This window comes from Corylus avellana, chromosome 9 (assembly GCF_965113065.1).
Source record: "Corylus avellana chromosome 9, dhCorAvel1.hap1.2, whole genome shotgun sequence".
In the NCBI taxonomy this organism is placed as follows: domain Eukaryota; kingdom Viridiplantae; phylum Streptophyta; class Magnoliopsida; order Fagales; family Betulaceae; genus Corylus; species Corylus avellana.
Window position 1 is genome coordinate 21,067,244 of NC_142498.1, and position 138,346 is coordinate 21,205,589.

Below are 138,346 nucleotides of genomic sequence, written 5' to 3' on the forward strand. Positions count from 1 at the left end.
TTATAACTTTGCAGACTTTAGAAGAAAGATTGCTTCAGTCCAACATGATCGCCATTGTTAGGACTTCTATAACTTTGACAATGATAGAAAACCTGAGCATTTCAAGCTAGGTCAAATATGGGCAGCTCAATATAGAGCAAATTTAAGTAGCTTTCAGTATGCTCGAGTTGATCGCAATTCTGCAGAAGCAGTTCTCTTTACATGGTTAAAGCCAAACCCTGTCAGTATTGGCGAGAAAAGATGGTGTGATACAGGCTTACCTGTTGCTTGTGGGTCATTTGATTTGGATCCTAAGTTGAATAGTGAGGAGAGTTGGCCAATGGTTCCATCCTACAAATGTTCTTGGGATCATAGTGGGACAGATGAAGAATTTGAAATTTACCCAAGAGAATGTGAGATTTTGGCACTATATAAGGATTGGAACCTTGATGAGTGGGTCTATAATCCTGATTTTGTGAAAGCATGCAAATTTCAGTTGGTTCAAATCATACATTTTTCAAAATATTTAGGTTCATATGGTGCATGTTTGGTAAAGGTAGACGGTTTTAGAAACATTTTTGAGAGACAAACAATTGGAGGGAGTTCTGTCACTCTCCGCATCCCTCCAGCAAATCCATACATATTCTCTCATAATGTCCTAGCATATAGGTTTAAGGGTGGAGAAATTGATAAAGTTGTTGAAGGGATGCTTGAGTTGGACCAGTTGGCTTTACCTAAAATTATGATTCAGGAGCATGACTCCCCAAAAGCACCAAAGAATTGGAATGCTGGTAGTTTTTTTAGCCATAATCCATTGTGAGGGCATCTTTCCTTATGTCATATCTAGAGGAGCAACTCCTGAAGCCTAGTTGGTCTTCAAATGATTTTGCCATTGGTCAGGTATGGGCTTTGTACAATGGAAAAGATTTTTTGCCTAGGCAATACACCATAATAGATAATTTGATTTCTGAGAGCCAAGTATGTGTGACTTTCTTAGAAGCTCTACCTACTTTTGACAATAGGATTGCTTGGAAGAAAGAAAAGCTACCAATTGTATCCAGCATGTCTGAGGTCAGTGGAACTAGTGTCAACCTTGAAATGTCACAGTTCTCATGTTTAGTCAACAGCCAAAAAAGCAATGGTCTGCCACTCTACAAAATTTACCCGCAAAAAGGTGAGATTTGGGCTTTATACAAGAACTGGAATAGCAAATGGAAGCGCTCTGATTATGAAAATTACCAATGCCAGGTTGTCCAAATTCTGTCAGACTTGTGTGAGGGGATGTGATAACAGTAGCTAGGCTGACAGAGGTGAAGGGTTGGCTGACTTTCTTTCATAGGCAACAAGTTGATGGGTTTGATTTGATTCATGTAGTTTCCACCAAAGAGATGTTTAGTTTCTCTCATCAAATCCCTGCTTTCCGTGTGCCTGGAATTGGGAGATATCGCATTCCTGAAAGCTCTTGGCATTTGGAACCAAATGCTCTACCTCCCAAGCGCAAGAACTGAACAATGTTCCAAAATTCAGGGGGAAAAAAAGTTGTAAAAAAATCTCAATACATGTCAAGGCTTTAAATACAGTTGCAAGAATTCCTCAAATGTGAATCTAGTATAACCAGACTGGACGATAATTCATCGCCATAGCCTACTTATGAAGCCCTTCTTGTCTTTCTTCATCCTATTCTCAAGAGATGGGAAATCGATATAATTGAAGGCAAGGTCAAGAACAATCGGATTGCGAGGGATTGCTTGGAAGGCAGGAGGGAAGACTTCAATGTGTGAAACAACTTTGACATTTGAATCACCAACTGCTGGCTCATAACTGTTCAATTTCTCAAGAAGGTATTTCTCCAACTGAAACAAATTGAAATCAGAATGTCACACTTATGGTAGACTATACAGGCCTACGCATAGTAGCATGTTTTTTGATAAATAAGTAGCATGCTTTCTTATACAAGCATTTCAAATATACTGAAGTATGTCCTGTTTGTTACACAAACACACAAAGAATATAAATAATACATCTATTGCAAACTATTCTAAATAATGCATTCCTACTGTCCTTTGGGTATCATTTGTGTAGGAAAACAATAATAGCATCAAAACAATCTTTCAATGCTAAAAGAAATTCGTCAGCGCCTCCATTTGCTATTCCAGTTCTTGTACAAAGCCCAAACCTCATTTTTTAGCGGGTAAATTTTGTAGAATGGCTGACCATTGCTTTTTTGGTTGTTGACTAAACAGGAGAACTATGACATTTCAAGGTTGACACTAGTTCCACTGATCTCAAACATCCTGGATACAACGGGTAACTTTTCATTCTTCCAAGCAATCTCATGGTCAAAAGTAGGTAGAGCTTCTAAGAAAGTCACACATACCTGGCTCTCAGAAATTAAATTATCTATTCTAGTGTATTGCCTAGGCAAAAAAATCTTTTTCACTGACCAGGACCCATATCTTTTTCACTGTATAGGACCCATATCTGACCAAGTGGGCTTTGGGAGTTGCTCCTCTGGATATGACTTCAAGGAAGGATGCCCTCCCAATAGATTATGGCTAAAAAAACTGTCAGCATTCTAATTCTTTGGTGCTTTTGGGGAGTCAATCTCCTGAATCATAATTTCAGGTAAAGCCAACTAGTCCAGCTCAAACATCCCTTTAACAACTTTAATAATTTCTCCACCCTTAAACTTATATGCTGGGACATTATGAGGGAATATGTACAGATTTGCTAGAGGGATGCAGAGAGTGAGAGGACTCCCTCCAATTGTTTCTCTCTAAAATGTTTCTAAAACCGTCTTCCTTTACCAAACATGCACCATATGAACCTAAATATTTTGAAAAATGTATGATTTCAACCAATTGAAATTTGCATCCTTTCACAGAATCAGGATTATAGACCCACTCATCAAGGTTCCAATCCTTATACAGTGCCCAAATCTCACATTCTCTTGGGTAAATTTTAAATTCATCATCTGTCCTACCATGATCCCAAGAACATTTGTAGGATGGAATCATTGGCCAGCTCTCCTCACTATTCAACTCTGGATTCAAATCAAATGACCCACAAGCAACAGGTAAGCCTGCATCACACCATCTTTTCTCGCCAATACTAATAGGGTTTGGCTTTAATCATGTAAAGAGAATTGCGATCGACTTGATCATACCAAAAGTTACTTAAATTTGCTCTATATTGAGTTGCCCATATCTGACTTGGCTTGAAATGCTCAGATTTTTTATCATTGTTAAAGTTCTTGACAATGGCGATCATGTTGGACTGAAGCAATCTTTCTTCTAAAGTCTAGAAAGTTATAAAAATATTTTCGAAAATTAACATCACACTCAATATGAATACTGAATTGATACAAAAAATACGCAAAGAAGTATGCAAACAAAGATCTAAAAGAAGTCAAGATCAACTATAAGATTAAGAATTCCAGGGAAAACAACGACCAAGAAGTGTCTAGTGAAGAATGCGGGAACAATAATTGAAATTAAGTTCAGGAATTCTACTCAATAACAACTGTGTTTCACCAATACTTCATTTTGAGTTACAAAGTAAATACATAAGATTACCTCCAAAGACATGGTCCTTAAATAGAGAAGGTCTAGAACCAGCAAACAAACACAAGAATGAAGTCAATGCCTGACTTCTAATTGTTGCTCTAAGCTATGGGGCTAAGATCGTTTTCCTTGTAATCTAAACCTAATACATGCAATTTGTAGTCCGAATGAAAACTGCTGATTATAGAAAAATTTGAAGATTCTAGAATCCTCTAGCACTAAAATTACAGTTGGGAATCCTGATACATATTTCAGTTGCTTACAATAATTTTGATAAGTGAACAAAGCTTTTCAATATTTTTGCTTACAATATTAAATGGGAATGTTAAAGAATATTTGCTAAATGTTTGTGAAGTTTGAATGGTCCAATACCCTATAAAGTAGGCTAGGTACGCATACATTACACTCAAAATCAATATAATGCTCATACTACAAAGATGACAGAACTGCTGATTATATAAGACAACATTCACACATCCAAGTAGTAAAAATAGAAGAATGGGGCACTTAGTCTCTGACAGCATGAAAACTCAAACACCATTAATAGTGGCTTGCCGGCTAAACTTATACTCAAACGAATGTCCATAACACCAAATGAAAACTGTCCAATATACAATAGAAACACACTTTTGCCTATGTGGATGGAAGAGTATAAAAAGTTTTCCTCTTTGTGTAAAAATGGAAACAGCACAACAAGCACACGGAATCGAGGATAGTTCTGTATACCAAGTGTAAAAATGGAAACAACAGAGCAAGCACACATAATCGAGAGGCTGGAAACAGGGTAACTACACTACAAAGAACAAAACTCAAATTATATCTAAACAAATTAACTAGACTCAACAACAAGAAACTAAGCAAAGGACAACCCAACAACAAATTAGATTGACGTTCAGGATATAGCCATTGCTTCAGTCTTTTTCCATTCATCTCAAATGATTTGGATAAAAAAAAAAAAAAACCCAAATCTTTTAACATTCTTCAAAGTACCTCAATGGTGTTCATAAATTAAAATAGAAATATATATATATAAAGCAAAAACAACGAAATACCCAAATTCTTCTGGAAAACCCTAGATTTTGCTGGTGTATTTATATTGTTCTCCAAAACGTAAAAACAAACTGTTGGAGGAGAGAGAGGTACTACTTACCGCCGGTGGAGGAAAGAGAGAACCTTCTTCAACGCCAGTGGCCGGTGGATGAGAGAGACTACCTGCTGGTGGAGCAAAACTCATTCTTAGGGAAGGAGGTAGGTCGCCAGTGGCTGGAACCCTTGTGCCGGTGTGCGAGAGAGGGTAAACGACCTCCGTTGCCGGTGGCCGAAGTGAGAGAGGGTGAGCTTGTGAGGGAGAGCGGGATGAGAGAGCGGGATTTTGTGGTTTCGTAATGTAATGTACACATACATTACATCTCAAATGATTCCAAAATTTTCACAGAAACACCAGGATTTCAATTTTTTTTTTTTTTTTTTTAATTTAAAAATGCATCACGCAGGAGAGAAGTTGGGTCTTTGTTGGGACTCTATCATTTTCTAGAAAAGAAAATGCTTCACGAAAAGCTTGTGCAATTGGATTCCCTACACTTGAATGTTTAAAATGTTAATTCAATTGTGGAATATGTACTTCAAAAAAAAAAAATTGTGGAATATGTATTCCTATTTTAGGAAATCTGCCCTACAATTTCTAGCCAAGTGATTATAGTAAGGCTATAAAATGCATCATTATCTCCTTTTTGTTTTATTCAACTAAAAAAAAAAAAAAAAAAAAAGCTACAAACTCTCACTTTCTTACACTCAGGACTTTTAAAATTACCATCTATCCCAAATTTAATGGTGGTTTAAAAACCATATATGGGTATAAAAAAGTAAGTATAAGAAAATGAAAGTATGTATAGCATTACTCTTTTTAAAATAGAAAACCCAATGACTAAATTCACATAAGGTGAAAACCAAAGGGCTAAATATATTTTTTCCCAAAATTTAATTGGCCAAACAATGTTAATAGCTCCCTTCCCTCTTCCTCATCTCTCCCCTGATTTCCTTCTTTTTGCGGTGCTTTTTTATTGTCATTTTGAAAAACTTGGATCAATATAGTAAAGATGCAAGAAGGATTTGGCTAAATTTCTCCACATTTTCTTCTTTTGGCATTTAAGGGGGGCTCTCTTTATATACATTATGTGTACTATGGTTGCGCCCTTTTACCCATAAATTATTCATACCAAAAAAAAAAAAAAAAAAAAAAGATTCACCACATCTCAGGCTTGCAAAAATTTCAGGTAAATCACGGGATGAGGATAATTCCTTTGTAAAATGATAGACAATATTTCAGAACTTGACTTAAATCCGCACAGTGCAGGATCAGATAGATAAAAAAGTAGAACTTTATTAAGAGGGGCAAACTAATTTCTAATACTATATCCTAACACCACAGCATGGCAACTCCCTAATGCATAAAAACAATCACACTCGCCAACAAGAATCTGCAGTAAGAAACACTTCTCGCTCAAAAGAAACAAACAAGATAACCACCCAGTAGAATGTGCACGTTTAGTCAGCTCTTGACTGGCCAGCTCGTGAAGAGAGGATGATGCCAACAATGAGGCCATAGAGGGCCAGTGCTTCAGCGAAAATTAGAATAAGAATCATCCCAACAAAAAGCTTCGGCTGTTGTGCATTTGCTCTGCAAAAAATACAGTAAAACATTAGGAGAAAACGGCCTAACAGAAGGCATTTTGATCAAACAGAACACACATAAACTACCAGTATATTCAATGACACCTTAACACCATCAATACTAGTTGCCGATTACTTCCCAGCCAAATAAAATCAAAAGGTTGTTCAAAAAAAGTGACATCCAAACACAAAACACTCCAATCCAAAAAGACAAGTAATACCCTATTCCTGCAACGCTAACCATTTACTCTTAAACAGCATAGCTCAGTAAACCCAAGAAGAACAAATGTTTTAGGTTTTCAACTTTTGCCTGAAAATTCTACTTATAAAAAAAAAACAAATGTTTTAGGAGGCCAGCTACAACACTTTTTGCCATTCAGCTATGTGTTATACCTTAAAACTAGAAAGATCTCACCACTAACCATATCCACATTTTTGCACAAATAAAAAATCAGAATTACAAGAAATCACAAAAATGCAAGCGTTGAAACATGTTCACAAAATGACAGGTTTTCATTCTATACACTAATTCATATGGTGAAGCAAACAAAAGAATATACGTAAGTCTTATAAAGGAGGAAAACTTTTTGGCAGTAGAATAGACGGCAAGGGTGACAACAAGTTCTGACACTGATAGCTACAAGCAAGAGTTAACACATAACAGATTTCTTAGTTCTACACTTCTATAGTACGTATACAAGAGATTTTTAAGCTGAAAGACAGTTTTACATAAGCATCACAACTAAAAAGGAAAAATTACTTTTCACTTTTTCATTAAGATAACTCACTAGCTCCAACATGGGTTTGACATAAAAACATCTCTATCGAGAAAACATTCTAGAATAAGAAGCATATTCTAAGATGTCTACAACCCAACAATCTTGAATGACGATATGTAGAAGCACAAAAATGTACAGTCTAAAGTCCTAACAACATCAAAACTTAATATCTTGTACCAAAAAAGTAGCTATGGAACAAAAATGAAATTTCCAAAACTTCATTTATCAACATATTACATATAGTACATGTAAAGGCCCAGAGAAAATCATAATGAAAACCTCAGGGTACATATTGTTAACACTAAAATATCCCAAAGAAAAACTAGTAACTTGAACACGAAAAGCTCGTATTAAAATTTCCTATGAAATCCTCAACAAATTTACGTTACCAACCCTAACCAATCATTAAATCAATCGAGGAGCAAGTACCTCATAATCCTAACCATTATATTTAATTAAACATTTCATATTTTGCCATCTTCACATTCACTGCCTTTAAGGGTTCTTAATTTTTTCTAAATTCATAGAATCTGAGCTGGCAAAATCTGAACTATGAAGTTCCTTAGATTGATCCTTCAAGCAAGGCCACAGATAACATATTGATATACAAAAACTTATATGTTGAGAGGGGGAGATAGACATACCTGACACCAGCGTCACCGACGATGCCAATGGCCATACCGGCCGAGAGGCCAGCAAGGCCACAAGCGAGACCAGAGGAGAGGTGGGCGTAGCCATCGAAGAGGTAATAGGACTTGGCCTTAGGGTTGATCCCGGTGCTGATGATCACGGCGATGATGAGACCATATATACCCAACACTCCCGCCATGACCACCGGCACGATCGACTTCATCACCAGCTCCGGCCTCATCACGCCCATCGACGCCACTCCCACCCCGCTCTTCGCTGTCCCATACGCAGCCCCCATACCTGAACCCAAAAAAAAGAAAAAAAACACAACCCGAGATCAAAACCCCTAGATCCACACCAACCGAACCCTAGATCCATTACCGAAACTCAATTATATATTCATATATGTAAGAATTTGATTACAGGAGAAGACGAGGGCGGCAGCAGCGCCGAGGAAGCCGAAGAAAGGGGCTGTTTCATCGCCGCTGAACACCGAAGACATCTTTTCTTCGCGAAATTGACGATCTGAGAAGATAATTTCCTTTATTCTTTAAGCGGAGGGTTTGCTCGCTGATGCTTCTGGATCTCGCACCTTCCTCAGCGGGCCAATGTCTTTTGATCTTCAGATTGTCTCAACCTTACGACGAAATAGTGGCTCGTAATTACAGAAACACCCTCGTCTGTACGTGACCGATGGGAATGAAAATCTTTCGGCTTTTATACATGATATTGGCCCATCTGACGAGGACTGGACGAAAAAAAAAAAAAACTCTTTTGGGCTTTTGCAATTTTTTTCCCGCTTTACAATGTAATAGAAGCCCAAGAAAAGATGGGCAACATATGAACTTGAGGAGAAATGCTAGGGATCCCGATAGTTTTCCCAAAATTTCCTTCCCGACGTCTTTGTAAGAGCATTTTCAGTAGTTTTTTCGTCATTTTTCTTACATTTAAGGATACAAACTACTTTTTGTTTTCCTCTGTCAAAATACACCCAATAGCTTCCCTTAATCATTCTCTATATCATTAAAATATTTATTTTTTTAATTATATTATATATATGAGAGGAGAGAGAATCGTAAGAGGAGAGAGGAGAGTGTAGAGAAGAGAGAAACGTTTCTTTTTTTTTTTAATTTTTTTTTTTTTTTTTTTTTTAATGATCATAAGGATTGCAATAGTAGAATCTTATACTTTGAGTTCTACTGTAGCGATCATCATGGTTGAAGCTCATTTAGGGAGTTTGCCGGATGACGTTTTTTACAATTTTTTAGACATATTCTTTACCCAAGGAACAAACTCCATTATAAAAAGTCTGCTGAGAATGCTTAAACATTTAAGCCTTTTGGGGTTTGGCCAACAAAAGAGAGAAATTCATAAACAATGAAAAAAAATTAAATCTCTCTCTCTGCTGCCCAGTGCCTCTCTCTTTCACTCTCTCTCACACACACTATGAAAAAAATTTCTCAGGCCAACCGCTGGGTTCTGGCCATTAAACAGGCTGAGGTTACTATGGCTGTTATTAAAATACCCAACTTTTCTTGTCGTCCCGTCTCTGGTTGGTTACTGGCTTTCTGTTTGGTTCTCGGGAAAGAATGAGAGAGGAGTTGAGAGGAAATGAGAGGAAATGCTTCCAAATGCTTAATGCCACTGTTTACGTTTATCCTTGTCTCTTTACGTTTTGCTGCTCTTTCTTCACTCCTGAAAGAAAAAGGAGAGGATACAGTAGGAGATCGTGCTTTGATTCCACTTATAGTTGAGGATTTTGAGAAGCTGCCACACAAACATTTTATGAGAATAATCTACAAGTTTCCTTAATGAAAACGTTACAAAATACCTGTCTATCCTGGTAACTATCCATTTTAGCTAGTTCCAATTTAGAAAATGAAATCGAGAAAAGGAGTTTCCCTCTGCAAATCAATTACTATATTTATCAAGTATAAGCATGACCCAGGTGGATCTGGCCAGACCCAGCCGTGGGTCACGGCGGTCCTCGGAATACGCCCATCAACCCAGCGCCGAACGCCATCCCGGGAATACGCACATAGCCACTGCACAAAGCCACCATCTTTCGGATCACGATGATTTTCCAGTTTGGGTTAGTTTGTTTTGTTCCTTCAAACATGGTAAGATTTCTTCAAGCTGGGTCCGGCCAGAACCCAGCGGCTGGCCTGAGAAAAAATTTTCAGTGCGTGTGAGAGAGAGTGAGAGAGAGAGAGGCATTGGGGCCAGCACTAGCAGATAACTTTTTTTCTCTGCTGCCAGTGTTGCTTGTGACTCAGAGAGAGAGATTTAATTTAATTTAATTTTTTTTCATTTTCTCTCTTTTGCCGGCCAAACCCAAAAAGGCTTAAATTTTTTGCTTTCTCGTGCAATGTGGCTGATTCCACGTAAATCGGGAGACTTCATTTGGGAAAAGTCGCCGGACGCGTAGCAGCTCTCGAACTTAATTGAGACAACATTCCTCACTATTTCAAAATAATATCTATTTTATGAACATAATTTAAAGTTTTGTATATTTAATAATGTACATAATTTTATATTATTTAAAACTTTTTTGAAATGTGTTAGTATTAACTTGATATACACTCTTAAATGCATCAACTTTTAATTTTGACCATAAAATGAATAATATCAATTTCATTTAAAATGAAATGAATATTATTCATGTGCTAGTCCTCCTATAAAAATAAAATAAAAATTGAAGTCTCAACAATGTGATCACCATTGATGTGCATCGTTACATGCTATAAAATCTAATATGAACCATGAAGTAATCCCTCTCTATTTCAAGTGAAATGAAGATAATCTTATTCCCATAAAAGAGCTCAAACATAATTGAACCATTTGTGTCCTAATAATTTGTGTTGAAAAATGCATGAAATACTACAGCTCATTTACAAATTCTGAAGACAATTTATGTGATATTGTCACGTCAATCACAATCAAATTTGATTATTTAGTGATTGAGATCAGGATCCCCTCCATTTGAGTGAGAAAATGAGAAACTCATTTTCTCTAATCTCAGCCCTTAGATGAATCTATGGGTTCAAAATATTCCAATCTCAAAACTCAAACACAAACACAACTACACATAATTTTATACCAAATTTAAATTAAAAAATTAATTAATTAATTAATTATTTTAAAAAAACAAGGGGTGGCTGCGAGGCTACCCCTTGGCCAAGGGGGTGGCCACGCGCCACCCCCAGATCTTCTGGGGGTGGCCGCATGGCCACCTCATGGGCTTCTGGGGTGGCGCGAGGCCACCCCTTGGCCATGGGGCGGCCGCACGGCCACCCCATGGCCTTCTGGTGGTGGCGCGAGGCCACCCTTTGGCCTTGGGGTGGCCGTACAGCCACCCCCATGGCCTAGGAGTGGCCTCGCGCCACCCCCAGCCACCCATGGGATGGCCACCGGCGAGCCGCCCCATGAGGTGGCTTCTCCTCCAACTATCATTTTTTAAAAATAAATAAATGTTTTTATTATTTATAACCAGGTGAATTGGGTTTATTTTTGTGTTCCTAGATGACTTTAGACCCTCGGATGTTTTGAATGGCTAAGATCTCAAAAAATGAGATTCTCCAATTGTAAGCAATTGGAGGGGATTCTCATCCTAGTGATTGACATAGTAGTAGACTTACAAACTCATGTAGCAGTCCATGTCAACAATAACCAAATTTAATTATTTAGTAAGTGATATACTAAGTGCCATGTGGACAATTATGTCAATCAGTAAGAAACTTGTAGTAAAAATTATAGTACGCATAGCAACATTAGTTTGTTTTGCTTGTCCATCATTTAAGTTGGTGTACACTACTCCGCTGGTGTAAGAATGTAAATTGGTTAGGAAGAGACCATAAGGGTAACTTGTGGGAGTGCAAAGATTGCACATGTCATGATCATCACCCAGGTTCACTAATATATTTCATGCAGACAGACTGCTGTTTGTAAATAAATAAACCAGCGCATGTGCATGATCAGCCATCCCTAGCAATGCCATCAGCTGGTGGGAATGGGAATGGTATGTATTAATCCATTTTGTTTTCCATTTGTGAGATTAGAGTGGAAAAAGTATTAAGGACATAAAGGCAAAGAATATGATCACCCACTAAAAGCACTACTAGTACTGATAGCAACAAGGCAAACAGGGTGGTAATGATGATGGTATGGAGGACCCCATTCTGTCCACAATACATGTGATGAGAAAGATGACATTCTTGGTATCATACAAAATTCACTGCATTGAATAGAATGATAAGAGTTTCAAATGCCAAGAAAAATGCACAGGAATTCATGCAACACACTATAAAGAACCAGATGATATGATCGATTTCACGAGGAGATCTGCCATCAATTTATGATACATTGATGATACGAGAATAAAACTTCCCTGAAAAGTTGGATATTATGTTTATCCTCGCTTATCAGAAGTTAAAATACAAGAAAAAGTACATCAAATTGCCTGCAAAAAGATGTTGAATTGCACCTGGAAGAACCAAAGAGCTGCACTTAACCCATAACCATTTTTGTAATCCTTCCTAGAGAAAATTTATATACACTTTGATGTAGATTGATAAGAACATCCAATACATAATTACCATTTAATCTTGACTATGATAACAATAATAAAGGAATGCCAACAATAAAATGTACAAATGAACCTCAAATGCCAAGGGTCCAACTATAATTAATTAGGTTGGGGAGCAGCAGCCCAAGTATTTGTCAGTGAAGATAGGAATTGCATCAAGAACTAAAACTTACAGGTGCAAACAAGTAATAAGGCAACACAAGGGCATACCTCTCCTGCATAAGACAGCCACAATATTTTTCCCAACCTAGCAACAAGCAAACAAATTAGTAAGCGGTAAGGTAAAACAGGACAATGGCTGAAAGAGAAGGGGTTAGGAAAGGGACATTCAAGTGACCTAATTTCGATACGTACATACGATTTGATGAAACTCGGCGTAAATAGTGCAATGGCAAAAAGTAACTGAAAGCCGATATTGAAGACATTATCTGATATACATTGTCAAATTACTTTAAATGATCATATAAGAAATAGGCACCTCACCTTATTTATGTAGATTCAAACGTCACACATCAAGTTATAGATGTCTTTAATTATTCATAAAGGTTGTTAGTAATATTTGGTACCCGACACACATCCATGCTCCCTCACATGTGCACACAAAATAAAAAACCAAAATCCAAGTAAGAGGAAGTCAAGGCCCTAGTAGAGGTCCATTGAATGCAAAATGCAATTCCTTTGCTCAAATTTTCGAGAAAAAAAGAGATGTTAGTAACTGATGTTCAACTTTAAAAATCAGAACAATATTGAAGTACTTCTGAAGGAATGGTAGAAAAAGGATCTGTATGCTAGTCAACACTAAAATATCCTAATCTGTACATATTGAAAAAAGAGAGGTCAAGAAAAATTGTCTAATCTAGGGGGATCCCAAACAAAAAAACAGGGTTTAACTTTTCACCCTAGGAAGTACAACCTTGACAGATGATGAACCAATTGCTGAAAGTAATCTGATCTAATCATCCTGTCCTGATGCCTGCAATCCAGATGATCCAAGCAATGATACTTGCGCCCATTTTGAATGCAAGTAGTGACACCAAGCCCAAATTGGCCTGATTATAATGTACTTCATCACCAACTCTTATCACATTGCATGAAGGCATGGGATCATGATCATGAGCAGTTTGCATTTAGGGCAATGCCAATTATGACCAAACAGGCCACCAAGAACCATCCCATTTCTTCCAAGGACCATCTGGATCATTAACAGCATAATAACATTTTGAATGAAGCACCAATAGAAGAACTTCCTATGCCCCACCACCACCATCATACGCTGCGAACTCCAGCAGAAACAAGGAACCAGACTTCTCCAAATCTTGTACATAAATGCACTAAAGAATAGGTGAATAATCCTTGGATCATCATGATTTCACATCTGACTTCACTGCCATGTGCCTCTCAATCAGTTTGTCCACAAAGGAACGGATCTGCAAGTTTAAACATCAGAGGACAGCTCAGAAGAAAAGAAGTACCAAAACATTACAAGATACCACTAAGTCTTCATTTATCTCAAAGATATAGCTCTATGGCAAGGTGATAGCAACAAGGTTACTAAGCAGCAATAAATGAAAACTATTGCAGAAACTTACTTCCATTCAAGCTAGAAAGAAAAAACTATAACCAGGTATGTTGTCAAATAAAAAGCGTCCAGTAGTTATCCAAAATTTGAATGGGAAGTTCAGTGTCCAAGCCAACCCCAATGAAAGTGCTCTCAGGCAGCAATGATGCAATTAATGGGAACCAGTGTAGATAGCGTGAATTTTGTCTATTTAAAAGAAGTAGAGGAAGAAAGTTCCCGTGGTAAATGGAACTAATGTTTAATAAAATACAAATGGAATGCACACCTTGTTCCTGCGCTTGAAATCTAGAAACTCTGAAACAGCCATGGCTTTCTCTGCATCAGTGGCCTGCTCCATGACCTGAAAATTGAACTAAGAAAGGTAAGATGGGGGGAAAAAAAGGCAGTTGCAACCTGTTTAACCATGTCTCATTATAATAAGTCAGCATTAGATTTTCAACATGATATAAAGTGAAAGAAAAAGGTAAGATGAAACATTGATAACCTTCGTTGCAGTTTTTTTCATAATTGACTTATATCCTTCCTTATCAATTTTCCTTGCTTTATAAAGGGGCATGAGCAATGATGCAACATAATCCACAACAGCCTGCTTAATGCGGTCTGCCCCTCGAGGATGATTTTTTACAGACTCCTTGTTTACTGTAACTTGTGAAACAGAACTCTCGTTTGCCAGTCTATCATGATTCCAGGTCGGAAGTCTCCAACTTGTGTTTGAATCCTCCTCGTCCTTTAGTTGCACAGTAGAACGAAAGAAATCAGAATCAGCTGCAGCTGCTTGAGATTGCCATCTGTCAATTGCATGATAGTCCTTTATCCCCACACTACCAGCTGCATCAACCCATGCTTTAGTATAAATACTGCTGTCCACAGCCACACTTTCTCCAGAGTGCTCTCTGAAGTTCAAATGGCTGGCATTTGAGTGGCTCCGCTGTGAGAGGTTATCCACTGAAACTTTTGAACTATCAAGGTTAACACAAGTAGCCGAGAAATCAACAGACCAGTTCCTGACTTTGCAGTTCCTAGAGTCTATTTCTGATATACAATCTTGTCTTCCCAAAACACCACCAGACCACTTCCTTCTAGTATCATACTCATCCACTTGAGCATATTGATCCCGTCTAGCAAATTTGTGAAATGACGGTATTTTAGGAAGCTGCAGCAACGTGCTACACTTGGCTTCTGATGATGCATATGCCTGCAACATAAACCAACACTAAATTCCTCCAGAAACATAGTGAACAAAACAGAGAAAATAGAAAAAGATTCATGAAGGGAAAGAAAAAATAAAAACAGCTTATGACAGACCATGCGGCTGCAGAAATGTAGTGCTATGGCACTTATGTCATCCATTCCATGTAAATACAAACATAATCGCATGCTATCCTAACCCACAATATACTTGGTTCATAATATCAACATAAGAAAAGGAAGGGCAGCATCCCACTGCATTCTTTTATGTAAGTAAAAGAAATAATGGCATCAACAGTCCAGACTAAATGAAATGGCTGTGTAGTTAAAGTCTTACTGCTAATCAAGGGTCAACCTTTATATTCAGATTTTCCAGCAATTTACACAAACTTGATACCAAAAGTAACTCTCAAAACCTCAACATAATACTGGAAAGTCATACTTAATGTGCAAAACGAAATAATGGGACACAGTTCATACCATGAACATCACATTTTCTGGGCACACTAATAAACATTAGAAAGAACGTAAAGGTGAGAACACAAAATAGGTGTTCAAAGGCACTGTAGCAAATCAAAAGAAACAAACCTCAGCAGCTGCAATTGCTGCAGCACGGGCTTCTTCTGCAGCAGCAAAGGCAGCCCGTTCTTCTTCAGACATAGCAGTGTTGTTGTCCTCCAGCTCAGTATCCCGTGCACCTATTGAACCTTGGGACCTTGATGTCAACTCCAATTTTGAGTCATTTGCAGTTTCACTTTTGACTGCTTTGCCATTCACTCTCCTCACATTTGCATTGGAAGGCAAATGACTTCCAGCAGATGCAGGAACCTGCAAGCTTCCTTTATTCTCCAACGCACCATGATGTGAGTGCAGAGGCGGCTTTCCCAATACTGGATCTTTAAGAGATTTTCGCTTCGCTGAATCTACAACAATTCCTTGCCTTGATAACTTTAATCCACCATTAGAAGCTTTTTCCTTGCGGAAGACTTCAAGCCACACGTTAACCAGCTGACTTGCTATTGCGCGTATATCACGGCTAGTATGCACACAAACTTTTTCTTTCACAGTTCTCCCTATGCCTACATCAACATTATCAACAATTAAATAATAATGCAATAACATGAATTAAATACTTCTAGAATATGAGTTCATATCAACACAAATCCATACAAACACAATCATATGGGTGCTTTTACACAATATTTTAAGAAAGAATGGCTTACAATGAATCCTAATTAAAGTTTCATAACAAAAAATTTCATGCCAAAATTATATTCCAATTACTTCAGCATGCCCCAGTTTAACACTTCAAGTAGAGCTTGAATATTCAGAGAGCTAATTTTAATGAAACTACATAATTGTTCTTCTGTACTTTGTTGTTTTTTTCAGTTGAACATGTGAATGATTGTCTCAGAGAACTTTATCACCCTTCCAGGAACTTTCTTCCAGAAAAAGCCTAAGATGACAGAACTTATAATTTTAAATCAGCATAAAACTAAATCAGCCTTTTCTTTTATTATTTTTCACCAGACACAACTCAATAAAGGTATGCATATGTGAATGCTGCAAACAAAACCAGAATGATCCATGATCAATCCATACCTGATGAGCGCACAGCCAGTAAATCAGTTGAAACAAGCACAAGTAGACGAACACAGTGCCGCAACAGTTGGGTACCGTCCTTCCCCATTGAGTCCTATCAAAAGTCCAATAGTATAGCATCAGAAATTTTGTTTAAGTATAATTAGCATTTGATGCTGTCAAAGTGTCAACAGCCAAAGAAATATATATGCGAATGAAAATTCCACATTGCCATTCATCAAAAAACAAAAGAATAATACACTAGGGAAGCCAAATAATACCAGTATCCATGAGTTGAGTGTAGTAAGCCCTCCTTTGGTCCCAGCAAAGGATTTCAAGGTTTCAACAGGAAGATCCAACAACTCTTTGGCCACATGCAATCGTCCTGCAGTGGTTTTTGCATTAAAGAACATCTCCTGTAGTAAAGCTTCCCTTGTCAAAATCCGAGCTCCATCCAAAGAGTTCTTGTAGAGGACATTAGAAAGCTCAACTGCATCAAGTCTCTTTGTTATGTCTCTGACTTCATCCCTCTCAAAGTCACTATGTCTATGTGCAGCCTCCATTGCCTCTACTTCTGCAGTGTAATCATTTCCAGTGCTCAATATGTCAATTATGCGCACTGCTTCCCGTAGCCCACTCATCATAGCACCACCAACTGTGTCAGGATGCTCCTTGCAGGTGGCTTCACCAGCAAAAAACAAACAGTTCTCTACAGGCCTGCCCAATAAATCATAATCTTCCCCAGATGCTCCAATAGCAACATAGGAGTAAGCACCATAGCTATAAGGATCCCTGCCCCAGTCTGTCACTACTGATGCAACCGGATTGGGGACTGAAGCCTCCCCAAAAAGTTTACGGAGAACCATTAATGCATGGTTTACATGATCAGATGAGCTCATATTTTGGCCATCTATAGCTGCCTTACCAACCACCAAAGCTATAAGAACAGGAGCCCCAACTGTTTTTCTGACATTCCAGAACATAAAGCATTGGCCTCTCTGATTTGTTACCTCCGCCGTTGCTCCAAAGTAATCCACAGAATCATTCCAAAACACTTCTGGAAACTCCAAAACTACTTTATTAAGAACTCCAAAACCAAGCCGTTGGATAGAAGAATGTTTCCATTGGGGTAAAGGTGGGGAAAACTTTATGCTTTCTGTTTTCAAGCACCCAAGTGGCACTGTAATCAGGACAGCATCTCCCAAAAATTCACTGCCATTGGAAGTAGATACTTTGACTCTATAACTCTGACTACCATTACTTCCAGGGTCCTTGGTGCCATATGAAACATCTGTAACCACATGGTTCAAGTGAATGGGAAGTCCTTCTCCAAGAGACTCAACAACAGTGCTGTAACCACCTTTAATCATACAATGAGCTCCCCCAAATCCTCCATAAACATCATCTTGGTTCCAGTAGGGAAGAGATACTTGCTTAAGTGGAGCAGCACACCCATATTCTAAATTAGCAAGATGCCAATCCATAACCCTCCGCTCCAGAGGACTCAAAATCTCCTCTTTAGAACAATTTATATCTGGAAAACTGCTGTCAACGGCAACTTTTTTGGAATCAAAGAAAGCATCTACAGAACTGTGCAGTTCAGTTTCTTCACTATTTGTTCCTGATCGTGCCGAACGACGACTCTTAAGGGCATATTCTAAGCCATCCTCAAGAGACATTCTCATCGCAAGTTCCCCCTTTTGGGCAACGAGCAATACCATATCATCAAGAAGACTGTTGTATTCTGCTTCCAAGGCTTCATCCAGATTTGCAGGAACTTTTTGACCTGTAACGATATCATAAAGAGGGCAATCACTGTTTAATATAGTCAACTCAAGGCCCAACTGTGCACAAACCAATGAGGAAGGATCCGGTCTTCTTTCAGTGTCCACATCAGCCTCAACACCAGTAATAATGCTAGCACCAAGATCCACCGGAACAGAGAGAGATGAGCGATCTGTAAAGACACGACCGCCTATCCTACTCCTAGCTTCAAGAAGAGTTACAGAAAAGCCCTGCCGTTGCAAGTGGCGTGCAGCAGTTAAACCAGCAGGACCAGCTCCTACAACAATGATTTTCTTTCTGACCTCTGAATCCCATTGCGGAGAGCCATTCACCACAACATGATCATCTGAGGAAGATTGAATGGTATTTGAGTCATTCATTAACTCAGGAATGATGACAGGGAATGTTCCACCATCCAGTGTTTCACACAATGGACCTGTACTTAGAACAGGCATATTGAACAATCTGCCAGGTAGTTTTGTGTTAATGCTACCATTTTCTGGGTAATCATCAGCTAGGCATTCTTCACGTTCTGTTGCATCAGATAATTCAAGTGCAGCAGGAGTACCAAGGCCCCTACCTTTAGTAGCTTCAAGCATCTGATTTTCATTTTCAGGGATAACGTCACTCTTTGCCTCCATTGAAGTTTCAGAACTCTTCGCCTGACCAACAATAAAAGAAACTCCATCCTCCAAATCCGCAACTGAAGCCCCAGATTTTTCCTCAATATTTTTTCCTTTTAGAAGCTGATAATTATGCTTAGCACTAATTTCTCCTTTCTCCTTCTCAGTAGCAATTCCAACATTTATATAACCCTGTCAAAATTTTCTAAGCATTAATTATGAACATGAAACAAGCCATATACAAAGAATAATTTAATCCCTCATAATATATATAACACAAATTGCTGAAAAGATAATAAGCAAAAGAAGAAATGACAAAAAGACATCAATTTTGACACAAAACATAAGGGAAAAATATTAAAAAAAAACCCTCAAGTTAACAATCGTTTGCGATAGAGCCCCACAATGTTCAAAAGGTACTAAAGTAGCACATCAAACTACCAAAATGTATAAAAAATGCCACTTATTTTTTTATATTCCTATAATACCCCTATTCTTTTAAATAATTAAATAATTACAAAAAAAAACAATATTTTTAAAAGAAAAAAAAAAAACCAATGGGCAAATAAATACAAAAAAAAAAAAGTTTTTTGGAATAAATAAATAATTAGTCACTGTAGTTGGCACAAATTACAACATATGAAAGTAAAATCAAAGGTTCCTAAGATATTCCAAAAAAACTATTTAGTCTCTAGAGTCAAATTATGTTTAATTAATATGACGAATTCTGTTAAATGTGACGTCAACGCCAATAAAATTGGCGACATGTGTCATTCTTATATATATATAACTTTTTTTAAAAAAAAGGAAAGCCGCCCCTTTCCTTTTTTTCTTTTTCTTTTTTAAAAAAATAATTTTTTTAGTTTTTTATTTTATAAATTTTTTATTTTAGTTTTTAAAAGAATAAGGGTATTATTGGAATATAAAAAAATATGTGGCCTTTTTGATACACTTTGGTAGTTTGATTGGCTACTTTAGCACATTTTAAACATCGTGAGACTCATTTAAAACGGCTGTTAGTTTGTAAGGCTTTTTTATATTTTTCCCAAAACATAAATAACAGTTGATAAACTTTAGAAACAAACTTACACTCTGATCAAGAAACGCATAGATCTCCCTAATAAGTGTAGCACGTGGTGGCTCGTCCTCAAAACGAGTATCAGATACCCCACAGTCAGAAAGTGGTAAAATACGGCTAACATCTTTACTCCAAAGACCTAATATCTGATTCCTGCATTACACCAGGGGATTTCAAATAAAAATTAAAATATAAATAATCTAAAAATAAACTTGGATATCTTTTTGTACGGGACCTATTTATGCTCATCCTCTTGCCGCAGCATCGAGCCACTAAACATGATCCCTTAAATAAACAGGCTAGCAACGCCAGAATATAATAAAAGAGTGTCATCAGAAAGACTCTGGTTTCCAGCTACAAGTGTCCACAGTCTCTTTACAAGTTTCATTCCTCAATGCTATAATAAAAATCTAGGAAAGTAAATCCAGTTGAAACTTCATTACATCAACAAAGGTTCAACTTCTAAACCAGTTTTCAACCAAAAAATGGGAGCAGCGTTACCTCCACAGATTGATATCAGCATATTTCCAAGTTAGGTGGTTGGGAAACAATAGAGCAAAATTTACTTTCTTTTTCTTTCCTTTTTCAGTGGTTGGTTACCTGAATAATATAAAATGAGTCTTATGGAATTCAAAATTAAGGGAATCTCCACTTAATCCTATGGCACCCAAAAAAAATGACTTTTGGCCATGGTTATAGTATACTCATACAAAAATAACAAGGGTTCACAATAACATCTACCCACGGTGCCTTCGTGTGAAAGATGGTGCCTTTGTATCTATTGTGGTGTATATGGAGGGAAACAAATGACAGAATTTTTGCAAACCGCAAGAGGACTTTGGAAGAGATTGAAGCTTTATTTTTCTTTACTTTGTTGTGGTGATTAGTTACCATGATTCTCTTGTTCTTTTTTCTTCTTCTGCCTAGGTGTTTTCTTATGTACACTTCCTGTGTATTTGGGGGAGCCTATCACTTTTAATAATATCTAGATTACTTATAAAAAAAAATCTACCCATACCATATCAACCACATACAAGGTAATGCATATATAACAGAAAATAAAAAGGTGTTTCTTCCTCTTTTTCTGTTAAGTTACTACAGATTAGTCATTAAGAATTTTAAGCAAAAACTTTAGGAATTAAATTGGATAATATAAATAAACAAATGTATTTTATTGAAAATAATTACCAATAATAATGATGAGATACTCTTCCAAATTGCAGAAAAAAAGCAATTTCTACAAGACAACATCCAAAAGCAACTCTGCACTCAGTGTAAAGCCAGGTTTCAGAAATAATAATTTACCTGCACTCCAAAAATTCCTGAAGCCCACCTTTGCGCTTCAAGACCTCCTTGAATTTAATCTTCTCAACTGGACCAGCTGCATGAGCTTTCAGTCCAGCTGATACTGCTGCTGCACCACCGTTTTCAGCCTCTGCACCAATATTTGAAGAGGTATCGCACTTCGCTCTTGTTCTAAAAGAAAGGTCACTATCTACAACACCTTGACTTTCAAGAAAACCTTGCTCATGTAACAAAATATCCCAATCGGCATCCCCCTCATAAGCCATGTCTCCATGCCTATGCTTCTTAGGCTTGCGCACAACACGCTGGACAGCTGATAGCTTTTTATCTTTGTTTTCACAATCAGGCACAGATATTGCATCTTCTGGGTTATCTTCATTTTCATCCCCGTAAGCCTCCTCATTGACTGAAAGATAATCATGGCCAAGAGCACAAATCCCTTTCGACACATCATCAGAAGGTTGATTTTGATGTAAAGTGGAGCTGCACTTTTGCATGGAGGGAAAGGACTTATTCGGATCAAGACAAGTATCTGAAATTTTTTCCTGGTGATTCAACTGAACAGCAAGCCCTGATTTGTGGGCTCCAGTAGAAGTGATAGTCCTGGGAGATAACCGAACATCAGATACCATAACATGTTCCTTTTGCAGGAAATCTGAAGCAAGATCTGGCTCCTCAGTGCAAGTATTAAGACCATCACCACCACTGCAAGTTTCTCCCATCTTCAGGCGGGGAGAGGAGTTATGAGAGACACATTTGGATGATACCTCCAAAACTGTCTCAGAAACTGAATTAAAAATTTCATTGGGAGTGAATTTACATGATTTGTTCAACAATGCATCATCATAGTTAGTCACCAAAATTCCTGTTCCAACCAAAGAAGAGGAAATTTCAAGGTCTGCATTTGATACGTGCATTGTTGGAACACCCACTGAGTGTTGCATCAATGATTCTCTAAACCCCCTGTTGGGCTCACCCTTGCCAAACTCATACATTTCTTCCATCTTTTCTGGGCCAGAGATAGAATTTGGCATTTTTTCAACATCATGCACCAGAGTGCTTGTGTCAACTGTCGAACAATGCTTTAATCTATTCTTAAATGTCCGAGTTCCCATCACAGCCTTTTGGCTAGGAGCAGAGATACTTTCCTTGATTTGAACACAAGTAAAATCTCCATCACAAACTTGATCCGAGCTATCATTATCCACTTTAGATCCCTCTTGAGCATTTAAACCACAGGGTTCCTCTGTAGCCTCATCTTGAATTCCTTTAGAAGTAGATCTTGAAGATGGTGAAACTGGAGATGGATCCTCTAAAATAAATTTGGAAGATCTATCATGTCTGCTTTCACGGGGTCTAATAATCTCTTCTTTATTAGAGGAATCAGAAGTAAGCCTCCTAGTTGAATCATCATTCTCTTCTATGCAGTCAGAAACCTCACAAAAGCTGCCATCTGGTTTTTTATTTTTAGATTTCAAACTATTGCAGTCCAGTTTTGAGGCGGAACCAGATCTAAGTCTCCTTAAGGTCACAGGCTTAGAAGTCCCTGAAACACTTTCAGAGCATGGACTGAATCCATCATCCTCCAAAGTCTGAGCATCTCTTTTCTGCTTTAAACTTGAAGATGCCAAAGATTTCCTAATCAAACCAGATTGTGCCTTGCGAACAAATGCAGATAATGAGTCTTCCAAATGTTCATCCACAGACCGATCAGGACCTTCCACAGACCACATACCAGACTCCTGCTCCCTCAAAGAATTACACCCAGAGCCCAGAGACTCTAAATCATTATCAGAAGTGACATGACCATCTATTGTTCTTGCTGTCAAATTTATCTTGCGACTCTTCACTTTCCCTTTACACTTGTATTCTACCCCTACATCCATAGTCATATCAGAACCATCATCACCCGTTACGCGAACTTTCTCCACAACCTTTGATATTGATTTTTCATCGCATTCCCTATCCTCCACAGGCCCACTCAACGATCTATCCGAAGAATCCGCCACATTCAAAGAAGAACTGCTTCCCCTAATAATTCCATACCCACTATCTTTCTTTGGACCCTTCAACTTCTTCTTGAAACTCGCCAAGGTATCATCCATTCCCCCCAAATCCTCGCTCTCAACCTCCAATCTCTCTTCTCTAACCTCAACCTTCTTGCCCCCTTCACCACCACTCTCTGACCCCGACTTTACCTTCTTAGGATTTCGAGGTCTCTTCAACCTGAGCAAAGACCCAATTGGCTCATCGTCATCCGACTCAACCGGCTTCGATCTTTTCTTAGACCCAGATTTCTTCTCTTCCCCATCCATTTTCTTAGCCCTAAAATCCAACAAATCCTCTATTAAGCCCTTTATTAACCCTTAGCCCACCTTCAGTGCCCAAATCAACACGCAATGATCTGGAATGTGAAACATCTTCCACATAAAAAATTCAAAGCTCATGTTTCGTATAAAACTCGTCCTTCAACTACTTAAAGCAATCTAATCAGGCAAATTGATGCCAACCCAAATTCCCCAACACCATCACAGCCCAAAGACTCACCAACACATGGAATAACAACAATTCCTTTATCAACCCTCTGTCAAGAAATGAGTTCGCAGCAAGTATTGTCAATAGCTTTTCTCTACTTCAATCAATCAATTCAATGGAAACGAAAAAAAGAAAGCCCTAGGGTTATTCAACAGAACGACAAAACCCTAAAAGAATAAGTTATAAACACAGAGAGAGAGAGAGAGAGAGACAGAGAGAGAGAGACAGATTGGGATTTCAGACCTGAGCGCTTTGAAGCTCTAGCTATGATGGCATTAATGGATTCGTCAAAGGAAGTGAGGTGCGCACGTTAGCGTTGCGTTTGAGGAGTTGTGAAGGTCGCCTCTATAAGCTGCACCGCACCGATGAGTGGAAAAAAAATCAAAATTAATGAAATTGGAAAATTATAAATAGAAAATAACGACCGTATTGACGAGGGCTTTTTGGCCCGACACGATTCGCGTGATGGGAGACACAGAGAGAGAGAGAGAGGGAGAGAGACGAAACGTTTCGTCTTATGACACAGACTACAAGTACAAAGGCTCCAATTTGGCTCTGTTTGGAATCTAATCCCAGGCCTTTATTGATGGCCAGTGGTGCCACCTTCACTATCAAATCCCTAAAAGGCTGAACCAATTAGGGGAGATTTCTGTAGTCTAAAACCAAGCAAGCATAATCCCTAAAACCAAGTGAGTTTATTATTATTAATATTATTATAAAGTGTTACACAATTGACTTTTGTATATATTTATCTGAATGATGAAAAATGTTGTCATTACATTACTATGCCTTTTCATAAGCTGCATTATTACATGTGGATCAGGTGCATGCAATACTAGCAGTTCATATTTACGCCATATTCGGAGCGGATAAATTATTATGCTCTATCTATGTAAGCAATATTTTAAACTATATTTTTAATATACTTCAACCAATAAAAGAATGATAAATATACTGTTTCTTTTTAATAATCGTTGAATTACTACATTGAATCAGGAGTTAAATATTAAAATTACTAAAAGCCATGAAATATAAAAATATCCAACAATAATAAACAATCAAAACATTATACCATGTTGTTGGGAAAGAGGGCATACAAACACCTTCACAATGTACTAACTTTGGTGCATACTATTTAATTAGATGACCCGTTTTCATATTGTGTTAAAAAACATTCATATTTTTTCTTATTTTATATTTTCTATCAGAATTAGGAATGGCAGAGACCCTTTTTATAATGCTCATTCATCGTTGATGTACTTGAATAGGAAAAATAAAAAGAAAAAACTAATTTTTGTATACAAATGCACATCAAACTTTGTATTTATTCATCCCGATTTGTTTACTCTTTTTTTAAAAACAAAAACAAAAACAAAAAATTCCCAAAAAAAAAAAGAGTTACAATGTTATATGAGTAATGTTATATTATCTCAAAATTTGTCTCTAATTAGTAATTTCCGTATAAATTAATCATAAGTTTACAAGTACATTTCCAGGCGAACGCCAAAAACGACACCGTCTCTTTCGCTTCTTTCTCTTCTTCCTCTTGAACGCTAAACTCACTCCGCCCGGGCTTCTCAATAAAGCATTAAATTTCAGTGACTCAGAGGATCTCAGAGCTCGAAAAGCGAAAATGAGCAAGAGGCCACCGCCTGATCCCGTGGCGGTGCTCAGAGGCCATCGCGCTTCTGTCATGGACGCTTCTTTTCATCCTTCTAAACCTTTACTCTTCACCGGGTATGATCTTTATACATACATATCTATATATGTGCACGTTTGGTTCCTTCAAATTGAAGTTCGTGTTTTTTTTGGGGGGAAATTTTGTATCTGGTGGCAGTTCTGCGGATGGTGAGTTGCGAATATGGGACACGGTCCAGCATCGGACGATATCATCTGCATGGTAGTCATATATTACTTCTGTATTTATGTTTTCAATTGCGTTTTTTGTTAATGTTATTGACTTGTTGAGATGTGTGTTTTGTGTGTATGTGTGGAATGAATGGTTGCAGGGTGCACAGTGCGGCGCACGGGATTATTTGTGTTGCTAGTAGTCCTTTGATAGGAAGCAACAGAGTTATAAGGTGCTTTGTTTCGTATTTGCTTGTTTTGTGTTAATATTTGCTATTTATATTTGTAATTATTGTGATCTTAAGTGGGTTTTTGTGAAGCAATGGTTGTGTTATGTGTGTTCTGATTCGTGTAGCCAGGGTAGGGATGGAACTGTGAAGTGTTGGGATATTGAAGATGGAGGACTGTCCCGGTACGCAATGGATTTAATGCTTTCTCATTGAAATGTGGTGAATTGTTGCAAAATATCTTATTCTGATCATGAGTTGTGCACATGCTTTGTTGAGTGAATGTTGTACATAAATTAAGCCTAAAGTGGCGCAATATGTTTAGATGTTAGGTTGTGCACCACAATCAAGCATCAAAGGGATGTTATTTGAGAAGATTCTAGGGAGTCTCATTTGAGAAACATCAGGAATCTATTCTTCCCAATCAAGAGAGAGAAGAAACCTATCAATTATGAACCAAGATGGAAAATTATGATTATTGGACCACATGAAGTTCCCGCCTACAATAGGGAATGCCCATAAGACCCTGATCAAAGATGAATTCTGAAAATTGCAGCATAATTGGGGATTGTTAGGCATCGCCTGATCTCTCACTCGGATATCGAATAACATTAAAAGTACCCCCAATACACCATGGCAACTCCCACCATGTTTTATTGATAGATGCAGCTGTACGAAATTTTATGGGCATGTCTTATCAATCTTCCTCTAGCTATTATTCATCTTCCCTCATTAGGATTAGTTCTAAGTATTAGGCGTAAAAAAAAAATTCTGCATTTTTTTTTCTTTTCTTCTTTTAATGAGTATTAGCAATGAGTTCTTCAGCATAATATTATCCTGAGGCTGTTAAACTCCTGCTTCAATTCTTGACAGAAATCCTTCACTTACAATCAAGACAAACACTTATCACTTTTGCAAGCTTTCCGTGGTGAAGATGCCTTCTGCTTGTGCACCACAAGCTGAAGGTCCTAATTATCATCATGAGATGGAGGTTAGGGAAACTGTTGACTCAGAAAGTATGGATGATAGCAGGGAAAAGGCTCAAGGAAGTCTAACAGAGTGTTCCAATGCTGTTAGAGGTTTGTTCAAATTGACAAATTTGTTCATCTACTTTATACTTCTTTTTTCCCAGGTGTCAAGACTTATCAAGACTATCACTAATAATTCTGGAATTTTAGTTTTGGTTCAAGATATTTATATTCAAAGTTGTAATATTACTTTAGGTTGGAATGTAAATCTGATATGATTGGATATTAATTAACGAGATGTAGTAAGTTCCTGTTTGCTACATATATTATCTTTTATGCAGCATTCTGCACTGCTTGTTAATTTTATGTATATGAGTTCAGTTAATTATCTAGTCGTACAAAAGAGAAAAAAAAATTGCTGCTAGAACTCACTCTGCATTACTTGGAGGTGTAGCATTATAGGCTCCTCCTTCATTTCCTACACAATTGGTGGGAAGCAGAATCTGCAAACAGAAAACTCCCAATCCTTCTATAAATCCTAGAAAACTCTTTAAGAGTTATTGAAAAAATCTCCCTAAAGTATTTTTACTGATAAAATTGATAATTAGAGACAATTGGTAGGCTAGACTGACCTTATGGTGCTTAAATAGAAGTTAGGGACACAGCCCTAAAAGAAAAATTACAAAGCTAGCCTTAGTTAAAATAATTGAGAACTCTCTCGAACGAACGTTTCACTCTGACTGCCTAGTTTGGTTTTATGATTATCAATTTGCTAGATTGTGGGAAGCCACATGTAATCTGGACTGCATCAGCCAGCCTCATTTGTTACTGGTTTCTTGGTGGTTCTATACTTGTTTTGGTGTTTGTTGCTCCAGGATACCATTCGTAGATTATCAATTAATAAAATTCTTTTAATCAGAAGTTACCCATGCTGAAGGACCAAAGTATGTGGCTATAGCAGGAGAGCAATCACATGAGGTCGATATGCAACTTTTGATTATTTGCTTGTTTATCTATCTCATATATATATAATTTTTGGGTGCCTATTCCTTATTAATTTTGTGTGGATGGTATCCAAAGGTTGAAATTTGGGATCTGAATACTGCGGAAAGGTTTGCACGGCTACCTCAAAAGTCAGTTGGTGGCTCCCCAAATGTTTCAACTAGTGAGAGAGGTCTGTATCTGACCTGATGGTATATGTCTTTTGACTTATGGTATTGGTATTCTTAATAGTGGTTTGGGTACCTCAAATTTATATTTTAACTATGCTGAACAGTGCTATCATATATGTACTTACCAAAAAAAAAAGAAAAAAAGTGTTATCATATATGTTCCCTCATCAATTTGATTTTTTTAAAAAAATAAAAAGATTGGACAAGTATTTCAGAATTTGTTGACTTGAATATGACAAATTGTTGGGAATGTTCACATGCATGTGGAGCACGTGCAGATGAATATATGTATGTGTGTGTGTGTGTGTTGGGAATAATTTTCTTTAAAAGCTCTTCTTTCCCAGGTTTTCTTGAAGCTATTCATCTTGTCAATGTTTGGGCCTCTGTGAGGCTAGAAAGTGATGATATTCCTTTACTAAGGGCCTTCTATAGGATTTTGTTCGCTGAAGAAGCCTGGATGCAGAGTTGGGTATAGTGCTGTCCTTCCCAAATCGCAAGTCCCCCTGTGGAAATAACGAAAGGAATTAACCTGCACACCAACAGAAGTAGTAACTTAGTTGGAAAAAAAATTTACATCTTTTTTGTTTTTTAAGAAGAAAAGAACGAAATGCAAAGTGAAACAGTTTAGATGGTTGTTAGATCTCTAGATGAACAAAATACTTTGACTATGATTGGTATCACCTGAGATGTTTGTCAGTTTTTTAGCAACACGTGTCATTGGACAACTGTTTATTTTTATACTCATCACTTAAGATTTTTGAGTGGCATTCCTCTTTAAATTTGTTGATGGCTCATATATTGCTTCTTGCTATCTTCTTTGATAGGCTTATTCTTCACTTTGTATATTTCGATTTGTTTCAATGGAATATCCATTTAGTATGTATATATTTTTTTCATATATTTTAATTATTGGATTAATTTATGATATGCATTATTTAGCCCTATTTTGTCAATGAAGAAAATCTTTTCTTTTCTTTTAATGCTTTGGCATGTAACAATGTTACTCGGAAGGGATGTGCATGGCGGTTCAGGCATATTTACCATCTGAATCACAGGGATTCTTAAATGTCTTGGCTGGGTATCCTTCTTATCTTTCTTGCTCACCTTCTATTGTGAATGTAATTAAGCACCTATCAGTTTAGCAACTCTAGAAGCTTGCTAAAATTTATATGTTAACTCTTAAAGAATATGAAAGGTTCTGTAAACATCTTGAGTTGGCCATATCTTAAAACTTGATGATGCTTGACTCTGCATAATCTACTGGTCTTTTCTATGTTGTCAGATCAACTTGTTTTCACCGTTTTCTGTTGCCAAACTGCAAACAAATTATTTTCCAGGTGTTCTTTTTTTTTTTCCTCCTTTTTGTACCATTTTTCCAGAGGTTGTATCTTAATAAAGTTGTTCAGAGATGTTGAATTAGTGAAGAGGAGAGAGAGAGAGAGAGAGATAGAGGAGAAGAAGAAGAAGAAGAAGAAGAGGAACGGCCCTTATTGTGGGAATTCTTTATGCTTATTATAGTTATCTCCATATCAAGGGTTGGTCATTATTCCGTATGTTTACTAGGTGTTTGGATGGAGTTCTATTTTAAGCTAGAGCATTTTGAATGTTGTATGTGTTTTAATATGTTAAAGCTGCTCCCACCAATTAGCATCAGCTTAAATTACGCTTCCCCCCCTTATAAGCATAAGGTGGAAGCTAAGGTGATGGATTCAAGATCCATTGGGTGCTAACTTTCCAATCTAACGCAACTATTAAAGTTGCTCCCATGCAGAAGAATTTTAGATACAAAGTTAGCTAGCAAAAGCTTCATTGTATGTTTTATGGAAGTTGGAATGACTTACGAACTTTACCCATTGATTTATGTCTAATATACTGTTGCTTTAACCTTACCAGGCCAATTTTGTCTTTTTGGAAACCCAAGTTGCATATATCCTCCCCGTGTAGTTTTGTGGGATTTTTACTTTGAAATGTGCATAGGATTTGGTGAAGTTTATGTATGATTACCAATTGCAATCCATGGACAAAACTGTGTAAATTGCCCAAAAGGAGTTCAATTTATGTAATTCTTTTCTTGCTAAATAAATTGAGGACGGGAAGGGAGAATGAGGTGATTTACATAACATAATTGTGTTGCTCTGTTAAATGTGGCAGTTATGAAGACGGTTCCATGCTTTGGTGGGATATACGACATCTGGGAATTCCTGTAACTTCTGTAAAGTTTCATTCTGAGCCAGGTGTGGGACCCTCTCTATATTTGGAAAATGCCCATGTATTCTTCCTCATTTTTCCCTTCAAAGCAAATTGTGATCCATTGGGTATTCTACACACAGTTCTAAGCATATCCATTGATGAGTCATGTAGTGGGGGTATCACAGGAGCTGCCGATGACAAAATCGTGATGTATAGTCTGGATCACTCCATGGTAAACCACTTGTTCATAAGTTCATCATACTTGTTTTCAGTTTGTTTCATCTCCTGTCACAGCACATTGGAGCATATTGGCAATATTGGACCGAAATGGATGGACATATTCTGCTTCTATAGACAAAATATTCATGTAGCCTAGTACTGACTTTGTTGTTCTTCAAGAGTTAATTCAATTCATAGAGTTATGTCGCAATATGTGAAAAGTAGTGTCAAATTGATAGTGATGTGTCTTCAATTGATTATTTCAGCAAAACATATCAATTTAATCCAAACCATAAGCAGATATAGTGTAACTTTTCAAAAGTCAAGGAGGTGAAGTGTAATTAGGCCAAACCACAAGGAGGTAAATTTTGAGTTGTCCTTTTCTTTTCCTTTCTCTCTCTTCTTTTCTTTCCTATTTATGACGTTGGCGATATTTAATTTCAAAAAATAGTTGGTGTTGTAGTAACAGGTCTGCATCATTAATAGCTAGTAGACTTGACATTGGAACAAAGTGATAGGCTGTTTTTAAAATTCGAATATGTAAGTCAAATGATAATAATCATGTTAAGAAGTGGTTGCAAAATAATAAAAGATGAATAGTAAGTTCTTTGAGATAATATCTGGTTTTGGGGCATGCGAAAGTCACCAGTTTGATGTTCTTTATTCATACATCATACATTTATAAGCATGGATCAAAACAAGAAAACAGTTTCTTCTTTGTTTCTGTATGATTTTGCTTATCTGTTTATTTTGGTGACTTCATGGTCATATCTTATTTAATGATGATTTACCTTTTTGCTTTTTTCTACTAATCAAAATATTTTTTTCTTACTTCATGTTATGGTGTGCCTTGTATAAATAGGGCTCTTGTGTGGTCAAGAAAGAGATTAGTTTGGAAAGAGCTGGTATAGCAGGCACCTCAATTCGACCAGATGGCAAAATTGCTGCTACTGCTGGTTGGGATCACAGGTTGCTAACAGTTTGAAATGAAATGAAATTTAAAACAACATTGAAATGAAATTTCTCATATTCACATTCTTTCCTTTTGTTCATTTGTTTTGCAATCAACTGATGCTTAATATGATTTTGTGGTATGCAAATCAGTCTCAGAAAGATGCCTTTTGTTATATTGGCTTGTCATTAAAATTTATGCTTCTTAAGTTCTCTCTTTTTACCTGTCCACAGAGTAAGGATATATGATTACCGCAAAGGAAAAGCTCTGGCAATATTGAAATATCACCATGCTACGGTAAGCCATCTCATATTTGTTTGTCAGTACAAGAGACGAATATAAAGATATTCCTTTTTCTTTTTTTTCCCTTAAATTTTAACATTCAGGTTCTCCTTTTTAACATTAAGAAGTTGAATACAATTGGTTGTGGCCTGTATTCTGTTTCTTTATATTCCGTGATTTCCTGGAAAATGCATACTTATACAACTTAGATGTTTCTTGGTTTCAATATTGTCCTTTCATATTGGGGCCAATGAGCTCTAACTAGGACTGCTAATTTTTAACACAGCCTGCAAACTTGATATGAATTCAAAACAAAATTGATGAATTAAGGTTGAAGGATTTAACCCGTTTAAGTAAATGAGTCGGGTTAGGGTTGACATATATAGTCTTATACTCATACTTCTAGCTTAAATAACATCTTCTCTTCTCATGAGTGTGGGGTAGGGTGAGATTGTGGTTTTGAGACCCATAGGTTGCGGGTGCAAGTGTAACTTACCAATCTATATAGAAGGTCGCAGTTTTAATAACAACTTGTTGAATCATCATTGGACTTATTATTCCCGTCATATGGAATAGTAGGTAAAAGTTCTTCTATAGTCTGTTTTCTTTTGCCTTTTCTGGTTGATTGCCATCATTGTGATATGGAGCCTGTCTCTCCTTTCACAAATCTGGATTGCTAACTTACAATTTCCCCTCTCTCTCTCTCTCTCTCTCTCTCTCATAATTGGTTGTTGTGATTACCTTTCTAAAAGTAGAACTCTTTCCTTTTGACAGTGTAACGCTGTTTCAGACTCAACTGATTGTAAGCTAATGGCTTCTGCATCAGAAGACGGGACAGTTGCTCTATGGGAACTTTATCCTCCTCAAACTTGATAATTAATGGTCCATGTGATATAAAGATTTGTACAACACTAGTTCTGAGTCGCTGACCTCACTTGATGCTCTATGTATTGGATCTTATACAGGATATTCGGAAGTGTGAGACATTAAATTTTTGTTTTTTTTTTTTTTTTTTTTTTTTGTTTTTTAAATTTATGATGGCATTAAATGTTTGTACCCAATTGATGTGAAACGACATCGGATACTCTCATAACGTGTATACATGTGAGCCATTGAGTCAATGAAGGGTAATGGTCTTCAAGCGGTTCATTCCCCGTCTCTAGAGTCTAAATTGTTATACGCCCAGCTGGTTCTCTCATCTATTCTTGTTTGGTTGGTTCTGTTAGACCTGACAAATTCTATAGATTGGACAGCATGGGTCTTGAGAAATGTGTGTTTTTTATTAGAAATAAACGTCACTATGTCCAATTTTAAAGATCCATATCCTGCATTCAAAATGAATGGTTTGACTATAAAAAAAATTGAACTAGTCGCCTTTTTTAAAAATAAGAATAATAATCAAAAATCAAAATAAGCAGTGGTTGGTCAGACTATTTCAAGGGTAGCCGACCACTCCTTTTAAGGTTGAAGGAGCAATTGTTTATTTTGCTACAACCACTCCCGAGCCATTGCGGGTGATCACAACCACCCCTTAACTCAACAAAGGTGATGCAACCATCCCATTGGGAGTAAATGAGGTGGTCTGACCACTTCAAAGGGTAAGACAGTGGCTACCTTCCCTTTATTTGTTTTTATTTTTTATTTTTATAAAAATGCTTACAAGGTTAGATTTAAGCGGTCTGAATCATTGGCATTACATACTCAAAATTGTAGGAAACTCAATCCTCCAAGGCAAAGGTTAATGAGTCAAGTACAGAGTTAGCTCCAACGTCATTGATTGGCTTCGTCCTTGGGCTATGGGCCTTTGGCCTCATGTTTCAACAAAAACTAGCTCCCAAAGTAGATCAAAAGTCAAATCTAAAAATCGTATGGGAAATTAAAGATAGCGACTAGAAAATGGAATTAAGATATCCTCAACAATTTTGTGCAAGTAATTTTGAGAGAGCTTTCATATAGTCTACCTCCCTTGCAAGTATTTGGATAGCCTAAGGGTATATTTGGGATTGTGTTTGAGAAATAGAACTTTTAAGTAAAAAAAAAAAAAAAAACTTTTTGGCAAAAACTTCATTTTTAAGCTTTTGTCAAAAGTGTATTTTGAGCATTTTTTTGCTTTTTAAACCTTTAAAAACACTTTCAAATTTTTGTATCAAACGGGTACCTTTTTTTTTTTTTTGTAAACGGATTTTTTGAATATTAAACGCACGTTTAAGCCCTTTAAATGCACACTCAAACAGGTCCTAAAACATATTCGAAGAAATAAATTTCATAAGAGTCCCTCTTACAATTGCACGACGGCATACCAACAATTCAATCAAGTAATTGCTAGAGAAATTCAAAATTGCCTCTTATGGTTTGATATGGAGAAATGTTATAGTGCAGTAAAAATACTATTTTTTATCATAAAAGTCCTAAGAGGCAAAAGGTCACAGGCCCTATCCATAATTGTTGTGGCCCCACCTACTGATGGGGCTTGTGGCCCTTTGCCATCTAAGACTTTTATGAATAAAAAATAATCTTTTTATTGCACTACAACATATCTCATAGACATACATGGGCGACTATCATTTTAGGTTAGCAAGCCACGCTGTTTGTCAGATGGCTGCCTAATTTCGTATAGACTCACGTGGGAGATAAAAAAAAAAAAGCATGGTCCAGAAGGTTAAACAATATGCTTCAAAGCCAAGGAAGAAGGATACTAGTCCAACTCATGGTCAATCAATCTCAGCGAGAATATTCAGCCAAGACTAATTATTCACCACATATCATTTAATGCATTTATTTCATTTTTCTGACTATAAGCCTGCAAATGAAGAGTTTTGGAGATTGATTTTTGGAATTTTCGTTACCTAACAAGACGTATTTGGGTTTGCATTTGGGATGGATGCGTGTATATCAAAGTTTTATGATGTTTACTGCTTTGATTAATTAGCTCTATCTTTTCTTCTTTTCTTAGGCTTACTCCATGCAATATTTTCACTATTTGAGAAGACCTGATAATCATGAAAAATGCCTAGCATTAATAACAATAACAAATAATTATAATAATAATATTATTATTATTATGACGAAGAGGGAGAGAGTTGAGAATAAGAAAACTAAACTACCAACTTTGAATTTGGCAAAAAAAAAAAATTGGTAAAGTCTTTCTTCAAATTCTCTTGTCTATAAACTGATATCCGTTCAAAATACATTAAATTTCACATATATTTTTGGTTTAAATGGGTTGGGTTACATGTATTCAATACAATTCGAACCCGACACATGACATAAGGCAAATTGACAATTTTTGACACAACCTGTAAACTCGATACGAACCCAACACAAAATTAGCGAGTTAAAATTAAATGTCGAGCCCGTTTAATTAAATAAATCGAATTAAAATTAACTTATATAATCTTAAAATATATCATGGATCATTCCAATCCAAACACGAATTGCCACCCTATTAACTCATGCATGGGAGCTCATTTTGGCGTGCAGGGTTTACTCTGTAACAGCAGCCAACCTTCGTTTGATGGTTTTCCAAAATAAAAGCCACATGGACACAACTTTGCCACGCCACCGTTGGATTAGTGAAATGATGAAATAATTAAGCTTGGTACGTCGTACACTGTCCCTCCCATGTGCCCTTGAACATGCTTCTCTATTGTTCGCTTTCGCTTTATTAATTTCATTTGTCTAGCTTGTCGAGAGAAGGACACAAAAATAACAAGCTACGACAATTTAACACAACCCCCTTGGCCCCTTGCTCGAAATTTCATTTTCAATCATTTTTATTTCGACAGGACTGCTGCCTCTTCAAGCCTGCACACTCTTATATAACTGTATCAATGGTGAAGAAATTCAACTAATTATATATATATATATATATATATATATATATATATATATATAATTAGTTGAATTTCTTCACCATTGATACAGTTATATAAGAGTGTATATATATATATATATATATATCAAAATTCAGGTGTTTGTTTTTGTTAAATAATCAGTTGGGTTCAATGCAGCTTTTAAGCTTATATTAAATGATAAATTTAATTAATATGTTAACGTTCATTTTCACGTGCATGTGGATTCAAATACCGTACCCTTCAACAAGTGGAACTCAACACGTGAAATATTTAATTGAAATGACAAGTTAATGAAGAACACAAAGTTTGAACTCACAATTTTAAATCACGGGTTATCCTAAACTCACCATTTTAAAGGTATTTTGAAGAGAAAACTGCAAAAGAGTCTAATTTGACACGCAATTAATGGTAGTATAGGAGGCTCTAGTGTCACTTTTTAAAGTTTGGAGGTGTAAGTGCAAAAATTGTGATAATTTAGGAAGCTAATATATATATATTCATCTTTACATGTGAACTCAAACACCCTTCAACAATTGAGACCCAACACGTGAAATATCTAATTAAAATGAAAAGTGAATGATAAACACAAATTAAGCTTAAACTCCTCATTTGTCCTAAAAACTTAAACGTATAAGAAAGAGCGAATTTAATAATTTAATTAATATTGTAAAAATCGCTTTCCAAAATGTCATTATCACGTGATGAAATCCGATAGAAAATCAACTGTAAGCTGTAGTTCTTCTATTAAAAACATATAATACAGATCAATTCAAACAAGATACGCCAGGGCAAAAGATAATTAAGGCATCGATCTGAAGTCTGGCCTATGTAGTCCCCTTACTTTATCAACTACTTGAAACTTGGCTTTTGATAGAAAAGTTGTAACCACCAAATTAATGATCATTTTCTTAGTTAGCGTCCAAAAGTGGCCAATCCTTAAGCACAATCTTCAAAGGAAAAGCAATTTAAAGAACGATGACCATTTCTTGATGTGTGCATAATGTTAACGTCTATCTTCAAGACTTTTCTCAAAAATGAGTGTACACATATGTGTGAGATGGGGAAAGATTGGAGATGTCAAAAAAAGCACGACATTGAAGTAAAAGTTTAGCTAAGAAATGTGGTACGGCATGTAAGGATATTTAAAAGTTTAATCAAATCAGTATCCAATAGTTCTAAAGCTTTTAGATCAATGGTTAGGTATATAGCACATCACGCGGGTCGAGCAACGGAGAAGGCGGTCGACTATAGATTGGATTAAAATGTCATGGTATCGATCTGTAGGCATAGTGTTAAGTCATTGAATTACTGATAAATAAGTGGAGCCTTCAAAAGAAAAAGGACTACCATCCAGTGACGGAGTTTGGGGTGGTTGGTGTAAGCATGCCCCCTCTAACACAAGAAAAAAAAAAATTATAAGGTTTTTTTTTTTTTTTTTTGCCTATATATTGACCCCTACCAACTAAAATTTTTGGCCCTTGGCCCTTGGCCCCTAGGCCCCTTATCCATACCTAACTCTGCCTCCGTCCCTGCTAAAGTGTTGATAATAACCAAATCAGCATATCCAAAGGCTCTAGTTTTTTTTAAAAAAAATAAGACATATATATAGGTTAGACCGTTAACAAAATGCTAAAAGATAAGGTTGTCTTAGTGTTTGCATAGAATACATGTATTGCTTGTTGCAGTCTTCATAGTTCTCTCTCTCTCTAAATCCATAGAATATCAATTAGAATGGAGTGAAGAAGATAATTAATATTGCGGAACAAATCAAAATAATGCTGCAAAATCTTTGTACAAGTCAAACTATATATACAAATTGTTCATTCAAATATAGAATGTTCAACGACTTAACAACATTCATTTTATTAGACAATATATTTGCCTTCCTCGTTTGCACTTTCTGGATTCCAAAAAATATAGTTTATAAGGTTGATATATAGCAGCATGCATCTATATATATATATATATATATATATATATATATATATATATATATATATAGATGCATGCTGCTATATATGATATGACCAAAAATATGTTATGAGAATATACTCCACCTACCGAATTAGATTATTACAATCTTAAACATGTAACCCTATTTATATATATTAACTAAGGATTAATTAATTACAGACTACATTAATTTCATTTGGGATATGTGAAGCTAGCTAGCCCTTCTTTCACTTAATTGTTTAGTTTCTATAACTTCCTAGAAACTAATTAAGATTAAAATTCTGTTAATACATTTAAATTTGGCATAATTTAACTAATAATTATAATTATATAGACTTCTCACACGTTACGGAGCACGTACAGTTATTATTTATAGATTCGATTTAAAGGAAATTTATGTTCATTATATAGTCTTAATTTAGATGTGATGTAGGGTTGTTTATCTTTCTTATCATTGGGTAGTGTTTTATTAATATGGTCTTTAATTATTGATCTCCAGGTGTTATGCAATAATAAATCTCGGTGATAAAAGTCATGAATCATGATAGGGTTTTGAAAGTGTTTCTCTAATAATAATTAAATAGTTTTTTGATAATAAAATTAAAAGGAGAGCGAAGAAATTAACAATTACCAGTTTTTTATTTTATATATATCTTCACATTTTTATTTCTATCCCAACTTTTATTATTTTGGTCGTATATTATCACTTATTCACATTGAAACGCAATTGACTTATTTGATCCTTGGTGACTTAATTGGTGTCGCCGGCCTGATAAGGTCGATGATGTTCTGGATTGCTCCAATAACTTGGTCAAAGCTGGCCCTCATGATCAATGTACAATTTTGTTAAGGAACTAATCTCCAGCCAACCACTCTAATCTAATCATTTGGGGTCCACAACATTTAGAGATGAAATGGACAGGATCATGATCCTCCATTTCAAGGAAAATAAAAAATAAAATGAAAATAAATTATTTTATTGTTCCTATTAAATTTGATAGCTTTATTTTTTTGTTTTTTTCTTTACTGCTTTACTTACTTATCAGTATTCAATGACTTAATACTATACATATACATTGTACCAAAAAAATTCAATTCAACCTATTGGTCACCCATCAAATCCTATACTCAACTTAGTGGCAGCTTTGATACCAAATGATAAAGAACACATCCTTAAAAGCCCGTTTATAATGAGATTGACAGATTGTGTCCAAGAACATTTAAGCCATGAGGCACTTAAAATTATGACAAGTAACCAAATCAATCATAGGTTATTTTGATCCTAATTGAGGCAACATTTTCAGGGGCAACGGTGACCCATGAAGTTACTTTCCAATGTTTTAATTTGATGTGGTCCCTTCTTCTAGTAGCTAGTGGGGTGTATATATTGCTACATGATAATTAAATAAGGTTGGCACCTTATTTAAAATTTTATAATAATGTGTTAAATATAATAAAACAAAATTTAAACCATAAAACAAATTTTGATTATTTAAATCATGTTCCACTCGGAACGAATTTTATGATTCATATATACAAATGAAAGAGCTAAAACCATAAAGACTATTAAAAGAAAAAAAGAAAATTAGTAAAATTTTAGCCAATGAAAAGAGGCTAATCATAGGATAATCACTTTCCAACGGAGACATTCGTTTCGTTTTAAGTACATCCATCCAGGTCGACAAACAAACAAAAAACGACCGCCACCAAGCACCAACAGAACAGCTAAGACTTAAATTCCTAGCGTATACCTCTTAAACTGTTTACGTACGCAAAAAAAAATAATAATAATAAAATAAAAAGTTCCACCGACAGTACAATTTAGATACGAATTGGGAATGGGTGTCACCGTGTCTCTCTGCTCGCAGCCTCTTTCTAGCACGTGCTCACAGTACTGAAGGTTGATGAGAAACTTGGCCCCATGCTTGGAGCTATTTCTCCCATCATCACGTGGTAAAGATGGACCACCATGGATGATGTTTAGGCATATGGGCCTCATTCTGGTTAAGGAAGAAGATCTTTAAATGAAGGAAAAAGACCATAACCAACCAGAGAGAATCTACTCATCATCAAATCCTGTGCTGTTATACTGTTATACATATGATCAGCATGATGGGACTATGATGAAATATAAAATAAAATATTATTTTATATTTCATTATAAAATAATTTCACTTTAAATGGAGTACTGAATTCTAATATCTCATTTATGCATAAATTTCCACACAAAGTCGTGTGCCCGATCCCTTCAAAACGAACCCAAGAACTCTTTTCGAATTTATTTATTTAGGACTATAATTTTACCAACTTCTTAAAATAGATTAATGGAAAGAGCAAAGCTGTAGTTGTCCCACCAAATACGACTCGAATTATGCCCCCCCAAAAAAAAATGGAATATTTACTTTTGGAATTTTGATGCGATTATTGAATACATATCTACTCCTTTTAATCACTCTGTGTGCTGCATTTAAAACAAGGCCCACAATTTCCATGAGTCTATTCGATCTACTGGCCAAATTACTTCAGCTGACAAGTAAAATATTGAAAACAAGACAAGTCAAATTACTTCACCAATTGTCGTGAATTCTTACTACAATTATATATATATTAACCCCCACATTCATGCATTTGTGATCTTTACAAAATATTTTTTTACAGTTACATTTTTCTCTTAAAATTAAAAAAAAATATATATGTATACTGAATTAAAAAAATAATAATAATAAACATAATTTAATAGAAAACGTTTCCCTAATAAATTAACCAAAATAACTTGTCTCACTCTCACTAAAATGATTACAAAATAATAAACAGAAAAAATAATAGTCATTTTCACTTGCATGAATATTGCCAAACGCGTAGACATGCGTGCAGAAGCGAAGGTCTCTCTCTCTCTCTCTCTCTCTCCTTCTCTCACTTCACAAGGATTTAAAGCAAGACATCCTGCGACACAAGCTGCACCAGTACTGCCCCCGACCAAAACAAAGCCAAAAAAAAAAAAAAAAAGGAAGAAGAAGAAGAAGGAAACAACAATGACACGAAGTTTGATTCCTTACTTTCTCTTCTGGCAGCTGATCCTCCTCTTTGCGAAGCCAACTCTGACCGACGCCGCCGGTGGGCGGTGGCAACTCTTGCAGAAAAGCATAGGCATCACAGCCATGCACATGCAACTCCTCAAAAACGACCGCGTTGTAATATTCGACCGCACTGACTTCGGGTCGTCCAACCTGTCGCTGCCCAACGGCCAATGCCGCAACGACCCAACCGAGACCGCTTTGAAGGTCGACTGCACCGCGCACTCGGCGGAATACGACGTCGCAACCAACACCTACCGAGCGCTCTTCGTCCAAACAGATGTTTGGTGCTCCTCTGGCGCAGTGATGGCCGACGGCCGTCTAATCCAGACTGGCGGCTTCAACGACGGCGAAAGAAGGGTCAGGACATTCACCCCCTGCGCTGCCTGCGACTGGCAAGAGATAGAAAACGGGCTAGCGGCTCGCCGATGGTACGCCACCAATCATATTCTGCCAGATGGACGGCAGATAGTGATCGGCGGTAGAAGACAGTTTAATTACGAGTTTTACCCCAAGACTGGTGGACCTTCTAACACGTATAGTTTGCCATTTCTAGTGCAAACCAATGACGCGGGCATAGAGAACAATCTGTACCCATTTGTTTTCCTAAACGTTGATGGCAATTTATTCGTTTTCTCCAATAACCGAGCTGTTTTGCTCGACTATGCCAACAACAAGATCTTGAAGACTTACCCGGAGATTCCCGGCGGCGATCCGAGGTGTTATCCGAGCACTGGGTCGGCGGTGTTGCTGCCGATGAAGAACCTGCAAGCAAAGTTTGTTGAAGCGGAGGTTTTGGTATGCGGTGGAGCTCCCAAAGGGGCTTATACACAGGCCACCAAGGGTAACTTCGTCGGAGCTTTGAATACCTGCGCTCGGATCAAGATCACCGACCCCAATCCCCAGTGGGTCCTGGAGAAAATGCCCCAAGCAAGAGTCATGGGCGACATGACGTTGCTTCCAAACGGTAACGTTTTGATAATCAACGGCGCGGGTGCTGGGACAGCTGGATGGGAACACGGGCGAAACCCGGTCTTGAATCCGGTTATTTACCGCCCCGAAAACGCACTCGGGTCACGGTTCGAGTTACAAAACCCGACCACCATACCCCGCATGTACCATTCCACCGCAATTTTACTCCGCGACGGTCGGGTACTCGTCGGCGGTAGCAACCCTCACATAGGCTACGAGTTCACCAAGGTGCTTTTCCCTACAGAACTAAGCTTAGAGGCTTTTCATCCTTCATATTTAGACGCACAATTTTCCAATTTGCGCCCACAAATTGTGTCACCTGCTTCCCAATCTAACCTCGGCTATGGCCAGAAATTAGCGGTTCGGTTTTCTGTCACGGGGACTCTAGCACAGAACTTGGTGTCCGTAACAATGGTGGCGCCGTCTTTTACAACGCACTCGTTCTCTATGAACCAGAGGCTGTTGGTACTTGGCGCTGAGAAGGTGACAAATCTTGGAAAATCTACGTATGAAGTTCGGGTCACCACACCCGGGTTTGAGAATCTTGCACCGTCCGGGTATTATCTTCTCTTTGTGGTTCATCGGGAAATTCCTAGCAGGGGCACTTGGGTCAAAATCCAGTGACAAAAACTGAAGGTTTTATTTTAATTTTATTTGTTCGTATTGGTAGAAAAATGTAGTATATGGATTGAAGGTTGTTTAGGTCAACTTATACTTGATTTTAATATAAATTTGGGTGCAAAATGTAAAAATTTCAAATGTAGCATTAAATAAAGTCAGGGAGATTTGTTGTCTCATGGTTTTTACTAAAGTATACTAGTATATACCGCTAGGTTTCTACAAAATTACTTACAAACCCATCTCTCAATGTGCAATTACACAATTAAATTAAATTGTGATTACCATGACAGTCTCACACGGACTATCATGTCAGTTTGTAAGTTGATATAATACTTATCATGTCAATTATTAAACAACTATATTTCACTATAGTTGAAGTGACAATATCACATAAACTGTTACACCAGTTTATAAGAGATTACCGTCAAAAATATATTACTCCAAATATTTTCCAATTATATAGAAATTATTTATATGGCTAATAAGTTAATAACACCATGTGCCATTAATATGTCACCCTAATATGTAGAGGTAATGTTATAAGTCATTCTCATGTTTTTCTTGCATTCCTCTAAAACTGATGTAGTATTTAAAATTATTAGATAAAAAAAAAATAGTGTGAGAAACATAAAAGGACTTCTAGTGTATATATATATATATAGTAGTTAGGCTTCATTAATTGTGACATGAGATGGGAGATCCTTTCGTAACGATGAAATTTCAATTAAATGGCATGTATTGATTTTGTAAGCATCTAGTTAATTTTATATAAAATAGATTAGATGATGGCAAGTGATAATAACACAAACTAAGCACGAGTACAGAACACTAATTATAATTACGATTATAATAGGGGGGCGGAACCACCTAATTAATTAGCCCTTGGGGTCCCTAGCTAGCCGGCTAGCCCCCCAAAGCCTAAGGTGATCTTAAAAAAAAATTATTTTTCAAAATATATATATATAGTTTCGCCCCTGGATTATATTGAAGATTTAAAAAGTCATTTGTTCTTAATTTGCCACAACTTTTAAGTAAAGACTGAGTAATAAGATCAGTAATGGTTGAGGTATTTTGACTAATCGTTTTATTATTTCTAAACTAGTTACCTTAGTCTGTAAGGAAAATTTGTAAACGAATCCTGCCATCCTGGGATGCCGAAATACAAGTGCGAATCCAAAGGCCAAGCAAGACACAACACAGCATGTCGCCAGCTGCCTGCTACCAAGGAAACTTCCGTGATCGTCCCTGTGCCTACCAAAACAAAAAAACTTATGTTTTTTTTTTTCTTTTTTTACTTTGGGTTTGACTTGTGGTTCTAAACTTCGGGTGGTAGCGATTTGGAATGTCTGCTGCCTCCTAGATCTAGAATTCTAGAGTGAGTATATTGATTGCTTGCCAATTTTCACTTTAGACTAACAGGTCATTGAATTAAATTCAAAGCCGGACACATATTTTGAATTTATTTTAAGGGAAATTTCATAACATCTCCCTAAACTTTTATGGATTTTGAAATTACTATTTAAAGTTCAAAAATTTGCAATTGAAGATATTAAACTTTCAATTTTTTACAATGTTCGTCTTCCGTTAGAATTTTTGGTAAATATTGGCAAAATTTCCAAAATACTCATATTTTTATTTTTTTTATAAAAAATTGTAAAGATTATTTTTTTCATACTTGGGATTTTCTTTATTTTTAATATTTAAATTTTGAGATGGCCGGACAAACATCAAATCGCATGTCACAATTAATGAAGCCTAACTAATATATATATATATATATATATATATATATATATATATATATATATATAATTAAATTTTGAAATTCGCTTAAAATCTATGAACTATTACTAGTTTTGAGAACCTCTCCTAAATTTAAAAAATTCTCAATTTCACCTCCATAAACTTTCAATTTAGTGCAGGGGTTAGTCAATTTCTAGATGTTAGAAGTGATATAATAACCTTTGCATACACCCCTGACCATTTTATAAAATTTTAAATTTATCCTTAATTTAAAATTAAATTTTTAAAAAAAAATTGAAGGTAATTTGGTATTTTTAGTGGTTTCCGTTAGGTTTAATGAAAAATAAATAAATAAAATAAAATAAAATATTGATAGAAGTGGGTCAATTGCATCAAATTGAAAATTCATGGATAAAATTAAAATTTTTTAAAGTATTCTTAAAATGCGTGATAATTTTTCATAAGTTTTAAATGAACTTATCCATAATTTGTATTTTGCTGTATTTTTGGAGCAAAGTGGCTCCATGCTTTCTCCACTTGGTTAAGGATAGCTGTCTCAACCTCAACACCAGCATATATAATGAAATGGATGTTTTGTCTCTTTACTCACGTTGTTTCAAATTCATTTGCATGGATAACCCATGCAATAACAGTCGCACAAAAAAAAACGAAAAAAAGAAAAAGAAAAAAGAGACGACTAGTCGTTTTCCCAGTCTTATTCATAATAACGCAACTTTGCCGGCAATTAGCTATATTTATATTAAACCGAATGAAGTTTTCTTTTTTTTTTTTTTTTTTTGCCTAGTTAACTTCTCTTATTTCTTCTTTTAGCACCCATTGAGAGAAGAGGAATGATACAGGCTAGCTTAACACTACAAGAATCAATTTTTTTGGTTAGTAACGTACGTGTATATATATGGTATTAACATGTTACTAAAGTTTAGCAATGTGTCTATAGTAACGTGTCTGACGGATTATAAAATTGGACGTAATTATTTTAACTTTTGTAACGTGAAAGATTCTGACATGTTACCATTTGGTAATGTGGCCTTTTGACACGTTACATTAATAAGGTAACGTGTCCTATTAACACGTTACCATAAGATGACATGTTTATTTAACACGTTATCTTATGGTAGCATGGTACTTAACTACTTATTGCAACATGTCCTATTAACACGTTACTATAAGATGACGTGTTTATTTAACACGTCATTTTATGGTAACGTGGTACTTTTCACACGTCCCCAAATGGTGACATGTGAAAAATGCAACGTTAGAAATAAATATGGTAATGTGTCGTCTTTTCACACGTTACGATATCGTGATGTGGTAACAAATGATGAACAGTTGCCATGTCACTAAACCTATATTTTTTTGTAGTGTAACTTGGGGTCAATTTGGAGCTAACTTTTTATTATTATTATTTTTTAATTTAAAAAAAATAACAAAATTAAAAATTAAAAAAGTTTCTGAAGCAATAATTTTTATTTTGGTCATTCTTTTATTTAGTATTTAAAAAAAAAAATTATTTTTATACATAATAATGACCATAAAATAAAAATACAATTTTTGTTTTTTAAGTAAAAAAATTTTTGAAGCAAAATACGGTTTTTATTTTAAATACCAAAAAAAGAATAACCAAAATAAAAATTACTGCAGAAACTTTTATTTATTTATTTATTTATTTTTATTTTATTTTTAAAATTAAAAAATAAGACTAAAGTTGGCCCCAAGTTGGGCAAATAGTTGAGTCTTTAATATTTTTCTTGAGAGAATTATGAGTCTATTAATTGGCCCTATAATTCGCAAGCCAAAACTCAAAAGTGTACCTATTTTTAAATGTCAAACTACATTTTAAAAGGCAAGACACAATTTTACCGAAACGCTTAATTAAAAATCACGTTTTTAAATCCAATATCACACATCACAGATATTCATGTTCAATATATTCTAACAATGATAATACTAGATATCTCAACATTTTTTTCCAAATTTATTTTTTCCAAATAATTTGTTCCATTCAATAAATAAATATATTTATATTGTTATTTTTTTTTCCTTAAACGAATGTGAGGTCCAAATCATTTGGGAAAGATAATTTTAAAAAAAAGGTTAGAATGCCTAGCCGCCCTGATTCTAACAATTTATCTCTCTATCTCTCTCTAACAATTTATCTCTCTATCTCACGAGTTTGTATATATTGTTGTATAACGATGATTTATATTTGTCAGCTAGCACTGATCAATATTACAGAGATTGGCGTGGCGTATAGATGCAGATTCTACATAACCAAAACGAAGAAAGCTATAGGCTTCAAACTTGTATTTTCTGTATTTTTGGAGCAAAGCGGCACCATGCTTTCTCCACTTGGTTAAGGATATATAGCTGTCTCAACCTCAACACCAGCATAATGAAATGGATGTTTTGTCTCTTTACTCACGTTGTTCCAAATTCATTTGCATGGATAACCCATGCAATAACAGTCGCACAAAAAAAACGAAAAAAAAAAAGAAAAGAAAAAAGAAAGAGACGACTAGTCGTTTTCCCAGTCTTATTCATAATAACGCAACTTTGCTGGCAATTAGCTATATTTATATTAAACCGAATGAAGTGTTTTTTTTTTTTTTTTTGCCTAGTTAACTTCTCTTATTCCTTCTTTTAGGCTCCGTTTACTTCGACGTAAAATGATTTTCAGAAAATAATTTTCGTATTTTACAGTGTTTACTACGACGTAAAATAGTGGTCAAACCGAAAATGATTTCGGTTTGACCAAAAAACCTTTACATTTTCAGGAAAATGGTTTACAATTTTTAATTTCGTAAACCATTTTCCCTCCTCGGCTCGAAGCTATTCTGATTAGAAAAAAACAAAAAAAAACCCGACGATTTCTCTTCACCTTCACGCACAGCTGCAGCTTCTCCTTCACCTTCACGCTCAACACACACAGGCTGCACAACTCATCTCTCTCTCGGCCGAGCTTCGCTCTTCAAACCCGAAGCAGGTACTCTCATCTCTCTCTTTCTTTGTTGAATTGTATGTATGGAGCGATTCATGGAGCATTTTGATTTTGGTTTGATTTTGGTTTCTTTCTCTGTTGGACAACTGGAATTCATGGAGCATTTTGATTTTGGTTTCTTTCCCTATTAATGTGTCAGATCTGCGATTTTTTTCTAAAGCTTTTCAAGATAAAATTTTTTCTGAAGATTTTTTCTCTGTTTGTCTGAAGCTTTTCGATCTAGAGAAAGAAAATTTCAGATCATCGATTGTGTTTTACTCTCGTATCGATCAGTTGGGACGGATTGGGTTTTGGGTCTATGGTGTGGATTTTGGAAAATGAGAACTTCTAGAGTTGTTTTGGGGTTTTTGATGGGTAGCTGTTGTTTTTCTTGCTTTTTGCCTTTAATTGCTCTGACTGGCTGCGAAGAGAATATGGGATGCAATTATGGGAAGAGAGTAGAGAATAAATGCCGTAGCTTTGTTTATGGTTGAATTTGGCTATGATTGTTTTGAATTTCTCGTGGTTTTGCCCACTTTGGTTCGTGTTTGTAGTAAAATTCATCACGCCCCCTCTGCCTCTTATGTAAAAAGGGAGCCAAAAAGAATTGTAGTCGTGCAAAAGTGGTTTACTTGAAACCTTTTTCAGAACGTCAATGTATGTTGCACACACCCATCATTATTGTCTACAGCAAATCTTCATTGCCATGGAAGATTATGAACATTTTACTTGTGATATCAAAAGCCATAAAAAGAGGGGAGTATGACCCACAAGAGAGGCCCAGTTACTTTGGACAATTGCAATCCATGGCTTTGAACACCAACTGTTTGACGAAAATGGCCAAAGAAGAAGTTCACCAACAGCAACATCACCAACTGGGTCTCTGTCTTTGTCTCTCTCTTTCTCTCTCTCCCAGTTCACTTCCTCAACCTCACCACCACCACCTCTGTCCTCTTTTTTCTCTCTTTTACCATTTTTCTCTCTGGATTTTCTTGCTCTCCATGGACCGAAGTGACAAGCAGCAGCAGCAGCTGTCGTTGGCCAAGTGCGCGCAGCAGCGATGCAATGAAGAATGGTTTGTTTTATGCATTTGTTTTTTTCTATGTTTGAGTGTTGTAATTCACTTTAATTATCTTATTTTTATTATAAGCATATATTTTCATTTCTTAATTGTTTGATATCTCGGTTTATGCCTTTTATCTTGTAATTAGTTCTTATTCCTGTTCATGTGTGCTGGATGGCTAGCTTTTTATTCTATCGTTGCTGAAGTGATGCAATGAGTGATATGTTTTGATGTTTAATACACTTCAGTATCAGATTTTTAGTTCCTGCCTTCCTTTGAATAAAGTTAAATAATTTGTATGCATGTATTTCTATTCTAAAAATTGCTTGAGTTATGTGCTGAAAGGGATGGCTTTATTTTCTTTTCTTGTTTCTTCTATTTTCTTCTCCTTTTTCTTTTTTCAATACTTTATTTTCTGTCTAATGTTGTGACATGCTTTTTATTTTTGTTTTTTTTTTTAGGCTGAACTGGCCCATTGCTTAGAAAGGGATGGCCTTAAGTCCATCCTTGAAGCACTTGGTTGCTGAACTGGTTCCATTTTTATGTTGTTTGTAGATAGATTCGACCATTTGAATGGAGATGAGAAGGTAGCAAGAGGATTTCTGGTAAAGAATGCTAAGCTTAGAAAGTTTTGGTTGGACAACATCTTCAAAAATCATGGAAATTAGAATTTGCGTATTATTGATATGTAGTAAGATACTAATTAACTTGGATGATAGTTCTTTGGCCAAAATATTATAATATTTCTGGTTGACTTTTAGAATTCATGGTAATTTTTTTTTTCAAGCAAGATGAAAGTAACTTACTTGCCCTTTCATATGTATCAATCTTCCGAGATGTGGAATATTCATAATATTGATGTATGGACATTTTTAGATACAGTACTTTCACTATTTTTTTTTTTTTCTAAAAAAATAGAAAATCCAAAAATATTCTCAAATAGGTTGATTGTTTTTGTCAAATTTTAACAATCAAACATAAATTATTTTATATTAATATTTTTATATTTTGAATAAAAATTATATTTTATAGGTTAATATAATTAAATGAAAATATTTTTTTAAAAAAAATTTGATTTTCCGTGCGCGCGGTAAACACCGTAAAATGTTTTCGGTGGAAAACATTTTTAGGAAAAATGACTTCCCTGAAAATATTTTCCGACGGAAACCATTTTACGTCGAAGTAAACGGAGCCTTAGTATCCTTTGAGAGAAGAGGAATGATACAGGCCTAACTTGGGGACAATTTAGGGCCAACTTTTTATTATTATTTTTTTAATTTAAAAAAATAACAAAATTAAAAATTAAAAAAGTTTCTGAAGCAATAATTTTTATTCTAGTCATTCTTTTATTTGGTATTTTTAAAAAAAATAAAAATTGTATTTTTATTCATAATAATGACCATTGTATTTTTATTTTTTAAGGAAAAAGTTTTTGAAGCAAAATATAGTTTTTATTTTTTAAAAATACCAAAAAAAGAATAACCAAAATGAAAATTACTGCAAAATCTTTTTTTATTTTTTAAATTAAAAAATAAGGCAAAAGTTGGCCTCAAGTTTGGCAAAATAGTTGAGTCTTTAACATTTTTCTTGAGAGAATTAAGAGTATATTAATTGGCCCTATAATTTCGCAAGTCCAAACTCAAAAGTGTACCTATTTTTAAATGTCAAACTGCATTTTAATTAAAAGGCAAGACACAATTTCACCGAAACGCTTAATTAAAAATCATGTTTTTAAACCCAATATCACACGTCACAGATATTCATGTTCAATATATTCTAACAAGGATAATATTATATATCCCAACACTTTTTTTCAAATTTTTTTTTATCAAATAATTTGGTCCATTCAATAAATATATATTTCTTAAATGAAAGTGAGGTCCAGATCATTTGGAAAAGATAATTTAAAAAAAAGGTTAGAAATTCTAACAATTTATCTCTCTATCGCTCTCACACGCACATTGTAAACGCGTTTGTATATATTGTTGTATAACGATGATTTATATTTGTCAGCTAGCACTCAATAATACAGCGATTGGCGTGGCGTAGCAGATTCTACATAACCAAAACGAAGAAAGCTATAGGCTTCAAACTTTTGTCACAAGTGGCTTCTCTTTCACATGGAAGCATGCACCCCTAGCTTTCATGCACAAGGAGATGACTGGCCGGTGACTGGTGACTGGTGAGCTTCAAACCCAACGCAGGACAATGTTTTGTCAGAAAAAATAAAATAAAAATCTTATCGCTCCGCATGGTCCCATCCCTACGTGATCAAGAAATTAAGGTGATCGAAAACGACACAGATAAAAAGACAACTTCCTCATTCCAATATTAATCTGTTAATGTTTTTATAAACGAAATTTCATTACGTTTTCATGATGCCAAATATGCACGTGCATGCACAGACGAACATCTGAATTACTCAAGAACTAAGGAAATTAAAAAGAAGAAGAAAAACACTTGGTGCCAATTTAAAATCATTACCGGCAGTCCATTGAATTCATAAGTCACAAGAAAATGTGAATGGCAAAGAATTCAGAACCTAAATTTCACTTCATTTTAAAACCTTAAACTTAAAAGAGAAAGAAAAAATAATTTCATAACAAGCCAAAACGCAATTACTAAAAACTATTTAACCAAAAAAACAAAAAAAAAGAAGGTGCAGTGTACGTTTGTCTTCAAACGAGTCACACGGCAGTCTGGATGTCACGGGCTATATAAATAGAAAGAGAGCCATTGAAATCACGGGTGTGTGTGTGGATAAAGGGTAGGCGTTGCAGTGCATGGATATCATCTTCCCAATCCCACCACAGAGTGACTACATCAACGGCTTCTTTTTCCCCCTCCAACCTTTTTTAATTAGACAAAAAACAAAAAACTGCTCCTTTTAAACCCTTTTGTCGCCCTATCTAATCAACTCCATCGCTTTTAATTCTCATCATATATTTCCAATTATTTTTTAAGAAAGTAACAATAATTAACTTTACCATATGCACACCATGTCTACTTTACCAACCACATATTTCCTTCTCTCTCTCTTGTTTTTTCAAAGAAAAAATTGATAGGGCATAATTGTACTTTTTTTTTTTTTTGTTATTTATTTAACCAATCCAAAAACATGAATTTAAAATGACTGTATTATACTCAATACTCAATTAGGTCTCAAATCTGTAAATTAAAATTGAAAAAATGGGTCTTGAAGGCAAAAATCGCAACAAAAAAAAAAAAGAAAAAAAAAGTGATCTTATCAATATTTCCCTTAATTTTAAATTGTGTTCTTTTGGTAGCAATAAATGTAATGATATTTTGGACAATGATAAAATAAATAAATAAATGGGAGGTGAGCCGCTCCACGCAAGGTAATGCAGTTTTACACGCGGCGCTCGAGTCCATCTAACGGATTTCGAGCAGACATCGAGTGGTTGTCTCCCTTCAGCTCAAATATAAAGTGATCTCTGTAAAGCTTTAGGTGAATGGAAGGGCGCGGCAAATAGAATGAATTTAATTTATGTGCATGGCGACCTCTGTTATATGGCGAATATGGAAGCCAACAAACGAAATCCACTTCGATCAGAAGTTACGAGACAACAGACACAATTAGATGCGGCTAAGCATATACAAGCAAATTCAAAGGAGCAGACCATAAGCAAACCATCATCCATGATTTGATGCGTATTGAAGTCCGGGATGATAATGGCATCTTCCTTGCTAGTGGCTAACAGGACACAGTTCGTGGCTAATGCTGCCCATTAGTGATTGCGCACGACTTGGGCAGTAGGCCCATACGTAACAAATGTTACGAGGTGGAAGAATTGGGCCTGCTCATTTTACTTAATTGACCAAAAGCAGGCCCAAGAGCTGGCCCCATGGGCTATATAGCCCAAATGGTAATTCCCACGTTCAGTTCGATCCTCATAACTCATCAGGTATGTCAAAAGTATACAATGTCAAAAAGTACATTTATTATTGAGTTGCAATGTGCAACAATTCTAACCAGAAAAAGTCACTGTTCAAAAACAAAAAAACAAAAATCTGACCAGAAAAAGTCAAGCCACCACACCAAAAAGAAAAGTCGCCACTAAAACCGCGACCATATATTCCTTCCTACGAAATAACCTTTCGGCTGCATCAAAATTTCAACTTTCCGCAAGGGGGTTCAATGAGTCCTAAGGCCCAGAATCAATGGCGCCCCATGGTCGGATTACTAACAAGAATCAAGAAGATTCACAGGCCAGATGGCCAATTTTAAGCTCAGATACAAATAATCCAGAGGAATAAAAGAATTAACGTGAAAACTCCAGGTCAAAACACCAATCCCACAAATGCAACATACATATACATCAATCCCACAAATGCATTGGATAAATTTCACAAACATGTTCCCCACGAATTTTTCACAACACAATAATTAGAATTTGAATTAAATTGTCAAAACACCAAATTCATATAGCAAACCGCTACGAAATTAGCCAAGTTTGAGGCGAATTGGCAATGTAGTAATCCTTTGTTTTTAACTACTATACAAAAAATCCAAAGCAACTAGACATAACCTAATTATCCAACTTTGAAAGCAAAACATAAAGCGCTCTGCTTAAGCGCGCTCGCCACGGATCCTCCTAGCGAGCTGAATGTCCTTGGGCATGATGGTTACCCTCTTGGCATGAATTGCGCACAGGTTGGTGTCCTCAAATAGACCCACCAAGTAGGCCTCCGCAGCCTCCTGAAGCGCAAGAACAGCATGGCTCTGGAACCTCAAATCCGTCTGAAGATAAAAAAGAAAACAGCCCAACAAAAAATAATATGAGAAACACAAATCCCACAAAGAGAACAGAAGAAAATATTTATTTTCGTCAAGTTTATTGGCATCGAAACATGAAAGGCATATACCTTGAAGTCTTGAGCAATTTCACGAACAAGTCGCTGAAAAGGTAACTTGCGGATCAAAAGCTCGGTACTCTTTTGGTACTTGCGGATTTCACTGTTTCATTTACAAAGGATAATATGTTAGGAATTGAAAAGGAAAATAAATCGCCCAAGGAAAATCCTTTAAATTCATAAAAAATAAAAAATAAAAAAAAAACAATCAAACAAATATCATTACCGAAGGGCAACAGTTCCAGGGCGATAACGATGAGGCTTCTTGACTCCTCCGGTTGTGGGAGCCGACTTCCTTGCAGCCTTTACATGGTCAACATAAGAAAAATTCAGAACCGTGTTTCAAACGTTCTATTGACGATAGAAATTTAAGGGAAAAAAAAAAACCCAAGACCCGTTTGTTTCTAGAGAAAATTAACCCACTCCCCGAGAAAACATACTTTTAATCGATTTCAAAGAGACAATTCAGTAAATAGCCGCGAAAGAAACTAAAAATTTCCCCTAAAATTATTCAGAGAAACTATTTACTATCGAAAGAAAGAAAGAGCCTAAAGCGAAACCCTAATGTAACGCACCTTAGTAGCGAGCTGCTTCCTCGGAGCCTTTCCACCGGTCGATTTGCGAGCAGTCTGCTTCGTACGAGCCATATCTCTTCAGATCGAAAGCACACAACACAAACGATTCTGCAAATCGCAAACCAAGACGCTCTTATCAGAACCAAGAAAACCTAGAAACTAAAGATGCCAAAGAGGAAAGAATAGGTCAAGTACCTTCGAGAACTCTAAGAAGAGGGCCTAGGGTTTCTGATTGTCCGAAAATCTGAGATCGAAATTTGAATGACAGATACGGCTGAAGTACGGGGCTTTATATAGGCCGTGAGGGGGACGTGGAATTCAAGTCTTCAACGGGATTTAGGAGAGGGATTGGAATCTTTGAAAACGTTTAGATCCGTGTGATGCTTTTTGAATGGTTGGGGCACTGTGAGATTTATCTGCTATTGGTGGGATTATGTGAGGCACGGATCGCCAGCGTAGCCGAGTTGTGTTTCTTTTGTGAGAGGAATGTTGAGTGAGTCGTGCTTCGAGTAACTCACCCGAGTCAAAAAAAAATTTGACCGTGCCGGATAAAACCACGTGCTCTATTGCCTGTACGTGTAGTTTAAGTTGGTTTTTTTTAGTTGGTTATCAAAAGTAAACAAAAAAAAACAAATTAGTACGATCGTTTGCATCTCCTCTTCCTTTTGTGTGAACATGTCAAAAAAAAAAAAAAAAAAAAGTACGATAGTGTCCATCCAACCGTTTATATCATGATATCAGATGCCGGGATTTTTCATTAATATGGACAAATTTTTTTTTTTTAATAATGGAATTCTCCTTGCTTCCGGACTGGTTCAAGATTATTCTCAGCAAACCTCAATTAGCAGCTGCCGTGTATGAGATGGTTGGCAAGATCCAACAGGAAGGTTAGAGCTTGATTAGTATTTCGTTAAGAAATTAAAAAAGTGTTTTAGTATATAAAAAAGCTATTTCAAGTAAAAATTTGTCTGTTTGATTAAAAAGAAAGAACACTTAAAATAAACTTTATTTTTTCTCTCTAAAAAAGCTCAAAACAAAAGTAGGTATTTAAAAATAATAATGTCTCTTGTTATTTTCATTGACAAAAGTTATATTTTTTAATACAATCTTAAACATACCCTCAATAGAGAGTCTTTTATATCACGACGTAATTAGAGCATTTTCAACAAGAGTTTTTATTTTATTACTTAAAATACAATTTTTTTCATTTTAGCTATTGGTTTTTCACTACACACTCTAACAAAAATATCTATTTTAACTATCTACTCTAATTAAATATTATTTTTCAATATTATTTTATTAGTTTTTTTTTATCATTTTCTTGTTTTCCCCCTTAAAAAGAAATAAAGAGAGAAGGAGAGATAAAATATTAAAAAAAAATAGAAAGAAAGAGAAATTATAATAAATATTACTTACAATTTGCTACAGTAACTTATAAATATGAAAGTTCATTGTAGCAGTAGTAGGAAAATCTTATATTTTATAGTATCTGTTGAAGCAAGAAAAGTTAACAAAATAACTAAATTTAACTAAAAAAACTAGTTTATAAACACTGTTGAAGATGCTCTAAACTCACTTTTTACAATTTTCAATAGAAATTTGACACATCAAGTAAAATAATAAAATACAATAGAAATAAAAATACTATGTCTTTAATTCAAATCAATCATATAGGGCTTATTTGGGTTTGTGATTTTTTTATATTCTGGTGAACTGAATTCATAATTATGAATATCGAGGAGAAAAAAATAGTTGAGATTATGTTTTGGTTGTTTGAATGATATAAATTTTTGAATAAAGTTAAAAAATTTAAAATTGAGTTGAATCTCAGTGATGTCAAATCAACTAAAAAAAAAAAAAAAAAAGAGCTGAGAAAAATTGGGAGGAATTGTCTTCCCAAACATTTTTTTATTCGTTCTAATTCAACACTCACCACGTAACCTCCTACCATTTATGAACCCTCAATACCGGAGTCTCTGCTCTAATATCCTATTCCATCGTCTAACTTATACGGGTGATATAATTTGGTGTATGAAAATTAGCTTTTTAATTATCATTTGGTGCAAAGAAGTTGATTTTTTAGTTGAGAAAAATGATGTTGTGGTATAAGTCATGAGTTTAACTTATATCCAGATGTGCCTTAAAACCCCATATTTACAGCCTCCAATTAACAAATGACACATAAGCTAAAGTACAAAAAGTGCACAAAAATAACCTACAACAAAATACAATGGATGATGCCATTTATGAGCTTAAGAGAGAATGAAAAGAGACTCGTGGGTCTGCTGAAACGGCGGTGGCCAGACCCAACCACCTAGCCGTGGGTCACCCTCTTCGGCCTTTAGGGTGATAGAATCCCTAAAAGGTTAACCTTTCACATATATGTTTTAGTTTTGAATTCAAAAGTGAGTTTTGAGGTATTATAAACGACTTTTGAGGAATTCATAATCGGGGCACGGCTGGCCAGATCCAACCATGGGTTTGGCGTGACCCATGGCTGGGTGACGGCTTAGCGTGGCTAGCGAGCCATGCTCGCCGGCTATCCGAGCTCATCCCTTGTGCTATTCTCATTCTGATTTGGTGTTTTTGTTTCCGCTTTAATTTTTGTATTTTTTTTTTTAAAAAAAATTGATAATGTGTTATATGGTGATTGAATGTTGTAAAATGGCTTATTTACACCGACCGGATAGTGTCATAGTATGGGCCTCATAAGTTAAAAAGTTACTTCAAAAAGAAAAAAGAAAAAACCGAAAACAGAACCCGCTACATCAGTTTCTCTGGCCCAACCCTATGTACCCAATGGCTTCCAGTGGACAAAAGGAAAAATCAATGCACCATTGACATTTCCCCTTCGGGTACTGAAGGACCGAATCTGACACTGCGATGGACGCTGGAAATAAGAAGGGCTACGCGTGGGCAGTCTCAGCCGGACTTAACGCAGCTCTTGCTGCCATTTCCGCAAAGCTATTCACCTCTCAAGTACACTCACCTTTCTCACATTCCAACCTAGAACTGTTACTTCACATTTTTATTTTTATTTGAAAGTAATTAGTTCACATGTTGGGATACTTATGCCGCCGATCGATTCCTTTCATTCAACTGTTTGTACGTCAGAGTACCTTTTGCATTTGATGTCTCTTCTTTTGCTAATCATGCCAAAGTTTTTGTTCGAACGCGATGAATTTCACTTAGTTTGTATACGTATGGATAGAGAAAGGGTTTGGATACGCAACCCTGGTTGGTTAATCTATTAGGCAAATCTACAAACACAACGTGAGCAGCAACCGCAAATATGGGTAGTATAAGCATGGTTAACACAATCACTTTACAGCTCCCCAAAGCCGCATGTGTGTTATAGAAAGCCAATTTCATTGTCCATCAATTAGGAGATACCTCTCAAAACTACTCACTATTGTAAACACACATGAATTTTTATTCCTTTCCTTGTGGGAGACTCTAACCAATATACAGGATTAGGATCTGGGTCCTCTAGATTTCTTAAGGTAACACTACATTAGATTTATTAAGATTCTAAGCATTATTTTTAATTAAATAGTTTATATTTTATCATCTTTAAAGGATCCTTATTTTTTATTCTTAATTAATTGTATTCTATTGAGTTGTACATTGAGCTGACGAAATTTGAAGAATTTATTTGAGAATTATTGTTAGGATTTTAAGAAATTGACCGTGGGGTTATCCTGGAAAATTTAGAGGATCATGATCCTAATATTCACACAAGAACAATTGTTTTCAATTCACTAAGTCTCACATATTAGTGTGAACTGTGCGTGCCTGCAAGTGTGCACATAAACATTTCACCTTTTCTTCCTTTGATATTTGCCAACATTGATACATGATATCACATAACAATAATCTCCGCTTGTTCGCTTTGTTTTCTGTTTTATTCTTCTCCCATTTGGCATGTGTTGATTTCTGACCACTCTTATATCCAAACAGTTTGTTAGATATGGCCTGGTGATATTATTCAATGTGACAATGTGGGGATGTTATGTAAACAGCCTTAAAGCTCTCTCATCTCTACAGGCTACCGTAACAAACTTCGCTACCAACTTCCTCTCATCTGGTCTAGCTGGATACTTCTTGTTTGAAGAAGCATTGTCATTTAAGGTAAATCTGTAAATAACTCCCTAATCTAATATGCAAATCTTAATATAGACTATGACCTGCTTTGATTAAAAACAAAAAAGTTCTTTAGTTCCATGAGTTTAAACAATATCTCGCACCTATGGAATCTTTTCATTTAAGTTGATGCAGATGCAGTGCTAGTTTCTCTGAGTAAAAAGAGTCCTGGTTCTAGGAAAGTGGGTGCCTGAACTATCCATTTTTTGAAAACTAGCGAGTGAGTTGTCTAAATATTGCAAATGATGCATGGGCACGATAGCTTGATGATATTTATTTTATTGTCTTTGTAATTTTTGCCATTGTGGATTAAATTATGGAAGAAAATTGGAGAGAATAAATGGTGATAACTACAAAAAAGTGAACAAAAAGAAAAATGCCCCTAAACAGGGGAAAGGCCAGAATGCATTTGATTTTTCTTTGTAGTTGCTGCAAATCTATCAAATTCCTATATGACAAAGGGAGACATCCATTATTGTGGATGTCAGATAATATGTTTTTGCACTATTTTACTGCTAAGAACCTGGTGTTTTGTCCATTTGGGGATATCTTGTATTTTGCCCAGAATGGTGCTTAGGATGTTGGCTGCTAGAGAGGAAGTATGGAGGCCGTAGGTCTGGTTTAGAGACATGCACTTTTGTGTGTCATGTGGAGCCTTTGATGTGAGAGGAATTGTCATGCAGTTGAGCGTGTGAACTTCCAATACATGGGCTCACACCAGCTGGCTCTCTTTCTTGTCTCCTAAACCTTTTATTTCCTACTCTTTTCTGGAATCTTTTGATAGTTTACACTTTCAGAAACTGACTTTTGTAGCTTTCCATATAACATTCTTTTGATAAGTTCCTTACTTCATAATTGGATTCCAGTCTTGACATATATTAATTTCATATATTTGCTTGGGTATAATAATATTAATTAGTGATTGATTTTATTCTTCTAACAGGGAGAGGGTTTTTTTTTTTTTTTTTTTGAAAATTAATTTCAGTGGCCTTTTGGCACTTGTTCATATTCTGATGAGAAGGTTTGTTTGACAGTGGCTTGCAGGTGCCCTGCTCATTGTAATTGGCGTTCTCGTTCTTAGTAAGTCAAGTATTGAGAAGGAACGCATAGAGTAATAAAGCATCTGTATTCGGCCACTTTGCTCATATAGTCAACAGTATATCTGGTGTAACAAAGCCTCTTTGGTGGAATTTGTAGCAAAGAACGATGATTTATGTTTGGGAAAACAGGTATATATGTCCTAACTACAAAAAGAAAGGGCCTCATTTTGGTGTAATTCTATGGTTATTTACATTCTGCTATTTCATCCCTTGGCACGGTTGAAGGACCCAAAACTGATAATATTTTTTGAAACAATTTAATTTAATTTTTTTTTTTTTTTTAATAAGTGAGATTTCACATAATAAAAGAAAAAGAGAATATAAGTGAAATTTTTTTATTGACTTTTTATTTTAGACACGTCAATAATGTCACTGTTTTTTGCAATGAGGGGTTAGGAACTTAGAACACCCCAACAAAGACTCCACTTCAATCATCATAGATAAATATAAAGCTTATATAGTATGGAAATAGGTCAAATAAATGGCTCATCTCATCCCTTGTAATCTTTTCCCGCATTTGATTAGAAAAAGAAAAAGAAAAAAAAAAAAAAAAGGCTCATCTCATCAGTTAACACATGGTCCAAGAAAGGAGTTGCCAAAAACGACGGTTTTTTAGGCAGTCCAGTGAATGAGTTGTCAAGAGAAATGTCAATTGCAATAACGAAAGTTCTCGACTTGACTGTAGCTAGCCTTAAGAAGTTTTAGCTTGTGCCTCAGATAGAGTTGCGTTACTTTAACAAGAATTTGATGTTTGAATTTATTTATTTATTTTTTTTAAAAAAAAGCATTTCAGATAAATTTAGATTGGGATTTTATCTAACATGACCCAACCTAATATTTAGAAGCACAACGTTTTTGAATGGGTGGAGATTTTTTTCAATCTAGTTTATTAATGTGACCTATATTTGGAGTATTTAATTTTTATACACATGCTTAATTAAAAATGCATGTAAAAATCATATACTCTACCAGAGATATCAGTATAATATAATTTCTCTAACTCAGTTTGAATAAAAAATTTGTCATAATTAAAAAGTTCAAACTATGATGAGCCCAAATACACAATTGAGTTTAGGTTATTACTCAGGTCAAACCTTCTAATTTTATGCACATTCAATATTTACATGTATAGCTTCACGAGAAGTGCTAGAAAGCTAAACAAATGAACTCAGAAAATCTTTTAAACTAACGTGGCAAGAGTTTTTAAATTAAAAAAATACAATTTTCTCTTCCTTCTCTGCGATTCACACTTCTGTAGCTCCACTAACCGATTTTAACAACCGATAATTAAAGCCAAAAGCCTTTTTACGCTCAGGTTGCACGGTTGCTTGTAAAGATTTTTCTTGGAAAGATTAGTTCATTGAATTTAACTTTAGCATGACAATTTTGACCTCGTTATTAAACTCATTGACATAAGGCGTATATTGAAGTGAAAAATTCATACAGAATTGGTAATGATATGGCATTTACAATGTTTTTTTTTTTTTTAGTAATTTAATACAATAATTAAATACTAAAAAAAAAAAGAATTTAGATTTTTTTCATAGAATTATTCTGGAAATTTTGGAGGAATCGATCCCATCTTTTGCGGAGCCATGTCATGAAGATGAACAAGCAGTCAAAATTTGGTCATGCTTACTGCACAAAGAAGAGAGGAAGCTCAGGGCAGCACAACGCATAGGGCACCCCAGATAGATTTTTGTATCTTTATGCTCGAAAAGGACGGTATATAAAAAATAAATTAAAAAAAAGAAAAAAGAAAAGGAACAGTAGAAGCAACAATGTAGACAAGGACAGGTAAAAACCCCCCACAGAGTGGAAAAGAGAATTCTTTAAGCCTCTCTGTCCCAACGGTGTCTTCCACAAATTTTTGATCTTTCGATTTGGGTCTTCGACTAGTCTGCGTTCCTGCCGGTAAGCTTCGATTCCTCTTCTCAGCTCTTTCTTATGCTTTAATTTCCTGTCTTTGATCATCAGTATTAGTATTAGTACTACTTCTCAGTACCAAACACAATCGTGTACCAAAATTTGTGTCTGTTGGTGCTTCAACTGGGTCTCTGTGCATTTCTGGAGCAGTAGAAACTGATTTTTGTGACCTGTGCGTGTGGTGATTGATGTTGGTTCTTTTTTTCTTTTTCTTTTTCTTTTTTTTTTTTTTTTCGATTGGGTTTTATGTGTTTTCAAATAGTTCGTACTTTAAGATTGTTTTGGAAATGGATTTTGAGTTTCTGTCTTTTGGGTTTCAGCTCAGGATTGGATTTTCAAGAACCCTTTTGTAAGTTTGGCTGCAGTTACTTTTCGAGGAAGTTATGAAAGAAATGAATGCTTGCTTCGTGCTTAGAAATGTCATTTGGGTGCAATTTTGTAGTTTGCTTAAGTAATTATAGCTCCTTTTCTTCGCGGATAAGAGATGTATGCTTTTGAAATACCTGCCCATATATTATGTTGCATAAAGCCCATCATTTTCAGACCATTAATAGACTTGCTAAATTGGGTTTAGTTTCTTAGGGATGCGGTTGATGCTTGAAGCAAATATCATGTTATGAAACTCTTGGATGTTTAGCAATGAAAGAAATAAGTAGAGAAAGAATTCAATAACATTAATGGGTTTAAACTCATATTTGCTAAATTACGTCAAACAAATATGTGCTCCTATAATTGTGTTTAAACACTGTTATGGTTTTCAGACAGCTCATCTTGGGCCTTTTGTTATTGCTCACAATTCACTACTTTGCCAAGGTAATCGAGAAGATAAAAGTAGGACTTACTACTGTGAAAGGGAGCTTGAGGATTGAACTAGGATTGACTGATGACATTAAATAAGTAATGCATTGATCTGGCAATACTGTTGGACAATTAAGCATATTTAGCTATGTGATGATTCTTTTGATTGTTTCATTGGTTGCTCCTACTGCCATCATCTTTTGGTTACTAAAAAGGAAGCGTTTTACATGATGGGATGAATCTGATAGGGTTTTGAAGAAGTCATAAATTATGCACAAGCATAAAACGCCAATAGCCAAGAAGTAAAGAGCAAAATTACCGAGTTAGCAATCCATGATTCTTTCATCAGAGTCAAAACAAGTTACATATTGCAATGAAGCATAGTCAAATTTAGGGTTCTTAAGTGAGAGGATGTTTGTTACTATTTGAAAAAACATTATACCAAGTGTACTAGCTCTTTTGCTCATATTGGCCCATTACTTGGTCATTACCTTTGTGATATACTAGTAATGTTTCACATTGTTTCTACACCATGTCATGCTATATTTCTGCATGGCTCAGTGTTTATACTTGGAAAATTCACACACCTGTTACCAATGGTGAAGTGACATGTTCAAGATGTGCATGTTTTTGTTTTATCTGCTCAATGCTAAGAATTTTCATGGGCTTCTGCTCGAGGTCGTCGTCCAGTCTTATATCTTGTTTCTGTATGCACTTTAGGGCTCTCGGAACTAATTTCTACTTTAGCTCTACATCTGGGCTTGCATCTATGGTTTTGGCTAAAAGCCATTTTAGCGGCATTTTCATTTGATATGAGCTTCCTTAGACTCTTTTTTCTAGGTCTTTCTGACGAATGAAACTTGTGCACCAGGTTTCATCATATGCAGCCTTGAGTATCAGTTGCATATATGTGACCATCTTGGCTTGTCTATATTCATTATTGGCTCTTTTGCATCATGTGGGACATGGTTTAATGGAAGCATGTTGATCTTAAACTTTTGATTTATGTGCAATTTGTTTCTTATACAGATATTTTACACCAATATGGGTTTCTATTCCGTATGCCCATCTTCCTATATATATGAACAGTTTTGTCTCTTAGCTTTGACATACAGGATCTGTAGCCTGAATAAGTTGTGGTGCTTGATTGACCGAGAATTGCACTTAAATTCAAGGTTTGAAATTGTTATCTGCTATTACAGCCATTTGTGGATCTCAGATGGATGATGGAGCGCACCGTGAAAATGGAAGACACAAAGCAGCTCAGAGTCAGGTACTAGAAGCAATTTTCTAGGGATAATGCGTATGTAAAACAATGTGTGTAAAGCATAGATGAACACATTTTTGTTTGTGAATGCCTGATGTGATGTGTTGTTGTTGCAGTGGATGATGCAACATCAGCCAACGACAATGAAACAGATAATGTCCATTATGGCGGAAAGGGATGCAGCTATTCAAGAAAGAAATTTGGCCCTTTCTGAAAAAAAGACGGCTATTACAGAGAGGGACATGGCATTTCTGCAAAGAGATACAGCAATTGCAGAACGAAATAATGCTCTATTGGAACGAGACAATGCCATTGCCACTCTTCAATACCGGGAAAACTCCTTGAACAATGGCAATATGTCGCCATGCCCACCAGGATGCCAAATCTCGCGTGGGGTGAAGCACATGCACCACCCTCAGCAGCACATACATCATTTACCCCACAAGGGCGAGGCTTCTTACAATGCAAGGGAAATGCACACAAGTGATGTCCTTGGAATATCACAAGTTGCTTCTGAGGCTGCAAAGTCACGACGGGCTAAACGAACAAAGGAGACCAAGGGAGCGTCATCTGATAAGAAGGCTTCTAAACCTCCAAGGAAGTTTAAAAGGGAGAATGATGACTTGAATAAGATGATGTTTGGCAAGACACATGAGTGGAAGGGTGGGCAAGATATGGATGGTGGAGCTGATGATCTGAACAGACAGACAGGCGTTTCAAAATCTGATTGGAAGGGGCAGGACCTGGGGTTAAATCAGGTTGCATTTGATGAGTCTACCATGCCTGCACCTGTATGCTCCTGCACTGGAATGCTCAGACAGTGTTACAAATGGGGAAATGGGGGGTGGCAATCTTCATGCTGTACGACCACCATGTCAATGTATCCTCTACCAGCGGTGCCCAACAAGCGGCATGCCCGAGTAGGTGGGCGAAAGATGAGTGGAAGTGCCTTTAGCAAGCTGCTTAGCCGCCTTGCAGCAGAAGGCCATGATCTCTCAAATCCTGTTGATCTGAAGGACCACTGGGCCAAGCATGGTACAAATCGCTACATCACAATTAAGTAGACTTGTAAATTTTCAGTTGAATGGAGGAATTGGGAGATAGGGAAACGGCGCTGAATAAACTGGTATGCATTTTGAACTTTTTTTCCTTTTAGCCATGGATTTGATAATTGGCACAACAGAAGGAACTTGGTAGGGATGTGGCCTGTTTACTCTTTCCTGCAGATAATTTGCTTCCTCCGTTGGTCATCTATCTTTGTTGTCCACATAATAAAGAATGGAAGGCTTCTCTATCTTCCTTTTTTATCTTCCACATTGAACCAAGGCCGAAGCTTGCCTTGGTTTAGGAATAGGTAGTTGTCCATCTGAAGTGATCTGTCCTTGAAACTTGTAAGCCTAGGTAGCTGTGAAGTTTGTATCTCAAGGTCCAGTATATTTGTATGAAAAAGTGTAATTCATAATCCAAAATTTTCAATGAACAATTTGCTATGTAAGATTATTTTTGCTACTTTGTATCTTTGTAATTCTATAGGCAAAACTCTTAAATTAACTGTTGGGAAAAATTAAATTTAGTCTCTAGGGTTCCTTCCGATTTCAATTTAATCCCTAAATTTTTAATTTTGACAATTAAATTTTTCTTTGATTTTAAATAAATAGGTCATTCTGTTAATTTAATGTTGAATTAATTAACAATATGTCATGTGAGACCAATCAATTAATACCAACATAACATTAAATTTATTGGTTTGACATGACATGCCATTATTAGATTCGGATTCCCTCCAATTGGGGAGAAATTAGAAATTCTCCAATTGTTAATTATCGCTCTTCATTTTAAATCCAATTGAGAGACCTATTTGAAACCCGATAAAAACTTGAAGAATTTATCGTCGAAATGAAAAACCTAATGACTAAACTGAAGTCACATGAAAACCTATGGACCAAATTTGGTTTTTTATTATTATTTTTTTTATAATCTTTAACCAAATATCACATAGTACACACCAAATACCACATAATACACATTCATCTCACCCACATCATTGGGTTGTGGCCGTAACGATGTGGCCCGTAACTATCAACCGTGGCTCAATTATTGTTAAAAAAAAAAAAAAAATCATAATCCAAAGAGAGGTGCCACAGTATGTACCATTTCTCTTTTAACTTTCTTGATGTCTTATGAGATGCATAGGTTTTGTTACATTAACTGCAGAAAGACTTAGCTCGACAACTTTTCTGCCGTCTATAATTGATAAAATGATTAAACAAAAAATCAAAATTGTTAAAACACCCGTCGAGATCTTTTCTTCGCCCTCTCCTTCCGCAACACCAACCCAATCAAGATCTTCTCTACCAATCCATTCTCAGTCAAAAACTCTGATACAATTCATGGATCTCTTACTTACAGAAAAGTAAGATTTTAAATCTTATTCAATTATAATTATAGAAAACTATGGTTCTAACTTGTTGGGTGATGATTAAGACTTGATGGTCAGAAGGTTTTAGTAGGTCACACAAATGAAATTATAGTTATATAATAGACGGTCAAACGATTTAAAACAATAACAAATCCCATAAGAAAGTATTCAAGTATAATAAAATTATGCAGAGGAAAGATAATATTAAAATTACAATTCATAAATAGAAAGAAAATTTAAAAGAGAAGAACCCTACAATGTGTGTCAGAATACAAATAATCAGCATCAATGCATCAGACAGGGATAACTGTATGATTGATGATCTCATCATCCACAACACTGTAGAGAGTATTTAGTCAAGAACGTCAGACCCAAATCAGATGCTTCAAAAATGCATTTCCAAAAGAAAAATATAACAAAATCCATCAACAAAAAAGTGCAAAGAGCTTGAAACAAAGCCTCAGACCGTCCTAGTTCATGGATTTCGACAAATATGCAAGTTTACCATAAACCTGCATTTCGGTAAACCAAATACTATCATCATTGGCTGTTTATGAAAATAGAAACAAATTTCTTTTCAAAAACAAAAAATTAAAAATAAGAGAATGGAAGATTGAGAGAGAAAAAGAGAGCATCAGATCTTCCTATTCAAGATTGTTGAATCATAGCGCCCAAACAAAGTTCGAGCACTCTTAACAATTCAAAGACTCATCCTTTGCCCTCTCCAAACGACCCTTTATATATATATATATATATATATAACAAGACTTAGAGCAAGAATAAACCCTAGTGGCGTATCCAGAAATCGATAAAGGAGAGCTTGGTCATGAGAAGGCGAAGATTTGGCGGATAGAGAAGAGCAAGACGGCGAGGTATTAAGCTAGGGTTTTAGGGGATTGCTGAAAGCGGTTGGTTTATAAAGACGCTTGAGGAGGGGCTTTTAAAGTGAGTGGATGGTTGGTGATGGACAAATTGTGACAGACAAATAGTGTCATAACAACTCGTGTGTGGTGAAGTATGTGGTGCTGTGCGTTTTGCGGAGATATTAGCCCTTTACGCTCCGAGAGCTGGGCCCAATTGATTTTTTTGCTTCTAATCATGGCCCGATTGATCAAAGCAGATGAAGACTATTTTTCAAACAACTTAATTTGAAAACAACAGTAAAATAGCATGATATTCTAAAAAAAAAAAAAAAAACAGTAAAATAGCATGAATTAGAAAAAAAAAAGAAAAAAGAAAAAAAAGAAGAGTAAAATAGCATTTATCATACATTTAACACATACATAAGTATCACCTTTACACATGGTAAAAACAAAAAACAAAAAACAGAAAATCAAAAATCAAAGGAAAAAAAAAAACAGAGGTGGCCACCCACCAACACCGTGGAGTGGGTGGGTTACCCCACCAACCAATAGAGGAGGGGTGAGATTCTCCCACCACCTCATTTGTCAATGGAATTATACTCATTTACGGAAGTTGGCTTAAGTCATGACACGACTATTCAGGTTCCTTCCCCTCTCTTATGCCAATAAAAACATGGGTGGATCACCTCACCCAAACACACTATCAGTGGGTGTTGGTGGGTTACCCCACCAACGAATAGAGAAGGGGTAATCTTGTCCCACCACTCCATTTGTCAATGGAACCATACTCATTTACAGAAGTTGGCTTGAGTCATGACACGACCATTCACGCCCCTTCCCCCCTCTTATGCCAATAAAAACATGGGTGAATCACCTCACCCAAATACACTATCAGTGGGTGTTAGTGGGTTACCCCACCAACCAATAGAGGAGGGGTGAGGTTGTCCCACCACCCCATTTGTCAATGGAACCATACTCATTTATGAAAGTTGGCTTAAGTCATGACACGGCTATCCACGCTCCTTCCCCCCTCTTATGCCAATAAAAATATGGGTGGATCACTTCACCCAAACACATTGTCAGTGGGTGTTGGCCTTGTGGCGGCTACTCATGTCCTCCATGAGTCGTGACGTGGTGGGTGGCCACCCATCATCTACTAATTCCTAGCCATCCAAAGCTATAGATGATTAAAATACGTAGTTTGATAAAATTTTCATCATCTTTCTTTTGTTTTATGTTCTCGCAAAAAAAAAAAAAAAAAAAAATTCATAAGAATATTTTCTTAAAGAATTTTTTTTTTTTTTTAAGAAAAAAAAAAAAAAAAACCTTTCAACTTATATTAAGGAATATAACCTAATAGTTATAGAGAATCTTGATCGGTTAAAGTTTAAAGTACTGGGCTAAAACCAATATTGAGGCTTTGATGGGCTTCACTGGTTCAAACCGAACAGAGGGCCTAGCCCACATTTTAATGTTCGACAAAGAAAGAGCTTAAACTGGAAATCCTTTCCTTCCAGAATAAGATATCCTATACATGGGACAAAACTCTCAAGAGTCGTCTGTCTGAATTACTTTTACTACACGTAACCTATATTCGGTGCAAGATAATTTATTTTATTGGTATGACCGTATGAATCACTTCGTTAACAAATCATTGTTGATCATGGCCAGGTGCACCCGTAATTTCGCTAATATTTCATTTTGTTGGAATGAGAATATCAATTAATTTTTTATAATAGTGAGATAAGAGTGTGTTTTTTTAGTATAATTTATATCTTTATTATTTTTTTATGAAGTTAATATTTTTTTTTTCATTTTTATATCTCCTTAAAACATTTTTTTTTAAACTAAAAATTAAAAAAAACATATACTTCCTAAATAAGATTATACTCTAATCCATCTGTCCAATTTAATATTAGTATCATGACATAAATGTGTGGATAAGATTATTGTCATGGTAATCATAACTTTATGGATTTCACACATCTTGGGCTAATTTATCTTTTGATCTGGATTAGGGAGAAATTGAAGGCTTTCTAATTATTAATCATGACTCTTTATTTTAAATTTAATAGTCTATAAAATTATTTAAAACATCTTTAAAACAAAAGCTAGCATTTAATGCATCGGTTATACAAAAACAGTTGACATTTTATAGACCATTAGATTTAAAATGAAGGGTTACAATTAATAATTGGAGAATCTCCCATTTGTCCTCAATTGGAGAATATCTCAATTCTTTATCTTTGAGATAATCTTCACTGCTTTTATTATTGGATTCACTCCTATTGGAGACATAGAAGGAATAAGATATATGCACTTTCTCACAATAAAATGCTACTCCTTCCTAGTATGCTCAGTACAAAATTGAACCATATTATATACATCAATCCACCAATTAAACTAAAATCAGGGAAATAGTAACATATAAACATCATTTGATACTTATAATGAAGAGAATCATATTTCATAATTTTTTTTTTGATATGTACAATTCAATAAACCTCAAGCATTATTTTCAAATTCAATGAATGGTGTTTTATCGTATTAAATTATTAGTTATTTCAAAAATTTAAGTTTATAGGAAGAGGTAAATTTAATCACTTAACCATTACTTTAACACTCCCTCTCACGTATGAGCTTAAACTCTCTTTTAATAGGTGAGGTCCAACACGTAAAATATTTAATTTAAATGAGAGGTGATTTGATGGAGTCAAAGTTCGAATCCATAACCTTTGACTCTAATGCTGTTAAAAGGGAGTTTAAGTCCACGCGTGAGGGGGAGTATTAAAGTAATAGTTAAGTGATTAAATTTACCTATTTTCAAAAGCTTAAGCTTACATGAAGAGATAAATTTAATCACTTAACCATTACTTTGACACATGGTATTGGTATTTGAAAATTTAAGGGTTAAATACCAAATACCCCCCTGGGGTTTGGTAACTTTATTTTTACCCCTCTGGGGTTTCATTTTTATCACAAAACCTCCTTGGGGTTTTGATAAAGGACCAAATCAGTCAATCCGTTAGTTGACCGTTAAGGCTGACACGTGGACCAATTAGATGTTGACACGTGGCACCTATTTAATTTTTTTTTTTTTAAAAAAAAATTAAATAGGTGCCACGTGTCAACATCTGATTGGTCTACGTGTCAGTCCTAACGGTTAACTAACGGTCAACTAACGGATGGACTAACTTGATCATTTTTCAAAACCTCAGGGGATCCTGTGATAAAAATAAAACTCCAGGAGTATAAAAATAAAGTTACCAAACTCCAGGTGAGTATTTGGTATTTAACCCAAAATTTAAATAATAAATAATAATGATTTAATCTAATAAATAATAATTAAAATTAATCAGAGGCCGGCCGTGGTAAGTCAAAGCATAAACGTCAATTTCTCAAACGAGTTTGCCCGGCATTCACGTATTTGTACGTATTTCACATCTTACCCTCGATAAATGGCGGAGACAAAGGCGACATGAAAGCAAACAAAACGCGTAAAAATAATTATAAAAACTCAAAATCTCGCTATATCCACGCGTATTTCACGTGTAGCATATAGACCGGAAACAAAAAGCTCGTCTCTGGTTCCGAAAGAGAAGCGAAAAGACAAAAAGGCTTGTGTCCGCAGCGGAAAATTGTGAACTCTTTGGAAGTGTTGCCCGAGGCCTATTCGTCTATGGATATCACCGCCACGCTTGGCTGATTAACTTGGCGGCAGTCTTTGACAACAGTTTGCGGTGCTTTAAGGTTTCTTTCGTCGTCTCCGGCCACTGCGGTGTGTGGGTCTGTTCACTGGAAGAGGTGGGTTCTGTCTATGATCATACTTCCATGTTCTTTTTTTCTCGTTTGCTGATCATTCGGTTTCAGTAAATTAGTGACCTGTGCTATTAGTGTAGTGTTTATTTATAGCTTTGATTGATTACTCTATACAGTAGTGCTTAGGGACCTAGGGTTCTGTGTTTTTATCGAGGGTTTTAGTATAATAGAGGGAGATGGGTGGCACTGACGAAAGTGGAGGGGTCCAATATACATTTGGTATAAAGCCTAAGAACCAGTTGGATATGCAAAATTTGAGTCCCTCTCAAATGGGTTTCACTGCGCGTCAATTACCACAAAATTTGAGTCCTGGAGGTAGTGAGAACAGTCATAAGAGACCTGGTATACCACCCTCGCACCCGAACAATCCAGCTAATTCACTGCAGTACTCGCAGTTTCCGGGGTCCCGGCCGGCTTCCCGGCAGCCAGGTTCACAGAATTTGAGCCCGGGGCCTTCCCACTCCAGGTCTTTATCGCAACCTACGTTTTTTTCGCTTGATAACCTGCCCCCTTTGAGCCCTTTGCCCTATCGCGAACCAGCAACAAGCTCGCTCTCTGACCCAATTTCGACGGATGTGTCTATGGAAGAAAGTGCTGTTAATTCTCATGGTCCATTGCTTCCTTCACCTGTAAATGGAGCTAATGCCTTTCGGGTCAGCGAGGGCCTTCCTCCTCGTAGAGGACACCGGCGCTCTAATAGTGATAGTATTCCGTTAGGATTCTCAGCCATGATTCAATCTTCACCTCAGCTGATTCCCATTGGGAGTCGGGGATTTTTGGACCGGTCGGTTTCTAGAAGAGAGAATTCGGTGGGCATGGACAAGCCGATACAGTTGGTGATGAAAGGGGAATTGAAGAGGGATAGGGATGACAATAGCATTGCTGATGGGAAATCCGAGGGAGAAGTTGTTGACGACTTTTTTAGTGAATACATGAATTTGGACAACTTTGATAAAATGAACTCATCTGGTACTGAGGAAAAGGATTTGGATAGCAGAGCCAGTGGCTCAAAGACGAACGGATGTGATAGCAGTGATAATGAAGTGGAAAGTCGAATAAATGGCAACCAAAACAGTGTGCAGGGGTCAGATTCTAGTTTTGCTAATGAGAAGAGGGAAGGAAAGAGAATTGCTGGTGGAGATGTGAGACCTACTGTCCGACACTATAGAAGTGTTTCAATGGATAGTTTTATGGGAAATTTGCATTTTGATGATGAATCACCAAACCTCCCGCCTATAGGAGTTCGAGTGGATCAAGACTCGCCTAGCAATGCAATAGATGGGAACTCAGCAAAGTTCAGCGTGGAGTTTGGAAATGCCCAGTTCAGTGAGGTTGAGCTGGGAAAGATCAGGGTAAATGAGAAACTGACTGAGATTGCATTATCAGACCCCAAACGTGCCAAGAGGTGCTCTTTTTTGTCTCTTTTTTTTTTTTTTTTTTAAAGACTTTTATCTGTGTATTAATAGGCAATTATGTGTCATTGAGTGAATTTCTTCATTTATGATATGCTCACCAGGATTTTGGCTAATCGTCAATCGGCTGCTCGTTCCAAGGAGCGGAAGATGCGATACACTGCTGACTTAGAACACAAGGCACAAACTCTACAGACAGAGAATACTACGTTGTCTAATGAGGTTGCAAAGTTACAGGTGGGTATTTAGGGTGATGAGATTTTGATATTAAATAGTTATTTAGTTTTATTTCATTCTCCTTTTTCCTTTTTTCATTTACAATTGGCCTTCATTATATTTTCTTGATTTTGTTTTCTATTTTTTTATCCAGAGAGATTCTGTTTTGCTTAAGAGTGAGAACAATGAGTTGAAATTCCGCCTTCAGGCCATGGAACAAGAGTCGAAACTCAAAGATGGTATGTACCTTTTCTTCTGCTCCCTATGTTTTAGTCTGCTGTAACCAATCTTGATATATTTGCACCATATGACTCTAATTTTACAAGATGTTTCCATATGAAAATTTGTCAAACTGTTCAAGAGATCTTTATCTTCTTGTCTTTAATTTTTCTCCTGGTTTTCTACTGGTGCTCTTCTAATTTGAACCCATGGTATGTTAGACTGGGTTGGAGAGAGGTTCCTTTTGTTGACTTTAGCTTCTATTTCACTTTACCAGTTATTAAGTTTTTTTTCCCATCCTTAATGCCTTTTACATTATCCAAATATGTATTGCAGCAAATTCTAGTTTTTATACGCGGGGTTGTTCAATCTCTTCTCCCAAAATATGAGCTTGATTTATGCAATTGGCAAACATGATTGATCTATATTTGAATGAACACAGACAAAGTAGTATTTAGTGCTTCATTCGGTTATAATGAACCTTAAAATTATAATAGATTTCCATCTATTTGTGAGTAAATGTGATTATGAGAAATCAAATCCAAGAGACTCCTCAATGTCTTGATCAGTGTCAATTAAAGCATGCCTAGGCATGCTTTAAGTGCAAAGCTTAGTGAGGCTCACATCTAGCGCCTTAAGGTACCTATGTGATGCTCCTTGGATGAGGCACAACTTAAGCACAAAGAAAAAATACTTAGAGACAAAGAAAAAAAAACTTAAAAACTCACTATAAACTTATATAGGCTAAGTTTAGAGTGCTTAGGTTATTTTCTCCAAGTATTTTGCTTGGAAAGCACTCTAAACTTATAGAGTAATGCTACACATACTCCCACTTCTTTGCAACCAATTTTCCACACTCATAGGTGGCTTTTAAAACCACCATTGGATTTGTAATGGATCTTTATTGGATTTTAATCCAATAGTAATTTTAAAAGTCACATATGGGTGCAGGGAATTAGATGTAAAGAGGTGAGAGTATGTATAGCATTACTCAAACTTAGATAGGCTAAGTATTTTCTCCAAGCAAAATACTTGGAGAAAATAACCTAAGCACTCTAAACTTGGCCTATCAGCCCAAGCCTCCACTCCATGGATGGAGAAAATAACCTAAGCACTCTAAACTTAGCCTATCAGCCCAAGCCTCCACTCCATGGACTAAGCCTCAGAAAAAATTTCATTTGAATTGTAGCGCTTCTGCGACGTGCAATTAATCTGAGTAAAGTTCTCCTACGTTATAAAAAAAAATAATAATAATAAAATAAAATAAAATTGTAGCACTTCTAACGTTGAACTGGGTTGGATACAAACCAGGCTCCACATAGCCTAACAACATTATTTTTCTCAAGGTTTGGATAGTTGGTATTGTTATTCACGTTTTGCTTGTCCTTTTTCTTTTCTATGTATTTTCCAGCATCAAATTTTATTATTTCATATTATGATGTGCAAAAAAATGTTTGAGAAAAATATACAACCTTTTCAAACTGACACCCCATTGGCACTTAGGCCACAACACCTCTTTTAAAGTGACTTTTGACCCCCTTCAACTACCACTTTGTTACAAGTTATACCCTCCCTTAGCATCTGGTGATAAAATAGACGAAAAATGCCACACTTGATGCACACCTTAACCTTTTTTTTTTTTTGTTAATAACTTTTTTGGTACCTGGGTTTTGAGGTTTTTTAATTTTCCCTCTTAGGTTTTAAAACATGACAAAACTAGTACCTCAGATTTTGGAAAAGACCGAATCACCACCTCCAGTTTGAAAAATTCTATGGGGGTGGCTGAGAGGTCAAACTGGGGGTGGCCAGCCACCCTTGGGGGTGGTTCGGCAACCCTTTTGGCCTTTTTGTTATTTTGTTATTATTTTTTTTTTTTTTTAAAAGACAAATTATGAAAGGATAATTTTGACTCTTTTTTTTTTCGTAAAAAATTAGCACTTGTGGTATTTTCTGTCTATTTTAAAGCCAAATGTTAATAGAGGGCGTAATTTACAATGAAGGGGTCAAGTGTCACTTTTGAAATTTGGTGGTCTAAGTGCAAATGAAATGTCAGTTTAGAGGGGCTTAGTACATTCTCCTCAAAATGTTCAATTTTTTATGCTACTACATTTATTTTCATACCTATATACAAGTGCTTTAATTTGCATTAGCACTTTACCCCTGTTACGCCCATGCCTGGCTTTGCACCTAGGCTCTAGAATACCTGAGTACTTAATTACTTTGGTTTTATGTGAAAATAAAGATGTTAAAAAATGGAGCCCTACATGCTTGAAAACACGTTGTAATGGCAATTCTTGTTGGTTGTTAAGTATTGCTAGAATTTTGATATTATAGTTGCAGCTTTGCTATGGCCTCTTTTTACTTGATATTGCTATGTTGACTGGAAAATTAACCTTGCTATATGTGTTTTTACATCTCCCCATCATCATGAGATGGATTGTTTGCACACAATTTGGAAACTTTTCATAAGGATAAGTTTCACAAGCTCTCCTCTTTTCCCCCATAAAAAAAGAAATGCATATATCAGGTTTATCAATATCATCTGGAGATTTTTTTTAAGATTCAATTTCAATATAAAGAAATAAAGCCTGGGGAATAAATAGTCACAAAATAATTGTACCCCCCCCCCCCCCCCCCCCCCCCCCCCCTCCCCAAAAAAAAATCTTTTAAGATTTGCTTCGCTTTTTTTTTTTTTTTGAGCAAATATTATTAAAAGTACAACAAGGGTAAACACCCTTATTACAACATCAGACTAGCAAGAAACAATGCCAGTAGAAAACAATAAAATTGGAAATAGGTTAAAAGCCTTGTCCATTCTGGTGGTTTGAAAGTAGTGGCCAATTGGAGAAAGATCCCGGTTGGACTGCTGGAGGGTAGCTAGTGCTAGAGTGGGCAAGATGAACTTATTCATCGCAATGAATCCGGCCACACTGAGACTAGAAAATCTCGAGCCATAGTGAAGGGAGATTACCATTGTTGAGGCGTCACATTGTGCTTTTTATGCGTTGTACTTATGTTGTGCTACCACTTCTGAGAGGTAGTGTCCCCTTAAGATTTGCAGTTACCTACATTATACTTTGTCAGTTTGTATCAAGACGTAAATATGTGTCTTAAGCATGTTGCATTTATTGATATTTACTCTCTTAATTTCCCTCTCATCATGAGGAACTTAATGATGTGGCTTAATATCATCTTTTCATATTATATTAAGTTCTTCCTGATGGTATGGCTGCATTTGGGCTACTATATTCATCTGTTTTGTCTATTGATGTGCAGCTTTAAATGAGGCATTGACTGCAGAAGTCCAGCATTTGAGGCTCACTGCTTCAGAGTGCAGCGGGGAGGGGTACCTCGCGGACTGCATGGCTCAGCAGCTTTCTATTAATCAACAGATGTACCAGCTGCAGCATCCCCAGCCCACGCAGCTTTATCATTTGCTGCAGCAGCAACAGCATCGAATGCAACAGCCGGCACAACTGCAGCCACAGCAGCCTCTTCACAACGAACGGCAGAATGGTGATGCTGCTAAGCAAGATGAGAACCAATAGGTTGGTCAACCCAACTGCTAGCATCGATCCAAACTCCATGTTGTGTTAACTTCTTTTGCAATATGGGTAGTGTGCAATCGTATATAAGCTTTTTTAAATCTATCAGTATATGATTATTGTTAGTTTATTAAACTTAGTCATTTTTTTATTGGATTGGTTGTGTTGAGATGTAATTAGAACTTGAGCTAAACTCTTTTGTTTAGTTCTTTCTTTGGGGCTACAGCCAAGAAGAGTTCTTTCTGATAAACAATCTTTAGTTGTGGCTACATGTTGATACGGTTATTTCATTGTCTTGGCCATGATATAGCTGCACGTTTGGTTTGTTAACCATATAGATGGTATTGCATATTGTTATATACCGCATTTTTATTATACAATTATGCTACAATGTTAACGTGACAGTCCCAATCAACCCTTAGATTAGTCATTGATAAAAAAAAATAAAAAAATCAAAAGATTGGTTAAGGCTGCTATGGTAATGACATCATTCTGAGATAGAAATGCTCTTTGTATAAAAGATTGCAGGACTACCCATATAACTCTATTCCCCCCCGTATAGTATGGTTTTAGCATGGTGCATGGTTTAGTGGTCCATTGAGAGCCGGCAATGGACCGGGTTTGGGCCAGGCTACTTGGGCCTGGGCTTCGGCCTCATGTAATGGGTTGGCCACTGTGCATTCCCCTTGCACTTTGGGCCTAAACCAAGGCCGTACGCAAACCTGATCCAGAAAGGAAGAGGGGAGACTTTTTTTCTTTTTCTTTTTTTCCAAAAAATTTAATATGTTGGCAAATGAACGAATAAAATACAACCCAAAAAGAGAATAGAGACTTTATAAAAATAAAAAATTAAAAAAAAAAAAAAAAAAGAATAAAGAAACACGTAACTCGTAGATTGATTCCGTATATATGGGGATGATAATATATGACATTTGTAACCATTGTATTTAAAGGACCGAATTAAACCAGTATTATCATTGTTTAACCCCTTAAATTTTCTCTTTTGTTGATCAGGCAAAATGCTACAAATAGTGATCAAGTATACGGCACCACACATAAGACTTCGCAAATTACACTAAAATCATAAATCAATTTAATAGACTGAGGCAAAAAAATTTCTTTCAAGCCAAATTAGAAGAAAACTTGGTTCATAAAATATGATAGAAGCTGCAACTAACATTTTCTCATTTTAATGAGAACTCCAAAATGAAATGTTAGTACAGTATAACTGTTTCCTATCAATTAAACAAGCACATTTTAGTGGGGCTGAAGAATTAAAAAAGGAAAAAGAATTTAAAACAATTAAAAGAAATGTAAATAAAGTAGCCAATTGATCATAACGTACAACTCTCTATGACGAGAGAACAAAATTTCCACCTTGAACGGGGAGTGTGAAACTTATGACGACTTCCGGGGCCTTCCTCTTTTACCGGTTTTCCCTTGGGAAGGCTGTGAACTTTTATTTGCCGAAGGAGGGCGACCACGCCCACGGGTGGCTTTATTAGCACCCTTACCTTGACCTCTACCAGAAGCATTCCCGCCTCGCTTTTTCTCTTCCGCCTGCCCATTGACCTGTTCTTCACCATTTTCACTGTCATCATCACTATCCTCTTCTTCTGAGTCAGATGAATCTTTTGACTTCTTCCTCTTCTTGGAGTTATTAGAAGCTTTAGCAGCACCCTTTTTAGGAGTTTGCTTGGCAACAGGAGCTTCAATTTCAGGTTCCACACTTCCTGCAAAAAGATCAGTTCTGATTCAGCGACCACTATGGACCCCCGTAGCTTCAATACTATGTTGAAACCTAGTTTTACTAGATGGATCTACAGTCTTTTGACAGCCAAGTTTAGGTCAAGTCAACTCCTCCATGCCTGGCCCCAGAAGCCCAGGCAGAAATCTGGCCCTTAGAAAACCACAAATTATAGCATTACCCGCTTCATCAAAAGGTCTCAGTGAGCCTTGCGCCAACAAATATTACTTCTGCTCAAAGCATGCAACTAACAAGAATTCTTCCAACAATAAATCAGACCAACCATTTACATTACCCTTTAACATTAGCATACCTTCACCAGAAGTTTTGCCATCATATACATCAAGCTGAAAAAAAAATAAAAATAAAAATAAAAGGTCAAAAAGTAAATAACTGCATTACCTGTATTATTGAAAGAATGTAACAAAATGCAGGAGCTAACACAAGGAATATAAAAGTAGATCAATCCCATAACCGAAGAAAAGAAAAAGAGTAATCTTATTTAGTATACTCATATGCAACTAAAATAACGTGACAGTAAAAATCAATCTTTAATTTTTCACTCAAGTTGTATGATAATCATAATAGTCAAAGAGAAATGCTGCCTGCCATTAAACTTTGAACATCATACAGTACTGAAGGAACTAAGGAGCAGCAAGCTGTCACTACAAGTAGATTCCTCAATAAGAGGCTGTGACGACGTTTTTGAATAATCACCTGGTCAAGTCGGTCACCAACATTTGTTCTATCAACAACAACCATGGAATGTCCCATTCCGCATGCAACACTACAGGAAAAAATATCCATCATCACATCCTATAGGTGCAATTAATAAAAACAAAAAGAACAGTAAGAAGAGATAAACACTCACCTGATAACATGCATGCCCTCAAGAATATCTACCTTTTTGGGCATTGCAGAAGATCTAAACAGAAGAAACAAACACTAAAGCAAAACTTAAAGAGACAAAAAGAGGAAACTAAATGTATTATTGATCGTGACAAACACATACTTCTGCCCATTAGGACCAAATCCCAGCTCTCCATATTGAGCGTGGCCCCAACTAATGCAGGAGGAATCAGCACCAACAAAATGGTGCATATTACCTGAATCCATGCAACGTAAATTCCAACCACTGAAAAAGCAGAGAAGGAAAGTTATCTAAACAATTATGCTGAGTAGCACCAAAAATAAAAAGGTTCAACCAAAACCTCTAAAAGTTTCCCTTCATAACTTGAAGGAGTATATCTTTTCAAGACAACAAAAAGGAAACTATATTACTGTACACGGCATTGGCTTCAAACCAGCAATGAAGGCCAGTAGGCAGGGAAACTTGTAAACCTGAAGAGAATACAAAATCCAAACGAGTGGGGATGCAGACAGCCAGGTTGGAGGCCAATTAAATGTTTCCAGCAGAGAGGATAATTAAAAAGAGGAGGGATAGCACTCAGGATTGAGCCAACAACTGATCTCTGATATGCTTCAACAGCTGGTTAGAAGTTTAAGCATCAACAAAGCAAGGTTCATGATAAAGGCAAACCGGTTTCTCAATGAACTCAAAAATAAATAAGTGTTTTCAAGTTAAAAAGTAGATGCTATAACATTCATCCTATTAACAACGTACTCTTGGTTCTGCATCACAGCCTAGTCCATTGTGCATGATTCACAATAAGGTAAAGTAAGTGATTGACTTGACTAAAGTCATTGGATCAAATCTTACAAACAAAAAATAAGTCCAAATCTAAATCCCAAAATTCAAAAGACAACACCCAAGAGTCTTGGTGGTAAAGCCTCATTGGTATGGTACTACAAGCCTCAGTTTGAAATCACTTTCTCACTGATGGTGATAGTGATAGGAATATCATGGGATAAAGAGAAGTTACAGCAGAGCACCTAACCATCCAACTGCAGAGACTACTAGCAAAAGTGTGATGACCAGAACAAGATAGAAGAAACCAGAACCAAGATCAATACGCCTGCAGGACTCAATCAAATATAGCGAAATCACTGAGCAGAGAAGGGACAATTAAGAAAAGGATGGAAGAATGAGATTCATTGATGAACACAAGAAGAAAAACGGGTAACAAGTGCCAACATCATCAAGCGAGATAAAAAGGCATAATCTTACCAAGAAAAGAAGCAAACTAAGCATAACACTTTTAGGAGAATAATAGACAGGAAAAGACAGCATGAATGACACACGAAAATACTTTCCAATGAACCAAAAAGAAACAAGTAACTGCTGGACCTTAAATCCATGAGAGGCTTAGGATACATCCAGTCATCACCGGCGCTCTTTATTTTGCCCCACATATAGAGCTGCCCTCCACCTGGAAAATGGATCAACTTTAAAACAAACCAAAAACCAATTTGTTGAAGGAATAAGTTGTAACTAAAACACAAATGTGAAATTAGGGACCATTAAGGTTTTTTTTTTTTTGCATAGTAAGTAGTCTTATAGATGTACAATCCAATCCTGGAGCCCCTCACCAATCCTAAAGTAGGATCCCAACTTTAACAATCTTAGGTAACTGCTGATGACACAGTTAAAACAAGGCCACGTGGGTGTTGCATTGCTTTCAATAAACTGGCAATTTAGTCTTGATAACTCAGTAAGGTGCCCAAGTTGCAAGGTTAGTCGCATCCTTTCTGTATTTTCTAAAACCCTCAATTAAGTGAATAAAGCCAAGTGGTTGCTACAAGAGCTGAACTGACATCTTAGTCGTCTTTTTTCTTTTTCTTTTGGGGTGGGGGGAAGGGGTGTCTGGGGCAGTTGGAATAAAAGAAAACAAGAACGAATAAATTGAATACCATATAACATCTTAGATTCAAAATGTAGCTAGCCAAATTAAAGCTAAGTCAATTGCCTTCTAATGGATATGATGCGACCCAGCATTACCATGACTTATGCTTGATTAGAAATTCATTCTTGACTCCATAACAATTTTCCTTTTCAATATTTTCTTTGGAAGAGACTGACCACAATGCTTAGCTCTCTGCCAAACAAAAACAAATCAGAGAAGGTGTGGGTGTGGGTGTGGGGTAAGTGGGCTACCAACACAGCTCTTAAGCATATATTTGAATCTTGCCACAGCCCACCCAAGTCTTAATCATATATTATTTAATAATATGCATGCACTGGATGATTGTCTACACAATTTGCTTGTTCATTCATGCACTTATATGCTAAGAACGATCTAGGTTTAAAACAGGGTATGGTGTGTGTGCATAATGATATCTCAACTTTAAGCTAAGTTCACAAATACCTGCAGTGCAAGCAGAGTTAAGAGAACCAGCTGAAATCACTGCATTTGGAGGTACAACATTGTGCTTTTGAAAGATATCAACACGGCGAGGGGCCCACTCATCCTTCTGCTCCCTATGTCCGAGCCTACAAATCAGAATTCAAGGAGTTACATGCACAAGAAAAAGGGCACTATGCAGGAACAAAAAAGTTGGAAAATCTATTCACTAGCTGAAACAGTAAGAACCAACCTTCCATAACCGCCAAAGCCCCACCTAATTATTTTCCACACAAATAGTCAATAACTGTAGATGAAATGCCAAGTCAATAGGAGGAAAGAGAAGGTTAATAAGTACACTGAATAGGCACTTACGTGTAAACATAACCATTTGAATCCACTGCCACTGTATGACAAAAACCAAAAAAGTACATAAAATAAATATAAATACAATTGCAAGTATGTTGAAGAGGAGGAAAACAAGAGGGGGGCAAATAGAGAGAGAGAGAGAGAGAGCAGATGCTATTAACAACCAGTATGGTTCAGCCCACATGCAACTTTGACAATGGTTTCCCCAGCAAGAGAAGCTATTGCTCTAGGGCGTGGTTGCGCTTCATAGGCAAGCTTCACTGAGCTGTCTTTAGTGTTATACTGCAGGCACATCCAAGATTATGTGAAGCTTCATACCAAACTAAGTCTCACTTGTGCAAGTGTGAATAAATCATGCATCCTTCTGTTTCTGTATGTGACTATAAATGTATAACAATTTTATCCAGGGTAGTGACTGGAGCGGACTACATGATGCAAAATCAAAGCGACTTTCTACAAAATAGCAGTGATTTAATGCTAGGACCACACAGCAGCTTAGACTGCCTTAATAACTGTGTTGGGCATTAGGAGATTTCAGAACATTCTCTAACTTCACCAAATATGTGGGATACTTTTGTAAGACAAATTCTACTTATCAAAAAAAACTTTTGTAAGACAAATTCTATTAAGGCTAGCTGCTGAGTCAACAGCTTGATCATCATCACTCGGTCTTAAGTACTTCACTTCAAAGCAACCACCTTCAATTTTCAATATGTAGGACTTTTTCTTTTAATCATCTTGAAGGGGATATTTTGAAAGATAAGATTGCAACTGCTAAGTACTTGTCTCTATAGGTTGTTGATTCACAAGACCCTTAGATCAAGAGGAAAGATGCTTCTTGTTCTAAGTGAGGTAAAATGGAGTAAGAAAACAGTCCTGTTATTTTCCTCTTTGTAAGCCTATTTCCCAAGTCCAAATCCTATTGCTAGCCCACCATAAGTATTTCCATAATTCGTTTTTTTTACTTCCATTAAAAAGCCATCGTCTTGCATCAACTTCACAGATGTCCCTTACTCTCAGTATCAGAGCTTCTAACATCATGGGAGATCCTATAGGACATGATTGATACTTTTGGAGGGAATTAAAAAGAAGTATCTCACACAATTTCCAAGAATATTTGATTAACTGGTTACATTTATGTAAGTGACTATAAAAAGGGGTCCGGAAAACGCAAAGTGGAAGAAAAATACAAAAGAATTGTCTAGCACGCAAACACACCAATGATTTAAAACCGTTAAAAACCATCTCGAGATTTTAAATGCAAAATCAGTATATTTACAATTTCAATACTGAAACTGGGATTGATGCCATCCACTACTTACTACCATTTAAGTTTTAGTGGTACTCAATGGTACTACGCACACATGATAGAAATATTAACCCAAATATATTGCCTCTATATAGAAAGTTGACAAAACATATATAGAAGCACAGGGACCATAATTTGAAGATAATTGTCATCAGCATACCATAACCATGACACGAGTAAAACTGTATCAAGTTATCTAAAGATCAAGGGAGAAAAATAAGGAAAAATAAGAAATAATCAGACTAACATAGGAACATACCTCATTGTCTGTTCCATGCCCAAGTTGTCCATATTGTGGAAGACCTGCAGTACTAGAAACCAACAAACAGTCTGCAAATCAGCAAGTAATCTGCCTAAATTTGCGAACCAAAAAGCCAGATGAAAAATTGGCTGAACAACCAAGAAAACAAAAACCCAAAAGTGTCCACAAACCATACAGTATAGTAGCTCCTTCAACAGAAGATAACCACACAGTGAATTCAGCTCCACAAGCAATATTTTTAACTTCAGACACAAGACAGCGGATAGGAGATGACTCGATTTCTACAAACAATAAAGCAACAATATAAAACAGCTGGTTGTCAGTTACTAAAGGATGTTTTCATAGACACATAGAAACAAATTAAGAACATTAACAAGGCTAAATGTTTCCCCACAAGCAATAAATACTCGCAACTACTATGAGCATTATAACTGAAATCACATGATAATTGTTTACTAGTAAAGCTGTGTACAGAAATTAGATCCAGATATGAACCTAACCAAGTTAATGAATTAAGTGATCTGCATTCAACAGTATTTTCAAGAGCAAACTTGATAAAAGCACATCACACATCTCTGAATCACGATGTAGCTTTCGTAGAAATCACAAAATGCTACACATAGAATGAGTAAGTCATTAATTCTTCATAATAATTCCAAAAATGTCCTTAAATATCCACTTCAACATGAAATCAGATAGATTTGCCAACTGCAAGAGAAACTCGGGGCTATTGATGCACCATACCCAATATGAAGTAAGATTTTTAACTAATGAATGCAAAAATAGCAAAGCAGATCCCAAAGTGATCACCCTAGCAAACCAAATTGCCATCAGATTTGCATTGGAAGCTTGTAGAAATTTCATTGAATCAAATTTATAAAATGAACCTACCATTTCGTGCTGAGCCTGAACCCAACTGTCCATGTTTGTTCCAGCCAAAGGCGAGGGAAGTTCCTTCTGAAGTAACCACTACTGTATGACTCCTCCCTGCTCCAGCTCTCACAACTTTGTACCTTCAAAGCAGCCATAACAACTCGAATGACAAAATTAATAAATAAATAAGTAGTGACTCAAAATTTTTATGAAGACATTTAACTCCATAATTTAAAATGGGTCACAAAAAGCACAAAACCATGCAATTAGCACGCTATAATATGAGCATATATAATTCTCTAACAGAACCATCATCATAACCATCACTCACAAGTTAAGCAATTGCTACAAAACTCCCTAAGTAATCAAGGCTATGAGAAATCCATTGTCTTTCCATTATTCATTAGACTATCAAATTTTTCCACTATCTTAACAAGTCAAAGCTTTGATAAGCAAGTGTGCATACAAAGTCTGACGCCTTTAGGTACTTAGTTTAGTTCCATCCCTCAATTGTTTTTCATAACTTCCTTTGAATTCTTATTCTTCGAGCCCTATTTCATATCAGATATTTCAATTCTTAACCACTTCATACAGTCATCAAATTACAGTTTCACACATTTTAAACTCCAGAAGTCAAATTCGGGCCAGCACTTATACAAAACACCCTCCAGCTCAAGGGAAGCCTTCAAACCAAGAGGATGCCTAAAATCACAACATGCGGAATAGACACAGTAAAACAGCCTCTTGGGACAGTAGCCACCCCAAAAAAATTAGGAACACACACTGTACAAATGAAGTCGATCCCGGCAACTTACTTTAAAAGTTCAGAAACCACAGTCGGCCTATCCCGCTGAATTGTATCTCCGTGGCCAAGTTGTCCCTTCTGCACACCAATGCTTCATGACTTAACAACAAAAAGAACAGCAAGAAATAAACTACACACTTCCAGAAAATTTAAGTTTTAAGTCTCATTCATGCCTCATTGCGCCCCCACGTGTAGCAACGCCCTTCAACATCCAACGCCACGCAATGACACGATGCTACATTTAAAGCAACAAAATAACGTATAACATTCAGAACCCACTTCGTAATTATGCAAGAAAACCAAAAATGCCAAGACTAATCGGCCAAAATGAATGTTATTCTACTTCAAGAAACCGAGAAATTCTACTAAATACGAGAGCTCAAGCCTAAGCGAAACCAACTCAACGGACAGCGAAACTTACCGCAACCCGAAGCGACGAATCGGATGTCAACGCCGACGAGTGGGCGAAGCCGAGTCGGCGAGACCAGGTTGCCCTCGAGACCCTTGCGCCTACCAACCGTGTCCCAAGACGTGGCACCGCAGAACAAGAGTTCTCCCCCCCTCTCCTCCTCCACCCCATCAACCTTCTTCTCCGCTTCCACCGCCGACATTCCCAACGGTCAAAAAGTTTTTGCAACGAAAAAAAGAGAGAGAGAGAGAAATGGAACACAAACCCAGCGGTATCCCGAAATGGGAGATCTAACGGTTAGTTTTTTAAAAGAAGAATAAGAGGAACGGACGGCTGGGATGATGTTGGGAATGGCGGGAAACGGGTGGATAACGGCTAGTTGAAGAGATCGGAGGTTGTGGGAGGATTAGGGTTTTATGCCTCGCAGACGAAGAGGACGAAGGAAGCGAAAACCCTAAATTTGGAATGGAAGTAGAAATAAACAGAAGAATAAGAAAAGGGATCGTTTGGGTTTTCCGAGAATAGGGGCCTCAATTAATAATGCCAAACAAATCGTGGAGAGAGAGAAAGAGAAAGATTTTGTTTTGCTTTGTTTTGTTTTAGGATATATATATATATATATATATATTTTTAACCTTTTTCACTTTTCTTTTCTTTTGTAGTCCTTGCCTTGGATTTTCCTTTTTTCTTTTTTTTCCGTGAGTCTGTCTTGTCCGTCCTCGTCGGACTTTCGCAGATAGCGGATTCGGGTAAAGCTTTTGACTCAGCTCACAAATAAATCAGTGGGGATGGATTTGAATTAAAATAAATAATGTATAAAATTTAAATATAACGGCTCCATTTCTTAAAATAAAAGGCATTAACATACATTTTAAATACAAATTACTCCTACAAATATAAAAATTACATCAAAACACTTTTTTCAAATTAAAAAAAAAAAAAAAAACCACAGCTTTTTCTTTCTATCTTTCTTTTTTCTATTTTTCCATGATTAGAAAAAAAAAATGTCTCTCTAATGCAAAAATATTAGCATTATTTGTTAAATTTTATCACTTTTACTATATGTTTTTAAATAACAACATTAATAAACAATTTAAAATATAATTTATATTAACATCATAATACTTTTTAAAAAAAAATTAACAAATGGAGCTCATGTTCCACTAAAATGTTTTCCGTTAGCATTCTAAATAAGGCTAGCTATCTCTTTTTTCTGAACATTAAATGATAGAAGTCAATGGCCGGAGAGTATCACTCTCTATTATTCATGTCCCTTTTTCTTTTGGTAAGGTAAGAAAATAAATAAAACATTTAAAGACCAATGAATATCTGACATTTGGATGTTCTCATTGGCAGACAAAAAAAAAAGACCAAAAATTATTGAACACAATTATCTAGAGGAGTTACTTAGGATAAAGTTCAACCGACACATTTGCTTCTTAAAGCAATGTTATATACTAAATTCATCTTGCGTGCTTAACTGCTTATCAACCTTAAATCAACCCTTAATTTTTTTTTTTTAAAAGAAAATATTGGTTGCCATATAATAACTCAAAAAATGGAGCATAAAACTCCATCAACCCTTATTTAATGGATACTGCGCATTAACCCAGTGAGATATGATGATGAGGAGACTATCAAGTTAGGTGGAGTATAGAAACATTATTGCTAGACGTGTGAGTTTCATTTGTTCGATTCAAGAGATAAATATATATATTGTTGATCTTGCTTTCAACAACCATTTGGTTTTCACGAGGAATAAAGTATTGTTGGCAGCCGGCAGGGTTGATATAGGGTTTTATACATAAATATGGAATCAATAGAACCAAAGAAGTTGGGTGAAGCTTAAACTCCATCAATAATGGCCATGTCAAATATAGAGGAGTAAAGAGCTGAATCGAATCAATCCAAGTTTACTACTTTTTTTCTTTTAAGAGAATTTTGAAAACAATAATGGGTAGATGGAAGTATGGAACCAGAAAGTTTGATTAGGGGCCAAGGTATTTGAAGAGAAGGGACGGAACCAAAAAGTTTGATTAGGGGCCAAGCTATATGAAGAGAAGGGAAAGTAGAGGAGAGGGAGAGTGGGTTACGAGTGGGCCAAAAAATATGTTGGGCAGGGGAGGGGCCAATGGGCTTTAAATAATTTATTTATTTATTATTATTTTTTTTTTTTACTACCTAAAATATTTTTCTAAGGAATTTGGGGTGGAGCCATTGCCTACTCCAGTCCCCCCTAATTCCGTCACTAGGTATATAGACAAAGTTTTCATCCAAATTAAATTACAATAATTTTACTTGATTCAATCTATTAACAACAATTCGGTAATTGATTAGAGTTAACACCAACTTTGAATAAGGGACTTCATATATTCAACTACCGCATAATCATATATATCTTAGAAAAAATATGATTTCAAACAATATTGTATATGATTATGCTACTTTATATAAACATATCATAAAAACTCAATACGTAACACAGCTACAAGGTGGTCGCATCACCCCCTTAGCTCATTAGGAGTCCAATACGAGGAGATCTAGGGGTGATGCAACTACATCTGTGATTTTGTCATGGTAGTCGGCCATTCTGTAGGGTGGTTTGCCACCAAAGTTTTTTTTTTTTTTTTTTATATTATTATTTTATTATCTATATATCTTTAATATTTTAGTAATTCTGGTACAATTTTAATAAGAGCAAATGTGTTGTTACCAAACTAAGGAATATGAATAGTTATTTCATTGCACATTTTTCATTCTTAATAATAACTATTCATTTTTGTAATAAATTAATAGCCATTATGTGCACTAAATGATACCTAGTTTGAAGATAAAATTATGCATGCATGCACGCCTCTTTACTCGTCGACACCTTTTAAATAGAAAAAAAAAAATACAACAACTCAAACTTGGAGTAGAACTTCTTATTGACCCCTACCTAGAGACAACTCTTGTTCAGCTTGGAGATAATTCCTTGGTGACTTGGAGTTTGACTCTTACTCAAACAAGTGCACCGAAGTGCTACAACACACACCGACTCTAACAATAATCTAATCGAGAAATGATTCACGTCAATATTTTTTCATGTTTAATATTTATTTACTCCTTAAGCATCCCTTCTTATTGCTTGATCACAAACTTTACATATCATCTTCAGCCATCCTCAGAATCACTTCTTAGGTGTATATAAACCTTAGTCTCTTCATATTCCTTTAAACTGTTTTAGGGATTCACATGACAGTCATTCTTTTAGTTCTTATCGCAAGAGATTGGGATCTTTTTTTATATATAAGAAATATATGAATTTTGGACACTAGAGAATGCAATCAAGATGATCCAAATAAGAGACCTAAATCTTTTAGATGAACATAAACTTAAGCAACAGATACAAACTTCTTGGATGAACATAAACAAAAGGATGAGAATAGAGAAAGCAAAATAGAGATGGTCTTGTTTAATTATCACATTCTCACTAGCTTGGCATTCCTCAACAAGCCTTCAGAAACCAATTAGATTCCAACTTGAATCACTTTACCATCATTTGGTTGATGTTCTGCGCATACCAACAAGGAAAGGGGATCAAGATCAAAAGGCATCATAGGACCAATGCATGTCAGAATTGCTAAACACCTGGACAGTTTAAATACCAAATGATTCTTATAAAGAAATATTGTACAATTTTTTGTTCAACACAGCATCAAATGAAAAAAATTTGGTAAAATTTGGTTTTAGTAAAAATAATTCATTAGACTAGGAATTGTCAATTCATATGGATTTGTAAAAAGCTTAGTTCATTTGACAATTTTTTTTTTTTTTTACGAATTATAGCGAGTATATATAAGCTTATTTGTTAGTTTTGTAGGTAGGTATATATATATTATACATTTAAAATGGGTCTAGATTCAAATTCTAAATAAATCCAAACAAACCGATCAAAGATATCATTCGGTGAGTATCTGAGCTACTTTGAAGATTGTAATTTGTATCTGACCTTTCAGAGGTTGAAGACCCAAACGCCCAAAACCCCAATTTATGGAGGAAGAAGAACAGAGAGGGAGAGTGAATGATCAGCATTCAAGACCCGTCGTTCTGAGTCGGTGTGGTGCTCGTGGAGTAGGAACGCCGAAGACGCACAGAGCGGTGGAGCCGTCTGAGAGAGAGAAAGCAATGGTGGAGAGAGAGAGAGAGAGAGAGAGAGAGAGAGAAAGAGAGAGGCGTTACCAGTGGAGGAGAGAGGGAGCACCACCGGTGGAGGATATCTGCGTTCCTTATGAGCCCGAGTAGTGGCGGAACGGAAGCTAGAACGCCCAATGCCGGTGGAGGAGAGTGGCGCCAAATCCAGAGCAGTGGCGGCGCCGGTGGATAACTGAGAGAGAGAAAAAGGGAACGCTCTATGTTATTCTAAAGACTAAATTACAATTTTATTAAATATTTAACTACTTTTATAAATACCACATTTTTGAATTTTTCTGCTTTTTAAATAGCACGATTTAAATCCACAAATCGAGATTTGGTTTTGTTTTTTAAAAGTAGATAGTTTTCATGTTTTATTGTATGTGGAGTTTTATCTGAGGTGTCATTTTTTTATTGGATGCTATAAACCATAGGTTTTATACCACATATTTTTCCATTATTTTCTACTAGGAATGATACAGCCGAACTTGGGGTTAATTTTGGGCCAACTTTTTTCTTATTTTTTAATTTAAAAAAATAACAGAATTAAAAATTAAAAAAGTTTATGAAGCAATCATTTTTATTTTGGTCATTCTTTTATTTGGTATTTAAAAAAAAAATAAAAATTGTACTTTATTCATAATAATGACCAAATATTGCTTTAGAAACTTTTTTAATTTTTAATTTTTAATTTTGTTATTTTTTTAAATTAAAAAATAAGGAAAAAGTTTCTGAAGCAAAATACAGTTTTTATTTAAAAAAAAAATAACCAAAATAAAAATTATTGCTTCAAAAACTTTTTTTTTTTTAAATTAAAAAATAAGGCAAAAGTTGGCTCAAAGTTGGACAAAATAATTGTACCTTTAGTATTTTCCATTTTCTATCAAGCACAAATTCTTTTAGCTGGTTCAATCATTGGCTTGGGTGCACTTTCTACTTTAATTGACTTTATATTATAGTAAAAGTTGTAATACTTTAAACACTTTTTTATATTACTCAAAATGGGCTGTTTGGCGATAGCCTAATTTATTTTGTGTCGCATAAAATTGAAAGCATTATCAAAGAAGGATTGTTTGATCAAAAAAGGTAATGGAACCGGCAAACAAAAGGCCATTATACATATATACTTTGGAATGGAATAATATATAGGACCCTCACACTTTGTTTTCCTGCCTCTTGGTCCATATAGTTGAAGACATCCAAGGATATCCATACAAGAATACCTATCATTAGCCTTGCTGATTTTTACATGTCATGGCATGTGACTCACACAAGGGCTCTTCAACCCGGCCCTTTATGATATGGTTGCTTCTCTTTTTAGTGTTGAAAAAAATTAAAAAATATTAAAAAAAAAAACAAATCTGAAAAGAACATTTGATCGCTTCATTGTGACGGAGCTTGCTCCATGTGACAAAGGGCTCCACCTAGAGTTACTATAATGAGGCCGAAAAATGGTGGGCAGTCATATGCCGTTGTACCTAAATGCATGTTGATTGCTGAAATAATTCTCCACCTACAAGTAAAAAAAGCATGACTGCATGCTCTTTCTGATCGATGATTGTGGCTCCTCTCTACCTTTCAAATGGGCTTTTCTAAATCCTTGCTGCGTAGGAGGAGTATTTAAGAAGCAAACGCACTGTCGTTGAATTAAAAAAATGTATTTGATAATAGGTCGTCGTCTTCAATGATGAAATCAAAAAAACGACTGTGCAACCCATGCAACAGATTCAGTGTATGCAGAAATTAACCTTTGAACCATTCTTCTTATCTTGGAAATCATTTTTCAAACACGTTGCTTAACATACATAAAAATGAAGTCATATTGATTTAATGTACGTCGTTGTTAAGGTTTTTATCATATCTGTGTATTGTAATCAAACCCCTTTATTGTCTTCTATCCACTTACTCTAATTCTTTTATAAATATGGTCATTTATGTTGTAGACATATTAATTGATAGACGTAAGCCTTAATGTTAAATACTCTATTTTTATCTCATAACTATGCAATATTGATGTTACAATATTGTTATGATCGACGATCAAATCAACATCGTAGAATAATTCCGTGGCATCTAACTTTACTTTCACAATTTACTTTTCATTGCAAACTTTTACAATTAAAACACAAATGAGAGAGAGAGAGAGAGAGAGAGAAATGGTACTCAACTCAAACTTTCCAAGTTCCAAAAGTCCACGTAACTGCAAAATTCTCTCAAGGGTTGTAGACTGGTAATGTGGACGTGGCTAAGATTGGTTTACCAAACCAGACTGATTTGTTAGGGGCAAATTATATGGTTAAGGACTTTTTGTTTCTTTGGATTTTTTTTTTTTTTTTTTTAAGATTATGGTTAAGGACTTAAATGAATCTAACAGCCCCATAAAGAACATCATCTACCGAAATATGTTATTTCAACAATAATTTTTTTTATATATATTTTGACACTCATTTTATAAGTTTGAAAATAGAAATGATCCATTTTATCGTTTATACTATATATTTATTATATAAAACCGTATTCATATTACCACGTTATTTAAAACATATAGTATGCAACGATATATACAATTATTAAAATTGATAACCATGCTATCTGTCTCATAGCATAATTGAGTGGAACCCCACATGATAGTTTCATGGCATCCCACTTGCAGTTGCAGCAGAGCACAGCTCAAACACGGGCGAATTGGGGGCATTACATGCCAGGTAAGCCTATCCATGGTGCACAGAACTCCCATGTGCTCCTACGTGTTATCCGACCCATGGAGCCACGTGGCAAATAGCGACAAAAAAGCTGTCAACTGGGTAGGTTTATGGTTGGATAGACACCATTGCTCTAACATTATTTAATTTTTGGTTCAAATAGACTTATCTTTAGTTGTTAGAATGATACTGAGACAACCTCCTTTGCTTCTCCCTAACCCACCGTTTTTTTATTTATTTTTAAATCCTAAGCCTCACTATCATACAAGGCCCACTTGGGCCCCCCACACTCCCCTACCGTCTCTTTTCCAATTCTCGCCCAATTTCTCGCTAATTATGTTTGACTCGCGATAAGTTGCCTCATTTGCTGAACGTTGGAGTAAAAGAAAGTATCAGCTAACGCCACCGTTTTTATTTATTTTCGTACATTGTCATTGTCGCACAAATATATCGGATAACATTATATATTATTAAATGCACGGTGAAATGGTCACATGAAGAGGTCCCATCATGGCATTAAGCTTAACTTTATGTGAATAATAATGATAAATATTAAATACCACACTTTTTTCATTTTCATCTTATTATATGATGTAGCACTATCAATAAAATAGGACCGTTGTATTTATCATTATTCTTTTGTGAAGTAATATTGGTCATATTAAAAAGAAAAAGATAACGCGGCCTAGGAGCCCTACTTGATGATTTTGTTTGCATTGAACAATTATAGTAGATACTTTTCGTCGTTATCTCGACACTTCATCAGTTGTTTTAACCGATAATAAGAGTTAGGGTTTGTCTTAATTTATATTTTCAAAAAAAAAAAAAGAGTAACTAAAATAAATTTAAATTCGATAGGTTTGTAAATTGTAGTGAATATGACCTAATCTTTTTTTTTTTTTTTGGTAACAAACCAAAATTCATTAAAGCAGAAAAATGTTAAAGGACAAACACATTAAGCTAACAAGCTTAGACATATTAACTCAATCTAGACAAACTACGAACTCCTCAAAGTAGGTGAAGATAGAGAACATCTGCGAATGCAGCCCAAAAAAATCCTTACCGCAGCGCAATTTGATTGATAACATCGGGAGTATGAATACCCATATCAAACATCTAAATAGACTTCCAAAAAAGCCATGGTGATTTAGATTAACAGTAATAGTGGAAAAAATGTTTTTACAAATAATAATAAAAAAAAAAGATCTACTTCACTTACAAAGAGTCTGAAGCCTAACCAAATCGGGTTTAATAGAAAGCAACACAACAACGTTATAGAATAAAAATACAAGATAAAAAAAGTAGAGTAAAATGTCCAAAAAATAACAACGTCGGGGTTGTCGGAGATGCACAGGGCCACGAGCTAGTGAGGGAACTAGAAGACCGGCGTAGATGGTGGAAGGAGATGGAGCGGTGAAAAATAGTCCTCACGCGTGCGGCGCGTGGGAGATACGCGCCCGCGAGTAATATATGAAAATTTTGTCAATTCTATGGAAGACATTTAGCTTTGGATGCTATACTCAACCATTAAATTTGACAAGGCCAATGATCAGTAGTGAGTGACGGTGCCCTCTCAACTCTAGGGCGTAAGCCTTCCAACGACCTTATGGACCCCCATTTCAACAAGTCTATGCTATTTATTGTTCATCAAGAAGAGTCAAGGGGTATAGTTAAGTTCTTAAAAATCATATTTGAGCTTTTGTTCTTTTACTTATTTGTTATATTTTGGAGATAAAGTAAAACTCACAGCATATTTTTATATTGTTTAATACTTTATTATTAGATTTAAACACCTTTTTGGTAAATATGCTTTGCATTTTTAGATTTTCAAACGTGGCAAATAGTCGTTATGTTTCACCTATTATTGTTTAACTCATTCCGTCCATCTCCGTTAAAAAAGTTAACATATTATGCGTCACGTGTTTAAATCGCCATGTGAAACTAATTAAACATTCTCATATATCTATTATTGCTGCATCAACATATCACTTAAAAAAATAAAAACAAATGTAATCACCGAGTGGATCGGAAAAATGGGTTCCCACACAACCCAACCACGAGAGAGGAGGGGTTGGGTGGATGGGGTTTCCTCTATGGCTAGCAAAACGGGTAACTGGGTAGACACAATTAAAATTCCGTTAAGACCCGCGACCCGATTACCCAATACACGAACACAACTCGTTTAGCTAAACGGGTTAGCGGGTCTGACACGATTATAACACGAAAAATATACGGGAAACTCGACATGACCCGCTTAACCCGTTTATCATAACCGGATCATATTGGGTAGGCATGACCCGACACGGGTCGGCGCTAAATAGGTAATACGACCCGACCCGACTCGTTAAAAAAAAACCCTTAATCAAAATTGGAAAAAATAATTTAATGAAGGGATCTCTTTGACCAAATGACTAGTCAAATTTATCATAACCGTCTAAGAAGAATAAAAAGTTTTAAAAGAGAATGTTTTAATATATAAATAATGATTTAAAAGATAATGTTTTAATATATTAACAAATTTCATATCTATTTTAATTATCAACTTTCATTATTATATTTAAAATATTATTTCTCGTTGATTTCTTTTTATTATTTGTTTATTGAGAGGATAGATAATGATTTTTTAAATTATTATTATTATACATTTGGTGAGTACACGGTGCTTACCAAGCTTAAATAGCTCACCAAATTTATTATTAAAATAACTAGGTGCATGTAGATAATTTTTTTGAAACCTGCGATTTCTACATCTTATATTCATCATAAAAAAATAAAATAAAAAGGGTATAAATGGATGAGAGATGGACAATAATTTTGAGCATTTCTCAAAAAAAAATTTTTTTTTACTCAAATTTACATATAGACTAATCATAATTATCTTTCACTAACCGAGAAAAAACCGAATGTGAATGATGTAATTAGCACATAAATTGGGAATCTTGAATACTCAATTGAAGCAACCTTTTCTTGGCTTATCCTCTTTTTCCAGCTTTCATGCAGTTCGAGTCCTTCAGGACAACAATCAGTACCGAAACTTTACCATCGTAGGGACAAAGAGGGGGACCTGACTGAAAGAAAAAAAAAACACCAACACTTTACAGCCGAAATCACTACGACAAAACAAATGTTGGGAGCACAAAAACAAATGTAATGGATTTACATAATTTTCTTAGTGTACACCATCCCATTAAAAATATTATCTTTCTTTTTTAAAAACATTTTTCTTTTTTCATAATTAAAAAACTATATAATTATTTACTTTCAAGGGTTTATTCTTTCATATCCTATATTGTTTAGACCATAACTCTTAATTTTTAACCACTTATTGTCTCTTGCTCCCTCCCTCATTTTGAAATATATATATACTTTGATTTAAAAATAATCCTAAATTCTTCCATGGTTCTAAACTTCTCATTTTTTAAATTTGTTGTCTTTAATATGAGCTTTGTTTGTACGGATTTAGTGGTACTGGTCAAGCAATTTACAACAGAAGGAAATGGGATGGTAAAATGAATTAGTGAACTTTATTTAATGAGGCATGACTTCAGTCGATTGAGCTACTTCTTAAAGGCGGCACATTAGTATTTGTATGATATTTTTATGATCAAAGGGTGAAAATACCTATTTAAAAGGAAATTATATGTCAATTTAAAATATTTAATCGTTGAAAACGAAAACTTAAAGACTAAAGTTGATTTTTTCAAAGACCGAGCGCGAAATTTTAATCACGTAATTTCTCGCGAGTCTCGTGACTCTAACGGCTGGATAGTAAAGATATTTTCATTTCCGAAAATGAAAAAGAGAAATAAAAAGCGTGGAGATCTGACAGCTTTTTCTCGCCCCTCTCAACGGACTGTGCCCCCAGGGAGGCAACGGACGCGATAAATGGCGGACTCCAACTTTAGACTTAGCTAGATTTAAGGAGTGCGTTGAGGTCCGCGTTCATAAGCCAACATGTGTTGCAATTTCCAACACCTCACCAAACCAACATTATAGGCGGTCTTGTCTCCGAGAGAAAACAAAGAGAGTGGAGAGAGTGAGTTGGTAGTGAGCGAGTGAGAGTGAGCGAGACGGTTAAAAGAGAGGAAAATGGTGAAATCTACTTCATGCTTGAAAATAATCACATGCGGTAGCGATTCAGCGGACAAGGATGATCTCGAGGTACCCGATTGGTTCAGAGTTCTTGTTTTCTCCGCTCAGATTTCTTTGACTTTTTTTTTTTTTTTTTTTTTTTTCTTTTTCTTCAAGCCAATTACAATTTGATAGTGTTGTTAGATTTGGATTTGATGCATTTGGAGTTACTGAGGAGCAGCTAGTTCTCTGTTTTGATACTTAGAAAATGGCACTTAGGAAATTTTCAGTATTAAGATCTGACAAGTCTGAAATCTTATTGAACTAATTCATTACAACTATGTGATTAGACTGGGCTGAGCTTTTGATTTCTCTTTTTCCAATATGGAGATCTGAGATTTTTGTTGTTTGTGATTTGATTTATTCAATAATTAAGCAGTCGTGTTTTCATATTTATTGTAAAGTCAAGATAATTATCCTAACGCATGATGATGATGCCTATAGGCTATATGTATATATTACATACATATTAAGAATTTATGTAGAAGGAAGCTAGAACTTCTGCAGTGTTTTTAGACAAAGGCCGTTTTTACAAGCATTGTAGTCAATTGAGTTCTTAGAATCAATTTTTGGTTGGTCTAGGGAATGCTTGTTTACAGTGATATTGTATGCTTAATGGAGGATCACCATACTTTTTTGATTGATGTGAAGTGGGATATGCTTTGAGATCACTATGCTTAACTGTAAAGCGTACTATGTTGATCATGGTTTTCCATGTGATAGCCTGATAGGAAAAGAAATCATCGAAAGATATAAATCACAGTATGTAGTATCATTCATTTTGAAAAAGTAAAAGATTAAGAAAATAGGTGCAATCAAATTACGTCGGGAGAGTTCAAAGCATTTGAAAGATTTGTCATATGAAGTAAGACAGAAATTGGTTCATTTGTACAATTGAACACGCAATTTATGGTTATTTATTATTAGCTAGATACATTTGCTGATCTTGTGCATTAGGAAGTGGGAGTTCCATAATAATATAGCCTTTTGAGAATCTGTTTTTTTTTTTTTTTTTTTTTTTTTATTATTATTTTTTTTAATTTTTTTTTTTCTTTTTTCTTTTTCTACAAACTGTATTAAGTTCTGCTTTTCTAAAGTTTCTTGAAGCCATTTTTCCAACAAAGCAGGGGTTAGAAGTTGGAGTGTTGAAATGTCATAATATAGATGTGGAAATCATTGTCATACTTGTAAAGAGTTATAGGAGGAAGGCAGTCTAAGTTTTCTCTGTCTGTATGTTAAATATGATGTTATTTGTGCTGCATTCCAGAACAAGGGTTCAAGTGACAAACGTGGGTGGAGTTTCCGAAAGAGATCTGCCCGGCATCGAGTGCTTAGCAACACTGTAATCTCAGAAACCACTTCTTCTGGAAATAAGGAGAGCCCAGAATCTGCTATTCTTGACCATATACCACCAGCGAACTCTACTGTTCCAGAGAAAATCTCAGTGATACAATCCACAGATGAGAAACCCCAGTTATCGACTTTGGAGAACCCAAAAGTAACTGAAACTGCAGTTGCTGCTGAAAAAGATAGTAAGTTTGATGTCAACCCAGAGGAGCCTGTTGTTATTGTCATCCAGGCTGCTATCAGAGGGTTTCTGGTATTCTCTTTCTCTAAACTGTATGAGTCCAAAACTTACTGGTTAGCACCCATTTTACCTTTTATTAAAAACTATTTGCCAGGGTCGGATAATGCTGTTAAAGCTTAAGAATGTTGTTAAATTGCAAGCTGCTGTTCGTGGGCACTTGGTTCGAAGTCATGCTGTGGGAACCCTACGTTGCGTTCAAGCCATTGTCAAAATGCAAGCACTTGTTCGTGCCCGCTATGCTCGGCTGTCCCTAGAAGGGTCACGTCCAGAAAAGAAGTTAGATGGGAAGCACGAGGAGGATAATGAGAATTCAAAAACCTGGGTAATGCTACTGAACTTTCACCCAGTATGTTACGGGATATCTGGGGTTGATGAGACAAATTTTGTTTTTCCTTGTCATATTGGTTTGACAACAATAGGTTTTATGCTATCTATCAACCTCAAGCAGCCTCCCTTTGTAAAAATGTTAAGATGTTATGATAACAATATCTCATATTGTTACTTGTCAAAGAAAGAAAACGAAAAAGAGTAAAGTGTCTCAAATTCTGCTTCATTATAATAATTGTTAGCCTTCAGTATGTTGCTGGTTTGTTTCGGTCCTACCAGCATGTTGGTAGGTCTTTAGATTTTAGTTGTGTTTTTAAAGAATAATGGTATGAAGTAAGAGATTATGGCCTCCAAGCATTCGTAGTATAAATTCAAATTTTGAATGTCTAGTAGTCTCTTGCTTCTCTTTTTTCCGTAGTCAACTATTTTAAGGTTAAAAAAGGGTAATTTTGAAGGGATACGGATAAATAAAGATTTGTGCACACGTGCACCTATTGTGCTCTTATGATTGCTCAAGCAACATATAGAAAGGAAAAAAAAAGAAAAAAAAAGCATAGAGTAAGATGCATTTGTGAGTATGCAGAATGTCCTTTGTTTTAGATTATATGCATTCAATAAGCGCTGCCGGGATTTCACATAATTGCAGGATACTGGGCCTGTGATCCTTTATTTTACTAGGTAGTTCTTTGCTGAAATTATGAAGAATAGATTGAAGGAATAATCAACCCTTGAAACTTTTGAATTGAAACGTTGACACTAATCAATATTTTAAAGATATGTGACATTGGGGGTTAATTAATCACCTGGGGATGTTTAAACTGTCATCTCTCAGCTTTCAAATATGAAATTTGCATAAGGTATTATGTTAGCATCATTAATGGTGAATACGATGAGGTAGGTTAGGAATGTATTATTCATCCTTTACTTGTTCTTGTTGACTTTTGGGGTTTGGTTATTGCCAGTTCCATAATGATGTTAGACAGTGTCTTCTTATCCCTTTGATAAGCAACAATGACTGTCACCACATTTTCTGACAACCTTGTTATTTGATTTTACAGGAGAAGGAAAATTTAGTAGCTAAATCTAATGCAACTTACATTTCAATTGAGAAGCTGCTAAGCAATAGATTTGCCCGCCAGGTATGTTGAATTGGTATTTTAATTCCATTGCTTTATAACTACTTTTGAGGCTATTGTTCACACACACACACACAACCTGACTAAAATTGATTCATTTTTTGATTAAAGCTGTTGGAATCAACACCGAAGTCCAAACCTATCCATGTTAAGTGTGATCCTTCTAAGCCCAATTCTGCCTGGAAGTGGTTGGAGAGGTGGATGTCTGTTTCTTCACCGAATATTGGGGAGTCGAGGAAAGCAGAGTTAGCTTCAGATCAACTGGAAAGAGAAAAGGACGAGAACTTTGTGTCTCAAATTGAAACCAAAGTTCAATCTGAAGTTTTTTTGGAGTCAGAAAATGTGAAGTCCAGCAATAGCGAATCACTAGTGCCATCTGAAAGCGAAGACAATCTGATTACTTATGATGCCAGCAACTTCGACTTTCAGGCATGCCATCCTAACTCTTCTTCATTAAAAGATGATTTGGAGCAGCATGGGTCTGATGTGAATGACACCTCATTGGAGATAATTCCTCCTCCAAATCAAAGTACTCAAGAAGATTCAGACTCCCAAGTGGAGTTTAATCCTCTTCCTGTGAAGCCTGAAACCGAAACTGAACAACCCAAACCTTCTATGAAAAGGTTTGCCTCGGAAGAGCTGGAGACTGAAGGAAATAAATTTGTATTTGGATCAAGAAAGGTGACTAGTCCTGCATTTGTTGTGGCCCAGTCGAAATTCGAAGAGCTGAGTTCAACAGCCAATTCAGATATTTTAATTAGTTCATTCCATCAAGATGCTGGAGTTGAATCACCTATAGATACAAATTTACCTGGAGCAGATACTGTAATCAGGACAAAGGAGCTCAGTATGGCAGAAAATTCAGCCCCCCATAGTTCAAGGGTTCAACTTCAAGTTGGTGGCTCTGAATGCGGCACTGAACTCTCTATTTCTTCTACCCTTGATTCACCCGATATATCTGAAGTTGGTGCTGCAGAATGTGAGCATGAAGCCAAAGTTTTAGAGGAAGGGATTAGCAATCTTAACAGCACGAAAATTGTAGATGTTGAATCCAAGGATGCAGCTGCCATCCCAGGGTCTAACTTATCATCCGTTGTGTCAGATCAGCGAGAGAAACCTGGTGATGTTGATGGGGAACCCATTAATTCAATAGTGGCTATGGACTCCCCTCAGATAGAGCTTAAGCTGGAGAACAATGCATCCAATCTGCAGAGACAGCTGGACTCTGAGAGAGGTCACGAACCGTACCGGTCATCACCGGAAGCTTCTCCCAGAAGCCATGTAACTGTGCCCGAATCTCATGGGACACCTTCTAGTCAGGTATCTGCCAAGTCTAAACAGAGCAAAACTGATAAGAGTGGATCCAACCATAAGCGTAGATCCCTATCAGGAGCTAAGAAACCACCAAATCCAAATAATGATTCTGGGTCAAGAAGTAGTATGGAACAATTGCCTAAAGATCAGAAAAATGGGAAGAGACGCAATTCCTTTGGTTCACCAAAGCCCGACCACATTGAGCAAGAACCAAGAGATGCCAGTACTGACAATTCGCTTCCCCATTTCATGCAAGCCACAGAATCTGCAAGAGCCAAGCTCCAAGCTAATAATAACTCTCCAAGATCAAGTCCAGATGTGCAAGACAGAGACCTTTATATCAAGAAGAGGCATTCCTTACCTGCTGCAAATGGGAGGCAGGGGTCTCCACGTATTCAGCGGTCAATGTCTCAAGCCCAGCAGAGTACGAAGGGAAATGGTACTTATCCCCATGGTAGTCTCTAAATCTCCTTATATTTAGTATTTTCTAGCCTTGCTATGCTTGACATTTCTATCCAACAAAATATGCATACAATCCCCACACTTGACTGCCTCCCACCAAGTGAATTTTCCCCCAACATTTTTTTTTTTTTTTTTTTCTTAAAAGAAGAGGTAAAAGGAAGCGGTCTGTCTTAATGCCTTGATGGGCTGTGTTCTTGAGACACCTTACCACGAATACATGCATATTAAACACACCGCTTTCGGTTCATCATTTTTGCTGGTTAGTGCATTCTATTAGCCACTCTGCTTTTACCATCTTTCCAACCTTCATTTTGTTGGTGAATGAGATGCTTTTATAACAAAGAAACAAAGCAATTACAAAACTCTGCAGCTTAACTGCTGGAACACCTAATAGCATCTTACAAAAAACACTCCTACCATTTACATCAACATACCCCCTAATCCAATATCTTTACAGGTATACCCAATTACAACAAAGCTCTAAATTCTCGTTATTCTTTTTGAATCTCCCTTTTCCCAAGACCCTTGTTCTCACTTCCCATACAATGATTTGAAGTATTTTGTCCTCTGTTCTTGGCTGATTCCCATGCTTTATGTCATTCCTCTGCCTCCATATATTGAAATGATCATATGCCTCAAAGTAAATGATGGTAGATCACCTGTCCATTTCTTCTGCCCCGAACAATTATTATTATTATTATTTTTTAATTCGACCATAATTTGGCATTTCAATCAGATATTTATAGTACAGACCTCTGCATGTTGTTCAAATGTTCTCTCACTAGTTGAACCACTTGATATATGTCAATGCCATTCAAGCGTAATGGCAAATGCATCCAGTGGGTGGGGTTTGCTTTGAGCCTCTGGGATTCACTTATATTGTTGACTGTAGGCGAAAAAAGTAATAGATATAAAATATAATTAAAAAAAAAAAAAGAGCGTCTGTTCATTGAGACTCGGTTACTTACTGCTTGATCCTGCTTTTTTCAGAAAGAAAATGGCAGAGGTGAAGAGACACATTGAAATGATCATATGCTCAAAGTAAATGATGGTAGATCACCAGTCCTAGATGAGCAATTTGGAGTCAGTTGTTGATCTACTTGATCGGTAGCTTCTTAATTCTGTATTCTAGCATTTTTCCTCTTTGATTGTGCCTGGATGGATTTGAGGGTTTGTTTGGGAGGCTATATATATAAAACTGAGTGAGCTTTTCATGTACATTGCTGCTACCACTTCACTATTTTTTATTATTTTCTGTAATTTTTTGTTTTGTTACCCAGTAATATGTAAGTTTAACAGTATTTGTGGGTGGTGTGATATTATCTAGGTGAACTACAAGATGTTTTTGCTTGATTACATGGTTAAGAGCTTTTGAAGGCTTTTACCAAATGTTATTGTAATAAATTAGATTCTCTATTCTCGCATTTGCCTTAATTGTTCGAGTTTATTTTTGTGGATCCGGATCCCCTCATATTAGAGGGAGATTCTCATATTCTAAATCCTTGTCGTTTAAAACAAAAAAAAAAATAATAATAATAATTAATAAAATATTAATTAAAAATTAATAAAAATTAAAATAAAAGAATAAAAACAATGGGGTGGGGCCACCCCATTATTTTTATTCTTTTATTTTAGTTTTTTTTTTTTAGAAGTTAAATAATATTTTATTAATTATTTTATAGTGGGGCACGTGGCGCTTTGTAGAGCGTTAGATAAAATTGGATGGCCAGGATTGAAATATGAGAATCTCATATTCTCCCTCTAATAAGAGGGGATCTAGATCCTATTTTTGTTGTATATAGACATTACCATTGCACCGATCCCAGTAATTAGAATATATCCTTCATATGATTTATCAACAAAAGAAAGTTGTGATTTATTTATGCCTAATAAAGGAATTGTTGCCGTCCCCAAGACTAAGAGGTAGTTCAATCGGCTTTGATCACGCTTAATGAAGTGAATGTCACTAGTTCGAATCTCTCTCCCCCTCTTATGTAGACATGTCAAAAAAAAAAAAAAAAGGGAATTGTTGCCATTTATTGAGGAGCATTGTTACAAATTTTTATTAAGGGTCTTGCGGACTCTGGAGACTTATACAATTGCTGAATAATATCAACTATAGAAGCGTTAAGTCCTTAGAATATGTAATTTTTATTTGTATATACATGCTCTTAAGATAAACGTCGGTTTAATAAACTGAATGTAAAGTGTAAAGAATTTATTTTAATTTATCCTGGAGAAAAACTTTGTTCATTAGAGATGAGTACATGCTGGCGTAAACCAATGTGCTGTCAGATGCTCTATAGTTGCTCATGGACCCCTCTCTGTCCACTGGTTATGTCGTTTCCCAGTCACTGTCTGCTTCACCGGTTCCCATTAGGCAAACATGCAACTTTAAGAAAAGCTGACACTTGCACTTTACAATGTTGGGATCCTATAGAAAACTACCAGTTCAAAAGGTTTGCCTCCATTTTATCTAACCATGACCAAGGATAAGGTGGGCAGCTTGTTGTTATGCCAGCCCAGCTCTGGAAAAGGCTACCGGCTCCGCTGTCGGCATGGGGCCTTAAAGGGCCAGGTTGATTGCGTTTTAATCTGGTCTGTTAAAATTGGACCAGGCACATACTTGATGATGTAGCCTATTACGCTTACAGGTAGGCAGATTTGGTGGGCCCCACTGCTCACTCCTATCAAATGCTAATACTTTTTTTCTTTCTTCCCTGTTTTCCCATAGTTGCTTAGGGAAAAAAAAAAATACTAATACTCTTAAAAATAGTTAATACTATAGTATTGTGTTAGGTCCATTACCCGAGGCAGACTGATGGGTTTTGAAAAAACCTCTCGTTTATGACGGGTTGTTAGGAATGCGGAGGCGGATAAGATAATACTTGCTTCATACCAAATATCATTTTATTTAGACATTTTTTTCCCCTTTACGAAACACGCATAAATGCCTTAAAATGTATACATTTATGCTGTAAAACTATTGCAGGAGACATTTCTGAAGATTGTGGTGGTTTCTCCTCTACAAGCTCTCAAAGAAGGGCATATGAAAATAAGTTAATTATCACTTTTATATGAATTCTAAAAAAAATGTGTTTAGATGGTAGGTGATGCAACATTTTAACATACATTTTAAAGCTGCAATGAGCATGTTGAATGGATAAGTGACTATTTTGGATGAAAATAAGGTGAAATAAAATAATAAATAAATGCCAAGTTAAAAGGTCCTTGAGGATCAATTTGAGAACTAGAGGAGCTATCGACTAAAAAAAAAGAACTAGAGGAGTTGAATGTAGCAAAATGGAGAAAATAATGTAGGATGAGGTGGTGAAAGCATTTTAATATAGCCTGTTATTCTACAGAGAATATATCTTTTGATGGAGGTTAATGACAGAAGACGTATTGTGAAACTGGCCCCAAGTGTTTTGGAAGAAAGGCATTTGTTGCATGATTTGGAATATTTGGTGAATAAACTTTATGAAATTGCATAATTTCTTCCGAGATCAGTTATTAGGACTTTCGAAAAACTGCTATGGAAATGTGGTTTTTACATTCATCTAATCGAGTTCATTTGTAAGTTGTGTCTGTGAAGGATGGGAAGTCTGTGCCTCATTGAAATGGTACCTCAATCAGTTATCATGGAATTTGAATTAGAAGGGAGTGTAATAAGTGAAATAAATATCATATTACAATAATTGCTATGCAAGTTTCTTTTCTATTTTTGGTAATTTTTTTGATAAGTAATCGCAAAATTATTAAAAAGACACAAAAGGCGTAACCCAGTAAGTACATGAGGTCCATGTTCTTGTAGTGGCTAGAGCAAACGCATCATAACAATTTATGAATGAGCTATATTTAGAAGAATGTATGATACTGCTTGATCTATAGATGTTTAGAGGTTCCAGGTGCCGTTTGGGCTATGAGCTTTCTCCTTCATCTAATGGTTTATACCTATGTAAGTGACCTAATGGTCTTTATATCTGCATTGTTTCCTTAAGGTGTTAGTTACCTATAGTTTTATGATATATCTTGTTTGTCGGTAGGTGTTAGTTATCTATAGTTTCATGATATATCTAGTTTGTTGTTTGCATGCAACCTTACTTATGGCTTGTAATAGAAATGTCTGAGACTAAGCAAAAAGAGCTTATAAGCTGGACATCACTGTGTTTATTGTGGCTTTAATAGTAGTTCGAAATGCAATCTTTATGCCTAATATGAGATTTGAAGTGGATGGTTAATTTAATGGTCCAATTATGAGATTTACTTGTATAAAGTGTTTTTTTAGAGTCTTTTTTTGTAGAATTGATGTCTTCATAACTGTTTCATCTATTGACTTCTACAGACTACTGGCACATTCTAATTAATAAGGCATTTATAGAGTATGAATGTATGTGTATGAGCATGTGTGTGCGTTAAAGGTTGAAGAAAGCAGTGGATTTGTTATTCGTTTAGTTCTATTGCTACAAAAGTTTTAATGGCTCCATGCTGATGCGTTAGTAGGATTGGTGCAACTTAGCAGCGCTTTCTTATTTTTCCCTTCTAAAATTGTCTTTTTCTTTCTTTTTGAAAACGAGGGTTAGGCTGTTAGCCCAAGACTTCTGCCGCTTCCAACATGGGAGGGTCAATTCACTATGATAAGTTCTACAGACTCACGGCTAGGGAATGCAAAAGAACCAGACTGAAAGGTGACTGAAGTCCTTGGTTGGCCAGCCATTTAGATGAATGTTGCCTTTCCAGAGTGTCTGACACATGATACATTTTTAATCTTGAGTTGATATAAGTAATTGTCTACAATGATAGTAATTCTGGCATGGGGATCGAAAGGTGCAAGGTCAGATCAGAGGATTTTTAAACAGAGCCAGAATCAAATCAAGTGATTTGAAAGATGCCCGAGTTGGTGACAGGATGAACGCTTGTCAATGACTAAATTCTTTCCAATGTATTGGTGGCAGCGCTAATGTTGCTGAAAAAAGGCCTCAAATTTAATGGTCACCATAGTTTTAAGTGAGTCCTGTCTTAGCATGTACAGGAGTCGTTAGAACAACCATCCTTGTTTACCCGTTTGAATTGATTAAATGATCATCTACATTTTGTATCCTTGTTTACCCAGTGGAATTGACCAAATGGTCATATGCACTTTCTTTTATCTTTTGTTGAGGGGTAGAGGATTTTGAAGTTAGTTTGGCTTGGCTGCGAATGGAAAATCTGAACCATGTTGGAGGGAGATTGGATATTTGGCCGTTTGTTTTCCCAATGCCATAGGACTGAAACTTCATCGGGGAAAATTAGATGCCGGAAAATGTCTCCACCAGAAACTATGAAAGATTCAATAGATTTTTTATGAAGCAATTACCTAGAGGTTGAGAGCTGAAAGGTGCCAGCAATTCCCAAGAGGTAGTAGTCCATCATTTTTTGTTTGGCTTGTATATATTCATTTGACTTTAAATTTTAAGCCATATATATTTAGAGAGAAAGTGCTTGTTAATTTTCTTTATTGAAGTATTTTTACGCTATCATTTCCCTCTGTGCCAAAGCTTTAGCCTTTAGTTCATTGACAGTATTTGTGAAATTTAACGAGGATCCAGCATTTTATATACTCGCCCATTTAAAATATTATCATACTCATAATGATAATCAGGTCAGGCTGTTCCTGTCAGAGGAATCGCCTTCACTAGCTGGGGTTGGGCTCTCAAGATCACCTCCAAGCAAAGGCATCGTTCCTATTGCATTCAACTGGATCAGGGTCTCATGATAATCTTCCTTTCGATTTCAAAGGGGTTCATCCAGCTAACCACTTGCAGATTAAGTTGTCTTAGATTTCTCTAGTAAAATGGAGATCTCCTCCTCGGGTAAATCATGCTTCTAAGAATTTTGATTTTGACCATTTTCCTTATATATAAAATAAGTTTCTCATATTTGTCTTATATTTTTTTACAAATTAAATGGACCAACTATTAAATTTGTAAAGTTCACTATTGACTTATGTGAAATTCACACAAGTTTACAAATCTAATGGTTAGAATAGCATTTATTATATATTAATAAGCTAAAAGTTATGACATGATTTTAACAAATTATTATTATTGGATTTTGCGAATGATTTTAACAAATTTTGGGGCCGAAGGGAAGCATAATAAAAAAAATGGACCACAAGAGAGTAAGCCCCGTTCAGTTAGCCCAATAGGCCATGTGAATAACTGCGTTGTTGTCGGCCAATATGCTTCGGCAGGAATTCAAAGGGCTCCACACTTGTCTCAGCCCTTCGCCAGAAGGCGAAAGAATTCCAAACTCGAAGACTACCTCGTTTCCAAGGCTGCATCTCTGCAGAAAGAGGCCCGGGGACTTTCCTGGGCCTGCAATAGCAGAAGCTAAAGCAAACGGCCCATTCACATCTCCCTTGTGGTCAGGAATTGCGGTGAGCGTGGATCGAACACGCGACCTTCAGATCTTCAGTCTGACGCTCTCCCAACTGAGCTATCCCCGCTTGTTGACTAATCTGTCCACCACTTTGTATTTGTTAGAAGATTATGAGGGTCGGAAGCTCCAAGTCCAACCTCTTTTTCCTTCTTAGAAAGCTTAACTTCGAGCCTTTTTGTCTAGACTCTCACTTTCAGTAACCCCTCTAATTCTCGAGCAGAAAGCCAGAGAGAGAGAGAGAGAGAGAGAGAGAGGAGGGTGTAAGAATGTTGAAGTTCCTCTCAAGAGTTCGGATCGAGTTCAATGCGTTGGACCCACGCACAGCCTCGTGCATGGAGTTCTTGGCGCAGTGCAATGCACGAAAGGCCAAAGAGTCCAACGCCGCTTGTCAGGTCCAGGTGAAGCGCCGAACCGACGACCATCCCCCCCAGATCACCGTCACTTTCGTCAACGGGGTCGAGGAGGTATTCGACGCCACATCCACTCCGGCCCAGACCATTAGGAACATGATTCTCGAAAAGGGTCAGCTCCTCGAGACCGAGCAAATGTTCCGAGAGGCTGGCGAGGCCTGGCCCGTTATGATCCCTGCGGAGGAGCTCCACCAATCCGCCCCCGGTACCAAGGTGCGGTCTTGTTCTCCTTCCCTGCTTAGATTTGTGGGTTGTCTTTCGTTTGGGTTTGTATTCTAGGGTGTGGTTGAGGAATTTGGTCAAACAGTTGGTACCAGTTAAGAGGTTTTAGGGTAACAAGGTAAATAACCCCACATATATTGTTTCCTACCAAAAAGAAAAAAGAAAGAAGAACTACTGAATCGTTTGCAAACTCAGTTTTGCAGTGTCGCTCTTGACTTGTATGATTTGAAGCGAAATTTTATCTTGCATATCGTATACCCAGTGTTAGTTGGTCCGCCATGGTGTGTGGAAGTCTTCGCATTTATAATGTTGCTTGTATCATTGTTTCACGCTTTGTTTCTTAAGCTTCCTCTATAGTTTTCACTTCACATGCTTCCAAAATCTTAATTGATATTTCGTTTAAAACTTATGTTTTACAGTTTACGGGTTAAGAAGTATCACATTTTTCTAACAATTTAACATGATTGACCAACCTGAAGCTTAGCTTCAATGTTATGGCTTTCAAATGGGGGTTGAGAATTTGAATCCCTTGGAAAGCATTTGCCTCTAAGTAGAACTCTAGCACGTGTGTAGGTATGTGTACTGCATCCCGTCCGCCTTACCCACAAGTACCAAACTAAGACTAAGGATAAGAAAACTTGATGATGAATTGCGGCTCTCATGGGCCATGCCTCAACCTGATGGATTTGGCAGTCAACTGTTATCTTCTGTTCTCTTTAGAGTGGAATTGAACTATATTTTTATATAATTGCATGAAAGTTGTTGTACCATATGATTTATAGAGATGGTCACAGGGTGTTGGATATGGCCAACTCCTGAAATTCAGGTGCAAGGACTTGGTTAAATATGTGTCTTTGTGAATTTATATTGTTAGACATATATGTTTTTCTATGGTGTTTGTTTGCTTGTGACTTGTGAGAGAAACAGTAGGCAGTAAAAATGATGGAACCCCTTTGTACTTTTCCTGATTTTGACTTTTACACCTCAAATTTCAATTATGTTTAAAATCTTCTGATGATTATACAACTTATGGCTCCGTTTATTAATACCTTTTAGATGGTGTTTTTTGTTTGAAAAAATATCCTGATGTGATATAAAGGTGAAAGTAGTTTTGAGTTGTTTGTTAATATTTTTGTTTTGAAATAGAAACAAAAGGGAGAATGAAAAAGCTTTAACGAACAAACTCTATGTAATTTTCCACAAGTCATTACAAAAGTATATTTTGTGGATGTTACAATCTCCAATAACTGAAGGCCTAGGTCTGTGATACTTGCTGTGAATGGCAGAACCATAGCCTGTTGCATGAGCAGAAAGCGCATACTTTTCTATTTTCTGCTTTGTTGTGTGTATGTGGTTTATGGTTGGCAGTTCTGTTGCATCTTGCGTCTGGAGATAGCTTTATATGGCAGATGATAGCCCTTTGTTTCTTTTCCTTGCTGTGTGTGTGTGTGTTTGTACAAAAGTGAGAATTCTCTTTTGATAATTCATGAAAACTGGCTTCTGTTTCTGTTGAAGAACGATAATAATTGATATTGTTTTCAAGTTCTAATGCTACCAATGTGTCTTTTCTTTCAGCCAAGAAAAGCAGAAGAGAAGAAGCAGTAACTGTATCTTGTCTGATCTACATGTTGCTTGGGATCATTATGGAGGATTGTCAGATTTGCTAAACTGTAATTGAGCATTTCATTTTTGATAAGAAAATGGCGCACGTGAGACAGGATTTTGAGCTATGCCTTGTTTTGTACTGATAGCATGTTTGTTCTACTTAAACCATGGAGGCATTGGGTGTATCGGGTCGATTTAATTGAATCCTTTCTGCATGATTTTTGTGGATGTTTATAAATCTTTTTACTTCTTTGATTCATCCTTTAATGGTCATCCAATGAAAGAGTTTTGGCATGCATAATGGGGCAAGTAAAAAGTGAACAAATAACTATAGTAGATAAATAACAAGGAAAACTCTCAACTTTACTTAACATTTCTAAACTTTCATCACTTTTACAATTACCTTATTAAAGTTGAAAAACTCTCAATTTGGCTTATTAAACTTCAAATTTTTTGCAATGTCACTTATTCATTTACCCCCAAAGCTCAAAAAGAACTTTTTTTTTTTTTGGGGGGGGGGGGGGGGGGGGGGGTGGTGTAAGTTATATGCAAATCCAATGAATCTTAAACGTACCATATCACTTTTCATTATGTGCTTGCGGGAAGAGAATTGGTAAATGCTTTCTATTTCCCAATATCATCAATCATGCAAGGAATTTATATCTATTTCCTTTGTGTTGAAAGGAACTATGCCTTTCTCCCCCTTCTATTTTCTGATAAGTTCAAAACTCTATCAAAAAGGAACAAAAATCTAGTACATTGTACACCAGCAGTATAAACGTTATAATGGGACGGTAGATTTGTTATTTGTTTCTCTTTCGCTCGTTGGTTGGTTGCTCTTGATGGTGGGTCGGTGTCCTTGAACAAGTGTTTGAACAAATGTTATACAATAAGCCATTTCTTTGCTATTATTGTTCGCACCATGGAGCTAGCTTTCTCTTTAACCTAAATTTAATGGGACAGCTTTTTCTGTAAGAAATCAGACTGGGTGTGAGATTTATAGGGGATCAAGATTATTCTGCCGATATTTAACAGACGAAAAACCTATTGTTCTCTGGTCTTCCCACCCCTCAAACAACCAAAACAACACAGAAACAGTACTAGGCTACTTTACTTTGTACACAAGGCACAACAAGAAAAGGGAAGTCACCAGTCCTCATACTGGGCATAAGCACAATACAATGCAATTGCAGCAGTAGGTTAGTTTCACCCTTCAAGTTTTCTTTCTGGCAGCTTCTGAGCAACAGTACGAGACTTGAGAAAATCATTTGCCCAATTGACCTCTTCTAAATATTGATAGCACCCTAAGCAGCCAAAGTAAAATAAGGCATTCGGGCCTAAACCTGAAAGTCTAATTTAGCGATCTTCCCGTCGAACTGCATTAGGATCAGAGACCATGTCCATCATCATCTTCTCAGGCGAATCATCCCAACTTGCAAATGTTTTCAAGTCAACCTGCACAACGAGCAAACAAACATAATATCAATGCCATTTACATTCAACTTTCATCAAATGCAAAATTCAATCTAGATAGGTTACCTTTCGTCTTTGCTCAGTGAAAAGCTCTTCTCTCTTCTTATATGAATTTTGCAATTCCTTGGACCCTCTCCCACCGAGTCCCCAAACTTCCACTTCTGAAATCAACGCTTCAACAGGTAGGAACCCCTGAAATACACCAATCCATATTTAAACTTGCAGAGTGAAGCTTTTCAAGCGGTTAAGTGGCTTGTGCCAACACGTAGATCACATAGCTTTCTTTAGTACATTCCTATTTAACCTCTCTACTGTGCCTGATAGGATATGGTAGTTTTATCATATCGGTCCACAGAGGAAAATATCAAATCAGATATTGAAACTAATCACAACAGCACGGAGAAGTAGTCAAATTTCTTGTAAACACATAACTACAGATGGAAATAAAGGAACACAAATGGTAGATAGATCAGACATAGTGGTAACATAATGTAAATAGAGTATGAAAGACAAACTAAAAATCTTCATTTTGTTCTTTCATGAAAGAAAAGGTTGAAAAAATAGCACTTTTAGATTCAGTGTAATTATCTGGAATAACTAAGTACCAATATTCGACTCTACTGCAATATTGGTTTCAAAACTCCCAAGCTAGGGCAACAAGTCATTGCAACATTGCAACTATACCTGATCTGGGAAGAGGGAACCTGGTTGGTAAGTTTTGTCAATGGCATGATGGCGAATGGTAACTCTAGAAAAATCTTCATCAACAAAGATTCTCTCATTTCCCATGGTTCCTCCAAAAGCAATTCCCACAGGCTTTTTATGTGGCTCATATATTTTACCAGTAGGATGCAAGTGACTGTATACAAAGTTCTTTTCCTTCCCTGTCAATCATTACAGACGTAATTAGACACAAGAAATTTTGCACGCAGAAAATGATTCCCCTTTCCCCCTCACTCTATGTTACATACCGGTAGATGAAAACACATGGAAGACTGGACTTATAGCATATAGGCTTCCTGAGCTTCCGTAGAACAGATCCCTATTTTCAAAACCATTCTGCATGACTGAACCTATGATCCATTTCCTAACATTGGTACTACCCTCATGAGCATCTCCTGTACTTGCAGAAACCAACATTAGCAATGGACCCCCGTATCCTTGAATATTAGACCAGAATCTGTTCAAGCCTCTCCCATGAAGAGATGACCTGCAAAGTAGTAGCCAATAAATGCTAAAGAAGCAATTCTACATTGCATTTGCATCTAACAAAATAATAAAAGATGATATCCTAGTCAACTTAACAATTTTAACTCTCATTTGAATGAATTGTTTAGGAAAGAAAATAATAAGATTAAGTTTAAGAAAGAAAACAATAAGATTAAACAATTCTAAATATGCATTTGCATCTAAAGAAGTGTGAAGGACGAGCTGTTTAACATACCTACACAAAAGCCATATAACGGATGCTATAATAGAATAAACAATTTTCCATGAAAGTTATAACCAGAAAATGTGGAATTAGAGTATAATATGGCAATAAGCACCACGAGCAATAATAACAGAATTTTAGCAGGAGCTAAAGAAACTCAGGTTCTAAGGTTAATCATGAAATCTGTTGAGTAGCAGGTGGTTGTTTGTTGTTTCCAGTTGCATGCTCCTAGAATAAACAGAAAATCAAAATCTGAAGTCCTATGGCTGGGGAAAAAAAAATGTATCTATCAATTCCAATTTCAGTTGGATAGACGTTTGCTTCTTTGACAGTCTGGACAAGCAAGACAGTACAAGTAACACCTCAGGAACCAATCAACAAAAATCTCCAGTGCAATTTAATTTCTCATATGGAACACTAATTCACACAAGGAATTATGTAGCCCATCAACAATGTCAACCAGCACAACATGCGATAGGCAACAGCTCAGGCAAGACAAGATTATCAGGTAAGATAACAAACTGATAAAGAAGGTTAGCATCTGATGCATCGTCATCGCTTGCAAAGCATACTCGTGAGATCTCTTCACTCATAGTACTTCTCAGTGTGAGGGAAATTGCCCATGCCCTTCCACGGGTTAAAAGTTTAGAATGGCATGCCTTAGTTGAGGAAATGTCTCCTACTGATGAACTTGAAGAAGCACATTCATCCTGAAATAGATTAAGAAAAACCATTGGTCCAAGGACCCCCTCCAACCAAATGAAATGATTTTTTTTTCCTTCTATAATCATCATACTGTGGAAGCTCATCAGATATAATTTGGGTTAAAAGTATGACAGTGGCAATTGGCATAAACAACTTGGTTGTATTGACATCTCACAACCCCAAGGGGTAGCATATATCGCTACGGACCATGCCTCATGAAATGGAGGTCATTGGTTCGAATCTATTCATCCTCCTTCCTTTGGAGCAAACACTCACACATCAAAAACCAAAAAAGTATTGACATCTTATTACCAATTGAATTATTTGTCAAGTATTTAAGAAGGTTGAAGAGGAAAAATTAAAATATGGAATTACCATAAAAAGAAAGTGACAGTCACAATATGGTGTTGTATGTAAAAGCATAGTGCTTGTAGCAAGTGTCTAAAGTATAAAACAAACTCAAAATATTGATGGTGCTTGCAGTTTAGAGAAACTAATAAGATCTTCAGTAAGCTTAAGAGTGAGCAAATCATCATATAAGCAATGCAACTGCAGATTGATCACAAAAGATGCATATTGCTGATATATATGCATAGTGAGCAAATCTATATACACAATTCTACAGCAGATATTGCAAGCCAACGTGATGACATTGAAATTTGGATGAGATGGGTGAAGGTTACTGATTTTCAAACTCGAAGAAAGAAATTTACTTCCTCTGGATTGAGAGAGTGCTGTAGTCTTGCATGAACAAATTGTGTAAAGCAATCTGGGAGGCTCGGCACTGTTTTAAAGGCCCATGTCAGAAACTTTCCCACGGGAAGTTGAACTTCCAAGCCTAAGACATCACAATGCCACACATTCAAGCCACTGTTAACTTCAGCACACGAGGTAACGGCTGATAATACCAAATGACTAATCTCCGGCAGACATAAATTTGCTTTTGCCTTGGAAATTCTCAACATTCTAACATTCCACGACATAGTCCAACACAGCCAAAGAAGCATAAGCACGTCGTTGGCCAAGAGTGGTCCGTTTATCTTACAATCAGCATCATCAGACTCAAACTCCAGTTTCAAAGGAAGACCCGCTTTTGCCACTGTCGCAGCATACACTCTGAGCAGTGTATTAAGCGACATTGTCGCTGACATTCTTCCACAGCACTTATTATACCCTCTCACAAACTCAATCCAACTGACTCCCCCTTCCTCGGGCACGAACAATAGGTCAACGATCGACGAGCCCAGATTATCCAACAACGCAGGGAAGGAATTGGGCATCTCTGGTGCTTCACAGACTGGGTTTTCATAAGTTAAGCAGAAGCATTGCTACAAACCATTAAAGTTATCTATTAGAGTGAAAAATCTGAAAATATATACACAGATTGACAAAGAAAACTAAGAATTTGAAACTTTCAGCTAAACCGAGAGTGTAACACATACTAATTCGGCTTTCTTGGCGAGAATTATCGCATAAGAATGAAAATTGAGGCATAGAATAGGAATTGAATTCAAGAATCCGGGTCTCTGAGTATATAAAATTGAAACTCGGATGTCCTATAGTTATTGAGTACCTGTAGGGTTCTGATGGGAACTGCATTTGTTTGAGGATCGGCGAGTCTGGAGAAAGATTTCTGTAGCATAGGAAGAGCTCCCGTGGAGGCCGCTAGGGATTCGGCCTCTCGTTGTTCCGTCGTAACCTTCTGATCCGTCGAACTCGACGCTCCCATTCTCGCTGCAATTTTCGAGTTTTTTCTCGCGAGTTTTCTTTTCTTTTATGACCGCCACCGTTTGTTTCTCACTCAAGAAGATGATGGAATGTTCTCCAAAAAAGGACAAAAAAAGAAGATGATGATGGAACTCTCGTAAACGACGTCGTCGAAGTAACAACCATGGTCCTGGTCCCAGGAGAGTAACTCTTCTATTTTACACGCTTACTGATACGCACCGTTTTCGACAAAAGAGACCTCGCGGTTGGGCTTATACTCTTCCACTTGGGTTTCTGGGTTGGCTCAAAAGGTCCGGCCCAACGTTACTAACTAAGCCTGTGAGATCCGGATCCACATGCTTACCCGACCCTACCCAAACGAGCTTCGCTTCACATAGGAATAGGAAGCTCAAGAGAGAAGACGCATCCGCAAATTGGGACCTTCCGATCTGATTAGGGTTTTAGCACCGGCACTCTGCAAGTTGAGCCATTTCTGGTCCGAGATCCGATGGCGCCACCTCCAGGACCGTATTCTGGAACGAGCACTCTCGCCCTGGTACTTCTTCTTCACTTCCTTTTTCAGTCTTTATCAAAATCTCTTTCCTTAAAATCTCTTATCCTTCCTGTTTGGATGCTGAGAAAAAGTATTGCAATTTTAAGGTGTTATGTGTCAGGTTCAGTTGAATTTTAGAGAACAGAAAAATCTAAGATTCAGAATGTGATTTTGTTCTTTTTTCTTTTGTAGGTGGCTCGTGCATCAGCATTCACTTTAGGTGTGGTATATGGAAGCGTGAAGCTTAAGATTCTCAAGGTAATTTCTCCATCGAATGCTGTTTACTACTTTCTGAATTCTCCATCGAATTTTAGTAAGTATTTTGTGCCCTTTTGCTGTTGGTTATTTTTCTTTTAACCCCTAAAAACTAGCATATTATATATCTAAAACGTTATTGGTATATTTCTTAATCAATGCATCCCTGTGTATTGTACTCTAGATTTTCAAACAATTGATCTAACATCCTGCTCAAGTGAGCTGATTGGTTGTGGTACATAATAGACATGACTCTTAATCTAGTGAGTAATGCAGTTAGGAGCTGATGCTTGCTCAAGGCTGTTTCCCCTTCATAAAATAATATATAGCGAATTACTTTTGATAAGTAAACTCTGAAAGATAATTGAATCCAGCAAATTACTATGGGTATCAAATATAGAGATTCTTAGAAAAGGATGCTCTGAAGAGTGAAGATAGTACAATCTATAGCTCTTAAAAAGCAAATCAAACTCTTCTAGAGACTTCAAAGCCAGACGAGAAAAAAATAATTTCGTTATTTACGGATATTATATTCTATATGTATACTAGTTTATCTGATATGAATACATATCAGATACATATACAACAGCCATTTTGAAGTATTCCTGCTTCCTAGCTTGTTAATTAATTGTATAATAACATTTCATTTCTTACTGCTCTTTATATGGGGCTACAAACCCAAAACATCACAAGAAAATATGAGCATGAATTGGACTTAAAATCCGATAATTCAAAGGCTTGAAGTCTTATTCCTTTAGCCCAATCAACAAGATATATGCATTTCTATACATTATGTTTAGTCATCAGATCCAACTTTTCCATGGCAAACTCAATATGCATTGCATTCTAAATATCATCTATTTATTTGAGGGTTTAGGTGATATAGATATGGTGCAATTTTGCTTGAAGCTGAAAGTAAATGATAACAATTCGATGTGCTACTATAAAAAAGCTCGTGCATATCAAAGAGAGCAAATAATGGTGAAGAAGAAAAGAGAGAGAATCATTTTGACACAGTCAACTCATCGGCCAAGTAATTGTCTCAATAAGTATGAAATATGGATTCAGCTTGATATTTAAGGAGATGCATATAATTGGTAGTTTCTGTGCATAAGGTGTGACCTGTTAGAGCTAGTAACAGTTTAAACTTATGTTGAAGAAAGTTTCATGGTAGTTGGTAACAGATTTTCTTTTTCTTTTTCTTTTTTTTTTGGGGGGGGGGGGGGGGGCGTGGGTGTGAAAGAGGATATAACTTGCTTAGGGCAAGGTTAGTTGAAAGTTTTTGATGAATTTGTGATATAATGCTACATATATCTGGGGTTTTGATAAGGAAGCTCGAAAATTCTGAGAACATTGAGAAAGAAGGGGATAAGATGCAGGGCTAGTTTAGTCTTGTAATATTCAGAGTTAATTCCCACTCAACCAAACACTTCAACCTCCAATCAACGCAGTCTTCCCCTTCAGCATTGTAAATTTTTGTTCAAACATCATCTGTGTCTGAAAACATACCACACTTAACACATTGCATGCAGTCCAATTAAGGATCTTTCTGAAAATCAAGTATGCCTCCGATAATGAGCATCAACATACTCTCTAATCAAAGATGAAGCAATTACTAGAGAAGAAAAATTGAAGGTAATGGGGAATTGGTGATTCAAGAAAGGAGGTCCATGTTCTTGCAGTGGCTAGAGCAATTGGCCTCTGCCCTAATGTTGAAGGCTGGGTTTGGAAGTCAGGGTAGCTTGAGTCACCATGCTCACATGTTTATTGCTCTTGAAATTAAACCCCAAGTTTCAGTGTAAATCCATTGTCATGTGAAGGTAATTCTAGTGGGTAGAGATTGGGGATGGCATGTGGTATTCAGGTTGTAAAGTGGAAAGGGAAGAAAACGTTGAGAGACAAACAAAATTGTCTGTTCATTGATGATACGTTTTTGGATTTACCTTTCTCTTCCTCTAATAATGCCTTGTTCACAGAATGCAAATAATGCACATATTGAGCCATCTTTTCAGGAGAGAATACAATGCCCTAGGGCCAAAGCTCTTTACCTAAAAACAGCAGCATATATATAGTGCCTTTCCGTGTTCACCGCTATCCTGTGGTTTTATTGCTAAGCACTCTTAAATTCAGTGGTTGAAGCTAATGAAAAAAAAATTGGGAGATTTTTTTATTTTATTTTTTATTTCTTACTTTACAGTATTATATATATTTTTTATTTTGGAAATTTTTGATTTAATCGTTTCCCCTCCTTTGTTACCAGGCGAAGGCAAAGTCACATAAGAATGCTGAAGCGAAGGCTCATCACTGATGGGCTCTGGTGGAAGTTACTTTTTGTTTTTCGTTGCTGCTGGCAGGGAGAGAGAGCTTATTTTCTTTTTATAAGACGAAGATTGTTTTCTTATGGTTTCGGATGTTTGTTGGCTCCCCACCCCTGTATGATGTCCTTTCATGCATGGCAGATAGATAGATAGCTTATTGCGGCTGTCGGCATAATTGTTCAAGAAGATGCATATTTTTCTCAATAATAATAATGCTTACGTGGTGGTTCATGCTTTATTTCATTGAGTTTTTAAATTGATAATTGATAAATAACTATTAAAGAAGTTAATAGGATGGTAATTGAACTAAAATCTTTCTTTTTAAAAACTCTTTACCACTGGACTGATGCATCTTTAATTCACTCACAACATAGCATGACAATCTATGTACTAAGAAATTAAATTTATTGTTTTAATTTTTTTTCACCAATTAAATACTGATGTGTGAATTTCAAACATTAAATACTGGAAATGGTGCCATGGAATCAGATGATATTATCTACTGCCAAATCTTCATCTTCAATGGGAGTAAGGTATATTAATAAAGGTGGTTCATCATCTTGACTTGAGTCTTCTGCACCGACCCTTTCATGGCTAGGATTTCAGAAATTCTATGGCAACATGTCCCACTATATATATATATATATATATATATATATACCATTTAAGAGAAAAAAAAAAAAAAATTAATAAAAAAATAAGAGGGCAGATCACTCCATCTTGGCCATGGGGAGTGGTCAACTTGCAAAAGGAGGGTGACTTTGGCCCCTAGAGATGGTTCAGTCACTTAAAAGGGTTAAATGAAAAAAATAATAATAATAGGTTAATCCTTAGGGTTGGCAAAATTAATCCAAGCCCAATGAGGATAGCCAAGCCATACTCATAAGTTATTGGGGTGGTTCAGCCACCTTTGGCTAGTCATTAATGGAGATGGCTCAACTCCTAAATAAAATGAGAGTGGCCAGCCACCTTCTATAGTTACCATCAGTCCATCCCTTATTTTTTAAAAATTATAAAATTTTTTTTTTTTACTTTTTTTATTAGTGGGACGCGTGTCTTATTTATGTCCATAAGATTTCATAGATCATAGTGAATGGGGGATTTGGACTCAGACAACGTCGTTTTACTAGTGCAAAATCTGGACCGTCTGTTTTTTTAACGGGAGATCTCCTTGACTTTTTCTTCTTGAGGAAGGATTTAGACTGTCTAGGTTTAAGGGTGCGATTCAAATGTGAAGAGAGAAACCCATCCTGATTATGGTTTTGGCACCGGCACAGGGCATTGGGATAGTCTAGAACAATACCGAAATCAGGTACACATATATCTATCTCTCTCGCTCTATAGCTTCCTCGAATTTATTGCTTCTGTATCTTCCAACAATGGCTCCCGTTCCCAAAGACGAAGGTTTGAAGAAGCTCGAGTTCCTCTCCCTCGTATCCAAGGTCTGCACGGAACTGAAAACGCATCTAGGGTTTGGTGACAAAATCCTCGCCGAGTTCGTCACCGACCTAGGGCGGAACTGCGAGACCGTCGACGAATTCGACGCCAAGCTGAAGGAAAACGGCGCTGAGATGCCCGATTACTTCCTCCAAACGCTTCTGACGATAATTCACGCTATTCTCCCTCCGAATCCCTAGTCGGAGAAGGATTCGAAGAAAGAGAGCGCTACGGATGGTAGGAAGGCCAAGTACGCGGCGTTGGCGATCTCCGATAATAGGGATAGAGCTAAGGAGATCGAGAGGGAACTCGAGTTGGAGACCCGCGAGCGGCGGGGAGACAGAGAAGAACGCGAAGAAGAAGGAGAAGACAGGCATAGACGAAGGGACAGAGACAGAGATAGAGATAGAGACAGAGACGGAGATAGAAGAGATAGGCATAGGGATAGATACGATAGAGATGAGAGGCGTAGAGATAGGGATAATGAAGAGGATGAGGATGATAGAAGGGATTATAGGAGTAGGGAAAGGCACAGGGTCCCTTTTCCTTGTTCTTCTGCCTTTTCCTTTTCATTTATATATATTGCTTGCTGTAAATACCTACTGGAACTTACACTAATATTTAAGGCATTGATTCTTCCTTTTATTTCCAGGCTAGTGTTTTAGCAGGGGAAGTTAGTGACATTGTGCTCTTGAATGTCACGCCATTGTCTCTAGGACTTGAAACTTTGGGTGGTGTAATGACAAAGATCATCCCAAGGAACACAACTTTACCCATTTCCGAATCCGAGGTACGGTAACACAGAGAAGCCGGGAAAAGAAGTTTGGGGGATTTTTGATTCCGTAAATTATGCAGGGATTGCACAAAACGAAAAGGGTTTCTTGGGCTTCAGATGTAGACCTTTGTCAGGTAAAACTTGCATTTTAGTGACCAAGCTCAGAATACGTAATTGAAATAAATTGATATAATCCAACACTCCCCTGTTTGAGCTCTAAGTTGTGTAATTTTTATTGGCGTATTTTGATCTGACCCCTTTAGTGTTTGATATAAAGGAACTTGTTTGTGATTCTTTGATATATCTGGTTCACTGTGGCTGTTGGGTCTGCAGGATATATTTCTAGTATTCTTGATAACATGTCATTGGCATTTGAAGAGGAAATTCAACATTTTTTCAGCTAAATGCGAGTGTTAGATAACTTAATAATACATAGTATTCATGTGAGTGCAGAAGCACCGTTAAAATGTCAAAAATGACAAAATGAAGGAAACTTTGAGAAACCATGGAGTAGCTGGCAAGAAATTTGTTTGAAATGACATGCAAACATAATTTTCACGCCAAATGCTGGAAATGAATTACGTTCATTTCCATATTTATGTGGTATTTTAAGTAAATTACTTGATATCATACGTCAGTATGAGAAGTAGAACTGAAAAAGGAAAAACAAAGTTGGGGATTCATTTTTTTGTATGACGGTTTTGCTGAGAGATATCTTCGTGGATTCTAGATCCTAGATCCGAGATTTTAGACTCGATGCTAAATCCTTTCAGCAACATAGGGCACCGTTGGTCAAGGCCAGCCCCTTGTTTTAGAGCCTGGGAACATAGGGATAATACTGGATCATTTAAGAGCCTAGCAGTAATAGTTAATATTAATTAATTATCAGATACTTGTAAACTAAAACCTGTTTATATGTAAAACCAAGATAGAAAATGCCTTAAAATGTAAACATTTATGCTGTAAAACTATTGCAAGATACATTTCTGAAGATTGTGGCGGTTTCTCCTCTACAAGCTCTCAAAGAAGGGCATATGAAAATAAGTTAATTATCACTTTTATATGAATTCTAAGAAACATATGTTTAGATGGTAGGTGATGCAACATTTCAACATACATCTTAAAGCTGCAATGAGCATGTTGAATGGGATAAGTGGCTATTTTGGATGAAAATAAGGTGAAATAAAATAATAAATAAATGCCAAGTTAAAAGGTCCTTGAGGATCAATTTGAGAACTAGAAGAGCCATCAACTAAAAAAAAAAAAAAAAAAAGAACTACAGGAGTTGAATGTATGCCATGATATGGTCATTTGTGACGCAGAGTGATGATTGAAGGGGTTCTATTTTTTTTTTTTATATATATATATTTTTTTTAAAAAAAAAAAAAGTTGAATGATCTACACTAGCAAAATGGAGAAAATAATGTAGAATGAGGTGGTGAAAGCATTTTATTATAGCCTGATATTCTACAATGAATATATCTTTTGATGGAGGCTAATGACATAAGACGTATTGTGAAACTGGCCCCAAGTGTTTTGGAAGAAAGGCATTTGTTGCGTGATTTGGAGTGTCTGGTGAATAAACTTTATGAAATTGCATAATTTCTTCCAAGATCAATTATTAGGACTTTCGAAAAACTGCTATGGAAAGGTGGTTTTTACATTCATCTGAGTTCATTTGTAAGTTGTGTCTGTGAAGGTTGGGAAGTCTGTGCCACATTGAAATGGTACCTCAATCAGTTATCATAGAATTTGAATTAGAAGGGACTATAATAAGTGAAATAAATATCATATTACAATAATTGCTATGCAAGTTTCTTTTCTATTTTTGGTAATTTTTTTGATGAGTAATTGTAAAATTATTAAAAAAGCTCAAAATGCGTAACCTAGTAAGTACACAAGATACACCTGACTGGAAGAAAAAAGATCAAGAAAAACATGAAAGCTAAAAATATTTAAGTCAGAGGTGTTGGATTCTTCCAAACGTATCATAACAATTTATGAATGAGCTATATTTCATTGTCAGTTACCAGGAGCCTTTGAGAAAGGGGTTAGCGTGAAAAGGTTTAGAAGAATGTATGATACTGCTTGATCTCTAGATATTTAGAGGTTCTACGTGCCATTTGGGCTATGAGCCATCTCCTTCATCTAATGGTTTATACCTTTGTGAGTGACCTCATGGTTTGTTCCCAGATGGTTAATTTAATGGTCCAATTATGAGATTTTACTTCTATAAGTGCTTTTTTAGTCTCTTTTTGTAGAATTGATGTCTTCATAACTGTTTCATCTATCGACTTCTACAGGCACATTCTTCGTAATATGGGATTTATAGAATATGAATGTTTGTATGTGTATGAGCATGTGTGTGCGTTAAAGGTTGAAGAAATCAGTGGATCTGTTATTTGTTTAGTTCTATTGCTACAAAAGTTTTAATGGCTCCATGCTGATGCGTTAGTAGGATTGGTGCAACTTAGCCGCGCTTTCTTATTTTTCCCTTCTAAAATTGTCTTTTTCTTTCTTTTTGAAAACGAGGGTTAGCCCAAGACTTCTGCCGCTTCCAACATGGGAGGGTCAATTCACTATGATAAGTTCTACAGACTCACGGCTAGGGAATGCAAAAGAACCAGACTGAAAGGTGACTGAAGTCCTTGGTTGGCCAGCCATTTAGATGAATGTTGCCTTTCCAGAGTGTCTGACACATGATACATTTTTAATCTTGACTTGATATAAGTAGTTGTCTACAATGATAGTAATTCCGGCATGGGGATCGAAAGGTGCAAGGTCAAATCAGAGGATTTTTAAACAGAGCCAGAATCAAATCAAGTGATTTGAAAGATGCCCGAGTTGGTGACAGGATGAACGCTTGTCAATGACTAAATTCTTTCGAATGTATTGGTGGCAGCGCTAATGTTGCTGAAAAAAGGCCTCAAATTTAATGGTCACCATAGTTTTAAGTGAGTCCTGTCTCAACATGTATAGGAGTCGTTAGAACAACCATCCTTGTTTACCCGTTTGAATTGATTAAATGATCATCTACATTTTGTATCCTTGTTTACCCAGTGGAATTGACCAAATGGTCAGATGCACTTTCTTTTATCTTTTGTTGAGGGGTGGAGGATTTTGAAGTTAGTTTGGCTTGGCTGCAAAAGGAAAATCTGAACCATGTTGGAGGGAGATTGGATATTTGGCCGTGAAACTTCATTGAGGAAAATTAGATGACGTGAAATGTCTCCTCTAGAAACTATGAAAGATTCAATAGATTTTTTATGAAGCAATTATCTAGAGGTTGTGAGTAGAAAGGTGCCAGCAATTCCCAGGAGGGCTTAAAGTCAAGTTGATTCCTTAAATGTCCAATTAACCAGTCTCGAATTATGTGTTACTATCTTAAGAAACATGGCCACACCCAGTTATAGTTCCCATCTGAACCTTTGTCTTGTTTGTGAGGAGTTATTGTTCTGTTTTTAACTTCCTCAGGGCCAATTTTGTGGGTCTATGTTCAAGATATAGTCCAAAACAAGGTCATAACTGGTAATTGGTTGGAAATTGGGGTGCTATATCCATTTTTTTATAGCCAGATGCCCCATCATATGTGGTTTTTAGTTGAAATGTACTCGAATTGATATGTGAACTAGTCCTCAGAATTATCTTAATCTTTCTGAGTTACACATGTATAAGATGGATACTGAAATGAGCTTGATAACGTGAAGTCATTTTATGCATAGTTGGCTTTGTTAGCCTTGCTTTGGAATCTTTTTTCTTCCTTTAGGTAGTCCTTCATTTTTTGTTTGGCTTATATATTTTCATTTGACTTTAAATTTTAAGCTAGATATATTCAGAGAGAAAGTGCTTGTTAATTTTCTTTATTGAAGTATTTTTACGCTACCATTTCCCTGTGTGCCAAAGCTTTGGCATTTAGCTCCTTGACAGTATTTGTGAAATTTAATGAGTATCCAGCATTTTATATACTCGCCCAGTTAACATATTATCCTATCCATAATGATAATCAGGTCAGGTTGTTCCTGTCAGAGGAATCACCTTCACTAGTTGGGTTGGGCTCTCAAGATCACCTCCAAGCAAAGGCATCGTTCCTATTGCATTCAACTGGATCAGGGTCTGATGATAATCTTCCTCCCGGTTTCGAAGGGGCCCATCCAGCTAACCACTTGCAGATTAAGTTGTCTCAGATTCCTCTAGTAAAATGGAGATCTCCTCCTCGGGTAAATAATGCTTCTAAGAATTTTGATTTTGACAATTTTCCTTGTATTTTAAAAGTGAATTGTGCCCATGAATATCCATTACGAAAGCTCCACTGTAGGCTCTTTGCTCTGCTTTCTTAATGTTATTTTTGTTATATTTAATTTCTATAGTTTGTGATGGATTTCACTTGGCAAGTGGTTGCTGGGGAAGAAAGCAAAGAGAGTGAGGTTGAAAATCAGAGGGAGATGAGAGTACTTGAAGCTGTTTATCCACGTCCCTCGGCCATTCCTCCAAAGTATGATACTTACTCTTCCCTTGAGAAGAGTTTTCTCTTGGCTTATACTCTTGAACTGAACAGTTATTCTTGTCTCTGTACAGCCCCTGTGTTTTGGCAGATGCGGAAGACATGAGTCACAACGATGAACAAGCTTTTTTGATACCCCTCACTCCCATTGAAGATGAAGATGTGGCAGTAGATATATCTTCTGATTCCATGGCACCATTTCCGGTTTCCTTAAGCCAACAGCCACTACCATTGGCTGCTGGAATTCCATCTCCATCCCAATGTAGTTTACCTACCATTTCAAACCCTCCTGCCCAGGCGCCAACTGGTGGAATGGTTGTTGGTGCAGAACCTGATGTTGCAGCATCGGCATCTGCCGCCTTTAATGCAATCGTGAAGGGCAATGAGCATGGAAGCTTGATTGATCATGAATTGCTCATTAAAATTCTAAGTAACCCAAAAATGATTGAGAAATTGGTTACAGACTATGGACCGGCTGCTAACACACAGGATGTACCGAAGCCAAGGTCACCTCCAGTGTCTTCATCAGATCAACCTCCTGTTCACATTGACCGGACTTTATCTAGCACACCCCCATCAGCTACCCTATTGGCTGGTCCTTTCTTCCATCAGCCAAATGGGGTTGGAGTGGGACCTCCGAATCCACGACTTCCTCTGCCCCCAGCCATTCCAGTTTCCTCTCTACCCCTTGTTGGAGCTCCCCCAGCAAAGGACATCAGTTATTATAAGAGCTTGATTCAACAGCATGGAGAAGAAAGACAGGAGGCCCTTCCACAATATGGTAATAATCGTCAGAGTCACCAGTCAGGAGCAAACCAGGAATTAGTAAATAACCAGAGATCAAGAGATCTGAGGCCCAAAATAATGAAGCCTTGCATATACTTCAATAGTTCAAGGGGATGTCGGCATGGAGCCAATTGTTCATATCAGCATGATGCATCATTCCAGCAGCGGGGTACTAGTGTGCCGGAGATGCAAAGTGCAAAGCGAATGAAAGTGGATAGGGAAATCAGCAATTAGTCTCACTCCTGAATGTATATTTTCCACATGATAGAAAGGCTTATTGCAGCTCTCAATCTTTCACTTCTGTTTTGGCTTGGTCTTATCATCAAATTGCGATTAAAATTTAAATTCTAGTTAGAGCTTTGATGGGACAAATTAAATTGCGGATTTTAGTTAATGCAAGAGCAATTTTTCTTCATGTTGCATTTTATGCGGAATAATTACTATTCTGATGAAATGTGATAGTAGATGTGCGAAATTACCATATAGTAGTAGTAACTTTATATATATGTAGAGAAATGTTAGGGGTCAATAAGTTTCTTATATTTGACTTATATTTTTCTAGAAATTAAATAGACCAACTATTAGATTTGTACAATCCATCATTGACTTATGTGAAATTCACATAAGTTTACAAATCTAATGGTCGATTTGTAAGATACTATAGGTAAAATATGGGAAAAATGTTGACCCATAGCATTTCTCATATATTAATAAGCTAAAAGTGTATTGGCAAGTTTATGGTGTTGTTTCTAAGGTTCAGTTGAATTTTAGAGAACAAAAAAATCTAAGATTCAGAATGTGATTTTTTTCTTTTCTTTTTTTCTTTTGTAGGTGGCTCGTGCATCAGCCTTCACTTTAGGTGTGGTATATGGAAGCGTGAAGCTTAAAGTTCTCAAGGTAATTTCTCCATCAAATGCTGTTTAATATTTTCTGAATTCTCCATCGAATTCTAGTTTCATCACTTACATGTATTTTTTGCCCTTTTGCTGTTGGTTATTTGTCTTTTAACCCTTAAAAACTAGCATATTATATATCTATATTTCTTAATCAATGCATCCCTGTGTATTGTACTCTAGATTTTCAAAAAATTGATCTAACATCCTGGATTCCTGGTCAAGTGAGCTGATTGGTTGTGGTACATAATAGGTATGACTCTTAATCTAGTGAGTAATGCAGTTAGGAGCTGATGCTTGCTCAAGGCTGTTTGCCCTTCATAAAATAATTTATAGCAAATTACTTTTGATAAGTAAACTCTGAAAGATAATTGAATCCAGCAAATTACTATGGGTATCAGTATAGAGATTCTTAGAAAAGGATGCTCTGAAGAGTGGATATAGTGCAATCTATAGCTCTTAAAAAGCAAATCAAGCTCTTCTAAAGACTTCAAAGCCAGACGAGAAAAAAATAATTTCGTCATTTACGGATGTTATATTCCATACGTATCCTAGTTTATCCGATATGAATACGTATCAGACACATATACGGCTATTTTGAAGTTTTCTTGCTTCCTTGCTTGTTAATTAATTGTATAATAACACTTCATTTCTGACTGCTCTTTCATCTTTGTATGGGGCTACAGACCCAAAACATCACAAGAAAATATGAGCATTAATTGAACTTAAAATCCGATAATTTAAAGGCTTGAAGTCTTATTCCTTTAGCCCAATCAACAAGATATATGCATTTCTATACGTTATGTTTAGTCATCAGGTCCAACTTTTCCATGGCAAACTCAGTATGCATCGCATTCTAAATATCATCTATTTATTGGACGGTTTAGGTGATATTGATATGGTGGACTTTTGCTTGAAGCTGAAAGTAAATGATAACAATTAGATGTGCTACTGTAAAAAAGCTCGTGCATATCGAAGGGAGCAAATAATGGTGAAGAAGAAAAGAGAGAGAATCATTTTGACACAGTCAACCCATCGGCCAAGTAACTGTTAGAGCTCGTAACAGTTTAAACTTATGTTGAACAAAGTTTCATGGTAGTTGGTCACAGGTTTTTTTTTTTTTTTTAATTTTTTTTGGAGGGGGGGATGGGGAGGGGTGGGGGTGGGGTTGTGGGTGTGAAAGAGGATATAACTTGCTTAGGGCATCAACATACTCTCTAATCAAAGATGAAGCAATTACTAGAGAAGAAAAATTGAAGGTAATGGGGGAATTGGTGATTCAAGAAAGGAGGTCCATGTTCTTGCAGTGGCTAGAGCAATTGGCCTCTGCCCTAATGTTAAAGGTTGGGTTTGGAAGTGAGGGTAGCTTGAGCCACCATGCTCACATGTTTTTACTGCTCTTGAAATTAAACCCCGAGTTTCAGTGTTGACCCATTGTCTTGTGTGAAGGTAATTCTAGTGGGTATAGATTGGGGATGGCATGTGGTATTCAGATTGTAAAGTGGAAAGGGAAGAAAACGTTGAGAGACAAACAAAATGGTGTGTTCATTGATGATACGTTTTTGGATGTACCTTTCGTTTCCTCTAATAATGCCTTGTTCGCAGAATGCAAATAATGTATATTGAGCTACCTTTTCAGGAGAGAATGCAATGCCCTAGGGCCAAAGCTCTTTACCTAAAAACAGCAGCATATATATATATATATAGTGCCTTTCCGTGTTCACCGCTATCTTGTGGTTTTATTGCTAAGCACGCTTAAATTCAGTGATTGAAGCTAATGAAAAAAAATTGGGAGATTTTTTAATTTTTTTTTAGTTCTTACTTTACAGTATTATATATTTTTTTGTTTGGAAAGTTTTGATTTAATCTTTTCCCCTCCTTTGTTACCAGGCGAAGGCAAAGTCACATAAGAATGCTGAAGCGAAGGCTCATCACTGATGGGCTCTGGTGGACGTTACTTTTTGTTTTTCGTTGCTGCTGGCAGGGAGAGAGAGCTTATTTTCTATTTATAAGACGAAGATTGTTTTCTTATGGTTTCGGATGTTTGTTGGCTCCCCACCCCTGTATGATGTCCTTTCATGGATGGCAGATAGATACATAGCTTGTTGCGGCTGTCGGCATAATTGTTCAAGAAGATGCATATTTTTCTCAATAATAATATGGTAGAAATTTCCTCCGAACCAGTATGGAGGACATGTCATCCAACCAATGTAAAATAGTATTAAGTGTTTATAAATATTTAAAAGGTATATTAAATTTAGTCTAAATTAGTAAATTGCTATTAATGAGGTTAAGAATTTAATGTGCCTTTTAAATGTTTATAGATACTTTGTACTATTTTACATAGGTTTGAAGATATTTCTTCCATGTCGGTTTGGAGGAAATTTCTATCCATAATAATAATGCTTACGTGGTGGTTCATGCTTTATTTCGTGGAGTTTTTAAATTGATAAATAACTATTAAAGAAGTTTTTAGAAAGAACTATTAAAGAAGTTGATGGGATGGTAATTGAACTAAAATCTTTCTTTTTAAAAACTCTTTACCACTGGACTGCTAAATCTTTAATTCACGTACAACATAGCATGGCAATCTATGTACTAAGAAATTAAATTTATTGTTTAATTTTTTTTTTCACCAATTAAATACTGATGTGTGAATTTTAAACATTAAAAACTGGAAATGGTGCCATGGAATCATATGTTATTATCTACTGCCAAATCTTCATCTTCGATAGGAGTAAGGTACATTAAAAAAGCTTGTTCATGGTCTTGACTTGAGTCTTCTGCATCCACCCTTTCCCACCCTATATATATATATATATATATATATATATACGATTTAAAAAAAAATAAGGGTAGCTGGCTACCTCATCTTAGTCATAGGGGTGGCCATAAAAAAATAATAATAATGGGTTGGCCCTTGAGGATAGCAAAATCACCTCAGGCCTAACGGGGGTGGTCAAGTCATCCACAAAGCTCTTGGGAGTAGTTTAGTCATCTCTATAAGTTACGAGGGTAGTTCGGCCACCCCTTGCTGGCCAGCAAAGCAACTCTTAGATAAGAGTAATGATACAATGCATGTGGCGTGCGTGGGCCAGTGCAAAATTTTATTTATTTTTTCTTTTAAAATAATAATAAAAAAAAATTTGTGTCTGGCGTGCATCACTGTTGATGCACGCCAGGCGTGCATTGTATCATTACTCCTTAGATAAAATGGAGGTGGTTGGCCACCCTTAAGGCTAAAATGAAGTGATCAATTGCCCTCTTTTTTTTTTTTTTTTAATTATAAATAATATTTTTTATTTCTTTTATTAATGGAACACATGTTCCATTTATAGCCATAAGACTTTAGAAATCTTAGTTAACGAGGGATTTAGACTCACACAACGTCCCTTTACTAGTACAAAATCTGGACCGTCCGTTTTTTAACGGGAGATCTCCTTTACTTTTTTCTACTTGAAGAAGGATTTAGACTGTCTAGGTTAAACGGTGCGATTCAAATGTGAAGAGAGAAACCCATCCTGTGATAATGGTTTTGGCACCGGCACAGGGCATTGGGCAAGTCTAGAACAATACCGAGATCAGGTACACATATATCTATCTCTCTCGCTCTATAGCTTCCTCGAATCTATTGTTTCTGTATCTTCCAACAATGGCTCCCGCTCCCAAAGACGAAGGTTTGAAGAAGCTCGAGTTCCTCTCCCTCGTCTCCAAGGTCTGCACGGAACTGGAAACGCATCTAGGGTTTGGTGACAAAATCCTCGCCGAGTTCATTACCGACCTAGGGCGGAACTGCGAGACCGTCGACGAATTCGACGCCAAGCTGAAGGAAAACGGCGCTGAGATGCCCGATTACTTCGTCCGAACGCTTCTGACGATAATCCACGCCATTCTCCCTCCGAAGCCCAAGTCGGAGAAGGATTCGAAGAAAGAGAGCGCTTCGGATGGTAGGAAGGCCAAGTACGCGGCGCTGGCGATCTCCGATAATAGGGAGAGAGCTAAGGAGATCGAGAGGGAACTCGAGTTGGAGACCCGCGAGCGGCGGGGAGACAGAGAAGAACGCGAAGAAGAAGGAGAAGACAGGCATAGACGAAGGGACAGAGACAGAGATAGAGATAGAGATAGAGACAGAGACAGAGACAGAGACGGAGATAGAAGAGATAGGCGTAGGGATAGATACGATAGAGATGAGAGGCGTAGAGATAGGGATAATGAAGAAGATGAGGATGATGGAAGGGATTATAGGAGTAGGGAAAGGCACAGGGATCGGTACGAGAAGCCTAGGAGAGAAGAAGAGAATTTGGATAATAGAGATAGAAATCGGCACGAGAAGCCTAGGAGAGAAGAAGAGAATTTGGATAATAGAGATAGAAATCGGCACGAGAAGCCTAGGAGAGAAGAAGAGAATTTGGATAATAGGGATAGAAATCGGCGGTACCAATCAGATGAGCCGGAATTGTATAAGGTTTACAAGGGCAGGGTTTCGAGAGTGATGGACACGGGCTGCTTCGTGCAATTGAATGATCTGAAGGGTAAGGAGGGTTTGGTTCACGTTTCGCAGATTGCGACTCGTAGGATTGGAAATGCCAAGGACGTAGTGAAGCGTGATCAAGAAGTTTACGTGAAGGTGATATCGATTTCGGGTCAGAAGCTGAGTCTTTCTATGAGGGACGTAGATCAGCATACGGGTAAGGATTTGCTTCCCTTGAAGAAGAGCTCGGACGAGGATACGATGAGGGCAAACCCATCCAGCGGGTCGAAGGAGGGGCCAGTGATGAGGACGGGGCTTTCGGGGATTAGGATTTTGGAGGAGAACGACACCGCGCCCTCACGGAGACCGTTGAAGAGGATGAGTTCACCGGAGATATGGGAAGCTAAGCAATTGATTGCTTCAGGTGTTTTGAGCGTTGCGGACTATCCGACTTATGATGAGGAAGGAGATGGATTGATGTATCAAGAAGAGGGTGCTGAGGAGGAGCTCGAGATTGAGATGAACGAGGATGAGCCTTCGTTCTTGCAAGGGCAAAGCAGGTATTCATCTGATATGTCACCTGTGAAGATTTTCAAGAACCCAGAAGGTTCTTTGAGTCGTGCTGCGGCCCTGCAGTCTGCGCTGATAAAGGAGCGTAGAGAAGTTAGAGAACAGCAACAGAGGACAATGTTGGACTCTATTCCCAAGGATCTGAATCGTCCTTGGGAAGACCCTATGCCGGAGACAGGTGAGAGGCATCTAGCGCAGGAGCTCAGGGGTGTTGGTTTATCAGCATATGACATGCCGGAGTGGAAGAAGGATGCTTATGGAAAATCCATCAGTTTTGGGCAGAGGTCGAAGCTCTCCATTCAAGAACAAAGGCAGAGCTTGCCAATATACAAGTTAAAGAAGGAACTCATCCAGGCTGTGCATGACAATCAGGTCCTGGTTGTAATTGGCGAGACTGGTTCGGGTAAGACAACTCAGGTGACTCAATACCTTGCAGAAGCTGGATACACTACCAGGGGAAAAATTGGTTGTACTCAGCCCCGTAGGGTGGCTGCGATGTCTGTGGCCAAGAGGGTTGCTGAAGAGTTCGGTTGTCGGTTGGGTGAGGAAGTTGGATACGCTATTCGATTTGAGGATTGTACTGGTCCAGAGACGGTCATCAAGTATATGACAGATGGTATGCTTCTTAGGGAACTTTTGATTGATGAGAACCTTTCTCAGTACTCTGTTGTTATGCTCGACGAAGCACATGAGAGGACAATACACACGGATGTTCTTTTTGGATTACTCAAGCAACTAGTGAAACGGAGACCCGAACTTCGTTTGATCGTCACGTCTGCCACACTGGACGCAGAGAAGTTTTCAGGGTATTTCTTCAATTGTAATATATTTACAATTCCTGGTAGAACTTTTCCTGTGGAGATTCTCTACACCAAACAGCCGGAAAGTGATTATCTAGATGCAGCTTTAATTACTGTGTTACAGATTCACTTGATGGAACCTGAAGGAGACATCCTTCTCTTCTTGACTGGTCAAGAGGAGATTGATTTTGCCTGCCAGTCTCTCTATGAGAGGATGAAAGGGCTAGGTGGTAATGTCCCAGAATTGATTATTCTGCCAGTGTATAGTGCGCTTCCTAGTGAAATGCAGTCAAGGATATTTGAACCTGCCCCTCCAGGGAAGAGGAAAGTGGTTGTGGCTACGAACATTGCTGAGGCTTCTTTGACTATTGATGGGATATTTTACGTCATTGATCCTGGGTTTGCAAAGCAAAATGTGTATAACGCAAAGCAAGGGCTGGATTCACTGGTCATTACTCCTATTTCACAAGCATCAGCTAAGCAACGAGCTGGGCGTGCTGGGCGTACGGGGCCTGGCAAATGTTACCGCCTCTACACTGAGAGTGCATACCGCAATGAGATGTCCCCTACTTCAATTCCTGAAATCCAGAGGATAAATCTTGGGTCTACTACACTTAACATGAAAGCTATGGGGATAAATGATCTTCTGTCTTTTGATTTCATGGATCCACCTTCACCTCAAGCTCTCATTTCTGCCATGGAACAGCTGTACAGTCTAGGAGCTCTTGATGAGGAGGGGCTTCTGACCAAATTGGGCCGGAAAATGGCAGAATTTCCTCTTGATCCGCCATTATCTAAGATGCTGCTTGCCAGTGTGGACCTTGGATGCAGTGATGAGATTTTGACAATCATTGCAATGATTCAAACGGGAAATATCTTCTACAGGCCTAGGGAGAAACAAGCCCAAGCAGATCAGAAGAGAGCCAAGTTTTTCCAGCCAGAGGGAGACCATTTGACATTACTTACAGTTTATGACGCTTGGAAAAATAATAACTTTTCTGGGCCATGGTGTTTTGAGAACTTTGTTCAGTCTAGATCCTTGAGGAGGGCACAGGATGTCAGAAAACAGCTACTCACCGTCATGGACAAGTACGGTCTTCTATTCTCTTCTCTTTTGCTATTTTTCAGTTATACAATTACTTCCTCCCAATAGCTTTGCTTCAACCGTTGCCTTCTCATTTCTTTAGTTTCATGAGACTATTGTCTTGGGTTGTGTGTATTTATATTTCCTTGGAAATGTCACAGCGATGTTACAATTTTTGTTTTCTCATCCTTTGGCATTATACATTATTAAATTGAGAATATTGTTTGCTTTTCATATTTCAAAAAATAGTGATTGTTCTCCACCCCGGTTTGGATGCCACATTTAAGATGGCAGTGAACTGATCATCACAATTTCTGTCTGCGTTGTCAAACTGTGTTTTCATGGCCCTAAAGTGATATTTATTCCCACCATTTGTGCTGGGATAATTGTTTTGGATCTAATTTATTGGGACTTTCAAGGTCCCTATTAGTTGCTTGCTGACAGATATGCTTTTTTTAGATTACATTTTTAATCCCAATCCATTCAGTCAGCCACAAAATCAGCAGTAAATGCTATATGACTTCCTGATTCTTTGAGGTGGCCACATCCTTGCTGTACCTTTTTTTTTATAATAATATAAATCCATGAATGCCATGTCTATTCTGCTAGTTTTGTTGATGAAGAAGTAATAAGTGATTATTGTTGGTAATTTGTCATCTTTATATCGATATGTATGTGGATTAAACCACTTTCTGACTAAATGATTGATTCTGCATTGCAGATATAAATTAGACGTCGTGAGTGCAGGAAGGAATTTTATGAAGATCAGGAAGGCAATTACTGCAGGATTCTTTTTCCATGCGGCTAGAAAGGACCCACAAGAGGGCTATAGGACCCTAGTTGAGAACCAACCAGTTTATATCCATCCAAGCAGTGCTCTTTTCCAGAGACAACCCGACTGGGTCATCTACCATGAGCTGGTGATGACTACAAAGGAGTACATGCGAGAGGTCACAGTTATAGATCCCAAATGGCTTGTGGAACTGGCCCCAAGATTCTTCAAAGTGGCAGATCCTACAAAGATGAGCAAGCGCAAAAGACAAGAAAGAATTGAACCGCTTTATGACAGATATCACGAACCTAACTCTTGGCGTCTGAGTAAACGTCGTGCTTGAGATGTGTTTCAGCGAATCAGTCTTCTCTTTATTTGAATTGTGTATCTTGTTGTGAATGTCAATATTCTCCTTGTATAATTTTATGAAGTTTTTGATGCTCTAAATGACCTTGATCAATACTGATGAAAAGTTTTCCCAACGTTTATATGTTGGGGCAATTGCTGGTTTCTCAGTTAACTACATTCTTATTTTACATTATTGACTTTTATTAATTGAAGTTGTGAATCCTGACTGAATTCCTGTCTTTGTTCAAGCCAAAGCATGAGCCAGCTTCTCTTGGTCTTAATGTGGTTTGCTTTTGTGTAACATCTGTATGTATAGAATACCTGTTGAAGTCTTTAAAATGGACTTTGTTTGGAATTTGGTTGACTGAGGCTGCTATCCCAAATTATTCTTTGGGTGAGTTACTGATGATCTTGACATTTTCTTATGGTTTTTTATTTTTTATTTTTTTAAATCTTAATGGGGTATACAGTTGTTGAGTGGTGTTCTTTTATCTGCTACAGTCGAGACCATAGTATTTGATGATGTATTCCAAGGTCCTCTAGCATATGTAAGGCATCCGTCTGCAATTTTCAACTGTTGTGGCAAAATGAGTGAAGCAGTCCATGTCTAGCATCAAGTTGGGGAATTTAAATTTAATGGGAACATGAGTAAAGAATTTTGCGGGGCAGGTACCTCTCTCTCTCTCTCTCTTTTTCCCCATCAGGTGTCTTGGTTGTTCAGTTCATCAATCTTAGGATCATAATTTCAGCTACTATCGTATCATGTATTATACTTCTTTTACACGTGGTTGTTAGGATGATTAGAGGTTTAATGGTTCTATTAGTTTCTGTGACTTTGTTGATCATTGTGATTACGAATTTTATTGGTTTTACGGTGAGCGTATTGGTACAGTTTTCGTATTTTCTTCGCATTTACAGAAAAAGAAAGGTGCTTTTGGTTTTGTTGAATGAGTTTTTGAGCTATTTGATCAAATGCATAGCAGGTATGCTCTGGATGTGAATTGCAGAGACAATAAGATGTTCGTTTGCATAAGAAATTGCTGCATTTGGCTCAGGATCCTGCTAAAAGGCCTGGAATTGAAGTCCACCTCGTGCAGGTTAATTGATTTTCTTACTTCTACATCGTAGAAACAATGCATTCTTGATGCTCATCCGCTAGCTAGCACGATAAGATTTTTTTGTAAATTGAGAAGTCGTTAGTTCCCTAGTTTTATAATTAATGTATTGCCTATCAGTGCTTGACCTTGTGTATGGAAAGAGTACTGTTCCTCATAAGTTGAAACTTCTTTTTATGTCCTTTTCTATGTGTGGTGAATGGTTATTGTGATGAATAATGAGTTGTATTTCCTACTTGATTACCTTCCAAACTTGGATTTAATCGGTCCCCACATGCTGTTAAAGACCTCAAGAGCCATTTTGTTATGTCATACTCTTACACAAAGAAGGATACAGAGGTTTGAGAGCCCTATCCCAGACAACTCATTCCATGAACCTTGACCATGTGCCAAATATCAGTCTGGTTAGGATTCAGTTTATGTGCTGAAATGCAAGCCTCATCTGATACTATTTGATAATTTTGTACTCGTTGCAGCTGATTTGATATGCCCATAATTCCCTGCAGAGAGTACTTCTGGTTGCCAGTAGTTGTGAAGTATGAAACATTCACATGTTTGACCTAGTTTGACTTGGATTAATTTTGATGAAATTGAATTGGCCTAGCTTGTTCATAACTGGCTTTTCTATATTTCACAGAGTTGTTTGCTTTCCTGCTATCTTATTCGTCATTTTAATTGATTTTGACTTTACTTGGTGCCTTTTGGAACAATGGCTAGAGGTGCAAATATAATATGGAATTATGCTTTTGCACTTTGTAAGACACTAAATGAACCGTGAAAAAGGCCATTTAGACCCTTTTTAACCACGCATGCTTATCATGAAACAGTAATTCCTCATTACACATCAAACACTAAGCTGAGATGGTAGTTCTTGTAGTAATTGCAATCTGTATTGCTCTCTTTTTATCCTGGTTTTGCCGTCAATGAAACAGATCAAACCTCATCCTCTTCTCTCTCTTTTTTTTTCTTTTTCCTTTTTCTGGGAACCTTTTTGTTTAAATTGTTGCATGAATGTATTCCGTAAATCATACTTTTCTTCAAGTTCATTCAACTTATGATGGGAATTCAGCTGATTCTGTGCATTCAGATTTTCCTCATGAAGAAGCTGCCCGAAGTTCTATAAACTCCTCTAGCAGACACAGGTTTGTTTTTTTTTTTTTTTGCTCATTTCTATTATGTCCTAAAATATGTGGTTTATTTTTTGAGAAAGTTCCCTGAAGTATCACATTGATATTTGATAGTCCACAAATAAAGTTACGTTCAATTTTTTTGCTTGCTTGATGATTAACATTCTGACATCTCTAGCTGGTTTTTCAATTGTCGGCATACACCCACCACCTGCCTTTGGTTAACCTTGAAGCCCTTGCGCTTGAAGCAAATATATCTTATGATCAATGTCAATGATGAACATTCTCTGTACATGCCAGTGCACGGTTTTCTTGTTAAATACTTGCATCTCAATCCATCCATTGGGCTAGATCTGGCAAAATTTATAGAAAATTTTAAAAGAATAGTAATGGTTATTCTATTTCAACTTGTATTATGAGTAATACACCTTCATATTCAGGAATTGACAATTTTGTATACCAAACTTGCCAAGAGAAATTTTTTTCAATCTAGTCTATTGAATTTGGAATGGCATGTGTCCAAAATATGTATAATTTTGATATGTATTTTTAATAGATCAGGTGAGAAACATATGCATTTTAGACACACAAATACATGTTATAATAAAACTGTAAAATAATTACATTTATTTGTAAACTTTTCCAATGGGGCGCTGTCAAATGCGCAAGCAGTCACATGTATGTACGAGTGAAGAAAGTAAGATGGAAGGAAGCAGTACAGGTGACAAATAAATTTTTGAATGTCTTAAGGATGAAGTTTTATGATTGTGCCTGTTTTTCATTAATCTAACTTCATTTATTTTAGACACAATTACAAAATACGATAAAGGAAAAAATAATAATTTATTGTAGATATGTATGAATTTAAGATTTCTCATAAAATCGTTATGCTCTTGATGCATCTTAGCATATAACTGTCTGGATTTATCATGATAATACCAATGTTAATTCCTATGCGACTTTCAAAATTTTTGAGGTACGATCTGAATTTTCTATATACATGTGATATCCTCTACCGTGCTTCTATAAACAGCGATTGGAAACTTGTCTTGGATAAACTTCGAGAGAGCAAATGTTTTGCTGCATTTTCTATATCATATATGAAAATGAATGTTGTTTAGGTTGCAATTGTAGCAAAACAGATCAGTTTTGCATATCAATTGGTGAAGTATATGAATCCGTCACAGTTAAAATTTCAAGACGTGAATAGAGATACAACCCTTGTCTTTGCTGTGCCATTAGGAAATTTAGAAATTATTAAGGAGATGGTGAACAAGAATCGTGGGTTAGTAATTGTCCTAAATTTTTTGGGATATCTACTACTTTATTTTGCAGCTTTGTATGGTGGTCCATCGGATCACATCAACAAAATGTAATACCAGCCAATGATTCTTGTTCACCATCTCTTTAACAATTTCCAAATTTTCTAATAGTACATTAAAGACAAGGGTTGTAACTCCATTCACATCTTGAAATTCTAACTGTGGCGGATCCATATACTTCACCAATTGATATGCAAAATTGGTTTGTTTTGCTACAATTGCAACCTTAAGAGCATTCATTTTCATATATGATATAGGAAATGCAATAAGACATTTGCTCTACTGAAGTTTATCCAAGGCAAGTTCTCAATCGTCATTTATAGAAGCTCGATAGAGGATATCACATATGTATTTAGGAAATTCAGATCCTTGGTCGGCTGAAAATTTTGAAAGTAGCATAGGACTTAACAAATATATGATAAATCAAGACAATTATATGCTAAGAAGCATAACGATTTTATGAGAAAACTTAAATTCATACATATCTACAATAAAATGATTATTTTTTCCTTTTATCTTATTTTGTAATTGTGTCTGGAATAAATGAAGTTTGATTAATTGAAAACAGACACAATCATAAAACTTTATTCTTAAGACATTCAAAAAATTTATTTGTCACCTGTACATGTGACTGCTTGCTTACAGTCACATCATAGCTCATGATTTTATCATAAACACCCAGACTCTTTTTGCTTTTTTCTCGCATTCAATTATACTAAAAAAGAAAATTGCAGGAATGATACTTTTAAATCCATAATTACTATGATCAAATCATATTGTCAACACCATGTAAAGAAAGGAGCATAGAAGAAAGATGTTATATCACGCTACATGTGACTATTTGCTTACAGTCACATTTCTAATAAAATAAAAGTAAGATGAAAGTAAGCATAGCCCATGATTTTATCATAAACACCCTAACTTTCTTTGCTTTTTTCTCGCATTCAATTATACTAAAAATGAAAATTGCAGGAATGATACTTTTAAATTCATAATTACTATGGTCAAATCATATTGTGAACACCACGTAAAGAAAGGAGCATAGAAGAAAGATGTTATATAACGCTAAAGCTGCAAAGCATTAAAACTGCGTCGTTCGTCCCGCAGCCTACGATGGCCCGCCAGAAGAAAGCAAGTATGAGTTGGATCTCTGGAGCTTTGACTTTTCGTTGATATTGACCATATGATTCTCACGTTCTTTAC

General features: G+C 36.4%; 15 protein-coding genes, 2 long non-coding RNA genes, 5 other non-coding genes and 2 pseudogenes across 38 annotated transcripts in view; 12 read left to right on the plus strand and 12 right to left on the minus strand.

Annotated features, from left to right (window-relative positions):
• LOC132189843 (uncharacterized) overlaps positions 1-3,171 on the plus strand; it is a 10,586-nt pseudogene extending 7,415 nt beyond the window's left edge. Inside the window, exons 3-4 of the transcript XR_015909167.1 lie at positions 62-1,820; positions 2,223-3,171. The product of XR_015909167.1 is annotated as an uncharacterized LOC132189843 (transcript). The remainder of the gene's footprint in view (positions 1-61; positions 1,821-2,222) is intronic.
• Positions 1,833-3,249, minus strand: LOC148583916 (uncharacterized; annotated as a pseudogene).
• A 2,655-nt stretch (positions 3,250-5,904) lies between these two features.
• On the minus strand, positions 5,905-8,315 carry AVA-P2 (ATPase, F0/V0 complex, subunit C protein). Its single transcript, XM_059605353.2, has 3 exons — positions 8,045-8,315; positions 7,636-7,921; positions 5,905-6,219 (listed from the first exon to the last, which is right to left on the minus strand). The coding sequence occupies exons 1-3, from the start codon at positions 8,121-8,123 to the stop codon at positions 6,087-6,089; spliced, it is 498 nt and encodes a 165-aa protein (XP_059461336.1). The 5' UTR covers positions 8,124-8,315; the 3' UTR covers positions 5,905-6,086.
• A 4,325-nt stretch (positions 8,316-12,640) lies between these two features.
• On the minus strand, positions 12,641-24,435 carry LDL3 (LSD1-like 3). Of its 2 annotated transcripts, XM_059606174.2 has the most exons (9): positions 24,124-24,435; positions 21,346-23,929; positions 20,052-20,193; positions 16,836-19,154; positions 16,576-16,669; positions 15,562-16,052; positions 14,270-14,980; positions 14,051-14,125; positions 12,641-13,633 (listed from the first exon to the last, which is right to left on the minus strand). In XM_059606174.2, exons 2-9 carry the CDS (start codon positions 23,658-23,660, stop codon positions 13,568-13,570), a joined length of 6,213 nt encoding a protein of 2,070 aa, XP_059462157.1. In that variant the 5' UTR covers positions 23,661-23,929; positions 24,124-24,435; the 3' UTR covers positions 12,641-13,567. The 2 variants fall into 2 exon arrangements, with proteins under 2 accessions (XP_059462157.1, XP_059462158.1); XM_059606175.1 differs by lacking the exon at positions 24,124-24,435 and having other exon boundaries at positions 21,346-24,098.
• A 955-nt stretch (positions 24,436-25,390) lies between these two features.
• On the plus strand, positions 25,391-32,880 carry EMB2757 (Transducin/WD40 repeat-like superfamily protein). Of its 3 annotated transcripts, none has more exons than XM_059604696.2 (13): positions 25,391-25,617; positions 25,718-25,780; positions 25,890-25,961; positions 26,084-26,140; positions 26,829-27,034; positions 27,846-27,901; positions 28,004-28,097; positions 29,107-29,173; positions 30,247-30,329; positions 30,426-30,517; positions 31,367-31,473; positions 31,690-31,753; positions 32,513-32,880. In XM_059604696.2, exons 1-13 carry the CDS (start codon positions 25,514-25,516, stop codon positions 32,609-32,611), a joined length of 1,164 nt encoding a protein of 387 aa, XP_059460679.2. In that variant the 5' UTR covers positions 25,391-25,513; the 3' UTR covers positions 32,612-32,880. The 3 variants fall into 3 exon arrangements, with proteins under 3 accessions (XP_059460679.2, XP_059460680.2, XP_059460678.2); XM_059604695.2 differs by having other exon boundaries at positions 25,392-25,617; positions 27,843-27,901; XM_059604697.2 differs by lacking the exon at positions 25,718-25,780 and having other exon boundaries at positions 27,843-27,901.
• A 7,505-nt stretch (positions 32,881-40,385) lies between these two features.
• On the plus strand, positions 40,386-42,405 carry LOC132190484 (glyoxal oxidase-related protein). The gene has a single exon (XM_059605489.2). It carries the CDS (start codon positions 40,386-40,388, stop codon positions 42,213-42,215), a length of 1,830 nt encoding a protein of 609 aa, XP_059461472.2. The 3' UTR covers positions 42,216-42,405.
• A 10,016-nt stretch (positions 42,406-52,421) lies between these two features.
• On the minus strand, positions 52,422-53,771 carry MGH3 (male-gamete-specific histone H3). Its single transcript, XM_059604127.2, has 5 exons — positions 53,662-53,771; positions 53,467-53,574; positions 53,118-53,194; positions 52,904-52,994; positions 52,422-52,778 (listed from the first exon to the last, which is right to left on the minus strand). The coding sequence occupies exons 2-5, from the start codon at positions 53,536-53,538 to the stop codon at positions 52,608-52,610; spliced, it is 411 nt and encodes a 136-aa protein (XP_059460110.1). The 5' UTR covers positions 53,539-53,574; positions 53,662-53,771; the 3' UTR covers positions 52,422-52,607.
• A 2,454-nt stretch (positions 53,772-56,225) lies between these two features.
• Positions 56,226-58,905, plus strand: LOC132190107 (cell growth defect protein). Its single transcript, XM_059604992.2, has 3 exons — positions 56,226-56,445; positions 57,427-57,597; positions 58,644-58,905. The coding sequence occupies exons 1-3, from the start codon at positions 56,350-56,352 to the stop codon at positions 58,722-58,724; spliced, it is 348 nt and encodes a 115-aa protein (XP_059460975.1). The 5' UTR covers positions 56,226-56,349; the 3' UTR covers positions 58,725-58,905.
• A 1,582-nt stretch (positions 58,906-60,487) lies between these two features.
• On the plus strand, positions 60,488-64,209 carry BPC6 (basic pentacysteine 6). 8 transcript variants are annotated; one of them, XM_059604824.2, is made up of 4 exons: positions 60,488-60,623; positions 60,956-60,984; positions 62,536-62,706; positions 62,817-64,209. In XM_059604824.2, the coding sequence occupies exons 3-4, from the start codon at positions 62,653-62,655 to the stop codon at positions 63,762-63,764; spliced, it is 1,002 nt and encodes a 333-aa protein (XP_059460807.2). In that variant the 5' UTR covers positions 60,488-60,623; positions 60,956-60,984; positions 62,536-62,652; the 3' UTR covers positions 63,765-64,209. The 8 variants fall into 8 exon arrangements, with proteins under 8 accessions (XP_059460807.2, XP_059460810.2, XP_059460805.2 ...); XM_059604827.2 differs by having other exon boundaries at positions 62,549-62,706; XM_059604822.2 differs by having other exon boundaries at positions 62,636-62,706.
• A 1,167-nt stretch (positions 64,210-65,376) lies between these two features.
• LOC132191156 (small nucleolar RNA R38) lies at positions 65,377-65,458 on the minus strand. The gene has a single exon (XR_009441188.2). It is a non-coding gene; the product is annotated as a small nucleolar RNA R38 (small nucleolar RNA).
• A 118-nt stretch (positions 65,459-65,576) lies between these two features.
• On the minus strand, positions 65,577-65,667 carry LOC132191174 (small nucleolar RNA snoR20a). Its single transcript, XR_009441204.1, has one exon. It is a non-coding gene; the product is annotated as a small nucleolar RNA snoR20a (small nucleolar RNA).
• An 83-nt stretch (positions 65,668-65,750) lies between these two features.
• On the minus strand, positions 65,751-65,828 carry LOC132191173 (small nucleolar RNA snoR64a). The gene has a single exon (XR_009441203.1). It is a non-coding gene; the product is annotated as a small nucleolar RNA snoR64a (small nucleolar RNA).
• Positions 65,829-69,549: 3,721 nt separating this feature from the next.
• LOC132190307 (bZIP transcription factor 29) lies at positions 69,550-75,508 on the plus strand. Its single transcript, XM_059605258.1, has 4 exons — positions 69,550-71,206; positions 71,318-71,450; positions 71,584-71,668; positions 74,925-75,508. The coding sequence occupies exons 1-4, from the start codon at positions 69,978-69,980 to the stop codon at positions 75,194-75,196; spliced, it is 1,719 nt and encodes a 572-aa protein (XP_059461241.1). The 5' UTR covers positions 69,550-69,977; the 3' UTR covers positions 75,197-75,508.
• An 848-nt stretch (positions 75,509-76,356) lies between these two features.
• On the minus strand, positions 76,357-84,767 carry LOC132189373 (Regulator of chromosome condensation (RCC1) family protein). Its single transcript, XM_059604097.2, has 16 exons — positions 84,222-84,767; positions 83,974-84,035; positions 83,811-83,878; positions 83,014-83,135; positions 82,298-82,403; positions 82,120-82,171; positions 80,716-80,833; positions 80,558-80,588; positions 80,436-80,459; positions 80,207-80,331; positions 79,189-79,270; positions 77,953-78,075; positions 77,812-77,865; positions 77,658-77,727; positions 77,254-77,287; positions 76,357-76,926 (listed from the first exon to the last, which is right to left on the minus strand). The coding sequence occupies exons 1-16, from the start codon at positions 84,409-84,411 to the stop codon at positions 76,592-76,594; spliced, it is 1,596 nt and encodes a 531-aa protein (XP_059460080.1). The 5' UTR covers positions 84,412-84,767; the 3' UTR covers positions 76,357-76,591.
• Positions 84,768-87,612: 2,845 nt separating this feature from the next.
• Positions 87,613-88,598, minus strand: LOC132190474 (uncharacterized). Of its 2 annotated transcripts, XR_009441139.2 has the most exons (3): positions 88,431-88,598; positions 88,201-88,359; positions 87,613-87,762 (listed from the first exon to the last, which is right to left on the minus strand). It is a non-coding gene; the product is annotated as an uncharacterized LOC132190474 (long non-coding RNA). The 2 variants fall into 2 exon arrangements; XR_015909149.1 differs by having other exon boundaries at positions 88,201-88,598.
• A 6,419-nt stretch (positions 88,599-95,017) lies between these two features.
• Positions 95,018-101,468, plus strand: IQD32 (IQ-domain 32). 4 transcript variants are annotated; one of them, XM_059603856.2, is made up of 6 exons: positions 95,018-95,245; positions 96,483-96,815; positions 96,898-97,125; positions 98,189-98,269; positions 98,378-100,034; positions 101,033-101,468. In XM_059603856.2, exons 1-6 carry the CDS (start codon positions 95,174-95,176, stop codon positions 101,050-101,052), a joined length of 2,391 nt encoding a protein of 796 aa, XP_059459839.2. In that variant the 5' UTR covers positions 95,018-95,173; the 3' UTR covers positions 101,053-101,468. The 4 variants fall into 4 exon arrangements, with proteins under 4 accessions (XP_059459839.2, XP_059459840.2, XP_059459841.2 ...); XM_059603857.2 differs by having other exon boundaries at positions 98,378-100,019; XM_059603858.2 differs by having other exon boundaries at positions 96,483-96,747; positions 96,944-97,125.
• Positions 101,469-106,190: 4,722 nt separating this feature from the next.
• On the minus strand, positions 106,191-106,451 carry LOC148583917 (RNase MRP). Its single transcript, XR_015909175.1, has one exon.
• A 5-nt stretch (positions 106,452-106,456) lies between these two features.
• TRNAF-GAA (transfer RNA phenylalanine (anticodon GAA)) lies at positions 106,457-106,529 on the minus strand. The gene has a single exon. It is a non-coding gene; the product is annotated as a tRNA-Phe (tRNA).
• An 88-nt stretch (positions 106,530-106,617) lies between these two features.
• Positions 106,618-108,958, plus strand: LOC132190264 (39S ribosomal protein). The gene is made up of 2 exons (XM_059605200.2): positions 106,618-107,085; positions 108,670-108,958. Exons 1-2 carry the CDS (start codon positions 106,729-106,731, stop codon positions 108,697-108,699), a joined length of 387 nt encoding a protein of 128 aa, XP_059461183.1. The 5' UTR covers positions 106,618-106,728; the 3' UTR covers positions 108,700-108,958.
• A 615-nt stretch (positions 108,959-109,573) lies between these two features.
• On the minus strand, positions 109,574-114,103 carry LOC132190267 (TLD-domain containing nucleolar protein). The gene is made up of 7 exons (XM_088510694.1): positions 113,883-114,103; positions 113,023-113,637; positions 112,127-112,314; positions 111,144-111,382; positions 110,857-111,056; positions 110,239-110,364; positions 109,574-110,154 (listed from the first exon to the last, which is right to left on the minus strand). Exons 1-7 carry the CDS (start codon positions 114,036-114,038, stop codon positions 110,056-110,058), a joined length of 1,623 nt encoding a protein of 540 aa, XP_088366820.1. The 5' UTR covers positions 114,039-114,103; the 3' UTR covers positions 109,574-110,055.
• Positions 114,104-114,395: 292 nt separating this feature from the next.
• On the plus strand, positions 114,396-117,380 carry LOC132190266 (uncharacterized). The gene is made up of 3 exons (XM_059605203.2): positions 114,396-114,572; positions 114,762-114,827; positions 117,085-117,380. Exons 1-3 carry the CDS (start codon positions 114,525-114,527, stop codon positions 117,130-117,132), a joined length of 162 nt encoding a protein of 53 aa, XP_059461186.2. The 5' UTR covers positions 114,396-114,524; the 3' UTR covers positions 117,133-117,380.
• Positions 117,381-118,321: 941 nt separating this feature from the next.
• LOC132190268 (Zinc finger C-x8-C-x5-C-x3-H type family protein) lies at positions 118,322-127,450 on the plus strand. Its single transcript, XM_059605205.2, has 7 exons — positions 118,322-118,454; positions 119,232-119,488; positions 123,362-123,571; positions 123,722-123,846; positions 123,930-124,889; positions 125,473-125,538; positions 127,425-127,450. The coding sequence occupies exons 2-5, from the start codon at positions 119,429-119,431 to the stop codon at positions 124,873-124,875; spliced, it is 1,341 nt and encodes a 446-aa protein (XP_059461188.2). The 5' UTR covers positions 118,322-118,454; positions 119,232-119,428; the 3' UTR covers positions 124,876-124,889; positions 125,473-125,538; positions 127,425-127,450.
• Positions 127,451-129,012: 1,562 nt separating this feature from the next.
• LOC132190269 (ATP-dependent RNA helicase) lies at positions 129,013-133,810 on the plus strand. The gene is made up of 2 exons (XM_059605207.2): positions 129,013-132,464; positions 133,181-133,810. Exons 1-2 carry the CDS (start codon positions 129,187-129,189, stop codon positions 133,572-133,574), a joined length of 3,672 nt encoding a protein of 1,223 aa, XP_059461190.1. The 5' UTR covers positions 129,013-129,186; the 3' UTR covers positions 133,575-133,810.
• A 92-nt stretch (positions 133,811-133,902) lies between these two features.
• LOC132190331 (uncharacterized) lies at positions 133,903-136,291 on the plus strand. 2 transcript variants are annotated; one of them, XR_009441124.1, is made up of 4 exons: positions 133,903-133,973; positions 134,081-134,248; positions 134,563-134,676; positions 135,764-136,291. It is a non-coding gene; the product is annotated as an uncharacterized LOC132190331 (long non-coding RNA). The 2 variants fall into 2 exon arrangements; XR_009441123.1 differs by having other exon boundaries at positions 134,081-134,676.
• The last annotated feature ends 2,055 nt before the right edge of the window (positions 136,292-138,346 follow it).

Excerpts from the sequence above, each read along its gene's own strand:
- AVA-P2 (XM_059605353.2), bottom strand. The coding sequence starts at position 8,123 with ATGTCTTCGGTGTTCAGCGGCGATGAAACAGCCCCTTTCTTCGGCTTC. Across the intron at positions 7,922-8,044 it reads TGCCGCCCTCGTCTTCTCCT|GTATGGGGGCTGCGTATGGG; the intron begins GTAATCAAATTC and ends TTTTGGGTTCAG. Across the intron at positions 6,220-7,635 it reads GTCGGTGACGCTGGTGTCAG|AGCAAATGCACAACAGCCGA; the intron begins GTATGTCTATCT and ends TATTTTTTGCAG.
- LDL3 (XM_059606174.2), bottom strand. The coding sequence starts at position 23,660 with ATGGATGGGGAAGAGAAGAAATCTGGGTCTAAGAAAAGATCGAAGCCG. Across the intron at positions 19,155-20,051 it reads ATGCGTTTCTTGATCAGAGT|GGTTATATAAATGTTGGAAT; the intron begins GTAAGTTTGTTT and ends AAATTTTGACAG. Across the intron at positions 16,053-16,575 it reads ACTGGCTGTGCGCTCATCAG|GCATAGGGAGAACTGTGAAA; the intron begins GTATGGATTGAT and ends ATGTTGATGTAG.
- EMB2757 (XM_059604695.2), top strand. The coding sequence starts at position 25,514 with ATGAGCAAGAGGCCACCGCCTGATCCCGTGGCGGTGCTCAGAGGCCAT. Across the intron at positions 26,141-26,828 it reads GAAGATGGAGGACTGTCCCG|AAATCCTTCACTTACAATCA; the intron begins GTACGCAATGGA and ends AATTCTTGACAG. Across the intron at positions 31,474-31,689 it reads ACTGCTGGTTGGGATCACAG|AGTAAGGATATATGATTACC; the intron begins GTTGCTAACAGT and ends ACCTGTCCACAG.
- LOC132190484 (XM_059605489.2), top strand. The coding sequence starts at position 40,386 with ATGAATATTGCCAAACGCGTAGACATGCGTGCAGAAGCGAAGGTCTCT.
- MGH3 (XM_059604127.2), bottom strand. The coding sequence starts at position 53,538 with ATGGCTCGTACGAAGCAGACTGCTCGCAAATCGACCGGTGGAAAGGCT. Across the intron at positions 53,195-53,466 it reads GGAAGCAGCTCGCTACTAAG|GCTGCAAGGAAGTCGGCTCC; the intron begins GTGCGTTACATT and ends GACCATGTAAAG. Across the intron at positions 52,995-53,117 it reads CCTGGAACTGTTGCCCTTCG|TGAAATCCGCAAGTACCAAA; the intron begins GTAATGATATTT and ends TAAATGAAACAG.
- LOC132190107 (XM_059604992.2), top strand. The coding sequence starts at position 56,350 with ATGGACGCTGGAAATAAGAAGGGCTACGCGTGGGCAGTCTCAGCCGGA. Across the intron at positions 56,446-57,426 it reads CAAAGCTATTCACCTCTCAA|TTTGTTAGATATGGCCTGGT; the intron begins GTACACTCACCT and ends ATATCCAAACAG. Across the intron at positions 57,598-58,643 it reads AAGAAGCATTGTCATTTAAG|TGGCTTGCAGGTGCCCTGCT; the intron begins GTAAATCTGTAA and ends TTTGTTTGACAG.
- BPC6 (XM_059604824.2), top strand. The coding sequence starts at position 62,653 with ATGGATGATGGAGCGCACCGTGAAAATGGAAGACACAAAGCAGCTCAG. Across the intron at positions 62,707-62,816 it reads ACAAAGCAGCTCAGAGTCAG|TGGATGATGCAACATCAGCC; the intron begins GTACTAGAAGCA and ends TTGTTGTTGCAG.
- LOC132190307 (XM_059605258.1), top strand. The coding sequence starts at position 69,978 with ATGGGTGGCACTGACGAAAGTGGAGGGGTCCAATATACATTTGGTATA. Across the intron at positions 71,207-71,317 it reads GACCCCAAACGTGCCAAGAG|GATTTTGGCTAATCGTCAAT; the intron begins GTGCTCTTTTTT and ends TATGCTCACCAG. Across the intron at positions 71,669-74,924 it reads AGAGTCGAAACTCAAAGATG|CTTTAAATGAGGCATTGACT; the intron begins GTATGTACCTTT and ends ATTGATGTGCAG.
- LOC132189373 (XM_059604097.2), bottom strand. The coding sequence starts at position 84,411 with ATGTCGGCGGTGGAAGCGGAGAAGAAGGTTGATGGGGTGGAGGAGGAG. Across the intron at positions 82,172-82,297 it reads GTTGAAGGAGCTACTATACT|TACTGCAGGTCTTCCACAAT; the intron begins GTATGGTTTGTG and ends GTTGGTTTCTAG. Across the intron at positions 77,728-77,811 it reads GAGGGCATGCATGTTATCAG|TGTTGCATGCGGAATGGGAC; the intron begins GTGAGTGTTTAT and ends TTTTTCCTGTAG.
- IQD32 (XM_059603856.2), top strand. The coding sequence starts at position 95,174 with ATGGTGAAATCTACTTCATGCTTGAAAATAATCACATGCGGTAGCGAT. Across the intron at positions 98,270-98,377 it reads GCAATAGATTTGCCCGCCAG|CTGTTGGAATCAACACCGAA; the intron begins GTATGTTGAATT and ends TTTTGATTAAAG. Across the intron at positions 100,035-101,032 it reads AAATGGTACTTATCCCCATG|AAAGAAAATGGCAGAGGTGA; the intron begins GTAGTCTCTAAA and ends TGCTTTTTTCAG.
- LOC132190264 (XM_059605200.2), top strand. The coding sequence starts at position 106,729 with ATGTTGAAGTTCCTCTCAAGAGTTCGGATCGAGTTCAATGCGTTGGAC. Across the intron at positions 107,086-108,669 it reads AATCCGCCCCCGGTACCAAG|CCAAGAAAAGCAGAAGAGAA; the intron begins GTGCGGTCTTGT and ends CTTTTCTTTCAG.
- LOC132190267 (XM_088510694.1), bottom strand. The coding sequence starts at position 114,038 with ATGGGAGCGTCGAGTTCGACGGATCAGAAGGTTACGACGGAACAACGA. Across the intron at positions 111,057-111,143 it reads CCATGTGTTTTCATCTACCG|GGAAGGAAAAGAACTTTGTA; the intron begins GTATGTAACATA and ends AATGATTGACAG. Across the intron at positions 110,155-110,238 it reads TCACTGAGCAAAGACGAAAG|GTTGACTTGAAAACATTTGC; the intron begins GTAACCTATCTA and ends CTCGTTGTGCAG.
- LOC132190266 (XM_059605203.2), top strand. The coding sequence starts at position 114,525 with ATGGCGCCACCTCCAGGACCGTATTCTGGAACGAGCACTCTCGCCCTG. Across the intron at positions 114,573-114,761 it reads GAACGAGCACTCTCGCCCTG|GTGGCTCGTGCATCAGCATT; the intron begins GTACTTCTTCTT and ends TTTCTTTTGTAG. Across the intron at positions 114,828-117,084 it reads TGAAGCTTAAGATTCTCAAG|GCGAAGGCAAAGTCACATAA; the intron begins GTAATTTCTCCA and ends CTTTGTTACCAG.
- LOC132190268 (XM_059605205.2), top strand. The coding sequence starts at position 119,429 with ATGCAGGGATTGCACAAAACGAAAAGGGTTTCTTGGGCTTCAGATGTA. Across the intron at positions 123,572-123,721 it reads AATGGAGATCTCCTCCTCGG|TTTGTGATGGATTTCACTTG; the intron begins GTAAATAATGCT and ends TAATTTCTATAG. Across the intron at positions 123,847-123,929 it reads CCCTCGGCCATTCCTCCAAA|CCCCTGTGTTTTGGCAGATG; the intron begins GTATGATACTTA and ends GTCTCTGTACAG.
- LOC132190269 (XM_059605207.2), top strand. The coding sequence starts at position 129,187 with ATGGCTCCCGCTCCCAAAGACGAAGGTTTGAAGAAGCTCGAGTTCCTC. Across the intron at positions 132,465-133,180 it reads CTACTCACCGTCATGGACAA|ATATAAATTAGACGTCGTGA; the intron begins GTACGGTCTTCT and ends TCTGCATTGCAG.